Below are 144,179 nucleotides of genomic sequence, written 5' to 3' on the forward strand. Positions count from 1 at the left end.
CGCAAGTACATTGGTTATAAAACCATACTACAATACACTAAAAACCAGCAAGTACATTGGTTACAAAACCATGATAATTCAAACCACCGTAAATGTCGTCTAAATGAAAACACATTTCCTAATAATCCAAAAGCCCCAAAATGGTTATTAAAATACATACAGGTAAACAATGAAAATAGCACATACCATAAATAGTAATTATAACCATGTTTTAGTTGATCGTTAAAGATAATCTACAGTAAACGTTAATACGTTCATACCAATACTAAATCTAAATATATTATACGAAAACTCCTACCATAAAATATAAAATACTATTAATTAAATCAAAACACACTAATCTGGACAACAACCCGATCCGCCAATACCCAGTGATAAGTGACCACATTTCCCTGACACACCCTTATATTTATGTAACTTTACATGACGGACAAATCGTGCACGTGCAATAAGCTGCAGTGCTACGTGTATGTGCAGTTAGTGTTATTTATGCTGTACGCTGTAAAACGATTTTGTACCCGATAGTGCAATCAACAAATCATCTTTTCTAAATTTACATTATACTTCAGTTGCGGCCAACATATTACTAAAACATTAAACATAATAAAACAATGCACATACATAACTCTCCCCCATAATAAAACCATCTACCACACAGGTACACACACTTTTCTTCTTCGTTTTTTTTTTGTTGTCATGCAGAAGCCATAATTGTTGGGGGTTTTGGCCTCGGTTGACAGTTTTTTTTGCCACTGGGTAAAAATTATTGCTGTCGATTGAATGGGATATTTTATAAATTTTAATTTTTAATGTATTGGTTAAAAAGTTACTAGTTTAAAATTATTGTAGGTAGGCTGTAAATTGTGGCAGTAGGTTATCATTTTGCTCATGGCAAAAAAAGCTTTCAAAATTTCCGCAGGTAACAAAAGTTTATGGTGAAGCCCTCAGTAATGCTGAACAAAATCTTTGGTGATGAGTTAAAGGTTATTTTAGTTACTTATTTTAAACAAGACCATTCTGACTGCTTTCTAGATTTTCTTCGTCTCACACCAATGAGGGCCATGTTGCTCCTCCAAACGTATTGAAGAGATACTTGCTGGACCATGTCACCAAGTTTGTTGATAGAAGAACGGTAGTGCTAGAGGAACAGTACCCAAGAGTATTTCATATTTACAGAACGTTTAGAACAGGTAAATAATGGCATTATATACACTAACTTGAGATTTCTACCATTGCAATTGCAATAATTCTGTTATTTAATAGGTAAATTCAGCTGAAAAATGTTTTGTGCATACATTTTGTTTCTGTACTTTTTATAGTCGTTACCCACTTGTAACTGCTTTGACCAAATTTAGAATCCAAATTAATATATGATTTGCAAGTTTTGTGTTGATATAATTATAAAACTGATTACAAATTACAATCACATTGAAATTAGATCCTAAAGCACAATTCTTCCTGTCCATTTAAACTTATAATTGTTTACGTAGTCATTGAACAATACCAGTAACTTGATGGGCCAGTGTAATATATATATATATATATATATATATATATATTAATAACCTTTTCAGCTCTCTTCCACATGGCTTCGTTACTATCCTACTGTAAGAATATAATATGTAAATTCATCATTTGAACCACTGTTCTGTCAGAATGGATCCAGTCAAATATACAAACTCTTATGCTTTTGAGATTGGTTCCAGTCATTTTTATTTTTTTTGTCTTTTTGTGTTATAAATATGAGGTAATTCAAAATCAGGAGGAATTGTGCTTTATATACATGTTTTACAAATAGAGGATTCGTCTCGTCACAAGTTTTTTTTTAATATGGAAAATATCGACAGTCTGTTAACTAGACAAGGTTGATATTTTCCACATTAAAAAACACGAGTAGCTAATTTTATTTATTCTATAACACTTCTAAAATAACATTTTAATAAAATTTTTAGTAAATTACATTACTAAAGTCGCCACCATCAGTAATATGACGTCATCACGATTAGCACCAATTAGTTTAACGTCACACATTTTAAATAAATCTTTGAAAACATTACGCTCAGGTACACAGGTCCTGTTGGCTTGTAAGCAAATGACCCATCCACAGCAACACATTAACTAGAGACCTTGCAAATTTGCATACCATTATTTACCGGGTTAATATACTAAATTATCACATGGGTTTATGACATGGATATCATGGGTAAGTTATAGGATAAATACGTTTGTTACGTTTATGTTACTACAGGATTTTCAAGTTTTGTGAAGGATGCCAAGGATTATTACCAGATATCATCAGAGTTGTGGAATGGTCGAGCTTTCAGTTACTTCTCCAGAACAGAGCTGGAGATCTATCGTCAGGTAGATCATATACTAAACTAGACTTTATATTACCTCCCTTCAGTGGTTAGATCATGTCATACTAAACTAGACGTTATATTACCTCCCTTTAGTGGTTAGATCATGTCATACTAAACTAGACTATTACCTCCCTTTAGTGGTTAGATCATCTCATGCTAGACTAGACTTTATATTACCTCCTTAGTGGTTAGATCATCTCATACTAGACTTTATATTACCTCCCTTTAGTGGTTAGATCATCTCGTACTAAACTACACTTTATATTACCTCCCTTTAGTGGTTAGATCATTCCATACTAAACTACACTTTATATTACCTCCCTTTAGTGGTTAGATCATCTCATACTAAACCAGACTTTATATTACCTCCCTTTAGTGGTTAGATCATCTCATACTAAACCAGACTTTATATTACCTCCCTTTAGTGGTTAGATCATCTCATACTAAACCAGACTTTATATTACCTCCCTTTAGTGGTTAGATCATCTCATACTAAACCAGACTTTATATTACCTCCCTTTAGTGGTTAGATCATCTCATACTAAACCAGACTTTATATTACCCCCCTTTAGTGGTTAGATCATCTCATACTAAACCAGACTTTATATTACCTGCCTTTAGTGGTTAGATCATGTCATACTAAACCAGACTTTATATTACCTGCCTTTAGTGGTTAGATCATGTCATACTAAACTAGACTTTATATTACCTCCCTTTAGTGGTTAGAGAGAGAGACAGACAGACAGAGAGAGAGGGAACTAATAATTATTAAATTAAGACACGCAGATCTAGATAAAAATTTTGGTTAAAAACCAAACTAATTTCCTAAAAAAAAAATTAATATAAAATTTAAATTTACTTTACTTAAATTGATTTTTGTCACATTTTAGAGCGGGTATTTTTAAAAATAAATATAATATTTAAAAAAGAATTTTAGCCCTAAGGGGTAAAAGGTGGAACGGTTAGCACAGGCTAAATTTTTATTTTTATTACATAAAAGTATAAAAACATGATAAAAATAATAACATATTAAAAAATCGGCACGCTTTTTAAAAACATTTATCAATTTTAAATTATTTTAAAAAAGACCCAACACCAAGTGGTTAGATCATGTCATACTAAACTAGACTTTATATTACCTCCCTTTAGTGGTTAGATCATGTCATACTCAACCAGACTTTATATTACCTTCCTTTAGTGGTTAGGTCATGTCATACTAAGGTCTCACTACACAGATGTCATCTGCCATTGAAACCCATGTTAAACTGCCCAACTTCAAGCGAAGATTGCCCATAGAACGGGTTCTCGTTGGCACTAACAACATACACCATTGCGAACATACATTATATAAGCATTTATATTCACTCCAAAATTGTGAACATTTCCGTCTCAGTTTTTTGCTATATGACCGCATCTGGCTGTAGTGCCGGTCCGAACAGGTTCCATTAACCGATTCACTCCGGCTGTCATTGCGCTATATACCCATGTCCCAAAAGGTTGATGCACAATATTACAAAATAACATGGGCAAAATACAGCCAGAAGGCTTACATTATTCATACATATTGTTTTAATTCTTCACCATTTCCTAGAAGTGAATATGTGAACCATAACATGTGCCACAATTAGGAACTATAGTGGACCGTGATGAATGAATTCTCACCCGGAAGTGATCTGTGTAGTGAGACCTAAACCAGACTTTATATTACCTCCCTTTAGTGGTTAGATCATGTCATACTAAACTAGACTTTATATTACCTCCCTTTAGTGGTTAGATCATGTCGTACTAAACTAGACTTTATATTACCTCCCTTTAGTGGTTAGATCATGTCGTACTAAACCAGACTTTATATTACCTCCCTTTAATGGTTAGTTCATCTCATACTAGACTTTATATTACCTCCCTTTAGTGGTTAGATCATCTCGTACTAAACTAGACTTTATATTACTTCCTTTTAGTGGTTAGATTGTGTCATACTAAACCAGACTTTATATTACCTCCCTTTAGTGGTTAGATCGTGTCATACTAAACCAGACTTTATATTACCTCCCTTTAGTGGTTAGATCGTTATACTAAACCAGACTTTGAATTACCTCCTTTACATAACTAGATCAGATCAAACCAGACTTTATATTGCCTCTCTTCAATGGCTTCATCATGTCATACCAAACCAGAGGGTGTGGGGCATAGACCAGTGGTAAAGCACTCACTTGATGCACAGTTCGTTTGGGATCGATCCCCGTTGGTGGGCCCATTGTGCTATTTCTCGTTCCAGGCAGTGCATCACGACTGTAATATCAAAGGCTGTGGTATGTGCAATCCTGTCTGTGCATATAAAAGATCCCTTGTTATTAATGGGATAATGTAGTTGATTTCCTCTCTAAGACTATTTGTCAAAATTAATGAATGTTTGACATCCAGTAGCCGATGATTAATAAATCAGTGTGCTGTAGTAGTGTTGTTAAACAAAACAAACAAACTTCCTTTAGTGGATAGATCAGATCTAACCAGACTTTATATTACCTCCCTTAGATTACAGTTATCTTCCCATTTGGTTGTCCAAAATCCGGAAATCTGTCCGCGAAAGTAGTGATTAGCGACTGTGATTATTTTATGGCAGACATCTTTGAAGTGGCAACTATTTGACTGAAGTGACAGGGGAGAGCATGTAGTTTGTAAACATGTGTAACTTGTTGACATTGAAGACTTGTTTGTGTTAATTCCGGCCCTTGCAGAAGTAGTGCTTTTTGTGTAAAATGGGTGTACTCCGGCCTGGTTTAGATGGTGTGTTTGTTTAAACCAATATGCTGGGAGAAAGAGCTGGACAACAGGGGTTGTCCTTTTCAGGGTATGTGTCCCCCAGGCAGGCAAAGGTACATACCAAAATCCATGGACCTGCTGATATTAATAAAAATGTTATAGCCACTAAGGCTATATAGAAACATATAGCGAAATTAATTGTGATCTGAGGCCAGATCAGATCATACCAGACTATATTATCTCCCTTTAGTGGATAGATTAGATCATACCAGACTTTATATTATCTCCCTTTCTTACATACCCATTGGTGAGAACGTGAACACGTGCAATAATATGTGAATGACAAGGTCACCAATGCCATACCATCCAATGAAAAAAAAACCCGGTCGAATCGATCACTTCGTAGCGTACAAGTTAACCTGAAATTGACTTGTTAACTATAACTTGTTGTTTAAAAACGTATCCAACTCTCTTTCACTTGTTAGATACATTTTAAAACAACTTGTTGTAAGATAAATGGCATCTAACGGTCACTCATGTAGTATTATCTATTTAATGACTAGATCTGTTCAAACAAGACTTTATATTATCTCCCTTTAGTGGGTAGATTATGTTAGACTTTATAGAAATAACTGCTTAAATTTACTGCCAACATATTGTTACAGCTTATTGCTGTTAGATAATATAATTATTATCATAAATATAAAAATGCATGCAATTTGAATCTTTGTCGCTTGTTTTAGTCTTTTATGTGTATCTCATCAACAGGAGATATAGTTAAACTTTTGCCATAAGTGATAACAGTAACTATTTGTAGGTCTAAGCACTGGAAGTGGTATCTTTGTTACAAAATCTTGTTGCAATATTTTTGTTTAGTTTGTTTTTGTTAATACTGTTACTGTGGCTGTGAAAAAACCCCATCATTTTGTAAGTCGGTAAATGCTGCAACTGATAAATATTGTAGTTTGTTGTAGCTTACAGTACAAGTGGTGAATCATACATGTATATGTAGTTTACTCCTTTTTTTTGCCCTAGTTTTCCAACGGTGAACTTTGTGGATTGTTTTGTATTTTTCAGTTTCCAAAGGACATCAGACATTTTCTCCCCATCCTGTTGATAACTCTTATACCTGGTGGTTCATTTATATTTCCACTGGCGTGAGTTATATTTAGTCCATCTTTAAAATTATTATGTGTGTTTTTCAATATACATTTTGGAAAATGTATTTTTACCGGTTCTCTTTAAATTTGTAAAAAGGTTTCCTTCAATAACTCTTGATCCATGGTCTTCTGACTAGCCATTTGTTGTAAAGTTTTACCTTTTTATTTCTATCATTGTTTAATTTATATTTGTAGTAAACAAAATATTCAGTCTCTTTGAACAGATGCTATTTTTATTCTTGTTTAATTTATATTTGTGGTGAAAACAAAATATCGCTTTTTACAGATATTATTTTTATCTAATTTTTCTCTTTTTTAATAGATACTATTTTCCAAAGTACCTACTGTCTCATCATTTCTGGACAGACAAGCAGAAGATGGATTTTGAGCAGGAGAATTTAAAGTGTCGACTCCGCCATTATCCGTCTGTTCTGCAATCACTTCGGTCTCACACCAGACATGTGAAAGATGTGGTCCTCAGAGAAAAGATTGTCCGACTTGTAAGCAAGGTGCAGTGTTTTAATTCACTATCTTACAGTAACCATTCCCATTACCAATATCAGTTTCCAGAATCCGAATGACATTTTCCCATATGTACCTTCCTTTTATATTACCCTTAAATTCAGAATATGAAAGGATGGCATCAATGAACTGTTCAGGTTATTGCAAGCGGTGTTCCATGACTGGTATATAAAAAGCTGTGGTGTATGCTGTCCTGTTAGGAGTAAGATTGATTTTAGGCCATGTGTCGGAGTGAGATATTTGCCTTTAAGTTGGAGAAGTTGGTATGTGCTGCCCTGAGGTTTATGTTTGACACAAAACACCCCACCGATGAGACAAATTGCTTGTGAGTTGTTGAACTTGGTATGTACTGCCATGAGTTCTATGACACAAAATGCCCACCGATGAGACAGTGCCTAGTTTGTGTTTGTTGAACTAAAAATCCTGTTTTTCCAGTCTATCCATGTCTGACTGGTAGGTGCTGGGTTCACGTCTCAATCATGGCTCTGCTCACAATACTAACAACTCCATGGTTAGGTATACGGTTTGTTTTGTTTAACAACACTACTAGAGCACATTGATTTATCAATCATAAGCTATTGGATGTCAAACATTTGGTAATTTTGACCTAGAGTGGCAACCCAGTACAATTTTCAATTTAAAGCAAGGGATCTTTTATATGCACCATCCCACAGACAGGATAGCACATACCAAGGCCTTTGATATACCAGTCATGGTGCACTGGCTGGAACAAGAAATAGCCCAATGGTCCCACTGATGGAGATCGATCCTAGATCGACTGCGCATCAAGCAGACGTGTTACCACTGGACTACATGATGCTCCTAGTTAGGTATATAGCCACTATATCAACTTCTAACAACTAAAGCCTGGCAGCTGAGATAGCAGACGTGTTACCACTGGGCTACATGATGCCCCTAGTTAGGTATATAGCCACTATATCAACTTCTAACAACTAAAGCCTGGCAGCTGAGTTAGCAGACGTGTTACCACTGGGCTACATGATGCTCCTAGTTAGGTATATAGCCACTATATCAACTTCTAACAACTAAAGCCTGGCAGCTCAGATAGCTGACGTGTTACCACTGGGCTACATGATGCTCCTAGTTAGGTATATAGCCACTATATCAACTTCTAACAACTAAAGCCTGGCAGCTGAGATAGCAGACATGTTACCACTGGGCTACATGATGCTCCTAGTTAGGTATATAGCCACTATATCAACTTCTAACAACTAAAGCCTGGCAGCTGAGATAGCAGACGTGTTACCACTGGGCTACATGATGCCCCTAGTTAGGTATATAGCCACTATATCAACTTCTAACAACTAAAGCCTGGCAGCTGAGATAGCAGACGTGTTACCACTGGGCTACATGATGCTCCTAGTTAGGTATATAGCCACTATATCAACTTCTAACAACTAAAGCCTGGCAGCTCAGATAGCTGACGTGTTACCACTGGGCTACATGATGCCCCTAGTTAGGTATATAGCCACTATATCAACTTCTAACAACTAAAGCCTGGCAGCTGAGATAGCAGACGTGTTACCACTGGGCTACATGATGCTCCTAGTTAGGTATATAGCCACTATATCAACTTCTAACAACTAAAGCCTGGCAGCTCAGATAGCTGACGTGTTACCACTGGGCTACATGATGCCCCTAGTTAGGTATATAGCCACTATATCAACTTCTAACAACTAAAGCCTGGCAGCTGAGATAGCAGACGTGTTACCACTGGGCTACATGATGCTCCTAGTTAGGTATATAGCCACTATATCAACTTCTAACAACTAAAGCCTGGCAGCTCAGATAGCTGACGTGTTACCACTGGGCTACATGATGCCCCTAGTTAGGTATATAGCCACTATATCAACTTCTAACAACTAAAGCCTGGCAGCTGAGATAGCAGACGTGTTACCACTGGGCTACATGATGCTCCTAGTTAGGTATATAGCCACTATATCAACTTCTAACAACTAAAGCCTGGCAGCTCAGATAGCTGACGTGTTACCACTGGGCTACATGATGCTCCTAGTTAGGTATATAGCCACTATATCAACTTCTAACAACTAAAGCCTGGCAGCTGAGATAGCAGACATGTTACCACTGGGCTACATGATGCTCCTAGTTAGGTATATAGCCACTATATCAACTTCTAACAACTAAAGCCTGGCAGCTGAGATAGCAGACGTGTTACCACTGGGCTACATGATGCCCCTAGTTAGGTATATAGCCACTATATCAACTTCTAACAACTAAAGCTGGCAGCTGAGATAGCAGACGTGTTACCACTGGGCTACATGATGCTCCTAGTTAGGTATATAGCCACTATATCAACTTCTAACAACTAAAGCCTGGCAGCTGAGATAGCAGACGTGTTACCACTGGGCTACATGATGCTCCTAGTTAGGTATATAGCCACTATATCAACTTCTAACAACTAAAGCCTGGCAGCTGAGATAGCAGACGTGTTACCACTGGGCTACATGATGCTCCTAGTTAGGTATATAGCCACTATATCAACTTGTAACAACTAAAGCCTGGCAGCTGAGATAGCAGACGTGTTACCACTGGGCTACATGATGCTCCTAGTTAGGTATATAGCCACTATATCAACTTGTAACAACTAAAGCCTGGCAGCTGAGATAGCAGACGTGTTACCACTGGGCTACATGATGCTCCTAGTTAGGTATATAGCCACTATATCAACTTGTAACAACTAAAGCCTGGCAGCTGAGATAGCAGACGTGTTACCACTGGGCTACATGATGCTCCTAGTTAGGTATATAGCCACTATATCAACTTGTAACAACTAAAGCCTGGCAGCTGAGATAGCAGACGTGTTACCACTGGGCTACATGATGCTCCTAGTTAGGTATATAGCCACTATATCAACTTCTAACAACTAAAGCCTGGCAGCTGAGATAGCAGACGTGTTACCACTGGGCTACATGATGCTCCTAGTTAGGTATATAGCCACTATATCAACTTATAACAACTAAAGCCTGGCAGCTGAGATAGCAGACGTGTTACCACTGGGCTACATGATGCTCCTAGTTAGGTATATAGCCACTATATCAACTTGTAACAACTAAAGCCTGGCAGCTGAGATAGCAGACGTGTTACCACTGGGCTACATGATGCTCCTAGTTAGGTATATAGCCACTATATCAACTTCTAACAACTAAAGCCTGGCAGCTGAGATAGCAGACGTGTTACCACTGGGCTACATGATGCTCCTAGTTAGGTATATAGCCACTATATCAACTTCTAACAACTAAAGCCTGGCAGCTGAGATAGCAGACGTGTTACCACTGGGCTACATGATGCCCCTAGTTAGGTATATAGCCACTATATCAACTTCTAACAACTAAAGCCTGGCAGCTGAGATAGCAGACGTGTTACCACTGGGCTACATGATGCCCCTAGTTAGGTATATAGCCACTATATCAACTTCTAACAACTAAAGCCTGGCAGCTGAGATAGCAGACATGTTACCACTGGGCTACATGATGCTCCTAGTTAGGTATATAGCCACTATATCAACTTCTAACAACTAAAGCCTGGCAGCTGAGATAGCAGACGTGTTACCACTGGGCTACATGATGCCCCTAGTTAGGTATATAGCCACTATATCAACTTCTAACAACTAAAGCCTGGCAGCTGAGATAGCAGACGTGTTACCACTGGGCTACATGATGCTCCTAGTTAGGTATATAGCCACTATATCAACTTCTAACAACTAAAGCCTGGCAGCTCAGATAGCTGACGTGTTACCACTGGGCTACATGATGCTCCTAGTTAGGTATATAGCCACTATATCAACTTCTAACAACTAAAGCCTGGCAGCTGAGATAGCAGACATGTTACCACTGGGCTACATGATGCTCCTAGTTAGGTATATAGCCACTATATCAACTTGTAACAACTAAAGCCTGGCAGCTGAGATAGCAGACGTGTTACCACTGGGCTACATGATGCTCCTAGTTAGGTATATAGCCACTATATCAACTTCTAACAACTAAAGCCTGGCAGCTGAGATAGCAGACGTGTTACCACTGGGCTACATGATGCCCCTAGTTAGGTATATAGCCACTATATCAACTTCTAACAACTAAAGCCTGGCAGCTGAGATAGCAGACGTGTTACCACTGGGCTACATGATGCCCCTAGTTAGGTATATAGCCACTATATCAACTTGTAACAACTAAAGCCTGGCAGCTGAGATAGCAGACGTGTTACCACTGGGCTACATGATGCTCCTAGTTAGGTATATAGCCACTATATCAACTTCTAACAACTAAAGCCTGGCAGCTGAGATAGCAGACGTGTTACCACTGGGCTACATGATGCTCCTAGTTAGGTATATAGCCACTATATCAACTTCTAACAACTAAAGCCTGGCAGCTGAGATAGCAGACGTGTTACCACTGGGCTACATGATGCTCCTAGTTAGGTATATAGCCACTATATCAACTTCTAACAACTAAAGCCTGGCAGCTGAGATAGCAGACGTGTTACCACTGGGCTACATGATGCTCCTAGTTAGGTATATAGCCACTATATCAACTTCTAACAACTAAAGCCTGGCAGCTGAGATAGCAGACGTGTTACCACTGGGCTACATGATGCCCCTAGTTAGGTATATAGCCACTATATCAACTTGTAACAACTAAAGCCTGGCAGCTGAGATAGCAGACGTGTTACCACTGGGCTACATGATGCTCCTAGTTAGGTATATAGCCACTATATCAACTTCTAACAACTAAAGCCTGGCAGCTGAGATAGCAGACGTGTTACCACTGGGCTACATGATGCTCCTAGTTAGGTATATAGCCACTATATCAACTTCTAACAACTAAAGCCTGGCAGCTGAGATAGCAGACGTGTTACCACTGGGCTACATGATGCCCCTAGTTAGGTATATAGCCACTATATCAACTTCTAACAACTAAAGCCTGGCAGCTGAGATAGCAGACGTGTTACCACTGGGCTACATGATGCCCCTAGTTAGGTATATAGCCACTATATCAACTTCTAACAACTAAAGCCTGGCAGCTCAGATAGCAGACGTGTTACCACTGGGCTACATGATGCTCCTAGTTAGGTATATAGCCACTATATCAACTTCTAACAACTAAAGCCTGGCAGCTCAGATAGCTGACGTGTTACCACTGGGCTACATGATGCTCCTAGTTAGGTATATAGCCACTATATCAACTTCTAACAACTAAAGCCTGGCAGCTGAGATAGCAGACATGTTACCACTGGGCTACATGATGCTCCTAGTTAGGTATATAGCCACTATATCAACTTCTAACAACTAAAGCCTGGCAGCTGAGATAGCAGACGTGTTACCACTGGGCTACATGATGCTCCTAGTTAGGTATATAGCCACTATATCAACTTCTAACAACTAAAGCCTGGCAGCTGAGATAGCAGACGTGTTACCACTGGGCTACATGATGCCCCTAGTTAGGTATATAGCCACTATATCAACTTCTAACAACTAAAGCCTGGCAGCTGAGATAGCAGACGTGTTACCACTGGGCTACATGATGCTCCTAGTTAGGTATATAGCCACTATATCAACTTCTAACAACTAAAGCCTGGCAGCTGAGATAGCAGACGTGTTACCACTGGGCTACATGATGCTCCTAGTTAGGTATATAGCCACTATATCAACTTCTAACAACTAAAGCCTGGCAGCTGAGATAGCAGACGTGTTACCACTGGGCTACATGATGCTCCTAGTTAGGTATATAGCCACTATATCAACTTCTAACAACTAAAGCCTGGCAGCTGAGATAGCAGACGTGTTACCACTGGGCTACATGATGCTCCTAGTTAGGTATATAGCCACTATATCAACTTCTAACAACTAAAGCCTGGCAGCTGAGATAGCAGACGTGTTACCACTGGGCTACATGATGCCCCTAGTTAGGTATATAGCCACTATATCAACTTGTAACAACTAAAGCCTGGCAGCTGAGATAGCAGACGTGTTACCACTGGGCTACATGATGCTCCTAGTTAGGTATATAGCCACTATATCAACTTCTAACAACTAAAGCCTGGCAGCTGAGATAGCAGACGTGTTACCACTGGGCTACATGATGCTCCTAGTTAGGTATATAGCCACTATATCAACTTCTAACAACTAAAGCCTGGCAGCTGAGATAGCAGACGTGTTACCACTGGGCTACATGATGCCCCTAGTTAGGTATATAGCCACTATATCAACTTCTAACAACTAAAGCCTGGCAGCTCAGATAGCTGACGTGTGTGCCCAGGATAGGATGCTGGACATTACTGGAATATATCCGCACAAAAATAAACTAAAGTAACTTGATTTTAAATTCTACAGTGATATATGTAGCAACAGCTCGTACAATTGTGTCATCCAACGAGTGTTTTAATTGTTACAGATAGAGCATGGGGTTCAACCAACTGTTGAAGAAATTTTGGCGGTGAAACCTCTGTTTTGTTCATCACCATACCACCTGCAGAGAATGCCAGTAACATATCTGGTGAGTTGTCACTTTTAATGACCTGTTAATGAAGTTACAGAAGAATTATCTTGTTCTTTGCTTCATCTAGAAGACAAATGGATTCCCCGACATGTAACTTGACTTACAAATCAGATCTTTTAAAAAGTACATATGGTTTTAGATAGTAGATTAAAATTTAATGGGTTTTTAAAAAACCCACAATTCTCATGATCGTTTAAAGAGAACTGGGCGAGGTTTTTTTCAGTATCAAATGTTATACATTTAAGCAACATATATAGCTATGTAGGGTGTATACTACCAAATCAAATCCCATAGACGACAATAGTAACATATGTGGCTAAAACTCCTACCTGCAACGTATCAACCGACATAAACGCCACAGATATAAATACTACCACCCCTCACACTTAAAGTGAATCAGAAAAAATTGGGGGTCAAGCTGCTCATTTCTGAGATAACGGGTAGCGTCTATGACTACCCTAGTTCCGCACAAAATTCGAGTACTTTTTTTTACAGGTACCCCATACATGTTTCAAGCACAAGGCTACTTGACACATTGGTACTAGATGAAATAAAATTGCATCTTTTTTTACCCAGATGAAACTATTATTTTTTACAACCAACACACTCACATTTATAACCAATCACAGGACTTGTGGTGTTCACTTCTCTATCAAAAGTTGGGTGCACTTCGAACTTTGACCCAGCCGGAAGTTATTTGGTTTAGTACTACCTATACTGATAACATACATTTTTCAAAAAGTGTCCAGCTATGTGTCTTTATGACAACCAGGATCTGGTGTATTCTGACATAAACTGACAACTTCACTGAAACTGTCGTTTCTACAGTGCAACCTAATATAATGTACACCTCAAAAAGCATATATATTGCATATAGTTTTGTACAAATGCAATATGTCATATTAAATAACAAAATATTTTAAAATAAAACTCCTGAAGATATTTACTCAGTGTGTACTGAGGTATATATGTAGAGACAACAAAGATAGTCAGAGTACCTCTACCCCTTTAAAGAATTCCATTAAAACACATGCACTTGATTGACCCCTAGATTATGAAGACCTTAACAGGCACATCAAAGAAATATCAGTATGAAAAAAATACACTGTCTGAGGAAGGAAACACAAACATGACTGTACCTGTATGAAGTAATGACTTAATGTCCTGAACATTAGTGTTGGGAGGAAATCCTGTATGCTGGGTGTGGGTGTCTTCAAGTTACCAGGTGTGGGAATTTCAAATCCATCAGCCATGCTGATTTTCATAATGAACCATCAAAACCTTTGGCAGCCACCAATATTCCTGACTATATTTTATTTATAGTCTACTGTAGTTGGAGGTTTTAATAGTTGTGATATCTGGAAGTATCATGCAGCTTTCACACATTTATTTTTGATTAATTACTGAAAAAAACTATTTTTAAATGACAAAATTACCCGAACATCTATTTTCTTGCATTATTTTCTAATCCGTATGAATACAATGTGTATATTAGATGTATTCCTACAATCTGTAATCCAGCATTTTATTTAGTTAGTAATATTAGCTTTAACAATAAAATAAATTATCAACTTAATCCAAGGCAGATAATCAAATCAGAAAAAATTGGTTCTGAATTTAGTATAAAAGTTAGGTGCACCTCAAACTTTGACCCAGCCGGAAGTTATTTGGTTTAGTACTACCTGTATAAACATATTCACAGAATAACACCATTTATACTCTTATGGTCCTTACCAGCCTCCATGAACATTGTTTTTTGTATATAATTTCAATTTCATTTGACATAAAAAGAATAGTAGAAGTGTTTTGTGCAGTTTAACAAACAAACTGTTCCGAAGTTGACTGTAGTGCACACCATAGTAAGAAAATGACGTTCACTTGTGGGAGGCACTATAGACATGTAGTACCAGGCCCACAGGAATGACTGTTGAATTGGGTTTGGTAGAATTCAGGCGGGTTTAGGAACATGCTCTCCATGAAAATTTGATCTTCGGATGGCCAAAAGTGATTTCTTAGCATCTGGAGAACAAAACAGCAATGTTTGATATTGCAATTTTTACCTGTTAATTAGTCCCCTACCAGTCCAACCGGAGAAGACTGTAGGTTTCATCTCTGTTTCTCTGTCTGTCCATCCGTCAGTCCCACATATAGTTTTCCAGATGTTTTTTTCACAGTGCCTTGAGAAATGTTGTGTCTAGCTTTATCATATACTGTTACAGATAAAGTTTGACTTCCATGTCGATTTTGTGTCTAGCTTTATCATATACTGTTACAGATAAAGTTTGACTTCCATGTCGATTTTCCCATTTTTTAGTTATGGCCCTTGAACTTAGGAAATACGGAGATTTTTTCACAATGCCTTGAGATATTAAGATGAAGTTCTGTGTATAGCTTTATCATGTACTTTTACTAATCAAGTTTGACTTTCATGGCAATTTACCCATTTTTGACAGAACCGTAAGTGATTGATTGAACATACTGTTGCAGTATTTGTTTCACTGTTTTGTTGACTAGAGACGTCTGGGCAAGACACAAGGAATGTCGCAGCGGCGGAAGAGACTGATGCAAGACGCCATGCTGCTGTTGAACACAGACCAGGCCATGCTTAAAGAAGGAATCAGCAACATGGACGACGCTGCATTACACAAGGTGAAATCTGGTTGTCAAACATTGGCTGTCAGATAGGGCTTGTAAGTATTGATCTCATGGTGGGCGCACTGTTATCACTGTTTGATACAGGTTGGGATTGCTGGAAATATTTTCTCGATTCATATTTAGTTTCAATAAAATGTTGTTTTTGGGTGGTGTGTACATACAAAACAGTTTCCCCATGACCCAAATTTTATTTTTAGAAAGTTGACCTACCCTATTTTATTTTTAGAAAGTTGACCTACCCTAATTTATTTGTAGGCCGTACCAGTTTAAACTATACACATTGTATACATGTACATTGTCACATGATGTTCTTACATGGTATTTCAGGTTTGTTTCTGGAGAGGTCTCAACCCAGTTGGTTTGCAGAGACAGGAACAGATTGACTTTCTACAGCAGTGGACCCGTATCAGTCAACAAACTGACGGTACACATTTTATCTGTTGTAAACAGACAGTATACACATTATCTGTTATAAACAAACTGACGGTACATATTTTATCTGTTGTAAACAGACAGTATACACATTATTTGTTATAAACAAACTGACGGTACATATTTTATCTGTTGTAAACAGACAGTATACACATTATTTGTTATAAACAAACTGACGATACATATTTTATCTGTTGTAAACAGACAGTATACACATTATCTGTTATAAACAAACTGACGGTACACATTTTATCTGTTGTAAACAGACTGACGATACACACCATGTTATCTTTTATAAGCAAACTGAAGGTACACAAGTTACCTGTTATAGACAAACTGACGGTACACATTTTATCTGTTGTAAACAGACAGTATACACATTATCTGTTATAAACAAACTGACGGTACATATTTTATCTGTTGTAAACAGACAGTATACACATTATTTGTTATAAACAAACTGACGGTACATATTTTATCTGTTGTAAACAGACAGTATACACATTATTTGTTATAAACAAACTGACGATACATATTTTATCTGTTGTAAACAGACAGTATACACATTATTTGTTATAAACAAACTGACGGTACATATTTTATCTGTTGTAAACAGACAGTATACACATTATTTGTTATAAACAAACTGACGATACATATTTTATCTGTTGTAAACAGACAGTATACACATTATTTGTTATAAACAAACTGACGGTACATATTTTATCTGTTGTAAACAGACAGTATACACATTATTTGTTATAAACAAACTGACGATACATATTTTATCTGTTGTAAACAGACAGTATACACATTATCTGTTATAAACAAACTGACGGTACACATTTTATCTGTTGTAAACAGACTGACGATACACACCATGTTATCTTTTATAAGCAAACTGAAGGTACACAAGTTACCTGTTGTAGACAAACTGACGGTACACATTTTATCTGTTGTAAACAGACTGACGATACACACCATGTTATCTTTTATAAGCAAACTGAAGGTACACAAGTTACCTGTTATAGACAAACTGATGGTACACATTTTATCTGTTGTAGACAAACTGATGGTACACATTTTATCTGATGGTACACATTTGATCTGTTGTAGACAAACTGATGGTACACATTTTATCTGATGGTACACATTTGATCTGTTGTAGACAAACTGATGGTACACATTTGATCTGTTATAGACAAACTGATGGTACACATTTGATCTGTTATAATAACCTGGATTAAATCTGGCTTACAGATTTTGGTAACCGGCCTCGATGGCGTCGTGGCAGGCCATCGGTCTACAGGCTGGTAGGTACTGGGTTCGGATCCCAGTCGAGACATGGGATTTTTAATCGAGATACCGACTCCAAACCCTGAGTGAGTGCTCCGCAAGGCTCAGTGGGTAGGTGTAAACCACTTGCACCAACCAGTGATCCATAACTGGTTCAACAAAGGCCATGGTTTGTGCTATCCTGCCTGTGGGAAGCGCAAATAAAAGATCCCTTGCTGCCTGTCGTAAAAAGAGTAGCCTATGTGGCGACAGCGGGTTTCCTCTAAAAAACAGTGTCAGAATGACCATATGTTTGACGTCCAATAGCCGATGATAAGATAAAAAATCAATGTGCTCTAGCGGCGTCGTTAAATAAAACAAACTTTACTTTTTTACAGATTTTGGTATATCTTGAAAAACATTTCTGTCCTTGTTTTTGTTTTTTGGTGGGAGTGGGGTGATAAAAAGTTCACATTAAATCAAAGTACATGTATATACATTTCAATTTGGTGGTGAAAATTCCAAACTGGCAAAACTAGGTCGTTTGGTATTCCCGGCAAAAAATATTTATTTTCTCAATTCATAAACAAGCTGTTAGTATCCAGACATTTTTACAGCAGTCCTTGTATTTTCATTTCAGATGAAAGCATGTCACTACTGTTGCACTGTGGGGTGTTTTACAGCAGTCCTTGTATTTTCATTTCAGATGAAAGCATGTCACTACTGTTGCACTGTGGGGTGTTTTACAGCAGTCCTTGTATTTTCATTTCAGATGAAAGCATGTCACTACTGTTGCACTGTGGGGTGTTTTTAACATACACTCGACCAACCAACAAAGATTTAATGGGACACCATCATATATGGCGGCATAATTCAAACACTTGACCACAACAGAGATTTAACAACATTGTCAAACATGGCGGCATAATTCAAGATGTTGACTAACCTACAATGATTTTATTGGCCACCATTATATCTGGTGGCATTAATTCAAACAGTTGACTAACCTACAATGTTTTAATTGAAAACCACTGCCTGTTTTGACATAGGTCAACATAGAACTCCATCAGCTGACCTTTACGCAATGATCTGTGATAAATGTTGTTCTTGGTGATGAGTTCTGTTCAGGTTCTCTGTCGAACCCATTTGTAATGGTGCACTTTAACAAAACAGCCATTCCTTTTACAGAGATGTGGAAGAAGACTTTACTGGAATATCATTATTAATTTATACAGTCCCCAGATCTGGCCTGATGCTTATAAAACGTGTTAGGGTCTAGACTCAAGACTAACAGAGTCTGAGACACCAATGTCATGACAAGGCCATACAAACTGTATGCGTGTGACGTCATTAGATATTGAGTGTGGACTCTAAGGTTTTACAAGCATGGGCCTAGATGTACATGATGAATGTTTAAAGATTTCCCGGTGCCACTCCAGTAGTGAGAGGATCTGTGCAACCTTTCACTTGACATTTATAATATGGTCTTACAACCTGCTGAATTGTTGCTAACATTTAATTGTTTATGTGTAATGTTAACAAAATTAATTCAATTTACTAAAGATTGATCCCCATCGGTGGGCCCATTGGGCTATTTCCTGTTCCAGCCAGTGCACCACGACTGGTATATCGAAGGCAGTGATATGTGCTATCCTGTCTGTAGGATGGTGCATATAAAAGATCCCATGCTACTAATGGAAAAATGTAGTGGGTTTCTTCTCTAAGACTATATGTCAGACTTACCAATAGGTTGACATCCAGTAGCCGGTGATTAATAAATCAATGTGCTCTAGTGCACAAAACAAAACAATATCTGTTCCTTTTAGCTTAATTAAGTTGGGAGAGATTAAGTTATTTTTAACAATACCACTTGAACACATTGATATATTAATCACTGATTATTGGATATCAAACATTTCACAATTCTGACGTAGTGTTCAGTGGAAACCAGTACGTGGTTCTACATACCAATAATTACAATAATAACAATAATTACAATAATAACAAGCATTTTGAGAGTACATGTCCCATTCCATGTCCAACACCCAATATTTAGAATTATTTCCTAAGTTTAAGGGCCGTAACCCTGGAAAATGGATTTATTACCATGAAAGTCAAACTTGATCTATACCAGTTTGATAAAGTTGTACAGAAAATGTTATGATGCCTTGTGAAAAAAGTCTGGAAAACTATATGTGGGACAGACACAAGGATAAGAGACGAAACCTATAGTCCCTTCTGGTTGGACCGATGGATTATTATTATTACTAGTAGTAGTAGTAGTAGTGTTTTAATGTTTGTTAAATTTTATAATCATTTTGTAGTTTGTTGTTAAATTTTGTCAAACATTTTAAAACAAATGTTTTTTTATTGTTAAGTACGGGGGGTGGGGGGTTTAGGTTTTGTTTTGACAAACTAATTTTTATTCCAATGGGGAACCCTGTTTGAGTAAACAAATCTTGACACATCATAGCTTGGGTTTTACCACTGTGCTACCTTCTGTCCAGACTAAGAATGCAGTGTTAATGTGGAACCAGTCTTGGTATAAATTCGGAACAGAAGAAAAGTGGAGCATCAGGGTTTGAGAACTTGTCCTGTGCTCAACAGTCTGAGACTTGACCGTCATGGCAACATGCATGTAACGTCATTAAAGAGTTCGGCCCCGTTGTTTTACAAGCACGTGCCCTTGTCCTCAAACTTTGAATTGAATTGGTCTCTCTAACCGGCCTCGGTGGCGTCGTGGCAGGCCATCGGTCTACAGGCTGGTAGGTACTGGGTTCGGATCCCAGTCGAGGCATGGGATTTTTAATCCAGATACCGACTCCAAACCCTGAGTGAGTGCTCCGCAAGGCTCAATGGGTAGGTGTAAACCACTTGCACCGACCAGTGATCCATAACTGGTTCAACAAAGGCCATGGTTTGTGCTATCCTGCCTGTGGGAAGCGCAAATAAAAGATCCCTTGCTGCTAATCGGAAGAGTAGCCCATGTAGTGGCAACAGCGGGTTTCCTCTCCAAATCTGTGTGGTCCTTAACCATATGTCTGACGCCATATAACCGTAAATAAAAAAAAATGTGTTGAGTGCGTCGTTAAATAAAACATTTCTTTCTTTGGTCTCTCTAGGTCTTGTCTAGCTATTTCTTGTCTTTTGAATAAACATCTTTTATACGCAAATCGTAACTGTTATGTTGTTTACATGTTTGCATCATTATTATGTTGTTGGTGTAAATGTTTTTGTTTCTTACTCAATATATTAAATTGTTTGGTGCATACATCTCTGTGTTCTGATTATTAGTGCAAAGCATTAACAGTGGAAATTTGTCTGGCATCACATGTGGACACATTTAAAGAATAGATCTCAAGACTAATTATTTACTGACAGACACATCCATTCAACTCCAGCTAGATAGCCAATGCATGTACAAACGCTATTTAGCTAAAACTTTGTCACTAAATTTATCTACAGTGATTTTAAATATCATATTAATCAATATGTCTTTTTGACTTTGCAAGATGATTGAGATGATGTGGTCACGAATAAACTTCATTCTTTCAAGCCAGTCCTGGGAGTGGCAGTCCTCCTACAGGCAGTGCAGGAAGGATGTAGTAGTCTTGAGCCATGCTCACATAGGCCATACATATTTGATGCATTCATTTATATTAAAGGACCCTCCTCCTCAGTGAGAACATTGTCAGTGTACGCTGACTGCGGCACATTTTGGTGGAGTGTAATAATCTGAAGCCAATAAGAATTGATATATTTGGCAACAGAAATGTTTTGAAATCATTTAAATTCAACCCAGAATTAATTTTGAAGTTTTTAAAACATTTTGATTTCTATACATAGTTTTAACATATATCATCAACGTCCCAAACTGCGTTCACCTAATAATAAAAACACAAATATGATATTTACTGAAATTCTATTCTACTTTTTTCAGCTACAATACATGAAACAAAATAGATTGTAATTAGTTAACGTAAAAAATCAACAATTTGGATGTAAGACAAATCCATTCTAGTAAACAAAAGTGAAGCACCTTCCGGTAAACAGGAAAGATTGCAACGTTTCTAACTGCGTTCAGGCACATGCATTTACAAAAAGTATACCACTCACGTGCGGTTTGTCATTTTAAATTTTTAAGGCCACTACATAAAAAAATATATTTCTTAACTATGCACATTTGACAGTTTCTTAAAGGAGAGGACAATTAAGGCATTTGGCCTGGTATGCATATTCAATGATATATAATGCACATTATTGCTTAATATTAACAAGTATAATCATACCTATGGTTAATTAATAAAATGGTTAAATGTGATGGCTATTATATATAACGGGGGCAGCCATTTTGTACCATTCCAGTGAATACGCCCTCTGGTGAGCTGGTGGTTACGTAATACTTAATGTATCATGTCAGGAATTAGTCTTCGAACTGAAGAAACAAAACATACCTGATTTTTGCGGATGCATCATAATGTTCTGTAATAATATCCATCCTAGTAAGCCAGCACCAATTATATATTATTTTTCAATACAAAATAAACCACCATTGTCAAAGTGTTGAAATAACTATTGTGTTTTGTACATAAAGTAACCCACGTACTGAAACAATAATCGGAGTGTTTTCTTGGTTAATTGGTCTTTTCTTTCCGTGGCCTGTACTTGTGGTTCCTGATTGGCAGGTGTATATTTAGAAGGTCCCCAGACACACTAAAAAGACGTGCCTCTTTTATGAAGATCACAGGGTAATGTGTGATAACAGCACGGATACACCTCAAATCGTAATGGACATTACCAACCACCCTGCTTTATTACTGTAAGTAATTTTGTAAAACCTTTGATTAAGTAGACTCCCATCTAAAATCACAAAACTGACCAATTACGTCGTCCCAAAGAAAAGTATCACTTGGGTATTGTGAGTGGTTGTTTTTGCTCGAATAGGCCTAATAGTAAGCATTAAAAAAGAAAAATACTATAACTCCATTTCGTTCTATTGATGTAACCTGAAATCTATTTAGTTAAATAGTTTATTATACTATCACGTCATTTATGTTGTTTTACAAGTCAGGTTGATGAAAGCGAAGCGCTTTGTCGTAAATTAGAGCATTTGTTTACACTGTGCAAAGAGATGATGGACGGAGCTGACGTCACTTCACCCAAAGCTATACCACCGGACATCACAAAAACGAAACAAAATGGCTGCCCCTAGTTAGCAGGAATAATCATGTTTTTTTATTAACTCTAAAATTATATGTTTTTAATTTGTTAAAGTGTCGGTATGTGTTGGTGGTCCGAATATGCATCTTTCCAACACATAAGGCTCTTGTTTGAGTTGACCCTACCTTTAACTGCACAGTTGACTAACACTTTGTTTAATATTTTTTAAAAGAAAAAAATCAGTTTGTCAAGCATGGTACGGTCAGCATTTTACTAACACCCATCGCTAACACTTGATGTCAATACTGATAGGCATTAGGTTCATACCAGTGAATAGTTTGTAAAATATCACTTTTTTAATGAATTGATTCTTAATTAATACAATTTATACACAAAGTTATTTACAATTGTTATGAATGGATTACGAATACTATTCACTACAGTAGAAAAACAAACGTAGCATACCTTTTGCAGATCAAATTTCATAATTGAAAACAAAAAAGTCATGTGGACCTGATATCCATAATTTTAAGGAATAAACAAAAACGACTTACTAAAATCAATGGTTTTAGGGGTTTGTAATGTTTTGTATTTAGATACTTATTGTCTGAACTTTGTTAATAAAAATGTTATAGAACTGTGAAGAAAAACCTCACAAATAAATGAAGTAGATTACACAAATAGCCGATCTCTAGTTTTGTGCTGGGGTGTCGCTAAACATTCATTCATTCATTCATTCATTCTAAATTTATCTTTACACTTTGACTGGGATAGCAACATCATTAAGTATTTGGCAGTATGAATTTCACATCTGTGACCCATTGGCATCAGTTTTACACACTGCTTCAAGATACCATGGAACATTTAACAAACAAATATACGAAATGACCACAAACCAAGACTCGGAATGACAATTAAAATGTCATAGTCTGAGGTGGTTGTTTTTCAATTACATCATTGATCCATTGTTTTTATATAATTATGTAGAATATATAGTATGCAAGAAAAATAAACATTCATGCGTATAAAGTGGCAAGTTTCACACCAGTACTTGTAGATTATTTGTATCCATGTGATGAAGTACAAATTAAAAGACTCCAGCTACATTATCCTGACCCTATCTTAATGGGAGATCTCAAAGTGTGTTAATTCTTTTACTTGTTCAAACATTCCATCGGCCACCATGTCAGTGGTATCGGTTTTCAATCATGTCACTTTCATTTCTTCATTTTGCTCGTTGTTTCTTTTATTCATCCCGTTTTCTTCTATGCTTTTTGTTAGTGAATTCTTAATATTGCCACCTTCTCCGGTACTATACATTGGACAGTTAAAAGCCAGAAATTACAAACCTCTTGCTTTGTATTTTCTTTCCCAAAGAGGGAAGAGCATACCATTGCCTTTGACATACCAGTTTTGAATAGAAAGAATAAATATTTAACGACACTCCTGCATGAAAAATCTACATGATGCTGGCTGTTGAATATAATACACAAATTGTAAATTACGGTAATGAATCAACTGTTTTGATTGGCTGGTTACCATACTTTATCCTACAACAATTGGGCCATTTCTCGTTCCAGTCAGTGCACCACGACTGGTAAATCAAAGCCATATATTATCCTGCCTGTGGGATGGTGCACATAAAAGATCCCTGGCTTAAAGTTTGTTTTGTTTAATGATACCACTAGAGCACATTGATTAATTAATCATCAGCTATTGGATGTCAAACATTTGGTAATTCTGACATCAGAGGAAACCTGCTACATTTTTCCTAATGTAGCAAGGTATCTTTAATATCCACTTTCCCCCAGACAGGATAGCACAATCCACAGCCTTTGTTATACCAGAGTATGACAAATATTTTGAAAAGTCACTAGCCACAGGGCTAGTGGGTTTGTGAAAACCACTAGCCCACCAAGATAAAGCACTAGCCCAAATTCCTGATCAATTATAACTGGATTTTTATATAATTTTTGTAACATTACACATTTACGAGTATAACAGTAAAATAAAACAAAAACTTAAATCATGTTGTAACTTTCAGTTTTTTGTCGTGTCGTACGTTTTGTCTTTTGTCAAGTGTGATCCATCGTCATTGTCCCGTTTTTGTTTTTGCCCTGCCCCCAGGGAAAAATAATTGAGCAAACTCTTGGTTGGTATCTAAAAACACTATCAAAATAATTAAATTTAAATGAGGGTACGACAGTGTGACACACGGTAATAGATGGTTCAGTGTATTTGGTAGTTGGTTATATATTTAGGGCCTACTATTTATGTCGCCAGGAACGGTGATGCCAAATACAGGGCATTATTCCGTGTCAGACCGATATCAAAAGAATATAACGGCGACATCTAATCCGTTGTTAATTGATGAACAAAAAAGGTATTAACTTGTATCGGCAGCTGTGACGTATTATCCAAACCACTACACGTAATAGGCCAAGCCGAGTCATTGCATATGCGGTTACCATTAAAGTAAATTGTTTTCCTGATTGCCGATAACCACATGTTAGCGAAGTGTTAAATTAGAAAACAATAGGCAAATAAAACAAACACTGAAATTCAAAGCATGGCTGGGGTTTACTTGATTGAGATTAACCTGTCGTCGCGATTGGTGATTTCCAAGTTCTTAGCCTAAAACATGTGCGAGATTAACGACCACGTGACGTGTCTAACCAATCAAAACACGCATGTCATTAGACTTTATTTCCTGTGCCAGAAACTTGAAAGGGAAAGGTAAACAATGCATGCTGTAACTGTGACGATGTAGAGATAGCATGTTACTGCAGTTTGCAGACCTAGCTCAAGTGGATTATTATTATATACTCATTGCGTTGTTGATATTATTCAATGATAAACGTCACAATCAAATTTATTAAACGAAATTTCAGCCGAGAGAAAAAGAAAGAAAGAAAGAAAAAAAAACACGATCGAGCGATGACGAGAGGAGGGGGGAAACCACTAGCCCACAGGGGCTAGTGGTTTTGCGTTTCTCACTAGCCCGAACTTAAAAACCACTAGCCACGGGCGTCGGGCTAGCGGATTTGTCGAACTCTGGTTATACCAGCGTGGTGCACTGGCTGGAACGAGATATAGCCCAATGGGCCCACAAACAAGGATCGATCCCAGACCGACTGCACATCAAACGAGCATTTTACCACTGGTCTACATCCCACCCCTGTGATACTGATGTACAAATGTAGCAGGTTTCCTCTCTAAGACTATATATAAAAATTACCAAATGTTTGACATCCAATAGCTGAAGATTAATAAATCAATGTGCTCTAGCAGTGTTGTTAAAAAACAAAAAAACTTGTTCATTCTACAATGTACCAAGGTGAAGTGAAGGATCACAGTAAACAGAGTTTCCATGTATTCACTCACAGCAAGATTCTCCACCAAAATTAATGGAGGGCTAATATTCTCACTTGGTGACACTTTGTGGTCATCAACTAACAACCATCAATTAGATGATGCCACCCTTCAAAAAAACCACAAGAAACCCAGATGGGCATCTCCTAAATACAAAATATTAAGGACAAATGCTTTAGGTGGGGTTTTTTCCATATTTTATTCCATTAATGGCAATATTTATCAGCACTCTTGTTCAAATCAAAATCATGATTGAAACTATATCAAATTTGATCTATTGTCTTTGTTTTTTCATTACATTAATTACTTAGAGAAAATAACTGCCATTTTAACAAAGTGTATATTAGAGATAACAATATACCAGCAAAATCCTCAATAACACAGTTTTGCTTCTGTACATATCCAAGTTTAACTTCAGTTATAAATGAACGCAAACTTCACAACATGACAAAGGGTACGTATAAAACAACATCTTTCCTTCTGGAGAGGGACAACAACATGAACAGTGCAGAATAGGAAACAGTTTTCATCTTACTTGATGGAGACTGGAGTAAAATTACAGTTAATTTTATTGCACTGCTCGGATGAATGACCAGTATTAGATATACAAATTACGGTTCACTCTATAAATACAAAGTTATTTCATATATATATATATATATATATATATATATATATGTCAAGGGAAGTAAATTTAAACATGTTGGTCTTGTGTCAATGAATTTAAAAAGGTGAAATATAGTTGTTACTTTTTCAGTTGTGGCAAAACTTCTATCTTAAGCTAGTTCTTGTTAATCAAATGTCAGATGTTTTAGCCCATTTGTATGGCAAGAATTTTGTGGAATTGAACATCTCTTCCATCATAAACATGTTTTGAGCTACTTTTTAATGACTTTTTTTTTTAAGGTAAAATAATATGTTTCTTTGAGTTTTCTTAATTCAAGAACTTTTAATATTTAATACATATTGAGATCAATATCGACAGGTGCAACTATGATCACTGATTGACTGGTCTATGACTTGTATTTTGTGAGAAATATAGCACTAAACCCAGAAGTGGCTACCACCAAAAATGTAACAACCTATATCTTACCTTCTCAGGAGAGATGAAAATAATGGTGATGAGTTTCAAGTGTTTGGTACAAAATGTTATTGTGAAATCTCAACAAATGTGTTTCTTGATAAGCAATAAAAGTGAAAAAATTGGAGTTTTTTTATTTCTCAACACCAATATATGCCAGATGTTGTACAACATGACCATAATGACCCACCTGTAACCATGGTCACATTACACGTATGTTTAAGTACAAACGAGGAACACAAATATTGGATTTATGCTCTTTTACTCTACATGCACTTTAACAAGACAATAAAATGTGGCTTTGTTTTTGTAATCACAAATAAAGTGGTGCTCGGAGTAAGGTACGAGATGTATGAAATAAAAATTGATCACTTCGCAATGATTGTCTAATATTATTCGATGCATCACTAAAAACAAATATTTAAAAAGTTCTCCACTCCCCCAGTACATCAGGTTTACCATTGTTATTTGGTAATAGAAATCCACACTCTTTAAATACAAGCACCAAATTGCTACACAAAGATGTGAAAACCATATTCTCAAAATACTTTTATTTCTCACTGTTCACCTGATCTGTATTTCAGTCTGATGGAAAAACTTATTTAAAAATGTCTCAGAATACATATACATGTACAATCAATATTGTGAAGTTTTCCATGGGACCATACCAGTAAGTATTCCTAAATATCTTATTGTCCATTGCTAACATCAATCACTATTTATATAGATGTTCAAACACCCATTTTCAAACCTCCCAGTATGTGACCAAACCCCTATCTTGAATCTGAACATGTTCCTATTTTCAAACCTCCCATTAAATGCCATCATTAAGTGTATGAACAGGTCCCCATTTTTAAAACTCCCATTAACTGCCATCATTATGTGTATGAATAGGTCCCCATTTTTAAAACTCCCATTAACTGCCATCATTATGTGTACGAACAGGTCCCCATTTTTAAAACTCCCATTAACTGTCATCATTAAGTGTATGAACAGGTCCCCATTTTTAAAACTCCCATTAACTGCCATCATTATGTGTATGAACAGGTCCCCATTTTTAAAACTCCCATTAACTGCCATCATTATGTGTATGAACAGGTCCCCATTTTTAAAACTCCCATTAACTGCCATCATTGAGTGTATGAACAGGTCCCCATTTTTAAAACTCCCATTAACTGCCATCATTATGTGTATGAACATGCGCCACCTTCAAACTCCCATCAACTACCCTTAGTATTTATATAAACATACCTTCAAACTTCCATCAACTACCCTTAGTATTTATATAAACATACCTTCAAACTCCCATCAACTACCCTTAGTATTTATATAAACATACCTTCAAACTCCCATCAACTACCCTTAGTATTTATATAAACATACCTTCAAACTCCCATCAACTACCCTTAGTATTTATATAAACATACCTTCAAACTCCCATCAACTACCCTTAGTATTTATATAAACATACCTTCAAACTTCCCATCAATTGCCTTACTATTTATATGTCCCCATTTTCAAACCTCCCATGATGATTAACTGTCCTCATTATGTGTATGAACATGCCCCTTCAAACTCCCATCAACTACCCCCAGTATTTATATGAACCATTTTAAAAACTGTTTATTAACTGCCCTGCATACAGTTTCTTTTTTTAATAGCTGATTTGCTCATAAATATTAATCACTTAAAATCAAATAATTATTAATGGCATTTAATGTTTTTGTTTTTTTTATATTTGTGTCAAATCCAACTGAACTACCACTAACATTGTTGAAAATGGTGAAAAAAAGCTAATAGACTTTAGTGTCTAGACTGAAACCTTAAAACTGAGGTTTATATTTAGTTTATTTTTAAAAATATGTGTTCATTACACATTTAAAAAATAATCTTGTCACCGATTTACGGCTGGTGCAAATTGGTTTTAAACCTTAAATGAAGCATGTACACGTATACTGTTTCATACTTCTGTCAAATATAATGATCAATTAATTCAAACTAGTTTCACTGTATGGAATTTTTTTTGAAGTTTTGAAAGAAAATATTATTTGACCCAAACACTGCAACAGTAATTAGCACTTTCCATAAAAAATATTTCAATACCATTGTAACCCCCATTTACAGATACGTTCATTACCTTTACATTATTTACAATTACAGTGATGCATTTCCACAAACACAAACGTTTTAAAGAAATTCATAATAATTCAACAAAGTAAGCAATGATTTAAACGGGCAACCATTTACTACAAGACATAATTTAAAGACACCCATGACGTTTGCTTCAAAAGAGTAAGAAAATAACTAAAACTGTAATAATGACTTTCACAAAATCTAAAGCAAGTGACATCTATTTTGGAAAATTAAAAAGTAAATGTAAACAGTATTCACACCCCAGCACAAGTATGATCCAAATGTCAAAACAAAATATAAAAGAAAGAATTAAAAAATAGTTACATATTTACAATCTAAAGGAATTTATTTCTTTCTGGGGTTTTTTGGTTCAATATCCGTCAAAGATCTAGGAAGAATGTAAAATGACCACCCACATTTGATCAGAATGAAAATGAATATCTCAGGAATTGATGTATCGGTGACCTTGAAAGTAAAGACCAAAATGATGACCTTAGGGCCACTTCTAACTTTGGAAATCAGAAAGTGACATCTGTGCCAATCTTTATTCTTCTGACAGACACACCAAAAAAATACTGCACACTCAAAAACACACCCACACAAACCACAAGTAAAATAATAAATGAAATGCAAAAACTGTAAAATGTTGAGCTGCTATGAGATCAAACCAAACGTACAGATTCTACAACCATCAAAAGTGATGCCGTTCATGTCCTGCTGCTCTTGGTCAATTGTTATGAAATAAAATAATGTTTTTTTATTTCTCCTCCGAGTATAACCTGACACTGTTAACATCCCCAGTCCATGTGTGAAACGGTGACGCACTTACTGTCATTCTGTACTCGTGGGTCAAAACGTGTGGCTACCTGACTGGGAATCACAGACACTTTGGTCCAACATTACACCAAGGTTAGCTAGTTGAATCGTACACACAAATACCAAATAAGAGTATTGGGATTTTCAAAGCTATCTTACTGCTACGAAATCGTAAAAGCATAGCGACTTCATAGCTTACAATGGTTTTACGATTTCATAGTGCTAAGATAGCTTCAAAAATATAGGCCCTGTCTGTACGGTGTCAAACACACAGGAACTCACCACTGGATACAAAATAAACATATTGCAGTTGTGGCCTACATCAACATATCATTGTATGTAAAAGAAACCTACACACTGGATACTATTTTTCAAATAGTAACAACTGGTAGTATTTTTATATTCATGTCTCCTGCCCACAATCACATCCGTCTCCCACACCCTCCAAAGAGAAACCCAGTGTAGTACATGTCACAGCTTGAATACTGACTGTAAGAGGAAACATTTACCGACCAACCTTTCGTTTATACTACCATTAAGTTAAATCAAAAACTATAAATAAAATAAAACTAAGCATTTTGTCAGACAAAACACAACACTAGAACTTATGTCTTTAAAGAGAATTGAGAAGATTATTAAGCGTAAAGGAAGACAAATACCGAAATATCTCTTGTAAGTAAAATTCAACACCACCTTTTCATTTTAGTTTGCTTTTACGTCCATAACTGGGGTAAAATTAACTTCCCCAGAAATATTAATAGGTGGTTGATGCTACTAAAAAGCACTTTAAGCTAGTTGTTTAATTCCACGGATGTAATTGTTGTGGACAAGACTCAGTAATAAAAATCCATCAATCCACTAGTTGTTTAATTCCATTGATGTTACTTTTGTGGACAAGGCCCACTACCAAAATTCCATCAATCCACCGCATCCATGTCAGTGTAGGTAAATTCCGCATCCGAATATTTGTTGTCAATCAGAGTTGTCTTCTCCTCCTCAGATTCATTCTTGTCTCGCTCAACTTCACCTTCTTCTTCCTTTTCTACATCCCGTTTCTCTGTCTTTGACTGGTTGACCTGTGTCTTGTTTTCACAAGGTGACCGGTCTGTCTCTGGTTTCTGGGCGGTCTCCAACGGCAATGCAGGTTCTCTCAGACAGGCCGGGACCGGTGCAGGTCTGTTCCTCTGTCGGTAAAACAAAACATACGCTGCGGCAGTCACTACATTCTTCTCATTACCGACCGGAGTCACTCTACTGTCATCACACAGCCGCCAGTCTGAAATACAAACAACTCGTATAGAGTGGGGGCTAATCAATAATTTAACAGTCATTATAAAACTTGTACAGGTATTGAGGAAAGTAATTCAGGGGAGAAACCTGATTCAACTACATAGGAAACTTGAGATGTTTTATTTATGTACATTTTTACAGCCAAACAGCAAAACAAATTGTTAATATAGCCATGATTGGAATGTGAAATCATTCAGTGGGTCCAAAAGGATGGATTGATCCTACGATCCCTGCCACCTCAGTGAAAGTATCACCACTGAGCTACACCCATTCCATATTCCATGGTTTAAGAAAGAAGATATTACACATCTATCCAAATAATTTTAGAGGTATTTCACTTGGGGGATAATATCACTGTGTTTCGTTATTAACTATAAGGATTTATTACAAAGTACGGATCTGGGGACGAGACGAAGTTAAGTCCCTAAATCCAAACATTTTGTAATAAATCCTTATAGTGAACAACGAAACACAGTGATATTATCCCTATTCTAATAATACACCTATTAGGAGTATCTGTAAGAAATTTTATTGTGTTTTTATTAAAGCAATCCCACAAATCTTTAAAACCTAATTTATCTATTCTCCTTACTAACGATATTCGAGTAAAACGCTTGTAATAAGTAAAAGTATAACGTAATATTTTTTTCTTTCCTTTGAAATGATGTCACTGACATAGGAGTGAAGCCAAGGCAAATTTATTACTATTGTAAAAGTAAAGTTTGTTTTATTTAACGACGCCACTAGAGCACATTGATTTTTTATCTTATCATCGGCTATTATTACTATTGTAGTCTGTATTTTGATACAGGATACACTAAAAATATATTTTTGTTTGCTGTTAATTTTTGTTGCAAACCATATGCATATGACTGGACTTCATATTTGTGAAGCGGTGTTTCAACCTCATATTGAATTATTTTGAACAATCGTCTGGATTAATTTTGAACATATTTTTATTTAATGTTTTTATAAATACATAAAATTATATTCAATTATGAAATGAAAAGTATTATTTACATGAGTTTTTCAAAATGTTGCAATATTTTAAAGCAGTTATTGTTGTTTCAAATTAAGTTTACAAAATCCATAGTCATTTCCATCTTTTCTTTATCAATTTTACTGTTCCAAAAAGTATGTTTTAAACAAAAATGGTGTACTTCAGATTGTGATATAATTATTTCTGATGAACCTGCTTGTGCCATTTTGGGAACACAGACTAGAATAGCAGGCAATAAGATACATGATCGAATTGACTGCTGCGATCGATCAGGGACTGGACATTACTCTGGTAGGGTTGGTGTTCATTGCTGCTAACGAAGTGTTAAAAATTATAATGGCACAAAATAATAACAAAATAACAACAATAACATAATGTTCATCTGAAGTTAGTAATATTTTTGCAAATTGTTTCTAACGACGTTTAAATATAATGGAAGACACGGAACTAATGTACTAACAAAAATACTACACATGAGGTTAAGTGACAGCATATCGGACGAGTTCTCGGAATTTGTCCATGACAGCGTACATCTATCGTCCGATTTATCACAAAAATTAACCAATCGAAAAAAGGGTTATATGAAAGTTGTATTAGAATATTAAATACTTCTATTTTGGAAACTAGCATTAGGACTAGGTTGAATTTAATAATATTATCCATGAAGCACAGGCAGGTTTCCGAAATGATTACTCCACAATAAATCAATTCAGATGCTGTATCAAAAATACCTTAGAAAACCTAGCCATCAATTTTACGTTGCTTTTATTGATCTTCGCAAAGCTTTTGACTTTGTAGATAGGAAAAAGTTACTGTATGTGTTGCATACAAGGGGTATTCAAGATAAAATATTTAACATTTTAAAAGATATGTATGAAAAAGTAAAAGCTTGTGTTAGAGTAAAGAATGTTAGGACATATCCCTTTACAACATCTAGTGGTGTCCATCAAGGGTGTATGCTAAGTCCAGTTTTGTTTATAATTTTTATTAATGAATTTATAAATGAGATGAATAATAGTAATCTCAGATGAATTTTTGTGAATGAAAATATTAATGATATACTAATGCTTCTCTTTGCTGATGATGGTGTACTTATTGATGATATAGTAATAGGTTTGCAAAAAAGCTTGATGTTCTAAAAAGATTTGTATAAAATGGGGATTAGAAGTTAATGTTGATAAATCTAATATACCTGGTAATTGTATTTAGAAATGATAGGTACTTAAGATGTAACGAGAAGTGGTTTTATAAGGGCATTCAATTAACAACTGTGTCATATTATAAGTATGTTGGTATAACATTCTCTTCTTGTTTGAAATGATCGAAGGCTTGCAAGACTTATCTATTCAAGTGAGTAAACCCTTTTTTCCGATTTTTACTTTATTTAAGAGATACTCTACTATGGTATTGTCCACAATATATCTGATACTAAAATAGCTCCTATTTTATTATACGATTCTGAAATATGGGGATTTATTTATCGAGAATCAATTGTAAAAGGCATTTAGGAGTTTCAAAGAGAGTATCATCAATTGCTGTGCTTGGGGAAATAGGTAGAGATCATTTGTAGGTGCAATACTTTAGCCTTTGTATAAAATATTTGTGTAAATGGTTACATATGGATTCATCCAGATATCCCAGAGCTTGTTATATGTTGAAATGTGATGATGAAACTGGTAAAATTAATTGGGTATCACATGTAAGCACACTGTTACTTCAAACAGGGTTTTCTTATGTTTGGATTGCTCAAGAATGTATACATTTATATATGTCCAGCTTTGTACCATAAAGACATTCATTTTCAAATTTAAACCCTGGCATGATAAAATTAATTCTTCGAATTTTTTAAAGGCATATTCTTCTTATAAATCTCTTTTAGAAACAGAAAAGTATATATTATATTTGTCACAATATAAAGATTTCTTGAGAATTGTTTTCAAAATTTTGGTGTTTGTGATATAAATTAAAAATACAGAAAAGCAGATATAATCCAGTAATAGACTGAAATGAAACTATGTGTATAAAATGTAATCTCATTCAAGTGGAAGATACTTTCTTTTAGTATGTCTATATTTATATAATGTTTAAGCAGGAAATATTTGTTAACAGAATATTTTATAGTAAATCCTTCAAGACTTTGTTTGTTTTTATTTATTGATTTCCAACCAAAATACAATTTAAGTGTATTAAAGAAAGAGCCTTGTTTTAAAGAGAAATCTGCTACTTTAAACTGAATATGTATTGTTTTTATTTATTGATTTCCAACCAAAATACAATTTAAGTGTATTAAAGAAAGAGCCTTGTTTTAAAGAGAAATCTGCTACTTTAAACTGAATATGTATTGTTTTTATTTATTGATTTCCAACCAAAATACAATTTAAGTGTATTAAAGAAAGAGCCTTGTTTTAAAGAGAAATCTGCTACTTTAAACTGAATATGTATTGTAATTTGTACACAACTTGAACTCCCAACGGTCGAACCTACCGGTATTCTCGAACCAAGAACAAAGTTCCGATTTTTCTCTATTAAACTTTTTTATTTTGGTGCCGATTGGTTGAATACCCCTAGGGTGAAACAGAAGTTTCTCTCGAACCAGTTTATTGGTCCAAACTGTAAAATTAAATAATATTTAGCTCAAACGGCTAAGTCTATCCGAAGAAATATGAAAAAAAAAATTTGTAGTAATTTTTCATCGACCCTTTCACGCCAGTCACTAAGTAACTTATTATAAATTCGGAATTAAATCTTTAAGTGGAACGAAAGAAAGAAAGAAAGAAATGTTTTATTTAACGACACACTCAACACATTATTTTACGGTTATATGGCGTCAGACATATGGTTACGGACCACACAGATTTTGAGAGGAAACTCGCTGTCGCCACTACATGGGCTACTCTTCCGATTAGCAGCAAGGGATCTTTTATTTGCGCTTCCCACAGGCAGGATAGCACAAACCATGGCCTTTGTTGAACCAGTTATGGATCACTGGTCGGTGCAAGTGGTTTACACCTACCCACGACGCCACCGAGGCCGGTTTAAGTGGAACGAATTAATTCTAGATCATATGCCGGCTTATCGTGTTGTTTATTTAGCACCTATCGGTAATTATCTTTCAAGTACAGACAATTGCAAAGCGGTAATCGTTAGATGAATGAACCTTGCATGTAACATCAATCAACCGATGAGCCTAGGCATACCATGCAGGTTTACTTTAATCATTTTAATCGCTACTCTGTGCATGAGTGTTAGCATATTTTGTTTTTAACTTGGAAGTACAGGAGAGATCAATGAAATGTATTGACTGCAACAATTACAGGTAAACGGTCTCCTGTGTTTCATGCACCTTAATTTTGAGTAAATGCTTTCACCCACACGATTTCTATAAAATTCCGTTCCCAGTCATAGGTAATATTTATCACCAACCTGGATCAGTACTATGAAAATGTGGAACCAAAAGTCGTTGAGATACAAAAACTACTGAACTAAAATACCAGGCCATTATGGAATTAGAAAAAGGGTGGAAATCAAAAACAGCAGTAGCAAAAATGTTTCATGTCCCTAAATAATACTCTTTCAGGGTGGATAAAAAAGGCGGGTGCCATTAAAGAGGGGTATACAAAATTCGGCCCTAAGCTAAATATTATGAGAGTAGGTCAGTTTGAAGAGCTAGAATCAGTAATGTTGAAGTGGTTTACTACCATGCGAGACCGAGTTATCCCCATTTCTGGGCCACTTCTCTCAGAAAAAGTTCAACAGTTTCCTGACCATTTGGGGTGTGCTAACTTCAAGCAATCAGTTGGGTGGTTGGAATGGTTTAAACAATGCCACAGATTCATCTTCGGAAGAAATGTCAGAATGGGAACATCGACTGTCAAATATCCTCGAAAGATTTGAGGCAGCTGACATTTATAACGCAGACGAAACGGGCATTTTTTTCAGACTAGTGCCAGACAGAACTCTCAAGTTTAAAGATGTCCAATGTCATGGTTGGGGAAAAAAAGTAAAAAGCATCTCACTGTCCTTGTTTGCAGAAATATGGATGGCAGTGATAAACTGCCTCTTTTTGTAATTGGCAAGTCACAGTGATTTCAGGGGGTGAAGTCGTTACCAACCAAGTATGAAAGTAATTAAAAAGCCTGGATGACAGGGGAAATGTTTTCTCGATGGTTAGTTAGGCTGGAAAATGGAAAATGGTATAAAAATAGCCATGATTGCGGATAACTGTCCCGCCCACCCTAAACTGAAAGGTCTGAAAGCAACTGGGCTGATCGTTTTGCCACCTGACACAACCAATTAAACACAGCCCATGGACCAAGATGTGATAAACAACCTGAAAAGCCACTACAAACGACTTGTGATCATGAAGCAGTTTGACACAGCAGAAAGAAACACAGACGTGCTAATTACGGTACTGGATGCAATGTATTTGATGCAGCAGGTGACACAAAACCAATTGTTTCCGTGATGCCAAGTTTGTTCCCAGCTCTAAGGATGCCACGACTGTGAATGAAGATGACAACGACGAGCCTCTAGCATGCCTGGCAGAACTCTGTATTAGAGATATCCAACAATTCATCCATGCAGACCTTGATATTCCGACATGTACAGTAACGACAGATGACAACATTCTCAAGGATGTGCTTCTTGAAAGAAACCTGGATGCAGAGAATGACGACGAGATGGACGATGAGATGGTAGGCGGCAGTGAACAGGATATCAAAGAACAGAGTGTGACTGAAGCTTTTGAAGCGTACCAATATACTACGAGGATATTTCCAAACAAAAGCGGGCAGTGAATTAGTGTTGGTTTTGTGCATAACAAACTTGTAAAAGATGACTTTAAAAACCATTGTGCCAAACAAGCTGTGATCACTGACTTTTTAAAAATATAACTATTATCATTGTATTACCACTTCTTGAATGATGACAATCATGTTCCAGTTTTATATATTCTCTATTATATAATTTTGTCAATCATATTTCATATGATATTCCGTATTTTCTCAACGTTGTCAATATGTCGCAAAAGATTCTACAGCAGCATAATAAAGAACAACTTTTAAAATTAATAAATATACGTCTTTGTTATTTGTTTATTTAACGGTGATAAATAATTGTTACAAACATCTCATCTTTGACGGCGACTTCGTTATGAGTCAATCGGACCATCTCGCCCAAGCCGGTTTTACTGAAATATGCGAGGTTGTCTAATTATTTTTGTGTTACAGAAGCACCTGACAACAGCTGAATGCATGGTTCGAATTACCCGATGGGTCGAACAGACTTTGATGCACCAACAGTGTTCGAGCCAATGCGAATCTACTGTAATTATCTTGGTCATGTAGCCTCAATAGCTTAATAAATATCTTGTCTTGTCTTGTCTTGATCTATTCATATCGTACTGTGGTCATTTCAACATCAATGTAAATAATTTAAATACCTAAAAACATAACAAAAACAACAAAACAAAAACTTTGAAAACATTTTCTCAAACCTTAATCAGGACTTACCAACTAAAACAAAACCTAACAACTTTGATATTTTCTCAAATGTTAACTGTGACTTACCGACTTCACTCTTGAGCGAGTCGGCTGTGTCCGCACACCGTACGTATGACGTGTAGTGTCCCCCGAGGATCCCCCCGTGGTGGTTGATCACCGCATACAGGTCATAGATCGGTGGGGCCTGGTCCGACTGCTGCTGGCCCAGAATAAATTTGGACAAATCAAGGCCTCTGTACATGTAAAAATAAAAATATATAAAAGTGAATATTAAAATAAAAATAAAGAAAATTTGATAAATAAATATAAAATAAATAAATAGATATAGAAATAAAAATAAATAAAAGTAATGGCTATAAAAATATTGTATGATGATTTGGTGAAAATAAGAAATACTTACCGGTCTATAAAAAATTACATTTTTAACACTTGAAACTGGAGACTTAGCATATAGCCGATATTGACTGATAGGCAAAGATATACAGTAGTAAGCACTAAATCATTCAATAATATTGTTTGTGTTAACAATGAATGCTATTTTCTCAGTGACAAAAAAACTAAAATGTATGTATTTTGAAACAAGAAACTGTGACTCACAAAAGCATGACATACCGTGTTGGAAACTGGACCATCTTGTCTCGGTTAGGGTTAGGGTTATATATAAAACTGAATGACATAACGTGTTGGAAACAGGACCATCTTGTCGATCTTGTCTTGGTTAGGGTTAGGGTTACATATAAAATTGAACAACATACCATGCTGGAAACTGGACCATCTTGTCTCAGTTAGGGTTAGGGTTATATATAAAACTGAATGACATACCGTGTTGGAAACTGGACCATCTTGTCGATCTTGTCTCGGAAGATAAAGTTTCGGAAGGAGAATCTCTTGAGCTGAATGATCAGCGTGTGGGGCACACGCCAGATTGACATCTGTTTGGTCGCCTCTTGGTGTTTCTTACACCGTGGACAATACCTGTAATCACAACAATTGTTATTAAACAGGCTCTCAAATTAGCCCAATCAAAGTTTAACTTAATTACCATTGTTCTTCCTAATTGTTGTGTTGTTGTTATTTCCTGATGTTCCACACATTTACCTTCGCCCCGACTCCCTGTACTCAAAACTATTCTTACCCTCACCCTCTCTCTGTTCACACATACTTGTATGTTCCCTGTTAACTCTTTAAACAAAAATTGTTGTTTTTTCACTCTGCTAATGGGCCACAATGATGGGAGTGGATAGGATACGACTATTTGATGAGAGCGGAGGGTAGGAGGACCGTTTGATGATGGGAGTGGATAGGATACGACTATTTGGTGGGAGCAGAGGGTAGGAGGACCGTTTGATGATGGGAGTGGATAGGATACGACTATTTGGTGGGAGCAGAGGGTAGGAGGACCGTTTGATGATGGGAGTGGATAGGATACGACTATTTGGTGGGAGCATAGGGTAGGAGGACCGTTTGATGATGGGAGTGGATAGGATACGACTATTTGATGAGAGCAGAGGGTAGGAGGACCGTTTGATGATGGGAGAGGATAGGATATGACTATTTGGTGGGAGCAGAGGGTAGGAGGACCGTTTGATGATGGGAGAGGATAGGATACGACTATTTGGTGGGAGCAGAGGGTAGGAGGACCGTATGATGATGGGAGAGGATAGGATACGACTATTTGGTGGGAGAAGAGGGTAGGAGGACCTTCTGATGATGGGAGAGGGTAGCATATGACTTTGGTGGGAGCAGAGGGTAGGAGGACCGTTTGATGATGGGAGAGGGTAGGATACGACTATTTGGTGGGAGCAGAGGGTAGGAGGACCATTTGATGATGGGAGAGGGTAGCATGACTATTTGGTGGGAGCAGAGGGTAGGACCATTTGATGGGAGAGGATAGGATACGACTATTTGGTGGGAGCAGAGGGTAGGAGGACCGTATGATGGTGGGAGAGGATAGGATACGACTATTTGGTGGGAGCAGAGGGTAGGAGGACCGTTTGATGATGGGAGAGGGTAGCATATGACTATTTGGTAGTGGGAGAGGGTAGGAGGACCATTTGATAGTGGGAGAGGGTAGCATACGACTATTTGGTGGGAACAGAGGGTAGGAGGACCGTTTGATGATGGGAGAGGGTAGCATACGACTATTTGGTGGGAGCAGAGGGTAGAAGGACCGTTTGATGATGGGAGAGGGTAGGATATGATTATTTGGTGAGAGCAGAGGGTAGGAGGACCATTTGATGGTGGGAGAGGGTAGGATAAGACTATTTGGTGAGAGCAGAGGATAGGAGGACCGTTTGATGATGGGAGAGGGTAGGATAAGACTAGTTGGTGAGAGCAGAGGGTAGGAGGACCATTTGATGGTGGGAGAGGGTAGGATAAGATTATTTGGTGAGAGCAGAGGATAGGAGGACCGTTTGATGATGGGAGAGGGTAGCATATGACTAGTTGGTGAGAGCAGAGGGTAGGAGGACCGTTTGATGATGGGAGAGGATAGGATACGACTATTTGGTGGGAGCAGAGGGTAGGAGGACCTTATGATGATGGGAGAGGATAGGATACGACTATTTGGTGGGAGAAGAGGGTAGGAGGACCGTTTGATGATGGGAGTGGATAGGATACGACTATTTGGTGGGAGCATAGGGTAGGAGGACCGTTTGATGATGGGAGTGGATAGGATACGACTATTTGATGAGAGCAGAGGGTAGGAGGACCGTTTGATGATGGGAGTGGATAGGATACGACTATTTGGTGGGAGCAGAGGGTAGGAGGACCGTTTGATGATGGGAGTGGATAGGATACCGTTTGATGATGGGAGTGGATAGAATACGACTATTTGGTGGGAGCAGAGGGTAGGAGGACCGTTTGATGATGGGAGAGGATAGGATATGACTATTTGGTGGGAGCAGAGGGTAGGAGGACCGTTTGATGATGGGAGAGGATAGGATACGACTATTTGGTGGGAGCAGAGGGTAGGAGGACCGTATGATGATGGGAGAGGATAGGATACGACTATTTGGTGGGAGAAGAGGGTAGGAGGACCTTCTGATGATGGGAGAGGGTAGCATATGACTTTGGTGGGAGCAGAGGGTAGGAGGACCGTTTGATGATGGGAGAGGGTAGGATACGACTATTTGGTGGGAGCAGAGGGTAGGAGGACCATTTGATGATGGGAGAGGGTAGCATGACTATTTGGTGGGAGCAGAGGGTAGGACCGTTTGATGGGAGAGGATAGGATACGACTATTTGGTGGGAGCAGAGGGTAGGAGGACCGTATGATGGTGGGAGAGGATAGGATACGACTATTTGGTGGGAGCAGAGGGTAGGAGGACCGTTTGATGATGGGAGAGGGTAGCATGACTATTTGGTGGGAGCAGAGGGTAGGACCGTTTGATGGGAGAGGATAGGATACGACTATTTGGTGGGAGCAGAGGGTAGGAGGACCGTATGATGGTGGGAGAGGATAGGATACGACTATTTGGTGGGAGCAGAGGGTAGGAGGACCGTTTGATGATGGGAGAGGGTAGCATATGACTATTTGGTAGTGGGAGAGGGTAGGAGGACCATTTGATAGTGGGAGAGGGTAGCATACGACTATTTGGTGGGAACAGAGGGTAGGAGGACCGTTTGATGATGGGAGAGGGTAGCATACGACTATTTGGTAGTGGGAGAGGGTAGGACCATTTGATAGTGGGAGAGGGTAGCATACGACTATTTGGTGGGAACAGAGGGTAGGAGGACCGTTTGATGATGGGAGAGGGTAGCATACGACTATTTGGTGGGAGCAGAGGGTAGAAGGACCGTTTGATGATGGGAGAGGGTAGGATATGATTATTTGGTGAGAGCAGAGGGTAGGAGGACCATTTGATGGTGGGAGAGGGTAGGATAAGACTATTTGGTGAGAGCAGAGGATAGGAGGACCGTTTGATGATGGGAGAGGGTAGGATAAGACTAGTTGGTGAGAGCAGAGGGTAGGAGGACCATTTGATGGTGGGAGAGGGTAGGATAAGATTATTTGGTGAGAGCAGAGGATAGGAGGACCGTTTGATGATGGGAGAGGGTAGCATATGACTAGTTGGTGAGAGCAGAGGGTAGGAGGACTGTTTCATGATGGGAGAGGATATGATTATTTGGTGAGAGCAGAGGGTAGGAGGACCGTTTGATGGTGGGAGAGGGTAGGATACAACTATTTGGTGGGAGCAGAGGGTAGGAGGACCGTTTGATGATGGGAGAGGGTAGCATATGACTAGTTGGTGAGAGCAGAGGGTAGGAGGAACGTTTCATGATGGGAGAGGATACGACTATTTGGTGGGAGCAGAGGGTAGGAGGACCGTTTGATGGTGGGAGAGGGTAGGATACGACTATTTGGTGGGAGCAGAGGGTAGGAGGACTGTTTGATGGTGGGAGAGGGTAGAATAAGACTAGTTGGTGAGAGCATAGGGTAGGAGGAACGTTTGATTGTGGGAGTGGTAGATGCAATATATGTTGGCAAATCCAAAGAGTTGGAAATCGTGTGGACTTCGTTCCTCTGAAAGAGCCAGAATTGGTTGAATACTCAAACAGATTCTTACCACGCCTCATCGGGGCTGAGAACTTCAGGTTCCGTGAACAGCTCCAAACATTGTTCCAGTGTGATATGACTGACCTCTGAAATACAATCACACAAAACCATATTACACAAAGCCGCTCTGCGTTTCTTTGTATTCACTGTATTTAATATAAAAATATTAATGCTCATTATATGTTGAAAAAATGTGTCATTGAAATAAATCATTTGTTTTGGAACACAGAAGTTTTTAATCTATATTATGTACCACAAATATTAGACGAGTTTAAAGTATATTTCTATATCATAATAGCTAATGTTTTTAGTCTTAAGGGCTTAAGCAGCTATGTTCTGGTGAACAATTAGTTTGACTTTCTAACTGTCCTAACAACATCATTTCATTGTAAATACGTTACCATCTGATGATAATGTCTGCATTGATTCATCATTGTCTGCTTCCTGTAACAAATAATAGTTTCAAGCATTAAGTCACAAGTAAAAGATAATGTTTATACAATCACATTAGCATGGTAATAATGGTAAAAAAATTAATACCATCAAATTAAGATAGCATTCACTATTAAATATTTAACAGAAATAAAAATGTTTATGCTTTTAACATGAACATAATCAAGGTGGGGTGTTTGGGGGGTGGGGGGATTATTGTCAAATAGAACATATTTCCAATCAAATGAGAACTTTCTGTTAAAAAAACACACTGTTTAAAGGTATGTTATCCCCAAAGCATCTTTATTTATAACTGCTAACACTAGCTAGGGCTTGAGGCACTGTCGGTCTAGGATCGATTCCCATCTGTGGAACCAATGAACTATTTCTTGCTCTAGCTTTTGCACCATGACTAAAATATCAAAGGTCGTGATCAATATGTATTATTCCCTCTGTGATATGACTAAAATATCAAAGGTCGTGATCAATATGTATTATTCCCTCTGTGATATGACTAAAATATCAAAGGTCGTGATCAATATGTATTATTCCCTCTGTGATATGACTAAAATATCAAAGGTCGTGATCAATATGTATTATTCCCTCTGTGATATGGTGCATATAAAAGATCCATCGCTACTAATGAAACAATGTAGCTGGTTTCCTCTATGTTTGACATCCAATAGCCAATGATTAATAAATCAATGTGCTCTAGTGGTATTGTTAAACAAACAAAAGTGTAAGGGCTGCTTGAAGAGTTGGTTGTTGTTACCAGTTCTTTAGACTGCACTAAGACGTATGACGGCAGTTTGTCGACGTTTATCCAGTCAATCGAAAGGTACTTCCTCAAACTCAGGTCAAGAGGATCGTCATCTGAAAGTAGATACAAGATCAAAGTTTACAATTTTAATCAATGCAAACTTTTTGTAGTACTTTTCAAGCTAATATGAAATGCACTCACGTTTCACTTTTTCCACACACAAAATATAGATGGGAGTAAAGGGATAGATAAAATAAGCAACTAATTTTCACAACCTATTGCTAGAGATTTTTCTTACCATAATAAAAAGTTATAGATAGTTCATTAAAAATTTCATTTAATCAGTTCATTAACCTTGTGACTACTACAGGCGACGTCACGCCATTCGACATACTGTACATCATATACAGTGCATTCCCCAATTCACATTTCCTGACGTTTTGCACATGACACTCACCGGAAATAATAGAACAGAAAACAGTTTAAGTCTGAGTATGGCAGCTTTTGTTTTTCAATGTAAAATACCTGGGAATTTTTAGCTGAAAAAGTCGTTTTCGTTTAGTATTTTTGATAAATAACAATGGCGGAACGTCGCAGTCATTTTGAGGAATCAATAGCTGATTGTGACAGCTAATTTGATAATAGATTTGATCATTTTACCAACAACGAAAATCACCAAATATTAGGATGTGAATCGTAGTTCATTTAAAAAATAAATTCTGGTCAAAAAACTAGTTACTGGGAATAATGGACATAAATACTGGATAGCTGGCCACAAATGCCTGTAAGTAAACGAGACTTTTTCGATTTTTTGTCTAATTTTAATCAACATTAACTGATCTAAATTATAAAAATTACAAAAACACACGAAAATAATTATAATGATTCAAATATGAACTTTATTTTATGTATTTCTAAAATATTTTAAGTGAATACATGTGAGCAAAAATTATAAACTTGTACCCAATCAACGTGATTTTTGTCAAAAATTATTCTAGTAGTGTAAAGGTTAACTTCATTTAATAACAGTTCATTAAAAATCTTTAATTTCATTTATTCAGGGTTCATTAAAACTCTTAATTAACTTCAATCAGTTCATTAATCATCTTTAATTAACCTCATTTAATCATAGTTCATTAAAAAGTAAATAATTTCATTTAATCACAGTTCATTAAAAATGTCTTTTCATTTAATCACGGTTCATTAAAACTCTAATTAAGTTCATTTAATCATTAAAAATCTCTAACTTCAGTTAATCACAGTTCATTAAAAAAAACTAATTAATTTCATTTAATCACAGTTCAATAAAAATTAAACTTAGTTAATGACAGTTCATTAAAACTGTGTGATTTGTTCACCTCTGTCGTCAAACCTCTCCCCGTCGGGCCCCTTCAATCCAATGCCCTCGCTGTTGACAGGTTTTATGTAGAACAGCGGCATGGCTCTCTCCGTCTCATCCACCTGAACCCCTAGCACCGGGTTGGTCGGGATCGACTTCCAATGACCGTTATCCCCTGACGCCGAACAGTCCATACACTCCTCTGGCGTGCTTCCAATCGTAAATATCTTGTCGGAATTGTCATTAGGGGTATCAGGGGTTAAGTTGTCCCTCGTTTCGGCCACGATTTCGTTGAGAGACAGAGAGTGTGGCGTGCCGTACGAAGAGTCAAGGGAGGCCACACTGCCTGCCATCGCGATCATGCTGTCTGATTGGTCAATATCCTCCGTGTCGTTGGTCATGTGATCAGTCATCTGTTCCCCAGTCAGCGTGCATGTGCTCGCTGAAGACGATTGGCTATCGAGACTGCTCAGACTGCCACTGGATTGGCTGCCGGAACTGCTCAGGTTTGAACTGGACGGGCGTCTTGTCAGCTTGTTCTGAACCGGAGGTTGGAACACATCAACAGAAAACCTGCAAACATTTCAAATCTAAAGTTTATTTTGTAATATTATTTCAGAAACGAGTATGTAACTAAGCTGGGGGAAAAGCAGTCATGGAAGATATTAAAAATGATAAATATATTTAAATAACTATCCAATGACCGGAGTAGTGCAGTGATTCAACCTTTTTGTCAGACTGTCCACTTTTGGTGCACGGCCCACATACCTTTGATCATGTTCATTTCTCGTTATTGCCATGTCAGCTATATTTTCTCATTCCTAAACCCCAACTCCAGCACACTTGGTCTATGATGAGAACAAACACAAAACAATGGCAGCCAACACGATATTTCTCTCTCAACTTTTAGTTGTCGATATTTTCAAAAATTACATTTTCAAACATAATACTACGACTTGCATAGGAATCAAACCTATAACATAAACATACAGAGAAAGAACCACATACCAGTTGTTTTGCCATTTATTTATTGCACTCGTTTATGGTGCTCAAGAACATTATACCACAAGACTGTGTAGTGTTCGAGTGGTATAAATCTTGCACATTATAAACAAGTGCAAAAAATAACATGGCAAAACAACTGGTATGTGGTTCTGTATTTATTACTTACAACCTTTCTATAGTATAATTAACAAAAGTTTTATTAAATAATGCAACTTACTTCATTTGGAAAGTTGGTTGAATTTTATAGAATTGATGGAACGCTAAGCATCCTGGCTAGGGACATGGTATCATTCCTGGCTAGGGACATGGTGTCATTCCTGGCTAGGGACATGGCATCATTCCTGTCTAGGGACATGACATCATTCCTGGCTAGGGACACGGAGTCATTCCTGGCTAGGGACACGGTGTCATTCCTGTCTAGGAACATGTCATTCCTGGCTGGGAACATGTCATTCCTGTCTAGGAACATGTCATTCCTGGCTGGGAACATGTCATTCCTGGCTAGGAACATGGTGTCATTCCTGGCTAGGGACATGGCGTCATTCCTGGCTAGGAACTAGGCTAGGACATGGTGTCATTCCTGGCTGGGAACATGTCATTCCTGGCTAGGAACATGGTGTCATTCCTGGCTAGGGACATGGTGTCATTCCTGGCTAGGGACATGTCATTCCTGGCTAGGAACATGGTGTCATTCCTGGCTGGGAACATGTCATTCCTGGCTAGGAACATGGTGTCATTCCTGGCTAGGGATACATGGCTAGGAACATCATTCCTGGCTAGGAACATGGTGTCATTCCTGGCTGGGAACATGTCATTCCTGGCTAGGGACATGGTGTCATTCCTGGCTAGGAACATGTCATTCCTGGCTAGGAACATGGTGTCATTCCTGGCTGGGAACATGTCATTCCTGGCTAGGAACATGGTGTCATTCCTGGCTAGGGACATGGTGTCATTCCTGGCTAGGGACATGGCGTCATTCCTGACTAGGGACATGGTGTCATTCCTGGCTAGGAACATGTCATTCCTGGCTAGGAACATGTCGTCATTCCTGGCTAGGAACATGTCATTCCTGGCTAGGAACATGTCATTCCTGGCTAGGAACATGGCGTCATTCCTGGCTAGGGACATGGTGTCATTCCTGGCTAGGAACATGTCATTCCTGGCTAGGAACATGGTGTCATTCCTGGCTAGGAACATGGCGTCATTCCTGACTAGGAACATGTCATTCCTGGCTAAGGACATGATGTTATTCGGATGCATGCAAGATTTTGTCACACATATATTCAATAAAATATGTTTTTATTTCATTCAGAATTGTCTTTATTACTATAGTAAGATTAAATGGTATGTTATAAAATGTGATTTTGCTTTACAGCCTCCATTCTGACAGAGCAATGTTCCCAAGGTAACTGTTTTCAAGTGTTTTAATGTTGAAAATGGAATTTAAAATGCCCAGTGATTCGTGAACACAATTTTCACTACATCTTGAGCCTGACGCTGCACACACACACACACACACGTACGTACATACGTGCACACATACACACACACACACACACGTACGTGCACATACACACACGTACGTACGTGCATGTGCATACCTACACACCTGGCATATGCCTCCATGAGTTTACACAGCTTGGAGTAGGTGGCCCTCGACTCTGGGACGCTGATGATGAAGGGACAGCCGACGGGCTCCGGGGCCGTGTTACAGCTCATCTTGTGGATCTGCCAGTGATTCTTCTGACACGCCCTGGTCACAGAGGAAAGCAATGTTTGTTTAACAACACCCCAGCATATTGTAAACCACGACTACCTAGGTGTTAATACACGATTATTTTAACATCTGTCTAGAACAGAATGTTTGTTTATCAGCATCTGGACATATTTTAGACTTCAACTATTGATGATTTGTGTCTAACACATGATTTATTTCTGTATTTCATCTCAAAAAGAAAAATGTTTAACGACACCTCAGCACATTTTAAACTACGGTTATTTGGTGTCTTAACACAGTTATTTTAATACTCGGTCTAGAAAGGAAAGCAATGTTAAACAACACCTCAGCACATTTTAAACTACGGTTATTTGGTGCCTTAACAGTTATTTTAATACTCGGTCTAGAAAGGAAAGCAATGTTTAACAACACCTCAGCACATTTTAAACTACGGTTATTTGGTGTCTTAACACAGTTATTTTAATACTCAGTCTAGAAAGGAAAGCAATGTTTATCAACACCTCAGCACATTTTAAACTACGGTTATTTGGTGTCTTAACACAGTTATTTTAATACTCAGTCTAGAAAGGAAAGCAATGTTTATCAACACCTCAGCACATTTTAAACTGTGGCTATGTGGTGTCTAACAGTTATTTCAACATCTCGGCATATATATATATATATATATACACACAAGAGTGAAAACCATCTGCTTCCACATAACATATCCATGTCAGAATAAAAGTATCAGGGTTAATTCTAAAATTGATATACAAGTTAAGTATACAGTGGAACCTCGTTAGTCCGGACTCCAGTAGTCCGGAATCCTCACCGTACGGACGTTTTTTTTGCAAAACGAAACGACCACTCAGTAAAGTTATTCATTAATCCAGATATTCAGCTTCCGGAACCGGACGGTCATAATTCTGAACCAAATGTAAAAAGTAAAGGCAAATTGCTTCGTTTGACTGGTCGCCGCTGATTGAACATAAAAGTAATCCGCCAATTAACACTCAAGGAATCGACAGAGATAAAATGGCTGCATGGGGTTTCACACCGCAGTTTATTTAACCATTCACCTGTGTTTATTTAGTGTTAGTCGGATAAAGCACAAGTGTTCACAAGTGTTTGTTGTTTTTTTAAATATAATTTCTTTGATCTATGACCAGACTGGCTGTTTTATTTTATGGGGGGGGGAGGGGGGAGGGGGGGGGGGAGTATTTTATTTTTAAAAGTGGGTAACTCTTGATCATACCCTACGGTACCCCATGACCTCGTTTTGTAACTACCCTCCCAACTTGCCTGTATGATTTAATACTGAATACTGGTCATAATTGTTTTGGTGTCCCAACTCAAGAGTATTGCCAGTCACCCAAAATAAAGACAAAGGAAACGTCTTTATATGTTATTGCTATCAAAATACTGGCTTGCGACTCTTTCATACGTGGAACAATGCTCATTCAGTTTCACGCCGGTTTTGAGAGAGTTGTATTTCTGTGCTAGGGGCGGAGGGATGTATCATGTTGGCGTTTATATTATATCAGTAGATATAGCAGAAATGAATTATAATTTTTCCATTTAATATGTTTAAAATATAATCTGTAAACGTAGAAACTTTAAACTAATAATGATTGTATATAAGTGAGAAACAATATGCATTCCTCAACAACGTACCCACTTCGTGGAAATGAACTCGACCACGTGGCCTAGATTTACAACATTAACCGGTACGACAAAACACGACTAATAAAATTGAAAACTTGTTGTCGCTAGTAATCAAACATTTAGTATCAACAATGCAACATGTCTTAAACAGTATTTCATTTTATTTAATCGCATTTTCTAACTTTAAGACAAGCACCTGGCAGTACACTACTGAATAGTAGACTGGCCTCACGGACATGCAAATAGTGCCTTATTCACACCACGAGGCGGATCAACAGAACAAAACTGGTTGAAGAATTGTTTGGTTCTAAAATTCAAATGTGTCGTTTTTATTTTGTTTTGAATCAAGGGAGGTTACTCATCACGTACATTTCAGTAATCCAGAAATTTGTTAATACGGACGTTTTTTTTAATAACCATACTGTCCGGACTAACAAGGTTCCACTGTACACTTAACCTTCTGACTACTGCAGGCGAGATATCTCGCCCGACGTCACGTCAGACGATATACTGTACACTGTATACAGTGCATTCCCCAATTCATATTTCCCGCCGTTTTGCACACGACACTCACCGGAAACGGAAATATAATTAAAGAAAAAAGATTTTTTTTCAAAATGGTGGTTTTTGTTTTGATTTTTTCAATTGAAAATACCTTGAAATTTTGAGTTCAAAAAGTGGTTTTCGGCAAGAATTTTCGCTTGACAACAATGGCGGCACGTCGCGGTAATTTTCAGGCATCGATAGCTGATTGTAACAGCTAATTTGATAATAAATTTGATCGTTTTACCAACAACGAAAATTACCAAATATTGCAATATGAATCGTAGTTCGGGTTTTAAAAAAAATTCGGGTCAGAAAACCACTGTTATCGGGAATAATGGACATAAATACTGGACAGCTGGCCACAAATGCCCGTAAGTAAACGCAACTTTTTCGATTTTTTGGCTAATTTTAATCACCATTAGCCGATCTAAAATAATAAAAATTACAAAAAAAGACACGAAAATAATACTTACCGATTCATATATGAACTTTATTTCATGTATTTATGAAACATTTAAGTGAATATATGTGAGTAAAAATTATAAACTTGTACCCACTCAACGTGGTTTTTGTTAAAAATTAATCCAGTAGTCTAAAGGTTAAATAGCACATGAAGTTAAATGTCTACATACTGATCACAGTAGCCCACTTTGAAACATTTCGTACACCGCTTCAGTTTGGAGTTGGCCCCACAAATGTGGTGACAGTGAGCGCAGCGAGAAGGAACTAGGTGCGGCACGAGGGATCTCTGTTAATAAAACAAAACAAACAGAAATACTCAATAGTTTCAAACAATTAACAAACAGGGATCTGTTAATAAAACAAAACAAATATAAATCTCAACATTTTTAAACAATTAACAAACAGGGATCTGTTAAAATAACTAAACAGATAGAAATACTCAACATTTTTAAACAGTTGAAATACTAAATTCACAGACTTCATTAATTTACTCACATATGAAATATCTGACAAACAAAACATAGCACAACATAATTCTAGTAAGATAATCAGATTTTGCTTCAATTACTGACTTATTGACTTAACAAAAGAATTACAATATTTGAAATTAGCAAAAGGTAAATACTTCCAGTTTGGGGAAACTAAAAAGTGACAAAGTATTAAAACATGACAGTGAACTACATGATATCTATGTACGCTAAAACAATTAAAGTATTATGTCCTAGGTTGCATTATAAAAAGGAGCCCAATACATTCAGAATCAATATTCAAGGTGTGTGGTTGCAATTTCTTTGTTTCCATACTGATTATAATCAAGGTATAAAAACCATTGTATATGATACGAGTTGTTATGAAAAGCACGACAGTGTGTATATACATACTTGTATCACAGACACTTCATACACTCTTTCACCAGCTACCTCCTCCGACAAAACCTCGCATCTGTAACACACAGTAAATATACCATGTACATCATTAGTCACAAACTTAAAATCTTATTTAAATTGACTGTGCATATGAACAAACAACAGTAAAGTAACGTTTGTTTTATTTAACGACGCCACTAGAGCACATTGATTTTTTATCTTATCATTGGCTACTGGACATCAAACATATGGTCATTATGACACTGTTTTTTAGAGGAAACCCGCTGTCGCTACATAGGCTATTCTTTTACGACAGGCAGCATTGGATCTTTTATTTGCGCTTCCCACAGGCATGGCCTTTGTTGAACCAGTTATGGATCACTGAGCAGTCACTCAGGGTTTGAAGTCCGTATCTGGATTAAAAATCCCATGCCTCGACTGGGATCCGAACCCAGTACCTACCAGTCTGTAGACCGACTGTTGCCCCTGTGTGCCCCTATCCCACATTCATGAGGTCCATTCTAGAATAGCCCCTAGCCAATAAGGTAAACCAATTGAAATGGGCATCTTGTATATGGACACTTCACGTACACTAACGAAAGAAAGAAAGAAATGTTTTGTTTAACGACACACTCAACACATTTTATTTACGTTTATATGGCGTTAAGGACCACACAGATTTTGAGAGGAAACCCACTGTTGCCACTACATGGGCTACTCTTTCCAATTAGCAGCAAGGGATCTTTTATTTGTGCTTCCCACAGGCAGGATAGCACAAACCATGGCCTTTGTTGAACCAGTTATGGATCACTGGTTGGTGCAAGTGGTTTACACCTACCCATTGAGCCTTGCGGAGCACTCATTCAGGGTTTGGAGTCGGTATCTGGATTAAAAATCCCATGCCTCGACTGGGATCTGAACCCAGTACCTACCAGCCTGTAGACCGATGGCCTAACCACAACGCCACCGAGGCCGGTCGTACACTAACGAAAGCATTTAATTAATGTTTACCAAGGAAAGCATTTAATTAATGTTTACTAAGGAAAGCATTTAATTAATGTTTACTAAGGAAAGCATTTAATTAATGTTTACTAACAACAGCATTTAATTAATGTTTACTAAGGAAAGCATTTAATTAATGTTTACTAAGGAAAGCATTTAATTAATGTTTACTAAGGAAAGCATTTAATTAATGTTTACTAAGGAAAGCATTTAATTAATGTTTACTAACGAAAGCATTTAATTAATGTTTACTAAGGAAAGCATTTAATTAATGTTTACTAAGGAAAGCATTTAATTAATGTTTACTAACGACAGCATTTAATTAATGTTTACTAAGGAAAGCATTTAATTAATGTTTACTAACGACAGCATTTAATTAATGTTTACTAAGGAAAGCATTTAATTAATGTTTACTAAGGAAAGCATTTAATTAATGTTTACTAACGAAAGCATTTAATTAATGTTTACTAAGGAAAGCATTTAATTAATGTTTACTAAGGAAAGCATTTAATTAATGTTTACTAAGGAAAGCATTTAATTAATGTTTACTAACGACAGCATTTAATTAATGTTTACTAACGTAAGCATTTAATTAATGTTTACTTTAATTAATGTGTACTAACGAAAGCATTTAATTAATGTGTACTAACGAAAGCATTTAATTAATGTTTACTAACGAAAGCATTTAATTAATGTGTACTAATGAAAGCATTTAATTAATGTTTACTAACGAAAGCATTTAATTAATGTTTACTAAGGAAAGCATTTAATTAATGTGTACTAACGAAAGCATTTAATTAATGTTTACTAACGAAAGCATTTAATTAATGTTTACTAACGAAAACATTTAATTAATGTTTACTAAGGAAAGTATTTAATTAATGTTTACTAAGGAAAGCATTTAATTAATGTTTACTAACGAAAGCATTTAATTAATGTTTACTAACGTAAGCATTTAATTAATGTTTACTTTAATTAATGTGTACTAACGAAAGCATTTAATTAATGTGTACTAACGAAAGCATTTAATTAATGTTTACTAACGAAAGCATTTAATTAATGTGTACTAACGAAAGCATTTAATTAATGTTTACTAACGAAAGCATTTAATTAATGTTTACTAACGAAAGCATTTAATTAATGTGTACTAAAGAAAGCATTTAATTAATGTTTACTAATGAAAGCATTTAATTATATTTACTAACGAAAGCATTTAATTAATGTTTAACAAGGCAGATATTGTACCTCTATATATACTAGACACAAACCACCTCACTGTAAAGGTCAAAAGATCATCATACATTGATGTTAATTTTTTGAAATATCAAATAAAAGCGGATTGAGCTGTGCTGAAAGCAACCTGTCAATGACTACAAGAATGTTAACAACCAATAAAGTCAGAGAAGCTGCAAATTACAGACATTACAGTCTGCACACTGGACATCAAATTAAACAAGATGTCTTGTGTACAAAGCACAACTGACGAAGAACTTCTATAGCTTACAACAGTTATCGTAACATAATTTAACACTATTTTTAACAGAGTCTGTTGTGTCCAATACCAGTATCCATTTGTATGTTTGATACATACAATAAAAGTTATATTTTATTTGAACAATAAAAACATTTTATTTTTATCGTTTCGGCAATCTTCGACTGAAAAAAAAAATTGGCGCCAAATTTGTCACATTATCAGTATGGTAATTCTGTCTTGTGTCTACTAAGTCTCGTCTGATATTTATCCTCAATTGCCAATTTAATTGGTCGTAACTGATGATTTTTACTTACTGTCATTTGTTTATTCAGCAATTCTTCATAACTTTATTCAAATGTGTTGCAGGTTTGTAGATCAACTAAACTTAGTGTCCATTTTCACAGGCTAAAACTAGGGTGTGCACCCCTAAGGGAAAATCGACATGATCAAAGGTAGATGGTCTATGGTCCAAAAATAGACAAACAAAGCAAATGCCTATTTCAAGGAACAGACAATCATATAGTGTTCAAAACTACTCACACTATAATGTTGTCATTCGCTTGGACCCCTGTCAGTGAAGCTCCACGAGAAAATGTTTTGTGAATTTTACCACGATATGCTTCAATAACTCTCATCTAAATAAAACAAACAAACACAAATCAGTTAAAAAAAAGAATTCTATTTATACAGATTTTAAACAAAATTCCAATCTATGGAACATCAATTTAAAGTTATAACCAACTCAATGATAGGAAAAAAATGATCAAGGTTTTAAGTTACATTGATGTCATGTTGACCAATGTGTGCTCAAAATACAAGCACCAACTTACCGAGCAGCAACATATCAAGTTGTAAAATCTAAATGAACACATCAGTTTCATTGCAGTAACCAACAGTTGCTTCTGAAATGTACACATTGTGATGGGTTACGGTGCATATTCCTGACAAAAGAAACATGTCACAGTACTAATGAGGTTTAGAGTATTCAGTCATATCACAAGTGTTTAACTTTAACCATGTTACTAGTTACTTACATGACATGGAAGGACTTCAGTTTTCATGCACAGTTCATCTTTTAAATGTTCAACACTGGCATCCTTTGGAAGTTTCAGCATGTACTGAAAATTAATGTATTTGGTTAATTACCAATAGTCTTTGAACAAATGTTAACAGTAATGGATAAAGAGGATTAACCCGTCAGATGTAAAACTAATATTTTGAAGTCACTTATGATTAAGACTGGATGCACAAAATGTCTTACAACTTTCATATACATCTAAGTACTATATAAGATTAACAATAAAAAATGGTTTCTAAATGCATAAAATACTATTTCAATAGTGAGCACCCATCTTCAAAATAATACTATATATATTATGTAATATTAATAATTTTAAATCTTAAATTATACTACACATTTTCATCTGCTATCGAGTAATTTCAATTTATAGGTTTTTCAAATGTTAAAAAAACCAACCCCTAACACTAGAAATCCTTTCTTGGCCAGATTTCACGGAACGGATGGAAAATAAAAAACATTAGATTATAAAAATTAGCCCTACTCTAACTGGTTTCTTGTACGGCTCTTTCCACATGAAGGTCACTGGAAGTAGTCGGCATTTCTTCGGCAATGGAATGGACAAATACAGAAATGGATCAAAGGTGATGGAAAGCTAAAAACAAAATATCAAATATACAAGTAATTAAACATCATGCCTGTGTCTTCCAGTTATAATAATCAATTAAGTATTGTCTGTTATTTCTTTTACGTTCATCGGAGTATGAAAAAAAATCATCACATAAGTTTGTGGATGATATTTTTGGTTCATACCCTGATGAACGTAAAAGAAATAACAGACAATACTTATCATTAAATTTGAATCATACAGACTAATAATAACACTCAAATGTCAAACTTTATTTTGAATTATTTTTTATCCATAAACAATAATGCTCAATAAGACAACTTGCCCATATAAAATGATGTTATCAGATATGACGTTCCCCCCGAGGACATAATTTTTACGTTCATTGAAAAATTAAACTCCCTTTGCTACGTCTGGACCAATGGGATAACGTTACGTTGTAATGAATGTAACAGAAATTTAATTATTGGTTAATAAATAATATATTTCAACACAATTCAACTACATCCAAACAATACACTTCTTAGTTAGGTCAACATGTTAATAAATAATATATTTCAACACAATTCAACTACATCCAAACAATACACTTCTTAGTTAGGTCAACATGGTTTTTTAACCAATTCCTTTCTCTAAAATAACAGTTTTGAAATGAAAACAGACTTCTGGAAATTGCTCAGATTTTCAAATCTGAACAAAATTTCTAAAGGTAGTACTAAACCAAATAACTTCCGGCTGGGTCAAAGTTCGAGGTGCACCCAACTTTTAATAGAGAAGTGAACACCACAAGTCCTGTGATTGGTTATAAATGTGAGTGTGTTGGGCTAAAAATGTATGCAATTTTATTTCATCTAGTACCACTGTCAAGTAGCCTTGTGCACATAGTTAATTTTTCATGTATGAAATTTTGAAAACTCAAATTTGTAAAGAACTTGATTTTTATTGTCATTTTGACATATTTATAGGGTGCTAAGTTATATTTTAGACAAATTTGTAGTTTTATGCAAAATTTAAAATAAATTTAAAGAAAAACTTCACCAAAGACATAATTAAATTTGTTGTCACTATTGTGCCTTCTGTTCTTAGTTATACATAACAATAAGCTTGTTAAACATACCTTTAGATCTCTAGATCAAATATTTTTTTTAAATAATCACTTAGTTTACTCTCATGAAGACCATTTTAGGTTTATACTGGATTCAGAACCAATTTTTTTTAGATTTGATTATCTGCCTTGGAGTAAGTTGATAATTTATTTTATTGTTAAAGCTGTATTACCCAATGTTACTAGCTAAATAAAATGCTGGATTACTGTTTGTAGGAATACATCCAATATACATATTGTATTGATCTGGATTAGAAAATAATGCAATAAAATAGATGTTCGGGTAATTATGTCATTTAAAAATAGTTTTTTTCAGTAATTAATCAAAAATAAATGTGTGAAAGCTGGATGATAATTCCAGATATCACAAATATTAAAAGCTCCAACTACAGTAGGCTACAAATAAAATATAGTCAGGAATATGGGTAGCTCCCAATGGTTTTGATGGTTCATTATGAAAATCAGCATGGCCGATGGATTTGAAATTCCCACACCTGGTAAGTTGAAGACAGCCACACCCTGCATACAGGATTTCCTCCCAACACTAATGTCCAGGACATTAAGTTATTACTTCATACAGGTACAGTCATGTTTGTGTTTCATTCCTCAGACAGTGTATTTTTTTAATACTGATATTTCTTTGACGTACCTGTTCAGGTCTCCTAATCTAGGGGTCAGTCAAGTGCATGTGTTTTAATGGAATACTTTAAAGGAGTACAGGTACTCTGACTATCTTTGTAGTCTCTACATATATACCTGAGTACACACACCCAACTGACAGTAAATATCTTCAGGAGTTTTATTTTAAAACATTTTGTTGTTTAATATGACATATTGCATTTGTACAAAACTGTATACAATATATATGCCTTATGAGGTGTACATTATATTAGGTTGCACTGTAGAAACAACAGTTTCAGTGAGGTTGTCAGTTTATGTCAGAATACACCAGATCCTGGTTGTCATAAAAACACACAGCTGGACACTTTTTGAAAAATGTATGTTATCAGTATAGGTAGTACTAAACCAAATAACTTCCGGCTGGGTCAAAGTTCGAGATGCACCCAACTTTTAATAGAGAAGTGAACACCACAAGTCCTGTGATTGGTTATAAATGTGAGTGTGTTGGTTGTAAAAAATAATAGTTTCATCTGGGTAAAAAAAGATGCAATTTTATTTCATCTAGTACCAATGTGTCAAGTAGCCTTGTGCTTGAAACATGTATGGGGTACCTGTAAAAAAAAGTACTCAAATTTTGTGCGGAACTAGGGTAATCATAGACGCTACCCGTTATCTCAGAAATGAGCAGCTTGACACCCACTTTTTTGTGATTCACTTTAAGGGTGAGGGGTGGTAGTATTTATATCCGTGGCGTCTATGTCGATTGATACGTTGCAGGTAAGAGTTTTAGCCACATATGTTACTATTGTCGTCTATGGGATTTGATTTAGTAGTATACACCCTATAGCAATATAAACAAGAGTGATTTTTTGACAACACTGTCTAGTGGAACATCTACAGGTTATTCCACAATTCTTGAGGCAGCTGAATGGGTTTTTTAATTATTAAAGAGATCTTACCTTCTCACAAACAGGGCACACCAGCTTTGATCTGTACTGTCCGTGAAACAAATCCACAACAAATGAATCATTTCTTTTCTTGTAAACTTCCCACGATTCATCAGCAACAACCTACAATGAATATAAGACTTCTAAGATGCTTTGTTTTGAGGATATTTATTTAAACTGGGGCGTAATTCATGAAGCTCTCTGCAGCGACATCATGTTGTTTTGCACTGCAGTGCTAGACGACAGAGTTGTTAGATTTGAGTGAATCTGGACCGTGACCTCTCAAAGTAATGTAAACACTTCAGAAGAGTTAAAAGATACGGGGAACTGAGATGGGAGTGGGGGCTTGAGATGGTAATGGGGCCCTGAGATGGAGGCGGTGGCCTGAGATGGGCGTGGGGGCCCCCGAGATGGGGGTAGGGGCTGCCTTTTAAGACACTAACATAAGTATGCCAAAAAGAAACAGACATTTTAAATGAATGAATGAATGAATGTTTAACGACACCCCAGCACAAAAATACACATCAGCTATTGGGTGTCATAAATGGTAAGTATATGAAAATATGATTTATATAATTATGTAAAACCACAGTGTAAGGATTTTAAATGATACCATATGAACTCCGTGACAGATCCAGCAATTATGAAGCGATACAGTTGACTAAAGTCTGTGTTAAGATCTTAAATTACAGGAATGCCGAGCACCAAATGTGCACAGGCAGGCCCTTGTTTGGGCAGCCAATTTAATTTAATTTATATATATATTTAATTCTAAAATATGAAATTCTGGAGAAACAAGGGGGGGGGGGGGGGGGGGGGTCCTTCTCATCTAACTACACAAACATACCAAACACATAAAACAAAATCCTGCATCAACTTAATGGATAAAAATTAAACTTTAATTATACTTTATGGAAAAGAAAAAATAACTTTAACAATTAATACACACATGAAACTGCGGTCATGCATGCACAACAGTTACAAAAGAGAGATAGGAAATGTCAAAATATTATCATGGAATGTGTAAATTCAAAAACCAGAGAATTCTTACAAACCTTATCTTGTCTTCCATCAGAATCAATTGTTTCTGTGTACGGCTTTTTCCGGACACGATTCAGGTCCTGTCAACAAAACGATTCATTAAAATACTGTAGTAGTGTTGCTATAAAATGCACCTACTGACACAAGCTAGTAGGAATTTCCCTATTAGTTGAGTTGGTAGAGCAGTGGACTCTTGTCCTGCGTGAATGAATGTTATAAACCAGAGCCTTTGGCAAGAGTTTTGCAAAATTCATTCCGGAGGGACAGATAATTCATAACTCCTTGTAGCAAGTTAGTTATTCTCTTTTAATTGTTTTTTTAATATAAAAATCTATCAGCCATTACATCAAGAAACAGTATTCTAAAATATGTTTACCAAATTGTCCAAGATGTAATAAAGTAAGTCACTATTGTAATATATTTGTCGCTTTAGCCAGTGCACCATGACTGGTATATGAAAGGCTGTGGTATGTCCTATCCTGTCTGTGGGATGGTGCATATAAAAGATCCCTTGCTGCTAATCGAAAAGAGTAGCCCATGAAGTGGCAACAGTGGGTTTCTTCTGTCAATATATGTGTGGTCCTTAACCATGTCTTAAATAAAATGTGTTGAGTGAGTCGTTAAATAAAACATTTCCTTCCTTCCTTCCTATTGTAATATACACTTATAAGGACTGGATTTTTTTTTTTAAACCAAAAAATATCATTAAATAGTATATCACTGTCAACATATATAGACTTAAAAGAAATAAAATATTTACCTCATGCAAACCATCCAACACAAAGGCCATGAATTCTTGGGCATCATGCTGTGCAAATCCAGTGAACTGGCTAGCTTTTCTGGCAACAATATCCTGAAAATATCCACATAGGTGATCTCATCAACTTAAGATAGTCTTCTACAGAACGGTATTTCATAAAATAACCTCATGTCACGTGCTATACTAAATGAAGTGCTGTGTTTGTAAAATATTACAAAACTTTGTATTACAATAATTAACCGTTTCTGACTGGATGATGTCACACTGAATGTAATCTTTTGATAAACTGCAGAAAAAGAAGTTATGGAAAACATAAATCTTTAATAAAAGAACCAATTAATCTGCATTTCTAACTACTGTGTTACTACACTATGCAATTTTACACTTTAATACATTAACAAAAACAATTCTCTTACTATACTGTTTGCTGTGTTTTATTAAGTGAAGAACTATGAAGTTATTAATTGTTTATGCAATTATCAACATTTTCACAACTGTACAGAGCTGATGAACATATAGCTATCAACCAATTTCCATTATTTTGTATTACTTTTTAAAGGCCTTTTCCATTACCTTTTTAAAAAGGAATTTTCAATAATTCTCTGCAGTTATCAGTGTAATTTAATATTATTATTTTTGATACAAAATGCATATGGCTCTCTTTTCAAGTTATCCTAAATGAGAAAAAATTAATTATCAACCAATACTCATTTTGCACGAGCCAAAGGCTTCTAAATCAGCTTATTATTTTACTTTGAAGACACACCTTCAGTTTTCCTGGTGCGATCGAATACTTTCTCCCTGACCACAGTGTTTTCAACATGACAGCGAATGCGACAGCCAGGTTTCCACCAGTCCCCAGAGGGTTGTCGGGATTAATCTCCGACTGGAAGTGGCAGTCTGAAAACACAGTAACACAACAATTATGTCTAACCTCTGTATGTCAGTTCTGGTTGAAACTACCATATAATGCTGTCAGAGGACTAGATACCGTTATATTATAGTTTCACTCAAAACGTCTTGCTTATTAAACATCTTGAAATACAACAGTATTAATTATTAAACAATTAAAAGTTTGTTTCGTTTAACGACACCACTAGAGCACATTGTTTTATTAATCATCAGCAACTGGATGTCAAACATCTGGTAATTCTGACATTGTCTCAGAGAAACCTGCAACATTTTTGCATTAATAGCAAGGGATATTTTATATGCAACATCCCACAGCCTTTGATATTTCAGTCATGGTGCACTGGCTGGAACAAGAAATAAACCAGTGGATAGTGATCGATCCTAGACCAACCTCACTTGAGCACTTGACCATTGTGTTACATCCCGCCCCGAATCTTACAAAGTGTCTCCAGATACATAAGTTATATGGTCGTCTAAAACTTTGCATGGCACTTCTAGTTGAAACTACCATATCATGTTGTCAGAGTACAAATTACCAATCGATTATAGTTTCACTCAAGATGTCTTGTTTATCAAACCCCCTGAAATACAACAGCATTAATTATTACTTCTATATATTCTGTTTACAGCAGCTGAAGCTTTTAGATGTAAGATAACACATTTTAATAATCAACATATGAAATACTTCTGATACTTTTAATTTATTACATTGTGTATTCAGACAAAACTTTATTTAGTTACAAAAAAAAACCACATGGATTTACAGCACAGAATATTTACAGTAATTTAGTTAATTACTATTATATCTAGTTGGGAGTAATAAATACATATCTAACAAACAAATGAATAAATGTATGAAATGAACGACAATATAGAGAAAATGCGTTCCAGTGACCACCTTACCCAGGAAGTAGTCCCTGAACTCTCTGGTGTTAGCGAGCGCCTGCAGAACGCTGTTCATGAAACAAGTGTTGCCTAGATTATCGAGGCCGGTGAAACCAGGCAGCACCACCAGCTGACCCTCATTCTTGTTTAGTGGTTGAACTTTACACGTCGGCTTCTGACAACACAAAAATCACTTAAACATTCATACTGCTTAAATAAATGTTAAATTTAAACATTTTGTAATAATAAACTAATTTCTGTATTTCGCAGGATTACAACAACGACATTTTTTGTTTTTGAATATCTGAATTTCAGCTACTGTTAAAAAAAATTGCAATATCATTGGTTACTTATTGATATATATTTAAATATTATGATCTACCTACTCAACGTATATGGTAATATGAAAATAACATAAATGAAACCATATTGTATAGTTTACAATATTATTTAATTAATTTCAAGAAGAAACTAGGATTGTTTTAATAACAAAAAGAAAATATATAAATAATGAAGATATTAAAAACGCTATACAGAAAATAAAAAAAACATTTTACTCCACTGACTACAATAACAATCAAACTTTGACATAAATGTTAACTACCTTCTCTTCTTTATTTCTCGACACAATAACAATCAAACTTTGACGTAAATGTTAACAACTGTAATATACTTTATTTTCATGTGGAATTTATTTTCGCGTTTGAATAAAATTTGTGAAAATAAATTCCACGCGAAATTAAAGGCTGACGAAAATTGGACATTAAAAATAAATAAATAAATGTAGTCTCGTTCAATCACTATAGTAGTAATTATGCGACACTCATAACATTATATCAAGAAACGATATCAAAGCAAAGATAATATATTATATGATAATGTACAATATGAAGTTTTGTATGGTTTTCATTCACAAGTATTGGCTATGAAAGCAATACACGTGTTTAAAAAACCACAGAAGTAAACATCACAGTATGTCAAAATTTGGAAATGAACAAAATCCGGATTGGGCATGTATGCTGTAGTAATACTATATTTATAACTCATATTTGGGTTTCACACTAAAGGTTTTATTTGTCTGTTGGTCAATCATAAACCGTACTAAACAAGTATTTTGACAGTAATAAATAATGTTTAAATCAAACTTGCGCTAGCATTGCACCTTCAAATTCAGTTTTGTTTTCGGGTTTGGTTTTTATAACAAGTTTGAGGATTACGAAAAAGAGCACGGGGGTGCCTAAGCACCTTGCATAAGCTTACGGTATTTTTTAAACAATAAACATCAAAATTATTAACATCAGAACCAGTACTTTTTTTACTGGGGGAGGGATGGGAATTCACAAAAATATATTCTCGAGAACTGATTCATTTTCATTAAATCACAAAAATAAATTATTTTACAGTACCTTCTCTTCTTTATTTCTCGACAGTAACAAAGAACTGTTTTCATTCACATTGCTCATTTCATCAAAAGCAACATTCTTGTTGACGTTCGTAGATGTTAACTTTTTTGTGGAAATCCAGGTTTCTGCTTTAGGAGGATCCTTCTCTAAAATATTAAGTGACATGTTAGGTAGACAGGTATATAAAGGAACAGCTCACATATTTTAAAACTATGTCTGTGTTTATTATTCTGACCCATGGTTCAGATAGTGACAGGAACTAACTGCCTTTAATCATTAATGACTCTTACCTTTTAAAACTATGTCTGTGTTTATTATTCTGACCCATGATTCAGATAGTAACAGGAACTAACTGCCTTTAATCATTAATGACTCTTACCTTTTAAAACTACGTCTGTGTTTATTATTCTGACCCATGGTTCAGATAATGACATGAACTTTAATCATTAATGACTGTTACCTTTTCGCTGTAATGCTTCAAGGCCTCCCCATCGTGTTACGCTGATTTTTTTCAGAATGATTTCCAGAAAAGATGAAGTGATTTTGTGTCTGCATTCCTGTGGTACAAGTTCACCTCTGCAAATGCAAAACACATTCATTTCTTCTTGTAAACATACCAATATTATTAATTTAGCCCATAAATTAAATTTTGTAAATTTAATTGTCCCAACTAAAATGTTCCTTTTGAGAGTTATTGAGATTTATTACATCACATATTGTGTATAATTCAAAAGAATTAAATTATCATGTTTTAATTCCCCTACATCTTATGATTACGGTAAACATTCTTGTGTATAAGCTTTATAAATCAATCCACCATGTATTTAAAAAAGTTGAAAACATTTAATACTGTAACAAGAGTGATACTAGTAAGTCTTGGTTTAACACAAGTAACCTTTCTTTCAGCAAATCAACATGTTACGTTTTAATTCTAACGTTATTGGATACATTCTAACTGGCGGAGACATTTTCACTTTCTTACAAATCTTTTTAAGATATGTTTAAATTATCTCGATTTAACATTTCTGTGGCTTATCTGACTACATAATCTAATGCATCTTAAAACAGACTAAAATGAAACGAAAATCTCAATAAGAAATCAGACAATAGGTAATTCGAATAACACACCTTATTCAATGAGTAAACTTTTATGTCTCTCATTACAGATTTACAAAAATGGTAGCCTTCTATACTTACTTTGTTTGCACTTTCCAGCAGAACACAGTGTCTGACGAGGTGCCAGCGTGCAAACTAAGGAACTTTCCATCTCTGTGAAAACAAGCAAAGTTAACAGAAACATTTACTAACATACTACAACATACTGCACATGTTTACAAAGAACCTAATTCTTGCCTATATGGAGTGCCAATACTGGGAAGAAACAGTGTTTGTGTTTCTTTGGTTTAAACAATATTTATTAACCATTAAATATGCGGCTTCGCCAATTCACACAGTTTGCAGATCATATTTTTTGTTCATACCCCGATGAACATAAAAAGAAATAACAGACAATCCTTAAATATATTCTAACTTCCAGACGTTAGTAATGGTTGTTATGATCCCAAATTGTAAGAAAGATTCAAGCAGATTTGTTGTTACAAATCAACTGAATTAAACTGGAGAACTCACTCGGAACGAAACTTGAGAATAAAGGACTCCTTGTAGAAGTGTAATTTGACAGCATCTTTGTCAATATTCTTCACATACACGTGCAGACTCAAATTGTCTTCCTGAAAATAGTAAAAGTTTAATGTTATTTAAATGGGAGGAAATATTTTATTGATTAATAATCATTAACAGAGACAGATAGCCACAAGAGACAAGCACATGTCACAGTCGGAGAGACAAGGACTGGGATGTGGAGGTGGACAGCCAAAGAAATTGAAAGATACGAGTTGCCAGATCGGGAAGAAATGAGATGGAATTCAAGGAAAGAAAGGAAAGGGGACAGTGGTATATTAAAAAAATAAAAGAAAATAAACAGAGACATCCTATACAATTAGAATCTTTAAAGATATTTTAGCCTGTTAAATAAATACTGCAGGCATGTCTCAAAAAACATTTTGATTACGGTAAAAAATTATCAAGTAAGACCCAAAAGGACATAATTCTACCAAATTTTACTTAAAGGATTTGTGAACAGCGTCTAAATATTGTAACTGTGTAAATATATGATGCCAAATATGACTAAAAAAATAATTTACAAAATATATAAAAATTATTTCATTACTTAAAAGCAGTACAATTCGTAATTCTGACATCGTTGGGAAATATGCATATTTTACCGGCAAAGATCGGCAATTTCCGTGATGACGTCAGAGACGCTGTCCAACCGTGAACCGCTATTCAGTAGCCTATTGTTTGCCATTACAAAAGCGTGCTTTCTTTGAACAACACCGAGTTAAATTACGGAATTATCCTTTATAATATGGTTTATTGTGTGGCATGGGGATGTCAAAACCAATCAAAAAAGGGATCAGGAATCAGCTTTTTTAGGTTTCCGCCAGAAGGTGATTCTAGAAGGAACATTTGGATCCATCGGTGTCAGAGAGGTGAGAAGGGATGGACACCAAAATGTACAAGTCGGTTGTGTTCGGCACATTTCGAAAAGGATGCTTTCGCTCGGGACCCGGTTGAAATGGCTAAGATGGGATACAGCAATGCAAGAATCTCGTTAAAAGGCACTGCTGTCCCGACTGTATTTACCAACAGGGAGTTTGTTGAAAATTCGGTAGAGATGCCGATTCGCCACCCTAGGTCCGCTTTTCAGAAAAGACGCAATGCCGAGGTAAAACATTCATTAGGCCCTAGCCAAATGACTTCCACCAAATAGTTTTACAACCAGCAAACGTATTTATATTATATATATATATATATATATATGGGTACTTGTTTTTTGGCTAAAAACCCTCCCCTAAAATAAAACAAATAAAATCCCCATGTCCAAATAGCACGATCCTGTACCGTAAAACATATCGCCATACATTGTATTTTCGCAAAATGCATTGTAAGCGAAAATTTCTGACATCCCATTACAAGATTGTGGAAAAACAGTACATTTCTTTTTTTTTTATAGAAATATGATAATTTACTGCAACAAAATATACATGACATACATGGCCTTGTAGAAATAAGTAGTTAATAAGAACGTCATTAAAAAAAATTTAATAATAATTTCTACCAGTTTATGTTTCCAACACGGTTTTCCATACCGTCGTTGGTTTCGTGCTCGCTATCACTTTCATCTTCGCTCTCAACAGCTCGTTCGTGGGCCAAAGGCTCGAACTGGTACGGCTGTATGTCCAGGTAAAAGTTTTCTTCCCACCGTTTTGCCATTCAGAAATAATCGCGGAAATTAAAGTGAAACTAACACACGCGTACGAACTGGCTTCTCACTTCCTCTGGCTAGCAGTAGCGTCTCTGACGTCAGCAGACCACGTGACAGACCAGCTCATTAAAAGTCGGGAAGGATTTGGTACTGCCTTATTATTTTGTTGTTTTAAGCTATTTACACTAAATTAAGAGTTAAAAAAAATAAAATAATTGTTTTTAGACTTATAGTATGGCAATGCAGAACAAAATGACAACGTTTTGTGGTCTGTTCACAAATCCTTTAAACAAGGAAATTAAATATTATTACATGACAACTCAAATCAATCTTAACAAAACCTTTTAAAACATGATGTTACCCATGTATATCTGAACAGAAAGCCAAAACACAAAGGGTTATAAATTTGAAGTAACTATAATAAACAAATCTGAATCTGAACAGAAAACAAATCATTACCCGTTCAAAAAAGTCATGTTTGATGATATCCAAGTAATAGACAGGTTCTGAAAGTAAAACAAAATCCATTGAATAGTTAAAGGAGAAGTCAAATATGAGCCTTATGTCTGGAAAGATGTACACCCGGATCACCAACACATACTGACACTTTAACAAATGAAAAATGTGTAATTTTAGAATTAAAAAAAAAAAACGTGATTATTCCTGCTAAATGGGGGCAGCCATTTTGTTTCTTTTTCGTCGCATCCGGTACTCTAGCTTGGAAGGAAGTGATGTCAGCTCATACCCACTCATGTATGCAGAGTCTAAACAACCGCAGTAATTTACGACAAGGTGTTTTGCTTTGATCAATCTGACTTGATAATATAATAAACTATTTAACTAAATATATTTCAATTTGCATTAACACAACGAAATGGGGTTATATTATTTTTCTCTCTAAAACAATCTAAAAAAAAAAATTAATACTATTAGGCCTGTTGGAGCAAAAAAGACCACTCACAATACCAGCTCTCTACATTGCGACAATTGTTTTCATTTGGTGACTAAAACATTTCATATTATGCTTCTTTTGGTGGTTAAGTTAACATAGAGGCATGGATACCCAAAGTTGGCAAGTTATAATTTTATTTTCTTCGGGACTATGTAATTGGTTAGTTCTGTGATTTTAGATAGGAAAGTCTACTTAATCAAGAGTTTTACAGAATTATTTACAGTAATAAACCATGTCAGCTGATAATGTCCAATACCATTTTAGGGGTGGCAGGATATTTGTATTAGAATATAATACCCTGTGATGTTAATAATACTGTATATATTATTGTGTCTAGGTGGCGTTAATTATTTGTCTTGTCTGGTTACCTATCAAATACACACATGCCAATCAGGAATCACAGGTGAAGCCAACTAAATGAATAGACCAATTAACTAAGAAAACGCTCCATTTATCATTTCAGTACGTAGGTTAATGCATGGACAAAACATGATACAGTTATTTCGACTTGTTTTGTAGGCACTTTGACAATGTTTGTTTATTTTGCATTGAAAATTATTGCTGGCTTACTGGGATGGATATTATTACAGAACACTGCTATGCATGCCTGTTTCATCATCCCACAAAAATCAGGTATTTTTGTTTCTTCAGTTCTAAGACTAATTCCTGACATGATGCGTTAAGTATTACGTAACCACCAGCTCGCTAGAGGGCATATTCACTGAGACGGAACAAAATGTATGCGAGCATTATATATAATAGCTGTCACATTTAACCGTTTTATTAATTAAATATCAATATAATGTGCATTATACAGCGTTTTATTTCTAAAATTTAATGACGCCCATGACTATTTTTGTGTTATTTTACAAAACAGAAGAGGGAATTTTCATCTTATTATTAACAAAGTTCAATTTTAAAAGTTGAACTATACACATACATGTACTTGTTTATTCAAATGGGTGATAAAACCCTGTTGTACATCGTTTAATATGCCTACCAGTCCAAAAGTCTTGCACGTGCATTCCTTTAACAATCTAACAATAATTAATTTAAAATATTTATATCTCTGAAAAGTGTACATTTAGCATCTTGACGTATGATCTGGAAGGCAACTAGATAGACGTCTTGTTTTGGTCTATCTCAAGTCCAGTATGGGTTTTTAATTTTTTAAGATATGATTTCAGAATAGGATTCAGATTAAAATGTTAAATTAAGAGACAAACCTTCTTCTTTGTCAAAGATTTCTGCAGTTGTGCTTTCTGAGGTGTCAGCTGTTGGAGGCATCTAAAAATAAACCAACACTGTACTATTTCAATCATGCCAAAATTACTGTTCTAAAATACTCAAAAATGTATTATTAATTAATAAAATATGCCCGTAATACAGGCAAGGTCAAAATCATAGAGCGAAGTCACTTCTCTCTCAAACTTTAGAGAGGGCGAAGTTTTTAACCACAGGGAGACTTGAATTTTTAATCCAAAAAAAATTAAATACGCAAAAAGAAGTTATCTTAATACAGGTGCAACTTTTACAATCTGTTTTGTTTTATTTTATTATTTTAACCGTCTTACTTCTAATTGGTGGATATGTGCTCTATGGTGTTTTTTGTTTTTTTAAATCACCTTTCCACATGTCGCCTTCTTTAAAAATAATGAAATGTAATTGAAAAACACTAATTTTGAATTAATTCTCTCGCAAGTTTGTCTTCTCATTTCATTTAATAACTACTCCAAGCAGAGTATTGTCCTAGTAGATTAATCTACCACGGTCAAGCTTAGATTACCCAGAGGCAATTAAATGTGTTCCACAGTCACAGTTTCTTAATTGGTACACTGTGGAGTTGTCACACTGGGTACCAGTATCCGTGAAGGTGTGAAAATTGCTTATCTGCTGCACCTTGTCACTTGTTTAAAATAAAAACTTTTTATAGAATTTATGTACAGCGGCCGCTTAACACGGGTACTTTAGCGACTTGGAGATCCCGTTTAAGTGGCCACTAGGTGTATAGGTAGTACTAAACCAAATAACTTCCGGCTGGGTCAAAGTTCGAGGTGCACCCAACTTTTGATAGAGAAGTGAACATCACAAGTCCTGTGATTGGTTATAAATGTGAGTGTGTTGGTTGTAAAAAAAATTAGTTTCATCTGGGCTAAAAATGTACGCAATTTTATTTCATCTAGTACCACTGTGTCAAGTAGCCTTGTGCTTGGAACATGTATGGGGTACCTGTAAAAAAAAGTACTCAAATTTTGTGCGGAACTAGGGTAGTCATAGACGCTACCCGTTATCTCAGAAATGAGCAGCTTGACACCCACTTTTTTGTGATTCACTTTAAGTGTGAGGGGTGGTAGTATTTATATCCGTGACGTTTATGTCGGTTAATACGCTGCAGGTAGGAGTTTTAGCCACATGTTACTATTGTCGTCTGTGGGATTTGATTTGGTAGTATTTACATCCGTGGCGTCTATGTCGACTGATACGCTGCAGGTAGGAGTTTTAGCCACATGTTACTATTGTCGTCTATGGGATTTGATTTGGTAGTATTTATATCCGTGGCGTCTATGTCGACTGATACGCTGCAGGTAGGAGTTTTAGCCACATGTTACTATTGTCGTCTATGGGATTTGATTTGGTAGTATTTACATCCGTGGCGTCTATGTCGATTGATACGCTGCAGGTAGGAGTTTTAGCCACATGTTACTATTGTCGTCTGTGGGATTTGATTTGGTAGTATTTACATCCGTGGCGTCTATGTCGACTGATACGCTGCAGGTAGGAGTTTTAGCCACATGTTACTATTGTCGTCTGTGGGATTTGATTTGGTAGTATTTACATCCGTGGCGTCTATGTCGACTGATACGCTGCAGGTAGGAGTTTTAGCCACATGTTACTATTGTCGTCTGTGGGATTTGATTTGGTAGTATTTACATCCGTGGCGTCTATGTCGACTGATACGCTGCAGGTAGGAGTTTTAGCCACATGTTACTATTGTCGTCTGTGGGATTTGATTTGGTAGTATTTACATCCGTGGCGTCTATGTCGATTGATACGCTGCAGGTAGGAGTTTTAGCCACATGTTACTATTGTCGTCTGTGGGATTTGATTTGGTAGTATTTACATCCGTGGCCACATGTCTATGTCGATTGATACGCTGCAGGTAGGAGTTTTAGCCACATGTTACTATTGTCGTCTATGGGATTTGATTTGGTAGTATTTACATCCGTGGCATCTATGTCGATTGATACGCTGCAGGTAGGAGTTTTAGCCACATGTTACTATTGTCGTCTGTGGGATTTGATTTGGTAGTATTTATATCCGTGGCATCTATGTCGATTGATACGCTGCAGGTAGGAGTTTTAGCCACATGTTACTATTGTCGTCTGTGGGATTTGATTTGGTAGTATTTACATCCGTGGTGTCTATGTCGACTGATACGCTGCAGGTAGGAGTTTTAGCCACATGTTACTATTGTCGTCTGTGGGATTTGATTTGGTAGTATTTACATCCGTGGCGTCTATGTCGATTGATACGCTGCAGGTAGGAGTTTTAGCCACATGTTACTATTGTCGTCTATGGGATTTGATTTGGTAGTATTTATATCCGTGGCGTCTATGTCGATTGATACGCTGCAGGTAGGAGTTTTAGCCACATGTTACTATTGTCGTCTATGGGATTTGATTTGGTAGTATTTACATCCGTGGCGTCTATGTCGACTGATACGCTGCAGGTAGGAGTTTTAGCCACATGTTACTATTGTCGTCTATGGGATTTGATTTGGTAGTATTTACATCCGTGGCATCTATGTCGATTGATACGCTGCAGGTAGGAGTTTTAGCCACATGTTACTATTGTCGTCTTGTGGGATTTGATTTGGTAGTATTTACATCCGTGGTGTCTATGTCGATTGATACGCTGCAGGTAGGAGTTTTAGCCACATGTTACTATTGTCGTCTGTGGGATTTGATTTGGTAGTATTTACATCCGTGGTGTCTATGTCGATTGATACGCTGCAGGTAGGAGTTTTAGCCACATGTTACTATTGTCGTCTGTGGGATTTGATTTGGTAGTATTTATATCCGTGGCGTCTATGTCGATTGATACGCTACAGGTAGGAGTTTTAGCCACATGTTACTATTGTCGTCTGTGGGATTTGATTTGGTAGTATTTACATCCGTGGCGTCTATGTCGACTGATACGCTGCAGGTAGGAGTTTTAGCCACATGTTACTATTGTCGTCTATGGGATTTGATTTGGTAGTATTTACATCCGTGGCGTCTATGTCGATTGATACGCTGCAGGTAGGAGTTTTAGCCACATGTTACTATTGTCGTCTGTGGGATTTGATTTGGTAGTATTTACATCCGTGGTGTCTATGTCGACTGATACGCTGCAGGTAGGAGTTTTAGCCACATGTTACTATTGTCGTCTGTGGGATTTGATTTGGTAGTATTTACATCCGTGGCGTCTATGTCGATTGATACGCTGCAGGTAGGAGTTTTAGCCACATGTTACTATTGTCGTCTATGGGATTTGATTTGGTAGTATTTATATCTGTGGCGTCTATGTCGATTGATACGCTGCAGGTAGGAGTTTTAGCCACATGTTACTATTGTCGTCTGTGGGATTTGATTTGGTAGTATACACGCTGTAGGACAGCATGACCCAAACTCTCCAAAACATTTCACTCACCATAGTCTAGATCCCCACCCTTGTACAATTTCCAGCACATTCGCTTCAACAGTCAGTAGCACGCTGTGGCCTACTATTAGTGCCAGACACGGGTGTTGTCTGCGCTAGACCGTCTGTGAGCCTGTCACTTGAGTTTGTGGCGCCAGTCTCTCTTCAACCTCGGACACTTCACACTTAATTATTATCTATGAATAGATATTCCTCAAGTTCTTCACCATTCATCCGTGATTGTGTACATAGAAAGTGATGACTATTTTTAAAAAGGTGACACAGATTTCGCCTTACAGTGACTGGCAGGGCGAAGTCAGAGGGAAGTTTGGGCTCACTTCACCCGGTCGCGTGAGCCCTGGTAATATATTTGCCATTCATTTATGAAAGCAAGCACATTAATGACATTTATTTTTATTTCAATTAATTTTTTGGTCCTTAATTATTATGCTAGCAGTATACGAGAATTACAATGACAAGTCACTTAAAATGTCAACAATCCTGAACTATATCTCTTACACAATGTGTCAACATGAAATTTAAACTTACTGCAATGTATGATGGCCAATGTTCCTGGATTTTTTTGGTAACTTTTAACTGTAACTTCTGTCCTTTCAAAAGAACTCTGCTGTTGTCTTCCTCAATTTCAGCATAGAATTTGCAATGCCAACACCGGTCACCTTTAAAAAATGCTAGATACTGTATTACCAACATAAAAATGTATCTGAAGTTAGGATGAAGCACTAACAACCTTGGTCTTACATAATCACAAAACAAAAATTTTACTGTGTGGCTTTTATTAGAATTACACTGCTATTAATAAAACATTTTGTTTAGATCACAATTGTTTACTATATAGACTGTTAATTTATTCATAAATATATGTAACTTGAGAAGTCTTTTTCAATTATCAATTCATTTATTTTTTAATTTAAACATCACATAACACTGCTTCCGCTGTACCTTTGATGGTCAAAGTGACATCTGTATTAGTAAACGTGGCATCAATCCCCTCATTCTCGGGCTTGAAGGTCAGGTGTAGGGTTAAAGTAACCTGGTCTATTGTCTGTCCAAATATAATATTTGTCACATCAGCTGAAACAAAACAACAACAACATCATATTATTAAGCAATAACCCCAATATACAAGTAGTATAAACTTTATTGAGTCAGGCTTTCTGACAGATGGTGTGGATAAAATTATTGTTATGTGTACTTATCTTAACATCTTGAAAATTAATCAATATATATACATTTTTGTTTAGATAGATTATAGTAAGACTATTGCTGTTTACAATTTGACAAGTGCATGAAATGATGTGTCCAATTTCCGTACATATTAAATCTATAACTACCTACATGTAATAGGGGCACCTATGGTATGTTTTGTTTTTATTACATATGTACCCTCAAATTATTATCTGGCAGAAAGTCTGTAAATATAAATAAAAACCACGTACAGGTATTTGCTGTCTTGATATACAAGCAGCGAGCTTTGAAGCCAGGATTCACATTCTAGAGGTACCAGGTACAAACCTCCATTTTATTTTAAAATTTATTTGCAAGCAAATGCAGTCCTTGCGATTTTACAAGCCTCTTCATAAGTTGATATCGCTTATTTATTTTACAAAAAAAATACCATTACCTGGTAATTTGACACTAACAGCAAGTGCTCTCGAGCTTCGTAATTTCAGGAGAGCAATTTATTGTTCACTTCACTATCAATTTTCAAACCATAAGCACTGGAAATTAATAGTTGAATACCTCTCACAGTGTTCTGAATGCATTCATGAATGTATCCACATGCACCAACACTGGTTGCATGGTTACGGTCGACAACAGTCATTTTTCAATCAAAATAGTGCAACAAAAAAAACAACATTATATAGTCACTGGGGTGAGTTGGTAGTATGCAAGTTCGTTTTGGGGGCGAGTTTTTCATATCGTCTCAGTATGTATTATGACGCGGTATGTATTTTGGCGCGCTATCTTTATATAGCAATTGTGTATCATCAAAGAAAAGCTATGACGTCAAATGCAGAAATTTTTGTTGATGGAAGTATTTTTTATTGATAAGATTAATGCAATGTTTTCAATTTGCCAGTTTGCAGTAAGTATAAACAATTAAAAATGCCATGTAATTAAAAGTACTATTTTCCGTAAGGCACTTTTTTAACATACCCTGTCTCCAAATTTTCTCAATGAATTTTACTCACCTGCTGCACGAAACATTGCCATCTGCTACTATTTAAATAAACACAAGGCAACTAGATCACCTCTACATCAATCTATTTTTATGGACGTCCGAATGAATCCCGTCCTTATTTTATATGCACTGCATACGATTATATTGGGTCAGGATTAAACAACGTTCAAGTGCATATTACATCTTAAAATAATATCTATTTCACAGGAAATGTAAAGTGGACATTGTTTTGAATAATACTAATAATAAACAAACAAAAAAGTCTTGAATGGCTGTCAGTTTTACTCCCACCCTATCAATATACAAATAGTGACTATGTTTGCACTAGGCTATATGGTTTACATGTGACCATCTGGTTAAAATGTATTTTAATTGTGTTATTTTTGACGTGTATTATTAATATGGAATTTATGGACCACCACACATCGTTTCCAGTTGTTTAGAGTTGTTTTTCTTGAATATTGGTCATTCACAAATTATCTGGATGTTCCGCGTCAAAATACATACCGCATCAAAAAGGTTAGAATATTACAGGGAAAAATATCCGCCCGGTCCCCCCTTCCCCTAACCCCAACCCTAACCCCAACCCTAGTCCTAACCCCAGCCATAACCCTAACCCTAACCCTAACTAAAAATAATAATGGGAGGGGACCGGGCGGATATTATACCGAAATTTATTAAAAGTTATTTATTTTTCTAAATTGCACACAGAAATTTCTAATGTATAGAACTAAAAAAAATTAATTATAATAATTCTGTTTTCACCAAAACATTGAGGTGCCGCTATAGCCAAATTGGTTCCGTTTTCTACAACGAAAGTGGTTCCGTTTTAGCCGGATCTCACTGTAAGATGCAAATTACTTTACAGGCCTGTAGGTAGCCCGAGTACTCTGACTGTAAGAGAGCTAGACGGACATTTGGACATAAACACGCTCTCATTACAGTCAGAGACCAACCTATGTCTTTTTTTGGCAATTCCTGACTACCAAACAGTAGGCAACGAGTCCCGCTCTAATACCACAAAAATCCTATGTTTGACGTCAAATACCTTTACACATCATTTTCGAAATGATTATTAAAAGCACCCACATTCAGCTATTCGTGATTTTTATTTCTAGACCACGTGATCGCGCACTGGGCGATTCCGCCTTGTGCAGCAGTTACAGGGGCCGTCTCATATCAAGCGTATAGAGTTAAAAACATGGAAGAGTTGGCTAATGCCGTTTGGATGAATTTGGATTTCATTACGTCATTAAACCAAAAAATTAACATTATGATTCCAGAATTTGAAGGATACATTTGGGGTGTTATCGACAGGATACGGCAAAAGTATGTGCTACGTACTGTGTCCTCTTATGAGACGACCCCTGTAACTGCTGCACAAGGCGGAATCGCCCAGTCTCGAAATAGATCGCCGAGCTTTGTAATTGTTGCGACGGAGTGTCACGAAGCGTTGAATGTGGGTGCTGTCGGGTTTCTTCTACACTTAACTCGAAAGTTGGTTATTTGACGTTTTGTTGTGGTATTAGCAGGATCGTTGCCTACTTTGGTAAGGATGCCAAAAAAAGACATAGGTACTTCCGTAGCTCTCTTAGGCTCGGGCTAGCCTAGGATCCGCGGGTGGGGGAACCTTTTTTTTTTTTTAAATCACATTAATGTTTGCCATTATAACCAAAATCTGATATAAAGTTTGTACCCAATCTGTCAGTGCCCCCCCCCCCCCCACCACACACACACACACTCCCAAAGTTGTTTCTATGGGCCTGCTTTAGTTAACTGATGTTTGCTAATGTTTAGTAATACCAATTATGTTCTTGTCCCTCTCACTTTATATACATGTGTTGTAATCAGGTGAATTAATAGGCGATTTATATCAATTCTATTGAACTTTATTACTTTGTCACCAATGCAAATAGTTTAGGTGGATGACAACCTTTAACTAATACAAAGAGAACTGCGCCCCCTATAATTTGTTTGTGGTTTAGCATGCTTAACTTAAATAAGACCGAGCACACCAAAATGTGTATAATCAATAAATAAAAAAATGTGTGATACGAACGCTACCTTCTGTCACATTTTCTAACGCTTTCTTCTTTTTGGGTATGTCGGACGACACCAACCCATTTTCTTCCACTTCGCTTTCTGCTTCTTTTGTCGGGGAATCCGTCATTTCCCCTTTAAACACACCGTCAGTGTGCCTGCGTTTTCTTTGAGTATGATCTATGTTTGCGTTGTAGAAGAACACAAAAATTGTGCTTTAATATTATATGACGTTTAATATCTCAATATTTTGTTTTAATATTTTTTTTAAGCACACCATAAATTAAGCTGCCTGCCATTAACACTGCGAAAAATTATCGTCCTTGGTTAACGTACCGGTGTTAATGTTATATGTGCCTTGTGACATAATATATAAATAGAGGTTATTACCAGTGTTTTTCGGCATCGTCAATATCATATATTAGGAATCAAAATTGTATTATACGAGCCTCTGGCGTGCATAATACGTTATTTTTATCCCTAATATATAATATTGACGATACCGAAAAACATGAGGGTAAAAATATCTTTATCATATAATCTCAAGCTTAATACAACGGGTTTTTTTGTAAACTGTACATACCAAGTTAAGACACAGGTGTAGTGATTTAAAGCAGACTTATATCGAGTTGGTCTTAGCACCGATTCCTCGTGCAGTTGTGGGTGTAATTTTGAAAACAATTATAATTTTTTCTGTGAATGCATTTTATATGAAAGGCAAATACGCACTCTCTGGAATTCATTGCAAAGATTTCAGCCAATAGTTTTAAATGGTAAAAATACTCTAAGTGAAGAAGACAATAAAGAAATATTTTTTCATGTACATAAGTATATAAATGAAACAAAACGTTTCCCTTAAGTAGTAAATAAAGTATGGATCTTTAAAATTATTATTTATTTATTTTATTGCTATTATTATTATTTGTTTAGCCATTGTGTAATCATTGCGATGCCTTGTTTGTGTTTTGTGTTTTCTTTTATCAAACCTGCTGTCTAATTATCGAACACATAGAAAACTTTATTGCGTCTCTTTTTTTCTTTTCTGTTTCCTTTATTCTTTCTTTTCTCAACAATATTTATTTCTGTTCATATTTAAATTGTAAAAATATATAATTACTGTAATATGTATTTTGGAGAAGGCCTAGTAAATTGTGTAACTTGTGCCTAATCCATTTGTTCTTTAAAAAGCAATAAAATATGTTTCAATCAATCAACTGTACATGCAACTTTAATTCTAGTCAGCCATTACCCGATATTCAAAGGACGTAAGAATATGTGGCGCGCTGTCGTTTTGAATAGGAATGGCGTAAAATTCTAATGACGTTATTTTGGATGTCCTAGTGCACAACTTATAGTTACCTCATCCTTTTCCGAGAGATTCGTCTAGTTAGACCACGGTTATTAATTGCGGCTGTTGAGTAACGGGTGTAATGATCGAGAGCGTAGCCCGAGATCTATTACACCCGTCATTCAACGGCCGCAATAACTGTGGTCTTAACTAAACGAATCGCGAGTGATGGATGAAGTAACTAGCTTGTACCTAGCCCGAGTACTCTGACTGTAAGAGAGCTAGACGGACATATGGACATAAACACGCTCTCATTACAGTCAGAGACCAACCTATGTCTTTTTTTGGCAATTCCTGACTACCAAACGGTAGGCAACGAGTCCCGCTCTAATACCACAACAATCCTATGTTTGACGTCAAATACCGTTACATCAATCATTTTCGAGTTAAGTGATACAAAAAAATCCACATATTAATCACTAATACACTTACTACAGAAAGAAACCCGACAGCACCCACATTCAGCTACGCTTCGTGACACTCCGTCGCAACAATTGCAAAGCTCGGCGATCTATTTCAAGTTACGCAAACAGGTCACAGCCATTCAGCAGTCGCTAAAATTTAGGTCAGACACGCCAGTGGTCTAACTATGGGATACACCACAGGTAAAATCAAAGGGATCAGCACCAAAACGTGGTACGTTTTTTCTTTTCTGAACGCTGGACAGCTTTCAGTGTAAAATTGCTATTGAAATGTTTTTATTTGATGATTAATATGAATGCATACGTCACTTATGAAGTGTTGCCCTAGTACGTTTGCTTAAATGTCAATAAACCTAGTGCCGTGACCTTGGTTAATTTACATCTAATTTGCAAAATAATCAAATTCTTAAAGTATGTGATTTGAAAAATATCACATACTTTGATTCCACTGAAGATATATATCTATATCTATATACTACGAGAAAATCCAATTCTAAATGCCTAGTAATTATAAACAAACATATACAAATAAGTAATACGTTCAAAATTCATTGTAATACTGAGATCAGGCTAAAACGGGACCATTTTCATTGGCAAAAACGAAACCGATTTGGAAAAACAAAACAAAACGGCACCTCAATGTTTTGGCAAAAACGGGTCTTTTTTCTTCTGTTTTTTAACAGTTCCAAGATTGATGCATTGTGTTATTATGACAATAAAACAATACAACACTATAAGTGGGAACTTAAAACTAAATAATAGCAAAAATCAACCCCAGCCATTCCTAAAAAATAAAACAAAAAGAAAAATAACAAAGACCACCAGCAAGGTTTTCCACATTTAAAATGTGTGTTGTCTATTAAATACTGAATCATATAAACAAAGCTTTAAAAAAGAGCAACACTTGTGGACTGTATTTTACAGATAACAAAGCAAATGTTTGTAGCAGTGGCAGCTTGGTTACAATAGTTTGCACTTCACTGACGTCTAGCTAGCTGCTATTAACCTATTCCCATCTCCGCTACATGGACATAAAATTAAAGTAGCCTACCTAATACATTATTAATATAGCTGTTGTTTTATTGAATATATCGATCACAATTTGTAATGATTCTGGTACCGTTTTAGCCATACACTTTTTCACTGTTGGTTCCGTTTAAATAGTCAAAACAAATTTTGGTGCCGTTTTAGCCAACGCTAGGTTCCGTTTTGTCCAATTTAGTTCCGTTTTCGCTTTTTATTTTTTGTTTTCGTAATATTAACCAACTTCATTTTAATAACTGTTTAAAGTTAAATAATCTCTGTTCAACGGCTGCATGTCTATATAACTTCTTCTTTTTTTTATTATCATCGTCGTCGTCATCAAAATAATTATATCAACGGATTTAATTTTGTAAGCACATCCGGTAACAAACACTGACACGGGTAGAATTTTAGATGAACACTATTTTCCTCCAATCATATTAGCTTTTACTAAAAAATCTTGTTTTCAAGAATATGGCGGAGAATGGATTTCCCCATTTGATTTGTACGTGTTATTAACTTATTTGCTTTATAAAACAGCGTATATTGTGTTTAATCATTTGTATGATTATAGATGTTGGTATTGACATTATTATTTTAAATTTTATATGATGCTGAATTCTATAAGTGAGTAAATCAAGAGTAAAATGTTAACCAAAACGATGTCGAAAATGATAGTAAAATTAAAATTTAAAGTTGAAATGACTCCCGTCGTACAAGACAGGTAGGACTTTTCTTTGGCACTGCCACGTACAAAGAACATTATAAATACTTATCATGAATAGAGTTAGGGTTAGTGACAGTGCCAAAGGAAAGTCCTTCCGGTAGCTCTATTGGAACCAAAGTTACATAGAAAGTAGGCTTTCCAGTCGATTCGTCCACTGGACAATTCGTCCACAGACGATTCATCCACTCACCTCGGACAATTCGTCCACTCGATGACTGCATTTTTTTCAAACATATTAATAGTTATTTCTTTGACATTGTAATCGTTTCTTAACATTATTTTGTGTATACTATAACCAAAAAAGTAAAATAGAGTTAGAATTCAACATTACTATCCAGTTTTTATTAACTGTTTGTATTCATTATCATGCGGATGATTCGTCCACTCGCTCGTACACAATGTGGTAAATAAGTAATGCAAGCCTCCACGTCATGTTCTCCTTCAATGGCGTAAATTTTATCTACTGTACCCTCCCTCATCACGTTATGCCTAATAACCTCGAAATCAAATAAAAACGTTGTCTTCAATTCCAATTTAATTAAATGTACATTAAAAAACAATTCAACAAACCATAGTTTGACACCCAATAGCCGATGTATTTTTCGTGCTGGGGTGTCGTTAAACATTCATTCATTCATTCATTCATTCATTCCGTCCATACAGGTAGTTAGCGGTGCAGCTTTGAAATAAGGCGTGTTGTTTTAGACGCTACTGGATCCAACTTGGTGAAACAAGCTTAAGCAGTAATGAGCCTGCATTGCTAATTACTTCACAATATCACAATAGAGGACACCTGTACACTTACCACTTTGAAAGGGAAGGACTAAAGATTATCTTTACTGGGCACATTGTACTAAAAACATCCTACGACATGTAGCGTGAAAGGCGTACATTATAGAAACAAACAATAACCGAATAAATAGAAACGCCAAAGAATTATGTCTGCAGAGCATTGTTACAAAAACATCAACCAAGCGTAATCTAATGCAATATAATTTATTTTCACCTTTGTAAATTTATGGCACAGCAAAAAAAATATGGGGTAATAATGGACAAAATAAAAACCCAATGGACGAATCGTCCGATACTGATTTTTTGTAGTGGACGAATCGTCTCGAGTTCCTCAGTGGACGAATTTTCAGTGGACGAATTGTCCAGTGGATGAATCGACTGCATCCCGAAAGTAGGTGTCGGAAATCTAACCATTTTTAGAAATCGTGATATACATTATAGTAAGTAAACTAAAGGCCAAAGACGGCACCGGTGCCTAAAATTATTAAGACTTTTCCCTTTAATTTGCTTAATAACTAACAAATCATAATAAAATTTAGCAATTTGATGAAAAATATTTGGTTACTGTTTCTCACCTTTCATTTGTTACACCAAGAAAGTAATGTTCTTTCCTAAATATGACAATTATATGTGATATAATATATACAATACATTGTATTTAGTAAAGTAATTTTCTGTTCTGTTATGTACATTTATTCAGTGGAAAAATCATCCTTCAAGAACTAGTGACCAGTGTGTTTCGAAAATCCATGTCATTCTTCGATATGACCAATTATTTGACTGAGATATTTCATGTCATGTCATGTCATAGGGTTTTACGTGCACATTCAGAACAAGCTGTTGTAGTGCACGCCTGTCGTGGGCACAAGAGCCAGCCTTGGCCGGCTCCTCCATCCATGACAGGAAAGGTGGGGGGAGGGGAGAGGAGGGACTGCCTGCACTGGCAGGTGCAAGGGAGCACCAGCAGCCCGATCGAATCGGTAGCAGGCGGGTGGGGGTGGTGGTGGTACTATGGAAGTTTGAATGGAGCCGTTAATGCCAAAGAGAAAGGGGTGCGCAACTTTGAGGAAATTTGGCAGCAAGTATTGGGGGTTTGGGTGGTCTTTTTTTGTCCAGTTCCTTATTAGAGCATGTGCTGGGCCATTAAATGGGGGCCAGTGCATTGTTGGTAATAAATGGACACGGTCAAGAAGACCTTTATTTGACTGTTCAAAGAAATATTTTAATTCGAGAACAATTCCATTTGATAGCTCTGAAATAGGATGAATTTCTTCAAATTATATTTTGTTTATGAATAATTTTTATATCATAAATTAATTAATGTAAAATTTATAATAATTATTAATGTAAAATAATTAATTACACTAAAAAAATATATATATTTAATTTTACAAAATTACTTTGTATTTTAGGACAAAAGATGCTATAAAACGAAGTACCATTTGATCAAAGAATGGGAATTCCAAATGAATTAGATAATCTATTTTTAGAAGAAAAGTTCAACAAAAGGGATTTCTCCATAAACCTGCACAAAATATCAATGAATATGAACCATACTATATATATTAGTAATCATATATCATCCATGTTTGTTAAAAACTAAAAATCAATAAGTAAAATCACTAACAAATGCTGCAGTAATCATTTATTTTTTTAATATTAAGTAGGTGTAACCCAGTTGCAAGTGGACTTGAAATAGCCACATGCAGTGGGAAGCTTTGCCAATCCTACTGACGCGCAGTGAGCAGTGAAAAGCCGCTAATTACAGATTCAAACACAAATAACTTAAGATACCAATAAACAACACACACACATTACATGTTGTTTAAAAGGTAATTTTATTGTGTTTAAAATAATAGTGAAAATGTTATAGTAATTTAATAAAATATTAAAGAATAATAAAAAAACTAAAGACAAAACCCACAAAACTGGCAATTCCAGATTACAATAGGTGTTAGCTGGGGTTGCTACTTTTAACAATTATCGTATTGTTTCTTTAGAGGCATGTTAAACTGTGTGTGTGTGAGTGTGTGTGTGTGTGTTTCTTTTCTTAGAGGGGAGGGATTGTTGTCTTTCCACGATTTGAACGGATCATGAGTCAGTCAGGGCACCGGTGATATAATCACCAGTTTAATTAATATATAGAGCACTTTTACACATAAACCACATCATCAACATTTATTAAAACGTCCATTCCTGCCAGAGATAGGATCTGTTTTAAGAATAAAGAAATAATTTGAGTAAAAAGAATTATGAGTATCTACAAATAAAACAAAATAAACCTCCACCTTATTTGATTTTAAAACGGGATGCGGAGAACTCGTATGGAAACTAACTCGTATGAACGGAAAACTTGTATGGAAAACAAACTTGTATGTAAAAAAAATAACGGTGAACTTGTATGAGGATGTTTGGATATGCAGATATACTTTGATATTTCTCTTAAATGTGTATTTTGACACTTGTTTTGTATACATGCTTCTTATTTATGTCACCATCAGTCAACTATTTGCGTGTCAACCGCAGTTTGTGCGTCAACGGCAGTCACCTATTTTCGTGTCACCTGTGGTCACCTATTTTCGTATCATGTTATATATTTTGTGTCTCATGTCCTGTGTGTCCATTGTTGGCAAGAGTCGCATTCCACGGCGTGATGTCATCTTGTTACTGGTTGATGACAAACCACACAAGGTTCCGAGTGAAGTTAACTGGGTGGATTTTGGAGCGACTTTTTATAGCTTTAGTTTTAAATATTGAATTCAGTGTTATGTTAAATTACTCTGATCCCCGGTGAGTCATAGGTGTCAATTTAATAAGTAAACAGATTAGTTTAGGGAGAAGTGCTCAAATACAGGGCATCATCCCGTGTCGGACTGATATCAAATGAATATAATGGCGATGTGTAATCCGTTATTAATTGATGAACAAAAAAGGTATTATCCCAAACTTAAAAACCACTAGCCACGGATGTCGTGCTAGCGGATTTGTCGAACTCTGCATAAAAACTACACACAAGTTGCTATACAAATCAAATCAAATCATTTATTTATATATGAATCATATAAACATGGCATGGTATACATTGGACAACATACATAATTAGAATATAAAATGGTAAGATCAGACACATAGTAATAATAATGATGACAATGATTATATACGTGTAATAGTTATACGACATGTATACGTAAATGTGTGCAGTGTCACTGAGTGAGTATAAGTGTTTATTCAAGTTGGTGTTGTAGTAGAGGGTCTGGTAAGTTCATTTTGCCTATGGTTGAACATTTCATAACAGAATTGCCCAACAGTTGGAGTTACTTGTTCTGGGCCGTCAAGAAGGAAAACACATTTTTCCAGTTCAGACAGAAATGTGAACTCAGAACATATTTGACCGACTTTATAGTATAGTATTTTTCTTAAATGCATATTTATTGGACACAGAGTCAAAAAATGAATCTCATCTTCTGGTTCTTTTTGGCACAGCCGGCATATACGGTAATTTCTATGGATATTCCTATAACGTCCTACCTCGATTTCCAGTCTGTGAGCACATAAACATAGTTTTGTGAGAGCTTGTCTAAAATTGATATTTTTTTTATATTTCAAGTAATTTGCCATTTCATATTTGTTTTTAATATGTTTAAATATTTTCAGCTTTTCAGAGTTCTGTAGCTTGATTTTAAAGTGTTTGTAATATTTGTCATCAAGGATTTTGTTAGCGTAGCTAGAGTTTGATTTTGGGTGAATTTTAGCGTTGGTTAATAGACTTGTGTCAATGTTGTTATTATCAAACATATCTTGTAAATAAGCATGCCAGCCTATGTTGTGTTGTGTTTGTAGCTCTTTGCTACAGGATACTGCATCATATAATATAGATCTTGATTCTTCTACATTTTCTAGGTACATAAAATATTTACAAATATTTGTATGTATGCTATTTATAAGTGGGTAGCGCCCAGTTCACTCCTGCAGGCAATGTTAACACTGTTTCGTGGGACTTTTATATATATATATATATGTTTTTCTTTGTACTCATTAATCTTGTTCGCAGGTTAGCATTAAATAGGTCTGCTTTTAGTTGCCTAGCTAGGTCCCTGAATTGTGTTTGGAGTCTATAAGTTGTGATTTTATGTTTTTTCTTTTGGGTCCTTTTAGAATGATTAATCTTTTTTGTTGGTGACATTCTAGACGCTGCAGTTAGCACGATATCATTTAATGAGCTAACAGCTTGGTTAATGTTATGGACAGATATTTCAGTATCTATAAAGTTTTGTATTTTGCTAAGCGAGTCAGGTGATAGTTCTTGTTGATACATTGTACTGTTGTCATCATTGATTTTATGTTTGTGTTGCACTTATTTATAACATATGGCACAGTCACCGTGTAGCACAAATCTGGCACAGTGAATAGCAGGCACATATGTTATTTTGGCACATCAAGTTAGTAGCAAGCTGTTTTTCACACAGTTCCATATTTAGATCAGACAGCTAGCACAATATGGTTTAGCACAAAGGTGGCACATAGTTAGGAGCAGGTTATTTTTACACACATGTAATAAGAGTCTAGTAGATTTTCTTGGTCTTGTGATCTTTGTCATTTATACTGGGTGTTCAAACCACTCATACTAAGGTTACTAGTGGCGAAAACCTATTGTTTAATAGGACAGGCACGTCAGATGTGTGATAACCTGGTGCCTTATGGAAGTCTTTTGAGGCATATTTGACTGGCTTGTTCCATGGTGTTGGTATGAAGTGTTGTCTTTTGTCGTGGTTTCGTTGATTGGTTTGTTCTTTCCACATGGGGGCTTTGACTCTGTAGGCGTATCCATTTCCAAACTTGGGGTATAGCAGATATTTGTATTTCATCACTCTGATACCTAGTCCATTGAGGTGTTTTGGGTCATTATTTTCAAAGTGGGTGCTTGTCGAGCTGATATCAAGCATGCTTATGTATTGAACATTGGAATGTTTGCAGATTTCAAAAAAGTCATTGTCAGATTCCTTTTTCTGCCGTTCATGTATGTTTTGGTGGAATATGACACTGATGTACACTTTTGTGTTCTTTAGATTTGATGCCGTTTTGACCAACATGTCAAAATCATTTAATACTGTAGTTGGATTATTATGACTGATGTCATTTCCTCCTGTTTGTATGATCAGGTGAGATGGCTGGTAATGTGGGTCCATATTTGTAATAAATTTTGTTGCTCCTCTAATGGTTTTTTCTCCTAACTCAATGCGTGAGCTGCGCTTCCCTGGAATTAGGTTGTGGGATCGTATCATCCTTGTATTGGAGTCCCCTATGATCATTACGTCTTGTTTTGAGTATGTTGTGTGTATTTTTCCATTATGGTATTCCTCTGGTGTGCATTCCTGTGATTTTTGTTTTGGTGTTATCTTTGCAGACTCTTGGAGCTCTTTTTGATTTATTTCTTTGTCCAATGTTGTTGTTTCTGTTTTATTCGTGGTTGATGCTGTGGGGTTCAATTTGACATCTGGCAGAGGTTCTGAAGCACTGGTTTTTTGGTTGTTGGGTGTAACTTTAACTGGGGCTTCATGGTGAATTTTTATAGCAGGTTGTGGCAAGTCGGTCTGTGTTGATGTGTCGACATGAGCAGGTTTCTTTAAAATATCTGAGTAACTTGGTAATCAGTAAAAAATTTCTTTAATCTTTTTATTGAAATTATCGGTCAACTGGTTGATGGTTTTCTTTATTTCTGCGATGGTTGTTGTAATGCTGTTGATTTCTTTTAGTGTTTGAGGGTGTATTGATTGGGGCTGGGTTTGTTCCAGCATAATATTTTGGTTTGGCAGGCATGCCTTGAACTGAAGGAGAAGATCACAGATGGACATTTCCACATTATTTAGTGTGTTAATGGCAGGATCGGAATGTTGCATACCACGTGAAGTATGTTTCTGTGGCACTCCTTTGTTATTTGAGGGCTTTTTTCGGATGCACCGGCCTCGGTGGCGTCGTGGCAGGCCATCGGTCTACAGGCTGGTAGGTACTGGGTTCGGATCCCAGTCGAGGCATGGGATTTTTAATCCAGATACCGACTCCAAACCCTGAGTGAGTGCTCCGCAAGGCTCAATGGGTAGGTGTAAACCACTTGCACCGACCAGTGATCCATAACTGGTTCAACAAAGGCCATGGTTTGTGCTATCCTGCCTGTGGGAAGCGCAAATAAAAGATCCCTTGCTGCCTGTCGAAAAAAGAGTAGCCTATGTGGCGACAGCGGGTTTCCTCTTTAAAAGTGTCAAAATGACCATATGTTTGACGTCCAATAGCCGATGATAAGATAAAAAATCAATGTGCTCTAGTGGCGTCGTTAAATAAAACAAACTTTACTTCTTTTTTTTTTCGGATGCTGGTATCAGGGCCAGTTTGATAATCACATTGATCAGCTTCGGGTATTTTATTTTTTTGGTTCAAATAAATGTCCTTTACTACAGCCTGTTCACTTGTATTTGGGCAGACAGGTTTATCTGTTGTTGTTGTTGTTAGTAGTTCATCAATATGTTCTTGCCCTGATGGTAGCTGATTGTCGTGGTACTCCAGTCCATTATTTCCAGTTTCTTTTGTCTCCGATATTTGACTTGGGGCATTTTGGTGGGCTTGAGTTTGGTTGGGTAAGTCTTTTTGCTTTGTTTCCTTCTCGTGGATTTCTTGTCTGTTTGAGGCCTGGCATGATGAATTTTTTATGGCAGTTCGTTCACCATCATGTTGTGATCCATGGCTTTGGAGGTTGGTTCTTGGAGCTTTAGTTTGTATTGATTTTTGTATCAATGTTTTGATCTGTGTGTCTTGAGAATGTATGTTGTGATCATTTTCGAAGAGTTTTTTCAGACGAAGGATTGGTTCTCGAATGGGTTCTAGATTCCCATTGATCAGGATTCAGCTTGTTGTCATGTACAGATTTACTGTCGTTGGTTTAGTTAATTTGTCACAATATGTAATTCGTAAAGTTTGGATGTTGGTGTGTCCCTTGTTATCTACGGTTCGAGTTATTTTTATTGATACAGTGGATTTTTCATCAAGTAGTTGGTAGTAATCAAGCAACATTTTTAAAAATGTTTCAAAAGCCGCCGCACTCAGTTCCAGTATTATCTGGGCTTGTTGCCCTTCTTGGATTTCTTTTTTTGTGAATTTTTCAGGTCTACATGCAGCTGACAGTTTGTTTTTTAATGCTTTTGTAACATCCATTTGGTATTCTGTCGTTTTAATATCTACTGGTGTAATGTTTTGATATTTTGGGTTTGGTTTGAGCGTGTGTGATGTACGTCTTATCTTAATTACAGGGCCTGTTTCCGGTTCGGTTTTTTCGTCCGCCATTTTTGAAGAGTTTATTTCAGAATTCATCAAGTTTTTGTCACTGCGTTCTTAAAAGAACGTTCTTTGTGATGCTAGAGGTCTGGGGGTATGGTGGAATTAATTGTGTAACAATTATTACCGTTTGGTGGTATTCATGACTTCTTTTTAGTGTGATTTCGCAGAACGAAATTTTAGCCGACTTCTCTTCCAAGGGACATAACTCTGATACAGTATTGGATATATCAAGTTTGTAATTTCCATACGAGTAAGTCTTCCATACGAGTTCACTTGTGGATTTCCATACAAGTTCACTGCATTTTCCCCCATACAAGTAAGTTTTCCATACGAGTTCACCGCAAGCCTTTAAAATAATGGTTAATCAGCTACATAACCTTGATGGGATATTCCATGGTCAAGTAAACGGTACCAATAGGTCATTTTTAGAAACTCATTCAAGTGAGACAAGTTTGGTATCATTTGAAAGGTTAATATCTCTAGTGTCAAATATTACATTAATCCTTTTTCAGTAGATGTGTTTTAATCATTGATAATGCAACTAATGCATCAACCATGAATGCAGCAATAGTTTACGAAAAATTATGTTAACACATTTATCAGCATTTTGTTATACATAAGTGAGTAGAAATAAAAATCTTTATACAGAAATAATTCCAGACATGTCCTTTGTTAATTGACATAATATATAAAAGACAAATTTATATTTCAAGCAGTCTTTTATCCATAATATTTACATATTACTCGTGTGTACGTCCAACACCAAAATATAAAAAAAATCTCCACTTCTGCTAACTGGTTGTAAAATGTTACTGAAATGCAATGTTTATTTTATATGGTTGATTAAAAAATATAAAAACAATTACTGAATATGTAACAATTGCCATGCTACTGTGGTGCTGTTATAGTGTACGTCCGACACCATAAAGCATGTTTATTTTTTTTTCAATTTTGAAGCAAAGTATTGATATTTATGCAATGTCAGTGTGATTTTAGGTGACATTTTTTTTTAACTAGAGCCAATTATGAATATCAGTATTAATTTTTTATCCATATTTAAGTGGATTAAGAGGAATTTATCAGTGTGTGCAAGAGGCAGCTTCCTGCCAAAAGTGTTGATTATGTTTTAAAAGGTAAAAATTATACTTGCAGCTACCTGTTCATCTCCTTATTTTAAATGTCACTTGTCATTTGTAGGTGTACACTAGGCACAAGGTGGCCACTGTCGTCCCCCCCCCCCACCCACCCACCTCATCCCACCCCATGTAGTCGTAGGTGTTACCTTGAATTTTTGAATGGTGTTCATCTTAATTTTTTTGATTCCCAGTCTGGAGCTCCATGCGGTAAGACATGTTTGTTTCGCTTGTGCAAACTGCACGTGCTTTCGTGTGCTCGACTTGGGAGTCCTTCATTTCGTTGTTTTTGTCAGCGAAATGAAGTTTTCTACTTGCATGTATGCGGCCATTGGAACTGATTGAATGCTGGAACGCTTCTCGTTTCGACAGCCTGCACCACCAGGTTGGATTCTTTTTTAGCGAGATTCCTTGCCTCCACGTCATTTCTCCGTCTGACTGTCGACTTGTTTTGTTTTCGTGACTCGTATGACGGCCATTCTGCAGAACGCCACGGTTGTTCGCGTTTAGTCTCTACATGTCCGAGCCTGTCCTAGCAGCACTGGAAGATTGACCGCCCCACTCTAAGAAGAAATAGGAAGCGGGGTCGGCCCCTACTACTCTTTTCCTAGACTTTACCTTGCTTTATAGTGATACCATCTCGTATCCTCCGGAGTCGGGCCCGTCCGCACCACTATACCAACCCATGACAACTGGACTATACCCTAGTCTGATACTCTCTCTCGTTCAGACGGATCCGGCTTCTCAAGATCTGTATTTCAGCACAGCACTACACCTTCAACGTCTATCGACTGTCAATCTAGGGGTTTTCTTGACGGGATGCAACCCATCTTGTCCCTTTAAGCTGTGCACCCAAACGGCCTTAACGAGGTTACTCGCGTGGACATATCGATCGGACTTTAAACTTTTAGATCTGCGTTCAAAATTTTATGTCGAAATTACTTCTTTTTAAAAAATATTATTAAATAGTCCGATCCTCTCTTCTTTCTCTTATTTAATTTTGGACTGTCCTTCTAAAATGCTCCAAATTATATAAATATTCGGCCGAGCAGTCAATTCTTTTTTATTTTTGGCTTGTAACCTTTTTCTCTTTTTTTTATTTATTCTATTAACTTTTTTACTAATTGCTATTTTCAAAATTCTGCCCATTTTCAACCCCCTCCATCCCGAGTCAGGCCACCGATCTTATCGGAGGTCGGACTCGGGATGGGCGTGTTCGAAACCCTAGTTGTATATCAGCACGATAAACTAGTTATCATCATCATCATCATCTTAATTTGCACTGAACTAGTTACAGTTATGGCTAATATTTAAGGTTTCTTTAAAAAACCCCACCAAAACATGGCCAAGAGGGGAGTTCATCCCCACCCCCTGAACCCAGACCTTCGTTTTTGACGGGCGCGAGCGCTATCACGCCCGTGAACCCCCATCAACTCAATCTGACGGGCGCGAAATAACGCGCCCCTAAATTGAACAAATCACGCTTGTGTTTTTTGGTTATTACAACGCCACAAATCTTTCCATTCTGTTCACAATGAACTTCCTATAATACTTTTTACATATTGAAACACGATTGGTCGGTTATCTTTACACTGAGCCAATCAGCTAGGAGTTCACTTATTATTAAGATCTCGTCTGTTTTGTTTGTTTAATTTCGTACAATGCAGGTAATGATCGCGAAATGTATTTATACTGTCGTCGTTTTGATCACGTACAGGAAAAATAATAGGTGCGTTGTCCAATATATATAATGTTTAATGTATAATGTTTTTACATGTTGATATCACAGTAAACGCGTACACAAACAAAAAAGTAATTTTGTAAAGCAGGTTTTGTTTTCGTTAATAACATAGCGATGTACTCGTAGACATTTCTACTTTTCGTTTCACGATACTGCCACGTGAATTAAAGCAAAGGACATTGCCCTTGGTAGAGTCAGATTTCTAGTACATGTGATCGGTTGACGGGCACCTGAAACAAACCTACACCGATTTAATATCAAGTCAGTAATTCAAATTTACCGAGAGTAAAGCATGTATATTTTAAAATTAAGCTTACATTAGGGTGGTTATGTTGGGGGGTGGGGTGGGGGTTTGTTTTAGTTTTTTATGGGTTGCTATTATTCGAGTTAGTAGTATAATAAATGACGTGTTAACTACAGTACACTGATAATTAAAGTTAATCCTGTTTGTAAAAATATATATTTATAAAAATTGTAGTAAGATATATTTGGGTAGAAAACAATAGATGTTGACATTATCTCTGTTATGACATTATTATTATTATCGTCATTTTTAAATAGATAATTTGAAGGGACATGACATGTATATTATTATTATGATATCATGATAAATGTGATAACCCTGTACCATGTGGTTGTTACACTTTTAATTTCTTTTTAGTTTAAATGATTTGCAAATAGGCCTACTGACATTATTTTTTGTGAGTGTTTTATTAGATATTTTACAGTTAGAATTATTCTTAATAACAATACCATGTTTGATAAAATGCCAATTCACATTCAGTTCACAGGTTTGTGTCCATGGAGAAATCATATCATTCTGCGATGAAGATTAAAATTATTGTACTTGTTTTAAATAAAACAGAATAAACACAACAAATCAGTTTCAATTCTTTATTCATAAATAGTCAACAGATTATCATGATTCAGAATTTTAATGCAACATGATATGCATATAATACATAAGAAATCGATAAATGTTGTGTTCATGGTGTTTCCTTTTCTTGTGAAAGACTGCAATTGAGAACAACTATCATATTAGTTAAATTAGGATATTTATTTTGAAAACACAAAACATTAACTCTTAAGATATTTAAGTTAGAAATCATTACTCCTCAAACTTAATCATGTTCATGGGTGCAATTCCTCTCGGTCTCTTACCTCTAATTCAGATTATTTTGAGGGGTGCGATTTTTCCCTCCTCTGCATTTTGAAGAGTGTCATTTCCACTCCCCTTGTAGTCGTAAGCATTTTGAGGAGTGCGATTTTTAGCACTCCTGGGTTTTTCAAAAACGAAGGTCTGTTTATTTGTAGTTTTTTGTAAATATGGAACAATAAATAAAAAATTTGGTGTAGTTTACATCATCAATCTAATACACTCTGAAACTTATTTGGTTATAAATTTTTGACCCTTAAATTCTTTTGAGTAGTATATATATATTTCAAGTGATGACATTGTGTATTATAATATTGTTAAACAATAATATATTGCTGTATATTTTTAACAGGAAGATGACTGGTAAAGTTCGTGGAAGGGGTCGGGGGCGTGGGAGGGGACGGGGACGAGGTCGTAAGACAGCACAAGTGAACCGAGAATCGGAACCGGAACCAGAACCAGCACAGGAAGCAGAGAGTCTGAATATTCACGGTAACACATCAACAGAAACTTGTAGATTTGGTGTTTGTAGTAACTATCCGGGGTAATAGTTCAATGTAACTACAAGTCAAAATACCTTTAGAAGGTGATTGCAGGTGTATGTACACAAGTCAAAATACCTTTAGAAGGTGATTGCAGGTGTATGTACACAAGTCAAAATACCTTTAGAAGGTGAATGCAGGTGTATGTACACAAGTCAAAATACCCTTAGTAGGTGATTGCAGGTGTATGTACACAAGTCAATATACCTTTAGAAGGTGTATGTACACAAGTCAAAATACCTTTAGAAGGTGTATGTACACAAGTCAAAATACCTTTAGAAGGTGATTGCAGGTGTATGTACACAAGTCAAAATACCTTTAGAAGGTGAATGTAGGTGTATGTACACAAGTCGAAATACCTTTAGAAGATGTATGTACACAAGTCAAAATACCTTTAGAAGGTGAATGAAGGTGTATGTACACAAGTCAAAATACCTTTAGAAGGTGAATGAAGGTGTATGTACACAAGTCAAAATACCTTTAGAAGGTGATTGCAGGTGTATGTACACAAGTCAAAATACCTTTAGAAGGTGAATGTAGGTGTATGTACACAAGTCAAAATACCTTTAGAAGGTGTATGAACACAAGTCAAAATACCTTTAGAAGGTGAATGTAGGTGTATGTACACAAGTCAAAATACCTTTAGAAGGTGATTGCAGGTGTATGTACACAAGTCAAAATACCTTTAGAAGGTGAATGAAGGTGTATGTACACAAGTCAAAATACCTTTAGAAGGTGAATGTAAGTGTATGTACACAAGTCAAACTACCTTTAGAAGGTGATTGCAGGTGTATGTACACAAGTCAAAATACCTTTAGAAGGTGAATGAAGGTGTATGTACACAAGTCAAAATACCTTTAGAAGGTGATTGCAGGTGTATGTACACAAGTCAAAATACCTTTAGAAGGTGAATGTAGGTGTATGTACACAAGTCAAAATACCTTTAGAAGGTGTATGTACACAAGTCAAAATACCTTTAGAAGGTGAATGTAGGTGTATGTACACAAGTCAAAATACCTTTAGAAGGTGATTGCAGGTGTATGTACACAAGTCAAAATACCTTTAGAAGGTGATTGCAGGTGTATGTACACAAGTCAAAATACCTTTAGAAGGTGATTGCAGGTGTATGTACACAAGTCGAAATACCTTTAGAAGGTGTATGTACACAAGTCGAAATACCTTTAGAAGGTGTATGTACACAAGTCAAAATACCTTTAGAAAGTGTAGGTACACAAGTCAAAATACCTTTAGAAGGTGAATGAAGGTGTATGTACACAAGTCAAAATACCTTTAGAAGGTGATTGCAGGTGTATGTACACAAGTCAAAATACCTTTAGAAGGTGTATGTACACAAGTCAAAATACCTTTAGAAGGTGAATGTAGGTGTATGTACACAAGTCAAAATACCTTTAGAAGGTGAATGAAGGTGTATGTACACAAGTAAAATACCTTTAGAAGGTGTATGTACACAAGTCAAAATACCTTTAGAAGCTGAATGTAGGTGTATGTACACAAGTCAAAATACCTTTAGAAGGTGAATGTAGGTGTATGTACACAAGTCAAAATACCTTTAGAAGGTGTATGTACACAAGTCAAAATACCTTTAGAAGGTGAATGTAGGTGTATGTACACAAGTCAAAATACCCTTAGTAGGTGATTGCAGGTGTATGTACACAAGTCAATATACCTTTAGAAGGTGTATGTACACAAGTCAAAATACCTTTAGAAGGTGTATGTACACAAGTCAAAATACCTTTAGAAGGTGAATGTAGGTGTATGTACACAAGTCGAAATACCTTTAGAAGATGTATGTACACAAGTCAAAATACCTTTAGAAGGTGAATGAAGGTGTATGTACACAAGTCAAAATACCTTTAGAAGGTGATTGCAGGTGTATGTACACAAGTCAAAATACCTTTAGAAGGTGAATGAAGGTGTATGTACACAAGTCAAAATACCTTTAGAAGGTGATTGCAGGTGTATGTACACAAGTCAAAATACCTTTAGAAGGTGAATGAAGGTGTATGTACACAAGTCAAAATACCTTTAGAAGGTGATTGCAGGTGTATGTACACAAGTCAAAATACCTTTAGAAGGTGAATGTAGGTGTATGTACACAAGTCAAAATACCTTTAGAAGGTGTATGTACACAAGTCAAAATACCTTTAGAAGGTGAATGTAGGTGTATGTACACAAGTCAAAATACCTTTAGAAGGTGTATGTACACAAGTCAAAATACCTTTAGAAGGTGAATGTAGGTGTATGTACACAAGTCGAAATACCTTTAGAAGGTGTATGTATGCAAGTCAAAATACCTTTAGAAGGTGTATGTACACAAGTCAAAATACCTTTAGAAGGTGAATGTAGGTGTATGTACACAAGTCAAAATACCTTTAGAAGGTGTATGTACACAAGTCAAAATACCTTTAGAAGGTGAATGTAGGTGTATGTACACAAGTCAAAATACCTTTAGAAGGTGAATGAAGGTGTATGTACACAAGTAAAATACCTTTAGAAGGTGTATGTACACAAGTCAAAATACCTTTAGAAGCTGAATGTAGGTGTATGTACACAAGTCAAAATACCTTTAGAAGGTGAATGTAGGTGTATGTACACAAGTCAAAATACTTTTAGAAGGTGATTGCAGGTGTATGTACACAAGTCAAAATACCTTTAGAAGGTGATTGCAGGTGTATGTACACAAGTCAAAATACCTTTAGAAGGTGTATGTACACAAGTCGAAATACCTTTAGAAGGTGATTGCAGGTGTATGTACACAAGTCAAAATACCTTTAGAAGGTGATTGCAGGTGTATGTACACAAGTCAAAATACCTTTAGAAGGTGATTGCAGGTGTATGTACACAAGTCGAAATACCTTTAGAAGGTGTATGTATGCAAGTCAAAATACCTTTAGAAGGTGTATGTACACAAGTCAAAATACCTTTAGAAGGTGAATGTAGGTGTAGGTACACAAGTCAAAATACCTTTAGACGGTGAATGTAGGTGTATGTACACAAGTCAAAATACCTTTAGAAGGTGATTGCAGGTGTATGTACACAAGTCAAAATACCTTTAGAAGGTGATTGCAGGTGTATGTACACAAGTCGAAATACCTTTAGAAGGTGTATGTACACAAGTCAAAATACCTTTAGAAGGTGTAGGTACACAAGTCAAAATACCTTTAGAAGGTGAATGTAGGTGTATGTACACAAGTCAAAATACCTTTAGAAGGTGTATGTATGCAAGTCAAAATACCTTTAGAAGGTGTATGTACACAAGTCAAAATACCTTTAGAAGGTGAATGTAGGTGTAGGTACACAAGTCAAAATACCTTTAGAAGGTGATTGCAGGTGTATGTACACAAGTCAAAATACCTTTAGAAGGTGTATGTACACAAGTCGAAATACCTTTAGAAGGTGTATGTACACAAGTCAAAATACCTTTAGAAGGTGTATGTACACAAGTCGAAATACCTTTAGAAGGTGTATGTACACAAGTCAAAATACCTTTAGAAGGTGTATGTACACAAGTCAAAATACCTTTAGAAGGTGATTGCAGGTGTATGTACACAAGTCAAAATACCTTTAGAAGGTGAATGTAGGTGTATGTACACAAGTCAAAATACCTTTAGAAGGTGTAGGTACACAAGTCAAAATACCTTTAGAAGGTGAATGCAGGTGTAGGTACACAAGTCAAAATACCTTTAGAAGGTGAATGCAGGTGTAGGTACACAAGTCAAAATACCTTTAGAAGGTGAATGCAGGTGTAGGTACACAAGTCAAAATACCTTTAGAAGGTGATTGCAGGTGTAGGTACACAAGTCAAAATACCTTTAGAAGGTGAATGTAGGTGTATGTACACAAGTCAAAATACCTTTAGAAGGTGAATGTAGGTGTATGTACACAAGTCTAATATCTACAGTTTAAGCTATCAGTCATTAATTTGGCCATTGTTATTTGACAATAAATTCAACAAAAACCTAATTGGAGTCTTTATTTATTTGGTTAAGATAAAACTGAATTTGGTTTCACATTTCTACCAAATTTTGTCTGTCTTAAACGATGACCATACAAAACAGAAGTTATATCTTGTGTATATGCAAGTTATTTTGTTGAATACTTGTAGAGGGACGCCAGGAAAAGTAAAACCACTACAGAGCTTTGGACAGATTTCAAGATATAATACACGTAAAGCTTATTTTACCCGAGTTCATGTGTCACATGGTGTCAAATCTCTCCGGACCATGTACTGCCATGGTTTTCCAATTCTGAGTGTCTGAATGTGTCATATATTCTGTCACAGAAAATATTGACATGTTCATCTTTCATGTCCAGCTGTAATGCATTTGGATGAAAACTAATGAGTTGAAAGAAGGACATATCCTGGTGAGCTTGTTTTGGTAGATGTTAGAATGAGCAAGAAATACCAAACATTCTTTGCTGTGGGGTAGATGGTGGTTATATTTGGGTACTTGGATCTTTATGGCGAATGGTCATGCTCCCTGGGTAGACATGTATTTTTTCAGTAACTGAAATGCAGAATGTTAGTGGTAGCCAACATTAATGTTAAGTTTTGTGTTTTGTTTCAGAACAATCTGAGGAAAGTAATGATGAACCACCCCCTGAACCACCCCCCGAACCACCCCCAATCTTCAAAACTGCGTTTCCTCCAGAACCAGTTCACCAGAACCAACGACTACGCTGGGATCACAAGGTCTTGTGTTTAAACACTTTAATGTCTTAGTACATCAGGGATCACAAGGTCTTGTGTTTAAACACTTTAACCAAGTGAATGTCGTAGTACATCAGGGATCACAAGGTCTTGTGTTTAAACACTTTAACCAAGTGAATGTCGTAGTACATCTGGGATCACACGGTTTTGTGTTTAAACACTTTAAACAAGTGAATGTCGTAGTACATCTGGGATCACAAGGTCTTGTGTTTAAACACTTTAATGTCTTAGTACATCAGGGATCACACGGTCTTGTGTTTAAACACTTTAATGTCTTAGTACATCAGGGATCACAAGGTCTTGTGTTTAAACACTTTAATGTCTTAGTACATCAGGGATCACAAGGTCTTGTGTTTAAACACTTTAATGTCTTAGTACATCAGGGATCACAAGGTCTTGTGTTTAAACACTTTAAACAAGTGAATGTCTTAGTACATCAGGGATCACACGGTCTTGTGTTTAAACACTTTAAACAAGTGAATGTCGTAGTACATCAGGGATCACAAAGTATTGTGTTTAACCTTCTGACTACTGCAGGCGAGATATCTCGCCTGACGTCACGTCAGTCGATATACTGTACACTGTATACAGTGCATTCCCCAATTCATATTTCCCGCCGTTTTGCACACGACACTCACCAGAAACGGAAATATAATTAAAGAAAAAAGATTTATTTTCAAAATGGTGGTTTTTGTATTGATTTTTTCAATTGAAAATACCTTGAAATTTTTAGTTAAAAAATGGTTTTCGGCAAGTATTTTCACTTGACTACAATGGCGGCACGTCGCGGTAATTTTCAGGGATCGATAGCTGATTGTAACAGGTCTTGTGTTTAAACACTTTAATGAAGTACATCAGGGATCACACGGTCTTGTGTTTAAACACTTTAATGTCGTAGTACATCAGGTATCACAAGGTCTTGTGTTTAAACACTTTAAACAAGTGAATGTCGTCGTACATCAGGGATCACAAGGTCTTGTGTTTAAACACTTTAACAAGTGAATGTCGTAGTACGTCACGGATCACAAGGTCTTGTGTTTAAACACTTTAATGTCTTAGTACATCAGGGATCACAAGGTCTTGTGTTTAAACACTTTAAACAAATGAATGTCTTAGTACATGTCACACGGTTAAATGAATCTTGTGTTTAAACACTTTAATGTCTTAGTACATCAGGGATCACAAGGTCTTGTGTTTAAACACTTTAACAAGTGAATATTGTAGTACATCAGGGATCACAAGGTCTTGTGTTTAAACACTTTAATGTCGTAGTACATCAGGGATCACACGGTCTTGTGTTTAAACACTTTAATGTCGTAGTACATCAGGTATCACAAGGTCTTGTGTTTAACTTTAAACAAGTGAATGTCTTAGTACATCAGGGATCACACGGTCTTGTGTTTAAACACTTTAACAAGTGAATATTGTAGTGCATCAGGGATCACAAGGTCTTGTGTTTAAACACTTTAATGTCGTAGTACATCAGGGATCACACGGTCTTGTGTTTAAACACTTTAATGTCGTAGTACATCAGGTATCACAAGGTCTTGTGTTTAAACACTTTAAACAAGTGAATGTCGTAGTACATCAGGGATCACAAGGTCTTGTGTTTAAACACTTTAATGTCGTAGTACATCAGGGATCACACGGTCTTGTGTTTAAACACTTTAATGTCGTAGTACATCAGGTATCACAAGGTCTTGTGTTTAAACACTTTAAACAAGTGAATGTCGTAGTACATCAGGGATCACACGGTCTTGTGTTTAAACACTTTAATGTCTTAGTACATCAGGGATCACAAGGTCTTGTGTTTAAACACTTTAAACAAATGAATGTCTTAGTACATCAGGGATCACAAGGTCTTGTGTTTAAACACTTTAACAGTACATCAGTGAAACACTTGTAGTACATCAGGGATCACAAGGTCTTGTGTTTAAACACTTTAATGTCGTAGTACATCAGGGATCACACGGTCTTGTGTTTAAACACTTTAATGTCGTAGTACATCAGGTATCACAAGGTCTTGTGTTTAACTTTAAACAAGTGAATGTCTTAGTACATCAGGGATCACACGGTCTTGTGTTTAAACACTTTAACAAGTGAATATTGTAGTGCATCAGGGATCACAAGGTCTTGTGTTTAAACACTTTAATGTCGTAGTACATCAGGGATCACACGGTCTTGTGTTTAAACACTTTAATGTCGTAGTACATCAGGTATCACAAGGTCTTGTGTTTAAACACTTTAAACAAGTGAATGTCGTAGTACATCAGGGATCACAAGGTCTTGTGTTTAAACACTTTAATGTCGTAGTACATCAGGGATCACACGGTCTTGTGTTTAAACACTTTAATGTCGTAGTACATCAGGTATCACAAGGTCTTGTGTTTAAACACTTTAAACAAGTGAATGTCGTAGTACATCAGGGATCACAAGGTCTTGTGTTTAAACACTTTAATGTCTTAGTACATCAGGGATCACAAGGTCTTGTGTTTAAACACTTTAAACAAATGAATGTCTTAGTACATCAGGGATCACAAGGTCTTGTGTTTAAACACTTTAATGTCTTAGTACATCAGGGATCACACGGTCTTGTGTTTAAACACTTTAATGTCGTAGTACATCAGGTATCACAAGGTCTTGTGTTTAACTTTAAACAAGTGAATGTCTTAGTACATCAGGGATCACACGGTCTTGTGTTTAAACACTTTAACAAGTGAATATTGTAGTGCATCAGGGATCACAAGGTCTTGTGTTTAAACACTTTAATGTCGTAGTACATCAGGGATCACACGGTCTTGTGTTTAAACACTTTAATGTCGTAGTACATCAGGTATCACAAGGTCTTGTGTTTAAACACTTTAAACAAGTGAATGTCGTAGTACATCAGGGATCACAAGGTCTTGTGTTTAAACACTTTAATGTCGTAGTACATCAGGGATCACACGGTCTTGTGTTTAAACACTTTAATGTCGTAGTACATCAGGTATCACAAGGTCTTGTGTTTAAACACTTTAAACAAGTGAATGTCGAAGTACATCAGGGATCACAAGGTCTTGTGTTTAAACACTTTAACAAGTGAATGTCGTAGTACGTCACGGATCACAAGGTCTTCTGTTTAAACACTTTAATGTCTTAGTACATCAGGGATCACAAGGTCTTGTGTTTAAACACTTTAATGTCTTAGTACATCAGGGATCACACGGTCTTGTGTTTAAACACTTTAATGTCTTAGTACATCAGGGATCACAAGGTCTTCTGTTTAAACACTTTAACAAGTGAATGTCATAGTACATCAGGGATCACAAGGTCTTCTGTTTAAACACTTTAATGTCTTAGTACATCAGGGATCACAAGGTCTTGTGTTTAAACACTTTAATGTCTTAGTACATCAGGGATCACACGGTCTTGTGTTTAAACACTTTAATGTCTTAGTACATCAGGGATCACAAGGTCTTGTGTTTAAACACTTTAAAGGAGGGAATGTCGTAGTACATCAGGGATCACAAAGTATTGTGTTTAAACACTAAACGAGGGAATGTCGTAGTACATCAGGGATCACACGGTCTTGTGTTTAAACACTTTAAACAAGGGAATGTCGCAGTACATCAGGGATCACAAGGTCTTGTGTTTAAACACTTTAAACAAGTGAATGTCGCAGTACATCAGGGATCACAAGGTCTTCTGTTTAAACACTTTAAACAAGGGAATGTCGCAGTACATCAGGGATCACAAGGTCTTGTGTTTAAACACTTTAAACGAGGGAATGTCGCAGTACATCAGGGATCACACGGTCTTGTGTTTAAACACTTTAACAAGTGAATATTGTAGTGCATCAGGGATCACAAGGTCTTGTGTTTAAACACTTTAATGTCGTAGTACATCAGGGATCACACGGTCTTGTGTTTAAACACTTTAATGTCGTAGTACATCAGGTATCACACGGTCTTGTGTTTAAACACTTTAAACAAGTGAATGTCGTAGTACATCAGGGATCACAAGGTCTTGTGTTTAAACACTTTAATGTCGTAGTACATCAGGGATCACACGGTCTTGTGTTTAAACACTTTAATGTCGTAGTACATCAGGTATCACAAGGTCTTGTGTTTAAACACTTTAAACAAGTGAATGTCGAAGTACATCAGGGATCACAAGGTCTTGTGTTTAAACACTTTAACAAGTGAATGTCGTAGTACGTCACGGATCACAAGGTCTTCTGTTTAAACACTTTAATGTCTTAGTACATCAGGGATCACAAGGTCTTGTGTTTAAACACTTTAATGTCTTAGTACATCAGGGATCACACGGTCTTGTGTTTAAACACTTTAATGTCTTAGTACATCAGGGATCACAAGGTCTTCTGTTTAAACACTTTAACAAGTGAATGTCATAGTACATCAGGGATCACAAGGTCTTCTGTTTAAACACTTTAATGTCTTAGTACATCAGGGATCACAAGGTCTTGTGTTTAAACACTTTAATGTCTTAGTACATCAGGGATCACACGGTCTTGTGTTTAAACACTTTAATGTCTTAGTACATCAGGGATCACAAGGTCTTGTGTTTAAACACTTTAAAGGAGGGAATGTCGTAGTACATCAGGGATCACAAAGTATTGTGTTTAAACACTAAACGAGTGAATGTCGTAGTACATCAGGGATCACACGGTCTTGTGTTTAAACACTTTAAACAAGTGAATGTCGCAGTACATCAGGGATCACAAGGTCTTCTGTTTAAACACTTTAAACAAGGGAATGTCGCAGTACATCAGGGATCACAAGGTCTTGTGTTTAAACACTTTAAACGAGGGAATGTCGCAGTACATCAGGGATAACATGGTCTTGTGTTTAAACACTTTAAACAAGGGAATGTCGCAGTACATCAGGGATCACACAGTCTTGTGTTTAAACACTTTAAACAAGGGAATGTCGCAGTACATCAGGGATCACAAGGTCTTGTGTTTAAACACTTTAATGTCTTAGTACATTAGGGATCACAAGGTCTTGTGTTTAAACACTTTAAACGAGGGAATGTTGCAGTACATCAGGGATCACAAGGTCTTGTGTTTAAACACTTTAAACAAGGGAATGTCGCAGTACATCAGGGATCACAAGGTCTTGTGTTTAAACACTTTAAACAAGGGAATGTCGCAGTACATCAGGGATCACACGGTCTTGTGTTTAAACACTTTAAACAAGTGAATGTCGCAGTACATCAGGGATCACAAGGTCTTGTGTTTAAACACTTTAAACAAGTGAATGTCGCAGTACATCAGGGATCACAAGGTCTTGTGTTTAAACACTTTAACCAAGTGAATGTCGTAGTACATCAGGGATCACAAAGTCTTCTGTTTAAAACACTTTAAACAAATGAATGTCGTAGTACATCAGGGATCACACGGTCTTGTGTTTAAACACTTTAAACAAGTGAATGTCGTAGTACATCAGACAAGTCTTGGCACTATTTAAACAAGTGAATGTCGTAGTACATCAGACAAGTCTTGGCACTATTTAAACAAGTGAATGTCGCAGTACATCAGACAGGTCTTGGCACTATTTAAACAAGTGAATGTCGCAGTACATCAGACAAGTCTTGGCACTATTTAAACAAGTGAATGTCGCAGTACATCAGGGATCACAAGGTCTTCTGTTTAAAACACTGTAAACAAGCGAATGTACATCAGACAAGTCTTGGCACTATTTAAACAAGTGAATGTCGCAGTACATCAGACAAGTCTTGGCACTATTTAAACAAGTGAATGTCGCAGTACATCAGACAAGTCTTGGCACTATTTAAACAAGTGAATGTACATCAGACAAGTCTTGGCACTATTTAAACAAGTGAATGTACATCAGACAAGTCTTGGCACTATTTAAACAAGTGAATGTACATCAAACAAGTCTTGGCACTATTTAAACAAGTGAATGTACATCAGACAAGTCTTGGCACTATTTAAACAAGTGAATGTACATCAGACAAGTCTTGGCACTATTTTAACTAAGAACACATTTTGTAGTTATTGTACTTACATAATTTGTTTTAAAATGTTCTTGCTTATGCCATACGTTTTAAATGTGATTAAGTTTTACTACATTTAGTATCCAAATGTTTCAGGTTAAAAAATTTAAGAGTTGTAGCCCTTTGAACAGGTTGTATGTTATAATTGTGGCTGAATATATATAAACTGACAATTTGAGTGAGTTTGTTTTAGTTGATTGATGATCAGTTTGGTAAAAAGTTGAGGATTTCTTCTTTTTTCTCTTTTTTTCTTTTTTCTTTTCTTTTGTAATGAAAATTAAGGGTTTGAATGTAGAAGGGAATATATTTTGATTTTAGTGGAATATTATATGGAAATCGATTAATGTTTTCTTTGAAGACACTGTTTTATCCTATTTGTTATATATTGCAGGTGAACCTAATCGGTGAGAAAGTTGTCGACCCTCTGATTCACTGCTGTGAAAGGTGTACCTTGCCCATTCTAATCTATGGACGACTGGTGAGTGCATATGTGCTTGGAAAAAACCAATATCATTTGTGTTGTGTGCCAACATTTTTAACACTGTAAAAACAAAATATTGGAACATTATAATCTAACATTTGGTAACTACAGATATTTAAAAACAGTCTATGTCATATGGAACTTGTCTATAAAGTAAACAAACTGACCTAAATTGAAAGACATTTGGTCTTATAGTTCCAGGTTTAAAAGAAAATGTCTATACAGATCAACGTAAGTCATTGATTTTTCTCTTGCTTTACGTTATTATACAGTGGTCTCTAGTGTGCTGAATTAGACAGATTTGACGTAAACTATTGTCACTGACCAGGGCCCCGTTTTACGAAGCAGACCTTAAAATTTACAGCCGTTTCACGAAGCGATTGTAAACCCAAACTTACTACAATCGCGATCTTAACTACGGTTAAATCTTAGATCGCCAACAGTCATTCTTCACACCCTTGTTTTGGCTTCGTATACAATAAATATAACATATCCAACGGTAATGTTTTAATATGATATATTTGACAAAAAATACTTTTTATATATATATTTCATCTTGATCTTAAACTTAATGTTTTGTTTAAAATTATTAAAAATAAAAACATACTGAAAGTAAACTGCGTTGTCTGCTCTCGGAACTGTTTTGACAGGGGTCAAGGTTAGTAGACTAGTTTTTATTTTAATGTGATGCAGCATTGTAATGATATAGCTCATTTTTTATTTATATGACGTCAGTATTCTAATGACATCACTTGCTTAGACTTAGATAGGGTTTTAACATGCTCATATACCTTTATGGTTTTGAACACGCCTATCCCGAGTCCGGCCTCCGATATGTTTGGGGATCTGATTCGGGGCAGGAAAAACCTAAAGATAGGGACAATTTAGAAATTTAGAAAATTACTACCAAAATTAAATAAAATAATGAATGGGGAGGTTAATAAATTTTGACTGCGTCCTTAAACATAAATATACTTACTCTAAAATTACTTAAAAGAAATTAATTTGACGCAATTTTAGATGGGGTGATCTAAAAATAAATAAATTATCTACTATGATCTTATTAGACCCCAGAGGTGTGGAGGAAGGGTAGGAGGGTTAGCCCCGGCCCACAGAAAAGTTATATTCGTCACTTGCCATCTTCTTACAGTTTAACAATAAATTGAGTGCATGACGTTTTCATTTTAATAACACTGGAAAAATCCCAATGCAAAATTGCTATTGATATAGTCTTGTTTGAACATTACTAATGCAACTGACTGCTGTTTGCAGAAAATCTTGTAATTAAAAAATTTGTACTATTTCCGAAATATGATTTGAAGTGAAATTACAGTAAGATATGTTATATTTATTGTGTAAGAAGCCAAAACAAGGGTGTGAAACGTGACTGTCGTCGACCATAATGGTGAAAGAGGCCGTCGATTCTAAAACCGCTTGAAACACTTGCAGCAGTTGCAGAATAGCATGCCGAGGCATCCGATACCTTGATATCAGTTCCAGGGCTCGCACTGTCATTCGCCAAAGTCGCCAATTGCAAAAAATATACAAAAGTTGCAAAAGAATTTTCGGTTCGGCGAAAAAATTTGTGAGAGATTTTTTTTCCATCTCGATTTTTAGAACAAAACTTGTTCAACCAGTTTTGTTCAGTTGATCCGCCTTGCGGTGTGAATGAGCGTTATGTTGCATTGTTCATACAATGGTGAGGAATACATATTGTTTCTCACTTATTATTAGTTAAAACTTTCTACGTTGACAGATTATATTTCAAACATATTAAATGGCAAAATTAGAATTAATTTGTGCTATATCTACTGATATAATACTAACTCCAACATGATACATCCCTCCGCCCCTTGCACAGAAATACAAAACTTGAAACCGGCATGAAACTGAAAAAGGTTTTTTCCCCACTTGTGAAAGACTGTCGCATGCCAGTGTTTTGATAGCAATAACATAAAGACGTTTCCTTTGTCTTTATGTTGGGTGACTGGCTATAACCTTGAGTTGGACACCATACTAATTATGAATAGTATTCAGTTATAAATCATACAGGTAGTTAGGAGGGTAGTTACAAAATGAGGTCATGGCGTAGGGTATGATCAAGAGTTACGCACTTTAAAAAAAAAAAAAAATTCAGCCAGTCTGGCCATTTTGTTTCTTTAAAATATGATTTTTCTATTATATATACAATAATACATCTATTACCAAAGAGATTAAAGATACATGCCTACAGGCCTATGGCATTGGAACAATATCTGGAGGGGGTAGCACAGTCTTTGGTGGGACTATTGAGTTTTATCTTTATATAAAGCAGAAAAGAAAAAAGATAACCAAAATAAGAACAGAAAATCTAATGTTTATAAATTTATAATGTTGGTAAAATTAATGCCAGTGACAGGGAAAGAAGGAAGTGTGTTAAAGAACTTTATGGGTTGATTATTGTCATCATTACAAAACATAACGTGGGCAGGGTTACACAAAAAGTCAGATCTTACATTATGTAATTCTTGAACGTCTCCATAATTGGACATTTATAAACTTCTTTTGTCATTTTCAAATTATTTTGATGTGTTATCATATTTAAAAAAAATTGTAATAAAAACAAAAGGGCATTGGGTCCTGTTCTGGACCTCATTTATTCTAGCATTTTGCACACATATTTCAAAAGCTCAGATTTTACACACACATTTCGAAAGATACTGAATGATATACCTTGTTAGGTTATTAAATATGTGAACATTATGTACCGGTACTTACATTTCACACTTTTGGTGCAAAAATATATGTATAGTGTATATCTTAGTCCGGTGAATCTTTTTGGGAACATATATAATGGATCAAAATTCACTTGCTTCTTTCAAATTACAGAGAAACATACAATTTTTATCATTCTCTGATGCATACAAAAAGTAAAATTGTCTCTTTTGTGTTATACCACTCGTGTTGCACTGACTTCAATGAGCCCATCCACGTGGATCGACCCTAGACTGACCGCACATCATACAAGTGCTTTACCACTGGGCTACAGCCAGCCCTAGACATCAGCAGAATTTCATTGTTAGATTACCAGACGTAAACTGAATAATAAATACATTTTAGCATATACTATATTATCATAAAGAACGAGATTAAAAATAAAATCTTTTGACTGAAATGCAAATATGTTACTGGCAAATATATATTTAGATTGGCGAACGAATTTGAATATTGGCAAATTTTTTGGCAAACAAAAATAGCAACTCAGGGCTAGCCCTGAGTTCCTTGTCGTTGATTGAGTCTTAACTTCATGCTTCTGTCATGAAAAACACATTCCATTCGCCTTTTTTTTTCCCCTGAGCATTAATTTAAGATCAAGATCTTCGAGCTACAATGGGTGCAGACCTGTTGTAAATATTAATAGTAACCTAAGGTTATTGTAAGCTAAGGTTGTTCAGTAAGATGGGCTGTCCATTGTAGGAAAACGTTACTGTCGCTACCTTAGGCACCTAAAGGTATTTTAGAGCTAACATTGCTTCATAGAACGGGGCCCAGGACTTTGTGATCGTGTCAGTTTATTAGTCTCCTACTGGTCCGAACAGTTTGTTCAGTATCGCGTCACGATTCACTACACAACTTTCACAGGTCACTACACAATTTTAACAAATTAAACAGTAATTGCCAATCAATTTTCAAATCACTAGAAATAGCGCTAATTAAGGTTTTGAAAACAAAATGTTCCCTGCTAACCGGCCTCGGTTGCGCAGTGGTTAAGCCATCGGACTACAGGCTGGTAGGTACATGGTTCGCAGCCTGGTACCGGCTCTAACCCAGAGCGAGTTCTTGTGGGCTCAATGGGTAGGTGTAAGGCCACTACACTCTCTTCTGTCTCACTAACACACTGTCCTGGACAGACAGCCCACATAGCTGAGGGGTGTGCCCAGGACAGCGTGCTTGAACCTTGATTGGATATAAGCACAAAACTAAGTTAAAATGAATGAATAAAGTTCCTTGCTATAGGTTTCATCTCCATCCTGTTTGTGGGTCCATCCGTCTGTCCCACATACAGTTTTCTGGATGTTTGTGGGTCCATCCGTCTGTCCCACATACAGTTTTCTGGATGTTTGTGGGTCCATCCGTCTGTCCCACATACAGTTTTCTGGATGTTTGTGGGTCCATCCGTCTGTCCCACATACAGTTTTCTGGATGTTTGTGGGTCCATCCGTCTGTCCCACATACAGTTTTCTGGATGTTTGTGGGTCCATCCGTCTGTCCCACATACAGTTTTCTGGATGTTTGTGGGTCCATCCGTCTGTCCCACATACAGTTTTCTGGATGTTTGTGGGTCCATCCGTCTGTCCCACATACAGTTTTCTGGATGTTTGTGGGTCCATCCGTCTGTCCCACATACAGTTTTCTGGATGTTTGTGGGTCCATCCGTCTGTCCCACATATAGTTTTCTGGATGGGTTTTTTCACAAAGCCTTGATATATTGAGCTGAAATTTTGTGTATAGCTTTATCATATACTGTTACAGATAAGTGCCTTTCATGGCAATTTACCTATTTTTGACAGAGTTATGGCCTTTGAACTTAAAAGATATGAAAAATTGTTTTACAGATATTTTTTTCTCACTGCCTTGAGATATTGACCTAAACTTTTGTTGGACGCAGTAGGTGACATGTATTGTAGGGGACGTGTTGCAGGGGACATGTATTGTAGGGGACATGTGTTGTAGGGGACATGTGTTGCAGGGGACAAGTATTGTAGGGGACATGTGTTGCAGGGGACATGTATTGTAGGGGACGTGTTGCAGGGGACATGTATTGTAGGGGACATGTGTTGCAGGGGACATGTGTTGCAGGGGACAAGTATTGCAGGGGACATGTGTTGCAGGGGACATGTGTTGCAGGGGACGTGTTGCAGGGGACATGTGTTGCAGGGGACAAGTATTGTAGGGGACATGTGTTGCAGGGGACAAGTATTGTAGGGGACATGTGTTGCAGGGGACAAGTATTGTAGGGGACATGTGTTGCAGGGGACAAGTATTGTAGGGGACATGTGTTGCAGGTGACATGTATTGTAGGGGACGTGTTGCAGGGGACATGTATTGTAGGGGACATGTGTTGCAGGGGACAAGTATTGTAGGGGACATGTGTTGCAGGGGACAAGTATTGTAGGGGACATGTGTTGTTTTAGCAGTACTCTCAGAATACTTGTTCAGATTATAAGGATGCCAGTTTGCTGTATTTATCACTTTGTTACTTTGTTTTGGTGGCACTACTTTGAGTACTGTAATACCAATAACTTAGGATTGTTTTAATATTCCTGCCTTGCCTGTAACATTACAGATGTTTGAGTATTTGATCCCCTAGTGTATAATGAAATATTCTTGCCTTGCTTGTAAGATTACAGATGTTTGAGTATTTGTGTATCACCTAGTGTATAATGAAATATTCTTGCCTTGCTTGTAAGATTCAGCTGTTTGAGTATTTGTGTATCACCTAGTGTATAATAAAACCTAAAATAATGCCCTTATTCTCATCATCTACTTTTAGATTCCATGCAAGCATGTATTCTGTTTTGATTGTGCAAGAAAAACTGAAAAAAAGTGTACAAGGTTAGTTAGTTTGTGTGTGAAATCAAAATGAAATGACAAACCATTCTTTAATTCTGTTTAATGCTGTATACCTTATTTCGTAATGCAGAAAACTATGTTTAATAAATATGTGTATGTTTTGCTGTCAGCATATATATGGTCAGCTGCCTTACATTAGCAAATTAATACATTGCAGTGTTCTCGCTAGGTGAAAATTAAAGGAGGGCGGCACCACACCCTTCAAAAAAAAGGAAAACAAACCAAAAAAATTAAAAACCCAACAACAACGAAAAAAAAGGGGGGGGGGGGGGGGGGAGAGAGCTCGGTTACCATATTGTTGTGTGTTGGTAGATTTTGTGGAAAAACATACTTCTTATTTGGCCTACAAAAATGTTTATACGAAATACAAGCCGACTCATCTTTTAATTGAACCGGAGATGTTATCGGTCTGACATTCACGGGCAGTTCAGGTTTTGCTGAGCCGATGAAAGAAAGAAAGAAATGTTTTATTTAATGTCGCACTCAACACATTTTTATTTATGGTTATATGGTGTCAGACATATGGTTAAGGACCACACAGATTTTGAGAGGAAACCCGCTGTCACCACTTCATGGGCTACTCTTTCCGACTAGCAGCAAGGGATCTTTTATTTGAGTTTCCCACAGGCAGGATAGCACAAACCATGGCCTTTGTTGAACCAGTTATGGATCACTGGTTGGTGCAAGTGGTTTACACCTACCCATTGAGCCTTGCGGAGCACTCACTCAGGGTTTGGAGTCGGTATCTGGATTAAAAATCCCATGCCTCGACTGGGATCTGAACCCAGTACCTACCAATCTGTTGACCGATGGCCTTACCACGACGCCATCGAGGCCGGTCGAGCCAATGAAAGTTTTAATATTATTATTTTTAATAAAGATTTCAAGATATACGAAAAACAATAAAGATGTTTGTAAAGTGATCCCCTAATGTCGGATACATTTTATTTCCATCTTCATCGAATGAATCGATCGCTGTGATAAAATATGTGTATATATTATTTGGCACCCAATATAAATTATTTTAATGATAAACACTACCACTTCCGTTGTTTTTATAAGCGGTGATATCCCCCCAAAATGAAAAGTTTATAATATTTTATAAAAAACTGCTGAATAAACAGAATGATGGAAATGACAGAAAGTAAAAATCATCAGTTACAACCAATTATATTTGCAGTTGAGGACAAAATATAACTTTTCTTGTTTGTATTAAACATACAAATGGTTACAGGTATGGGACAAAATAGAGGCTGTTAAAAATACTGTTAAATTACATTGTACAGTACGGTCATAAATGTTTCGTCAATTGCTTTTTCATACACAACGTGGCTTGTTTCCTTTGATTTCCAGTGTGCAGACTGACCATTGTTGTTGGTGTGGGTTTTATGTGTGGAAAAAAATTGGCATTTGGAAATAGCGGAGATAGGTGCTGGAAAATATAGTATGGTGCTGGAAAATAAAGAGGGGCGCAGGAAAAATAAAGAAGGGCGGAGAACGTAAAAGGAGGGCGGCAAAATGCAATAGCGGGACAGGCTGCCCTGCTTAAATGGAGCAGCGAGAATACTGCATTATAAGAAGTAAAATATTGCAGATGGGATATTGTAAATAAACAAACAATATTGGAGAATGCAGGTTAAATGATGAAGCCATAGTAAAATAATGCAGATGGGATATTGTAAATAAACAAACAATATTGGAGAATGCAGGTTAAATGATGAAGCCATAGTAAAATAATGCAGATGGGATATTGTAAATAAACAAACAATATTGGAGAATGCAGGTTAAATGATGAAGCCATAGTAAAATAATGCAGATGGGATATTGTAAATAAACAAACAATATTGGAGAATGCAGGTTAAATGATGAAGATGGGATATTGTAAATAAACAAACAATATTGGAGAATGCAGGTTAAATGATGAAGCCATAGTAAAATAATGCAGATGGGATATTGTAAATAAACAAACAATATTGGAGAATGCAGGTTAAATGATGAAGCCATAGTAAAATAATGCAGATGGGATATTGTAAATAAACAAACATATTGGAGAATGCAGGTTAAATGATGAAGCCATGTAAAATAATGCAGATGGGATATTGTAAATAAACACAATATTGGAGAATGCAGGTTAAATGATGAAGCCATAGTAAAATAATGCAGATGGGATATTGTAAATAAACAAACAATATTGGAGAATGCAGGTTAAATGATGAAGCCATAGTAAAATAATGCAGATGGGATATTGTAAATAAACACAATATTGGAGAATGCAGGTTAAATGATGAAGCCATAGTAAAATAATGCAGATGGGATATTGTAAATAAACAAACAATATTGGAGAATGCAGGTTAAATGATGAAGCCATAGTAAAATAATGCAGATGGGATATTGTAAATAAACAAACAATATTGGAGAATGCAGGTTAAATGATGAAGCCATAGTAAAATAATGCAGATGGGATATTGTAAATAAACAAACAATATTGGAGAATGCAGGTTAAATGATGAAGCCATAGTAAAATAATGCAGATGGGATATTGTAAATAAACAAACAATATTGGAGAATGCAGGTTAAATGATGAAGCCATAGTAAAATAATGCAGATGGGATATTGTAAATAAACAAACAATATTGGAGAATGCAGGTTAAATGATGAAGCCATAGTAAAATAATGCAGATGGGATATTGTAAATAAACAAACAATATTGGAGAATGCAGGTTAAATGATGAAGCCATAGTAAAATAATGCAGATGGGATATTGTAAATAAACAAACATATAAAATTGGAGAATGCAGGTTAAATGATGAAGCCATAGTAAAATAATGCAGATGGGATATTGTAAATAAACAAACAATATTGGAGAATGTAGGTTAAATGATGAAGCCATAGTAAAATAATGCAGATGGGATATTGTAAATAAACACAATATTGGAGAATGTAGGTTAAATGATGAAGCCATAGTAAAATAATGCAGATGGGATATTGTAAATAAACAAACAATATTGGAGAATGTAGGTTAAATGATGAAGCCATAGTAAAATAATGCAGATGGGATATTGTAAATAAACAAACAATATTGGAGAATGCAGGTTAAATGATGAAGCCATAGTAAAATAATGCAGATGGGATATTGTAAATAAACAAACAATATTGGAGAATGCAGGTTAAATGATGAAGCCATAGTAAAATAATGCAGATGGGATATTGTAAATAAACAAACAATATTGGAGAATGCAGGTTAAATGATGAAGCCATAGTAAAATAATGCAGATGGGATATTGTAAATAAACAAACAATATTGGAGAATGCAGGTTAAATGATGAAGCCATAGTAAAATAATGCAGATGGGATATTGTAAATAAACAAACAATATTGGAGAATGCAGGTTAAATGATGAAGCCATAGTAAAATAATGCAGATGGGATATTGTAAATAAACAAACAATATTGGAGAATGCAGGTTAAATGATGAAGCCATAGTAAAATAATGCAGATGGGATATTGTAAATAAACAAACAATATTGGAGAATGCAGGTTAAATGATGAAGCCATAGTAAAATAATGCAGATGGGATATTGTAAATAAACAAACAATATTGGAGAATGCAGGTTAAATGATGAAGCCATAGTAAAATAATGCAGATGATGGGATATTGTAAATAAACAAACAATATTGGAGAATGCAGGTTAAATGATGAAGCCATAGTAAAATAATGCAGATGGGATATTGTAAATAAACAAACAATATTGGAGAATGCAGGTTAAATGATGAAGCCATAGTAAAATAATGCAGATGGGATATTGTAAATAAACAAACAATATTGGAGAATGCAGGTTAAATGATGAAGCCATAGTAAGATAATGCAGATGGGATATTGTAAATAAACAAACAATATTGGAGAATGCAGGTTAAATGATGAAGCCATAGTAAAATAATGCAGATGGGATATTGTAAATAAACAAACAATATTGGAGAATGCAGGTTAAATGATGAAGCCATAGTAAAATAATGCAGATGGGATATTGTAAATAAACAAACAATATTGGAGAATGCAGGTTAAATGATGAAGCCATAGTAAAATAATGCAGATGGGATATTGTAAATAAACAAACAATATTGGAGAATGCAGGTTAAATGATGAAGCCATAGTAAAATAATGCAGATGGGATATTGTAAATAAACAAACAATATTGGAGAATGCAGGTTAAATGATGAAGCCATAGTAAAATAATGCAGATGGTATATTGTAAATAAACAAACAATATTGGAGAATGCAGGTTAAATGATGAAGATGGGATATTGTAAATAAACAAACAATATTGGAGAATGCAGGTTAAATGATGAAGCCATAGTAAAATAATGCAGATGGGATATTGTAAATAAACAAACAATATTGGAGAATGCAGGTTAAATGATGAAGCCATAGTAAAATAATGCAGATGGGATATTGTAAATAAACAAACAATATTGGAGAATGCAGGTTAAATGATGAAGATGGGATATTGTAAATAAACAAACAATATTGGAGAATGTAGGTTAAATGATGAAGCCATAGTAAAATAATGCAGATGGGATATTGTAAATAAACAAACAATATTGGAGAATGCAGGTTAAATGATGAAGCCATAGTAAAATAATGCAGATGGGATATTGTAAATAAACAAACAATATTGGAGAATGCAGGTTAAATGATGAAGCCATAGTAAAATAATGCAGATGGGATATTGTAAATAAACAAACAATATTGGAGAATGCAGGTTAAATGATGAAGCCATAGTAAAATAATGCAGATGGGATATTGTAAATAAACACAATATTGGAGAATGTAGGTTAAATGATGAAGCCATAGTAAAATAATGCAGATGGGATATTGTAAATAAACAAACAATATTGGAGAATGCAGGTTAAATGATGAAGCCATAGTAAAATAATGCAGATGGGATATTGTAAATAAACACAATATTGGAGAATGTAGGTTAAATGATGAAGCCATAGTAAAATAAATGCTACATTTTCATCCAGTTGATGAAATTTTATTTTCTCTTTTTTATTTACAGAACATTTGAACTATCACTCATTAAGCATCATATATTGTTTAAGGACAGTGGTTATTATTATTTTAGTTTTGCTAATAAGAAAAACGGGGGCAGGCTTTTACTCTTGGGGCAGGTGGGATGAACTAGGATTTATTTTATGGCCTTTGGCTGTTTTTACCTGAATGCATTAGAGGTGTTTGGTCGTTCTAGGCTGTTTTCACTTGTCTGTTTACGTGTAAGCGGAATAGTTCATCTATCCAGTTAGCAATCCATAGTGGATGGAATAAATACCATTGCGGTATGTAGCCTGTATCACATAAAACGGCTGTTAAGAGAAAACACTTTTCAGTAACAGCGTCCACATATAGCCACATTCTTATGTCCAGCCGTGCCACAGGAAAAATGTTGAATGTAGAAATATTAGAATAATTTGTACAAATGATAAGAGACAGCCATGTTTATTGATGATGCCAGTGATAGCCGTCATGGGGATGATCGGCTGCCATGACAATACTGACATCCTGCTCAGAACAGACATAACCGGCACAGTATCTCTCACACTGAGCACTATGGTTTTATTCATATATAGAAAGGTTCTCTCTCTGCTAAAAATAATGCAGTGAAGCTTTATGCAAGTATTTGTATTTGTACTGCATTCCACTTTATTCATGCTGTGTTCATCAAAAAGCAGCTTAACTCTCTTTAATTTCATTAAGTTTCTGATGCAGGAACTGAAATGCAAGAATCTACATTGATATCAGTTAATAAACTGACTTTGGTGTGTTGCATAAACTAAATTTAACAATGTAAAATTATGTTTATTTAGGTGTAGTGTAATTGGTTTCCATTTTTGAATTTAATTTTTGCTTTTATTTTTAAATGGGTATTACATCACTGGATTTATGATTTACGGATAAAATTACTTGTCAAAATGTATTGATGATTTGTGAGTAATATGACTGGATTTTCCTAGGTGTGAAGACCCAGTCCAGCGTATCGAACAGTCGGCTCTGGGAACTGTGTTTATCTGTACGTACGGCGCTCCGAAACACACGGCCGCGGGTTGCCGACGGACCTACCTGTCACAGAGAGACTTAGATTCTCACATAAGTCATCGCCACCTCAAGAAATCAGAGCCTGCCAAGTCTTCATCGAGTGAGAAGTCGTCGCACCATCACGCCCCATTCATCTCGACGGGTCACCCCACGATGACGTCAGCAGGCCAACAGCCAGTGAGCTCGGCCCCCCATCACACGGCGATCCCCCCCAACCACCAACCCATGGAGATCCAGCAGGCCGCATCCAACATCCCGCAGAGACAGGTGGTGGAGCAGGGAGTGTTCCGACCCCTCGACGGAAACCCGCTCGTCCAGACTCACGTGGCCGTGCAGCCGGGCCTCGTCCAGCAGATGGCCGTGTCTCACCCGCAGATGCACCAGCCACCCCCCCAGACCCTCCAGGTGTCCCTGCCGCAGGGTCTGCCGGGCGTCATGACTACCATAGAGAGTTATCAGACTTCTTCCATCCCCGTGATGGCAGGCAGCAGAACGAATCTGATAACGGTTCCGATACAGGAGGGCTCCAGCATGGAGAAGTACCAAACAAACTATGTCCCCGGCAGTGTGTACTCGGGACACCTGGCTAACACTATCCCGCCAGCCGGGTTCGGACAGGTACCACCGCCAGGCCTGCCCCCCACCCACATACCCCCTATCAGACAGCCGTTTCCACCGTCGACGATGGCAGCCGCTGCCATGCACCAGCAGGTTCCTCCATCCTCATACGGACAGCCGATCAGCCAGGGTCCGACGATGTTCTCCTCCTCGACAATGCCCCTGACTCTAGGACACCCACAGCACCAGGTCCCTGTTTCTCGAGCCCCCCCGGGGTCCATTCCCCACCAGATCCCAGGTGCGGTCCTCACGTCCATGTCTAATGCCCCCACGGGACATCTTGCTGGTCCACCCATACTGGTGGGTATTCCAGGGCCCCAGGGGCCCAGGCAGCAGTCGCAAGCCCCTCCAAGGTTTTCCAGCCCCCACGGACACTTCGACGATGGTCTTGGACCCCCGTTTAATCAGCCTGGCAGTCCCAGGATGCACTGGACTGGTCCCCAAGCACGGGGTCCACCCCCCGTGTCAGGAGGAGGGGGTCCTATGCAACACCCTCCCCCTCAGCGACCCCAAGGAGACTCTGGTCCTTTTGGTCAATACTATTAAGATAATATTTTATACAAAGATGTGCTTCACAGATCAATATGTATATTGGTGCCAATATAAATTGTTTGTATTATTGAATTATGTTACTTTTATTTTTATTACCCACCTGGTGAATGTATAGCTGTGTCGCAATAATACCATAAAGACCACCAGTGTAATATAGATGTTAGATAATATGTGTAATGAACACATGCACGCACACATACACACAGTCTCGCTAAAGTGGGAGAAAGTTTTAATTTACACACTTATTATTTAATTGTATTGTTTGGATATGTGCAGGAAACACACTCGCTGTTACTAGCTTGCTCCAAAGTGTAAAATTGTTCAGTAAATTGGTAATTTACACTGTTATTATTTGGATTACAGATCGACAAATTAAGTATTTTTAGTCCTGTCAGTTTCTCTGTTTTTAGTGGCACTTTTACATTAGTATAACAATTTTACAAATGGCGACCCTGGGTTATATTTTAGAGCAGAGGTTTCCGATACCATTCTGCTCCTGTATAAAATGCTGATACATAAATGTCCAAAATGCTGAAATTTATGGATTTTCTGATAGATATTACATTCTTTGAAGGTGGGTAATAAATAAAATATCCCACCTTTTTCGTTAAGATATAAATTTTATGAAACTCTAGTAACTTTCCTTTTATCTCACCTTACTCAGATACTGGGAAAGTTAGCTTGTTTTGTCAAAATGATATGTGTCGATAATGAGTGTAGTATTCTGTATGTATCTGGAGAGTAGAAAAACAACTATGCTACTAGTATTAACATACTGCTGTCAAGTTGTTGCATCAAACTGATACTGCAGATTCTCTTTTATTTGAAACTTATTGCCTAAGTAACTGGTCATTAATTTGATTTGTGATTTCCAAAATTGAAAGTTTGTTGTGTCTCGTCACTATTTTGTATAGCAGAACATAAAACTGTGAGCACACTTCTTATTTAAAGCTGAAATACCATCTTTACTTGCTGACTTGGTAAAAGAATAGACCGTATGGCATCGTTCTGTACTTAAAGGGCTCCAAATTGGGAAGCAACAGGTCTTACAACTACATGATTTGTCATTTTGTGGTTCTATGTACGGGAATCATTTCTGTTCATCATAATTATGGGATTTGCTGTTCCCTACACCTCCCCCTATTCAAAATTATCTAATATAACAGTCAAGTTTGTTTTGTTCTGAACTGCAAACAAATAAGTTTGATTGCAAGGGGAACTCTTTCATATAATTAAATTTATCGCCAACGCTATACCACTGATTAGTTGAATTTATAATATCTTTATTGGGTTTGCTGGGGGAGACGGTTTTGTTGTAAGTTTCAAATATGAGGTAAAAACACAGCTGATATTTAAGTCACATTTGTTGGAGTAAACAAACAACAAATATTTTAAAATAGTAACTATTGTTTGCTGGGTATTCATTAAAACAACTTGTTAAAATATTGAAGTAGGTGTTAAAATATATATTTTATGAGAAACATTTCAAGGCAAGCTTGTTGTAAAGGGCACCTCTGTATAAGGGGTATGTTTTATATTTGTATGAAGGTTATCTGCATATAACACCTTTTTTTTTCTTCTTTTTTTTTGGTAGACTCCTTGGGTGGCTTTTGTTAAACGTTTTGACAGTTTTAAATGTTACACTGTGCACTTAATAATGTCTCATCTGATAGGAATTGGGAGACCTTGCTGTGATTATTATTACATATTGTGATGTATTTCTTTTATTCTTTTCATTGGCATTGATTTTTTTAGGCAAATCATAACATTACTAAAATAAATATTAAAACAAAAATGAGTTGATTGACTTGATGGTGTAGTACATTTTTCTTTAGTGTGACCTGAAGTCCCCAGTCTTGGGCACATGGTGTTATGATGGGTACACCAACACTACAAAATACAGTTAGAGAACTCTTACAGTTATCAACATTTTATTTTTATTTTTTTACGTCCATCTTCCTCTTTCTTAAAAATGCTTTCAAAATGTTGATTTTGCTAGGGTTATTTTGGGTGTGTATGTCAAGTTTTGTATGGATTTAAAAAAGAAGAAAAAAAAGCATACTTTGGCATTAATTCTATCACTCCTAGCATGCTGTGTTTATTTTTTATTAAATGTTGATATTGTGAACGTCTGCTAAATGTATCATGTAGTGTACGGGTATATCAAGTAAAATTGCTTGAGAATATTATTGCCATCATCCACATATTTTATGAATAATTAAACTGCAGTATTTTGATATTGCATTAGAATGTTGAATTTGCAGTTGCATATTCAAATCTTTGTGAAAGACCAATAAAAATTGTTTGATGTTTATAGTCTTTTTATTTGATTTAATATACTCAATAAAAAAAAAGAAAGAATGTATATACATTAGAAAATTGTATTTCTACTACATATGTTGTATCTCAACACACTAAGACACTTCTCCACATATATCCCCTGCTTCAGCACGTAGTCTACGTGCATTGTGTGTGGAATACCGTGGGGAATGTTGTATCTCAACACACTAAGACACTTCTCCACATATATCCCCTGCTTCAGCACGTAGTCTACGTGCATTGTGTGTGGAATACCGTGGGGAATGTTGTATCTCAACACACTAAGACACTTCTCCGCATATATCCCCTGCTTCAGCACGTAGTCTACGTGCATTGTGTGTGGAATACCGTGGGGAATGTTGTATCTCAACACACTAAGACACTTCTCCGCATATATCCCCTGCTTCAGCACGTAGTCTACGTGCATTGTTGTGTGTGGAATACCGTGGGGAATGGTATTTCTACTACATATGTTGTATCTCAACACACTAAGACACTTCTCCACATATATCCCCTGCTTCAGCACGTAGTCTATGTGCATTGTGCGTGGAATACCGTTGGGAATGTTGTATCTCAACACACTAAGACACTTCTCCGCATATATCCCCTGCTTCAGCACGTAGTCTACGTGCATTGTGTGTGGAATACTGTGGGGAATGTTGTATCTCAACACACTAAGACACTTCTCCGCATATATCCCCTGCTTCAGCACGTAGTCTATGTGCATTGTGCGTGGAATACCGTTGGGAATGTTTTCCTGTGCATGTGAACCCAGGGTTTTCCTGAATGCTCTTATAGGTCCAACATTGTTTTAAAAAATAATAACATCCCCAACATTCCTGTGGACCAAGCTTGACGCCAAATGACCGCATGAGAGCAGTTGGCATGCTTCAAGCAGGCATCATTATCTGCGACATTGCCAGATATTATTGTGTGACAAGATTGCACACAGGCTTAGCAATCAACTAAATGTCACCAAACACTGTCGTGGGTAGCGGTAGGCCAACGGTTACACCAGCTGCGTTGGATCAGTATATCCATTTCATTTCATTTCAACTTATTTTTGTGCTTGTATCCAATTAAGGTTCAAGGACGCTGTCCTGAGCAAACACCTTGGCTATCTGGGCTGTCTGTCCAGGACTAAGTTAGTGGTTAGTGAGAGAGAAGAGGGTGTAGTGGTATTACACCTACCCATTGCGTCGTTAAACTCTGGGTGGGAGCCAGTACTGGGCTGTCTGTCCAGGACAGTAAGTTAGTGGTTAGTGAGAGAGAAGAGTGTGTAGTGGTATTACACCTACCCATTGCGTCGTTAAACTCTGGGTGGGAGCCAGTACTGGGCTGTCTGTCCAGGACAGTAAGTTAGTGGTTAGTGAGAGAGAAGAGGGTGTAGTGGTATTACACCTACCCATTGCGTCGTTAAACTTTGAGTGGGAGCCAGTACTGGGCTGTGAACCCTGTACCTACCAGCCTTGTGGCTTAACCACGACACCAGCAAGGCCTGTTCAGTATATCCAAAGATTTTGAAACCAGCCTCCATCAGTTGTATATAACTGGCCAAACTCTTTTAAAACTCAACAGATCATACAACATTTGGAGACAACAGCCAGTAAGTTGATCCATTCTGATAAAAGGCCAAACAAAATTATAGTTGTGGTTCTGATTACCCAACCGTCCCTAGAAGAAACATGAGACCATAACATTTTTAAAGAAAAGCACAATTTATTGATTTATTAAATTGCTAATTGACTAAATTGATATCCCCAACAAGCAGATTTTTTTTTTTTTTTTTAAACTTTTGTGCAATATTCAATTGAGAATTAAAGTGCATTCAGTTTACTCTCTTGCTAAATATATCTTAATAAAAAAAAAGTATGTCAGTCTTTAAAAATAAGTTTATTCAATGTCTACCTACCCTAAATAATTTGCCTCAAAAAAAGAAAAGATTTGAGCCTATCTATTCTCCCTAATTTTTCTGGCTTATGTAATCGGAACTACACATATTATTCTGTTTGTCCTAACTGAAGACTGATTTTTGTTTTGGGTGTTGTGGTGTGGATTGCTGTGAAGTTCGCATAGATCCACTGTCTCCTTCAATTACACAAAGCTCCTTTGTAATCGTGCATTTATCACTTCTCAAGATGTTGTCCACGAACTTTGTTAGGTTGATAAAATGAACAGTATAATTGTATGTACTTTCCTGGTTTGTTGGTGTATATGTCCAATTTGCATCCTGTGTATTTATATGGTATTTGTGAATAATGAATTGGGGATGTTCTGGATTTTATCACTTTGGGGATGACCGGTATATCAAAGACTGGTATGTGCTGCCCTGTCTGTTAGGAAGTGCATATAAAAGATACTAATGGAAAAATATATGAGATTTCCTCTTAAGACTTGTAGCAAGTTTCCTCCCTAAGACTATGTACAAATTACCAAGTGTTTGACATCAAATAGCCATTGATTAATAAACGCAGCTTTAATAATGATGATTTGTTAAGTTCTAATATTTGGTATAATAATAACATATTAATAGACAAAAGAACTATATTTTATAAACACTATTAAAAAAGGTATATTATTTATACAAGATTTATTAGATGACGAAGGACAATACATGAACTTTGATAAACTCAAAGCAAATTATAACATAAGGTCAATTTTTTTAGAATATACCTCGTTATTAACGGCTGTCAAATCCTTTATGCGTGATATAATAAATACAAATAACCAAACATTCAATTTAGGCAAAAATCCAATATTTCCATCGAAAATTAAATTCTTTCTAAAAGACCAATTGGGAAGTCAAATCTTTTACAAACTACTAAATAAATCATCTATAGTTCCTACATCACAAATGAAATATTCAGTGGAAGGTTGTGATTTTAGCTCTTCATTATGGGCAAAATATTATAGTTTACCATTTTGCTCTTTTAAAAACCCAACGCTGTTGTGGTTTCAATACCAGATTTTACATAGAATTATACCAACAAATACCTTTTTACATAAAATAAAACTGATTGATTCTAGTATGTGTAACTTTTGTTCACATGAACCAGAAACACTGCAGCATCTATTTTATGAGTGTCCTAAAGTCGATGAACTCTGGAGTATTATAGAAAAATGGTTATTACAAAAAGGTGATTATACCCAGTTGAATAGGAACACAGTTTTATTTGGAATTATAAATCGTAAACATATATTTGTAAACTGGTTAATTGTTAACGTAAAATATTACATATACAAATTAAAATTACAAAAGAGTACACTAAATGAAACTGGTATCGACAATTTTATTAAAGATAAGTTACAAATAGAAAAATACATATATTATAGAAACTTTTTACATACAGAATTTGACGACAATTAGGGACCATGGTTAAAGGTTCTAGAAGGCCACAACTGAGACACTTAATACTTTTGTTACGTGTATAATTTTAAGTATGACGCCAGTTTAGAAGTATATCAATAACTTCATTTGAAGTTTTCTCTTTTCAATCTTTTTATTTCCACTTTTGTTACTGCTCCTTTCTTATATATTAGTATATTGTTTGCTATGTACTTTTTAAGGTAGTGAAATCAGGGCCCCAAACCTGACACTATCATATCATATTTCTGGGGCAATAAACTATTTTTTAAAAATCCAAAAAAAATCAATGTGCTCTAGTGGTGGTGTTAAAGGAAAACAAACTTTAAATTTGATCACATGGGGTTGCGGGAGGCACCATCAATATTGTATGTCTGGTGGGGCTGCTATACAGTTTTCTTACTTCTGTTGCTGAGAACACCATTTGATCACATGGGGTTGTGGGAGGCACCATCAATATTGTATGTCTGGTGGGGCTGCTATACAGTTTTCTTACTTCTGTTGCTGAGAACACCATTTGATCACATGGGGTTGTGGGAGGCACCATCAATATTGTATGTCTGGTGGGGCTGCTATACAGTTTTCTTACTTCTGTTGCTGAGAACACCATTTGTTACTAATGGTTATCAATTTTAAAGACATATGATTGGCTGCAGCTTGGTGATGACCCGTTTGTTACAGTAATGCCATCTAATGAATAAAACACAATGAAATTGACTGCCCAATGACATACAAGTTATCTACAAATATTAAGGGCTGAAAATAATTTTCAGTTGAAAAAGAAGTTTAAATTTATTTTAAACCTGGTTTTTGAGGATATATAAACAAAATAAAATACTACATTTGTGTCCATTAAATACCATTTATCTTACAAGTTGTTTAAAAACAAATATATCCAACTCACTTTCACTCATTAGATACGTTCTTAAACAACTTGTAAGATACATGGTATCTAACAAACTTGAATGTATTCTCTATTTTTCTATACTGATATGCATATTTGGTTTAAATAACATTTTATTGTGGGTTTTCGGTGCAGTCTGGTCTGCAGGAAACTGTTCCTTCCTGCTAGCTGAAAGGAGTATCTAGACCAGTATTCACTAATACTATGTTACTATGTTAGGAAAGGAATATTTCTTTAACGACACCTCAGCACATATTTAACCAGCTATTTAATTTTACTATTAGCAATGTATTCTTATATGTGCTTTTCTTCAGACAGGACAGTACCTACCACAGCCTTTCATGCACCAGTCATGGGGCACTGATTGGGATGGGAAACTAAATACGTTCAAACTCCATGACGGCACCAACATCAGTTTCCATAGCTGCAACATCAATTGCCATAGGTTAGATACTACTAATGGCACTTTTTTGCCACTGGGAGTGGGACGTAACCCAGTGGTAAAGTGCTCGCTTGATGCGTGGTCAGTCTAGGATCGATCCCCATTGGTGACCCATTGGGCTATTTCTCATTTTAGCTAGTGCACCACAACTGGTATATCAAAGGTTGTGGTATGTGTTATCCTGTCTGTGGGGTGGTGCATATAAAAGATCCCTTGCTACCGATGGAAAAATGTAGCAGGTTTCCTCTCTATATGTCGGAATTACCCAATGTTTGACACCCAATAGCTGATGATTAATAAATCAATGTGCTCTAGGAGTTTCATTAAATCTAGTGGATCATTTTAAAAACTAGATGGGGGGGGGGGGGCTGGATCCAGTGCTGTAACATTTTGATATTTACTCTGTCTGATTTCTCTATTAATGATAAAAAAGAATATGGTTACAGATCTCTAATTAAAACAAAATATTAATTAAATTTCTTTCACAGAAGCTACTATATGTAATGTATTTTATTTAATTTTTTCAAGTCATTCACAAAACACTAAATGTTCTCTTTTTTAAATTATGGTTACTGTAGTAAATCTATAATTTTTAAGATCATGAGTTTGGGTGGAAAATAATGTTTTCTGTGATATCTAAAATAAATAAAAAAATTAGTTATATTCACGCTTTGTGGAGTTTTCAAAAATACTTTTTTTGTTTGAAAATCACAGATTTAAATTAAATTTAAGTGAATAATTTGTGTTCCATTAGTGTTTAGTGTACTTGAGAAATACTTCAGATTTTATTACATCTGTATACACATAACTACGGAAATAACAATCATAATCAGGCATTTTGTAATGCATAATAGTATTGGTCAATTTGGCACTAACAAACTAATAACCTTGTTGGAACTGTAAGTTAATATAATGTCACATAGTTTAAAGAATGATTTTTGCCTCTTGTCTTCATTGTTAAATTTTGTAGTACAGTATTTTAATACAATTCATTAAAGATTTGTAGTACAGTATTTTAATACAATTCATTAAAGATTTTTTCAACATGGTAAATGCTCTTTGGTTTAAAAAAAACCCATCATTTCTATATACATGTAATTGTATGCATATTGTAAATAAAAGGCTTTTAGAGAGGAAAATAACAGGTAATAAATACAATAACAAGCTCCATATCGGTTATTATTAAATTTATGTCCAAGTGAAATAACTTTTATTGGTCATAAATGAAAATTATTTCACAAGTGACACATGGAAATTATTTCACTAGTGACATACATATACTCAGTACAGGGTTTCAACTGTCATTTGCCAGATCACCAAAATGCTGATTAAATATTTTTTAATTTTAATTTGCTTTTTTTTTTTTTTTTTTTTTTTTTGGGGGGGGGGTGGATGGGGTGGGGGTGTCCAGCTTAAACCTTGTATATAGCTTTTGCTTAAACACTTATATCAACATTTGGGACAAATCTAAGTGTATTTATTACCTTAATAAAAGTATGATCAAGAATATAATTATGTTTGCTCAGTATTTAATCTGAGCTGTAAAATGGCTAGGTTTCAGAGGAGACACCAGTTATCAGTGTGCTGATACCGGTCACTTACATTACACCTGAAAACAAGCCGGGTTAATTAACCTTTTTGGTGGGAGCATGAAAAGTGGGTGTGTCACACTTCTTGACATTGGTAATGAGGTAAATTGTTTCCTACCTGTCTCCATGTCAACAAGCCGGGGCCAACACAGGTTACAACAGCCCCAGTGAAACCAACTAATTAACACAAACCTCTGACTAATGGACCAAACACTAATGCTACATTACATTCTATTGGATTTCACTTCAACACAGCTTTTTTGTAATTACTCGTGCAACAAAGCTTAATTAACTGTTGGATGATTGACATGGGTGTTTAGCATATTTCATGTACATGCACATGTATGATATAACAAATAGCACACTATGAATATATAACGTAGAGAATACGCTGGGTTGTAATTTGCCACACTTGGTTGTGATTGGCCAGTACGTGGTGGTGTATTGTGTTGGGTGCTGTATGCTGGATGAGGGTATTAGTTTGACAGAGCAGTGTAGCTGGTCCACTGGATCAAGTTGTCAAGGATTTGACTTAATCTGCTCTTACTGGCGTGATCACGAACTGGTAAACAGACTGCTTCATAGCTGAAGGTGAGTTATTACATACTCAATAATGTTCGTCTCTCTTTTAATTTTTCTCACTTAAATGAGAATTATTTGTTTAATATTTTACCACATGGTTTTTAAAAAATTATCTCCCATTGGTATTGTTCCATATTATATTTAACCAACACTTTATTTTACTTACAAATCAATGTATTGTTATTTCAGTATCCTGCCCACTTTGGAAATAGCTTAACCTGTATATATTAATATTTATTTAATTTGTCTACTAAATTAATTAATTGTATGTACTAATATTAATTTTGATTAAAAACACATGGCACCAATATTGCATTCACATGCTTGTGCATTACCCTTACTTAACACAATCTTTATTGACTAGTCACTTATTGTAACCTCTGGCCACACATACCTATGATTTTAGCTCTGCTATGACATTTGTCAATCAGTCGGTTTATCCATCAACTTTTCCTTTGAAATCTTCTAGAGTTCGTGGGATTGTTCTGAAAATTGGTACAGTGATCCTCTTGGTCAATCTCCACAAACTAATAAGAGATTTTAAATTTCAAATTTTAAAACTTTTATTAAAGTAAAACAATTTAAGTAGAATTTTATCATTAAAAATTTGAAAGTCTGTATACTAGATTTTTTTATTGAATTATTTGAAAACTTGGTACTATGATATTTTGGCAGTCTTCACAAGCTGATAGATTTTTTTAGAAATTTTAAATTTATGAATTTTTGTTAAATTAAAAAGAAAATGGAAATGGAAATTAAAGACTTAAAAATTTAAGTCTATGATGTAGCATTTCCTGGTGACAAAATAGAAAATTTAAGTAGTGGAGCTCTCTAGGGTATTAAATGAACTAACCATTTAGGCCAAACAAAATAAATTTCTGGTCTCTGGTCAGCGCACGCGTCCATTTTGACCTCACACATTATATTTAAAAAATTTTAATTTCCCGCTGTTTGACATCGATTTTTGCCGGGCTTTTCTTGCTATGACGTAAATCACATTTGGGGCCAAAATGCCATCATGCATGAATTCAGGCATGCATTTTGATTTCAGTTTAAATATGTCACTTATTTCTGTATCAATTATACCCACCTTTTTTGTACAATCCATGTTTAAAAAAAAAAAGGAAAAAAAAGCTGAATCGCCGCATCAATTCTGGAACTTTGATCTGACTAGAGACCAACTTTTTTTGTTTGCCTTATATATCATTGAGCAAAAACGATAGTGCAACAAGCTTCATCGTCGACCTCTGTGAGAAAATAAAAAAGTAAATTGCAAAGCTTTCTACAGGGTATGTACTTGGGATTTTTTTTGACTGGCCAATCGGGCCACTCACAGCAACACTTTGACTCGCCCGTACAACTTTTGAATGGCCTGCGACAAATTTTATTTTTAAAAAGAGAAAAAACTCACTTCAATTACACTTTAAAAACATGTTATCATATCATACAAACAATAATAACACAAAAGAAGGAAACAGAACTTGTTTTTGTTTTATTACAAACTGTTGCAATTAAATTATAATTATTATGTGGTCACGGGACCCTATATGGGTTTGGTTGCGCAAATACTAATAGGAAACCAGTTGAAAATAATAAATAAAAAGTAACTTTCTGATCTCTTACAAACTTTAGTTATTTGCATTTTGATACATAATACAATATGGGGCAATTTACGGTTGCCAGGTGGTAGATGCATGATACGGTTTTGACTTGCCCGACGCTTTTTTGACTCGCCATGGCAATCGGGCGACCATAAAGTGCAGACCCGGTTTCTAGGACGATGGGCCTATTCTTTTTAATTACAATATCTTTAATAAGCAGACAATAGACTTAACCTGCTATTGATAGAAAGTTCTTTACATCATTGCAACACCTGTATATTGTCCAAACTGAAAGTGTCACAAATATATAGTAAAATGTACGTCAAGCAGACACTTCTATTTGACATCATAAAGACACACAAACACACTGAAAACAAACACACACACACTAAAAACAAACACACACATTAAAAACAAACGCACACACACACACACTAAAAACAGACACATACACACTAAAAAACACACGCATACTAAAAACAAACACATACACCACACACACTAAAAACAAACACACACACACACTAAAAACAAACACACACATAGAAAAAAATCTACAGCCACTTTCCAACTAAAAAAACCACACACAGAAAAAAATCTACAGCCACCTTCTAAAAAGCAGCAAGCTATTTTTTATTTGCATCTCATTGACAGAGCAGTACATACCATGACCTTTGATGTACTAGTGATGGGGTACTGGTTGGAATGGTGAAAAGCCTTAGTCTACTGAAGGTATTCATTTCTGTGGCCCATCACACCTTGGAAGAGCACACTACCACTGAGCTATATATCACTGAAAACTACGGAAATACAATCGAACATTGTCTTTAAACAATGTCATTTTATATAATTATTTAGGGTCTTTCAATTTTACACATGTATAAGCCCCACCTCCCCTCAATGATTATGTAATTGTTGATAGCCCCTTGGGAACTATCTTGAAATAACATCACAATATTCTTCACAGCGTATTCAAAGAAGTCAATAGCCAAGTGTTATTTAGTAGGTCGGTGAAAAGAGTATGAGACATTAATTGACCCCAGTGTTTCAGAATAGTGGTAAGGTAATCCCAGGCCTATGTTGTGGTTCACGTATCATGGTTATTGTGTAATACAAGATCACTGATGTTTCGTAACCAGGGTAAATATTTATCATCATTCTGTCGTGCACTGATGGTGGATTCAGTGGGGTGCTCTCATCTAGTGTTTCTAGAAGGTTCAAGCATGCTTCCTTGGCATTAATAAAACTGTTGTTAATGGTTAGTGAGAGAGAAGTCAGTGTATTGACCGTACACCTTTCAGCTATGCCATTAAAACTCACTGTTGTTAGTGGTTAGTCTAAAATAAGTCTGTGTATTAACCATAAATCTTTCAACAAAGCCATTAAAACTCACTATGTTATTAGTGGTTAGTGAGAGAAAAGTAAGTGTATTGACCTTACACCTTTTAACTAAGCCATTAAAACTGATCATTATCCACATAGTTCAACATAAGCATAGAAAGCACATGTATAATAGCAAGTGTAAAATCAGTACAACACACACGCTTGAATAACACTCTCCATTTGTGTTATTAGTAGTTAGTGCAAAACAAGTCAGGGTATTGAGTCAATAGTGACAGTGAAGTCAGTGTATTGACCATACACCTTTCAGCTAAGCCTTTAAAACTCATTGTTATTAGTGGTTAGTGAGATAGAATTTAGTGTACTGATCTTACACTTTTCGGCTATGCTTTTAAAATTCACTGTTATTAATGGTTAGTGAGATAGAATTTAGTGTACTGATCTTACACTTTTCGGCTATGCTTTTAAAATTCACTGTTATTAATGGTTAGTGAGATAGAATTTAGTGTACTGATCTTACACTTTTCGGCTATGCTTTTAAAATTCACTGTTATTAATGGTTAGTGAGATAGAATTTAGTGTATTGATCTTACACTTTTCGGCTATGCCTTTAAAATTCACTGTTATTAATGGTTAGTGAGATAGAATTTAGTGTACTGATCTTACACTTTTCGGCTATGCCTTTAAAATTCACTGTTATTAGTGGTTAGTGAGATAGAATTTAGTGTATTGATCTTACACTTTTCGGCTATGTCTTTAAAACTCACTGTTATTAGTGGTTAGTGAGATAGAATTTAGTGTATTGATCTTACACTTTTCGGCTATGCCTTTAAAACTCACTGTTATTAGTGCTTAGTGCAAAATAAGTCAGTGTATTGACCTTATGCCTTTCAACTAAGTCATTACAACTCACTAATGTTATTTGTGGTTAATGAGAGAGAAGTTAGTACAAGCTATAAAATTCTTAAAATTCTTTACATTGTTTTACATATTATATATGCTTGCCATTTTAAACAAATATCTACTGAAGCACTGGTATTCAGAATATTTGCTTACAAGTTTCTATATATACTGAACTCCATTAATAACTCATCAGCCAAATTTGTAGATATATACATAATATGAGAAGAAAAAATTCTACATTTAACTCATTTTTTATAACTCAGTGTATTTAACCAGCCTCGGTGGTGTCATGGTTAAGCCATCAGCCAAAAGGCTGGTAGGTACTGGGTTCGCAGCCCGGTACCGGCCTCGGTGGTGTCATGGTTAAGCCATCCGACAAAAGGCTGGTAGGTACTGGGTTCGCAGCCCGGTACCGGCCTCGGTGGTGTCATGGTTGAGCCATCCGACAAAAGGCTGGTAGGTACTGGGTTCGCAGCCCGGTACCAGCCTCGGTGGTGTCATGGTTAAGCCATCAGCCAAAAGGCTGGTAGGTACTGGGTTCGCAGCCCGGTACCAGCCTCGGTGGTGTCATGGTTAAGCCATCAGCCAAAAGGCTGGTAGGTACTGGGTTCGCAGCCCGGTACCGGCCTCGGTGGTGTCATGGTTAAGCCATCCGACAAAAGGCTGGTAGGTACTGGGTTCGCAGCCCGGTACCGGCCTCGGTGGTGTCATGGTTGAGCCATCAGACAAAAGGCTGGTAGGTACTGGGTTCGCAGCCCGGTACCGGCCTCGGTGGTGTCATGGTTGAGCCATCAGCCAAAAGGCTGGTAGGTACTGGGTTCGCAGCCCGGTACCGGCCTCGGTGGTGTCATGGTTGAGCCATCAGACAAAAGGCTGGTAGGTACTGGGTTCGTAGCCCGGTACCGGCCTCGGTGGTGTCATGGTTGAGCCATCCGACAAAAGGCTGGTAGGTACTGGGTTCGCAGCCCGGTACCGGCCTCGGTGGTGTCATGGTTGAGCCATCAGCCAAAAGGCTGGTAGGTACTGGGTTCGCAGCCCGGTACCGGCCTCGGTGGTGTCATGGTTGAGCCATCAGCCAAAAGGCTGGTAGGTACTGGGTTCGCATCCCGGTACCGGCTCTCACTCAGAGTGAGTTTTAATGACTCAGTAAGGCCACTATACAAACTTCTCTCTCACAAACAAGTAACCTTCTGTCTTGGACAGATAGCTGAGGTGTGCCCATGACAGCATGCTTGAACCTTAATTGGATATAAGCACACAAATAAGTATAAATGAAATGGATGTATTCTGGAAGCAAGAAGTAATCCAAAAACTGTACACAACAGTTAGTTAGTGTGTGTTATGAACCTCACACATGCAATAACAATAAAAACAATATGGGGTGGTGCGTTTTTAATGGATTTCAGTATACAGTATTGCTAACTTTTTTCATTAACAAGACGTATTGGTACACATGTTTTTGCCATAAAGTCACACCATGAAGTGTGGGACTCCCAGTGTTAATCCTATTACATTAAGTACCGAGATCCAATCAATATATTGCCAGGAATTTGTTTCTGATTACACTGGTGTTATGTCATTTTTACTGTACACCTATACACCACATATATTGCAATTTGTTTGGCTTTGCTGACATGGAAACAAGTGAAACAGTGTGACGGGATCATGACATAAGTTTGTCACATTGTTTACTAGAAACAAGTGAAACAGTGTGACGGGATCATGACATAAGTTTGTCACATTGTTTACTAGTAACAAGTGAAACAGTGTGACGGGATCATGACATAAGTTTGTCACATTGTTTACTAGTAACAAGTGAAACAGTGTGACGTGATCATGACATAAGTTTGTCACATTGTTTACTAGTAACAAGTGAAACAGTGTGACAGGATCATGACATAAGTTTGTCACATTGTTTACTAGTAGCAAGGGATTGTCTTCTTTCATGTTCACTTAGTAGTATTACTGTATAGCAGTGCAGGCAATTAAAGGAATGCTTGCGCAGGGCTTTTGGACTGGTATGCATATTCAACAATATATAATGCACATTATTGCTTAATATCAACAAGTATAATCATATAGTTAATTAATAAAATGGTTAAATATGACGGCTATTATATATAACGGGCACAGCCATTTTGTACCATACCAGTGAATACACCCTCGGGCGAGTCTGTGGTTACGTAATACTTAACGTGTCATGTCAGGAATTAGTCTTAGAACTGAAGAAACAAAATGTACCTGATTTTTATCAAATATAAAAAATCCATATGGTTATGTCCATTGTAAACTGAATTGTTTTTCTACGGAATTAACTGTATATTTTGTATTTCTTGAAAAAAATACCTGCCTACAATCTAACTGTAGACCCTTGAACAGTCAACTTGGCCTGTTCCAATTGCTAATGACATCACTTTCTCATGACGTCATTAGCTTTCCAGGTGTTATTTTCATTTGATTCTGGAAAAAGAATGTAATTAACCAATCACAATACAGAAGACACTCGCCATCAGTTTACAATTAATATTTAGGCTACTTCAACTGATAAAGTAACAAGGCATCTTTTATATGCACTTAACATAGGCAGGACAGATCTGGACAGTACATACCACAGCCTTTAATGTACCAGTCATGGGACACCTTTAGGACAGGAAAAAACCTAAATACATAGGGTCATTATCCTGTGACTCATTACATTATTTACACCTCAGCTCTCTACCACTAAGATATATACCACCCTGAGAGAAGACAGTGACATGGCCGTACACCACCTTACTGAATCATTAAACCATGTTCTCAGCTCTCTACCACTAAGATATATACCACCCTGAGAGAAGACAGTGACATGGCCGTACACCACCTTACTGAATCATTAAACCATGTTCTCAGCTCTCTACCACTAAGATATATACCACCCTGAGAGAAGACAGTGACATGGCCGTACACCACCTTACTGAATCATTAAACCATGTTCTCAGCTCTCTACCACTAAGATATATACCACCCTGAGAGAAGACAGTGACATGGCCGTACACCACCTTACTGAATCATTAAACCATGTTCTCAGCTCTCTACCACTAAGATATATACCACCCTGAGAGAAGACAGTGACATGGCCGTACACCACCTTACTGAATCATTAAACCATGTTCTCAGCTCTCTACCACTAAGATATATACCACCCTGAGAGAAGACAGTGACATGGCCGTACACCACCTTACTGAATCATTAAACCATGTTCTCAGCTCTCTACCACTAAGATATATACCACCCTGAGAGAAGACAGTGACATGGCCGTACACCACCTTACTGAATCATTAAACCATGTTCTCAGCTCTCTACCACTAAGATATATACCACCCTGAGAGAAGACAGTGACATGGCCGTACACCACCTTACTGAATCATTAAACCATGTTCTCAGCTCTCTACCACTAAGATATATACCACCCTGAGAGAAGACAGTGACATGGCCGTACACCACCTTACTGAATCATTAAACCATGTTCTCAGCTCTCTACCACTAAGATATATACCACCCTGAGAGAAGACAGTGACATGGCCGTACACCACCTTACTGAATCATTAAACCATGTTCTCAGCTCTCTACCACTAAGATATATACCACCCTGAGAGAAGACAGTGACATGGCCGTACACCACCTTACTGAATCATTAAACCATGTTCTCAGCTCTCTACCACTAAGATATATACCACCCTGAGAGAAGACAGTGACATGGCCGTACACCACCTTACTGAATCATTAAACCATGTTCTCAGCTCTCTACCACTAAGATATATACCACCCTGAGAGAAGACAGTGACATGGCCGTACACCACCTTACTGAATCATTAAACCATGTTCTCAGCTCTCTACCACTAAGATATATACCACCCTGAGAGAAGACAGTGACATGGCCGTACACCACCTTACTGAATCATTAAACCATGTTCTCAGCTCTCTACCACTAAGATATATACCACCCTGAGAGAAGACAGTGACATGGCCGTACACCACCTTACTGAATCATTAAACCATGTTCTCAGCTCTCTACCACTAAGATATATACCACCCTGAGAGAAGACAGTGACATGGCCGTACACCACCTTACTGAATCATTAAACCATGTTCTCAGCTCTCTACCACTAAGATATATACCACCCTGAGAGAAGACAGTGACATGGCCGTACACCACCTTACTGAATCATTAAACCATGTTCTCAGCTCTCTACCACTAAGATATATACCACCCTGAGAGAAGACAGTGACATGGCCGTACACCACCTTACTGAATCATTAAACCATGTTCTCAGCTCTCTACCACTAAGATATATACCACCCTGAGAGAAGACAGTGACATGGCCGTACACCACCTTACTGAATCATTAAACCATGTTCTCAGCTCTCTACCACTAAGATATATACCACCCTGAGAGAAGACAGTGACATGGCCGTACACCACCTTACTGAATCATTAAACCATGTTCTCAGCTCTCTACCACTAAGATATATACCACCCTGAGAGAAGACAGTGACATGGCCGTACACCACCTTACTGAATCATTAAACCATGTTCTCAGCTCTCTACCACTAAGATATATACCACCCTGAGAGAAGACAGTGACATGGCCGTACACCACCTTACTGAATCATTAAACCATGTTCTCAGCTCTCAGCTCTCTACCACTGAGATATATCTCACACTGAGAGAAGTCAATGTCATGCATTACTGAATCATTAAACCATGTTCTCAGCTCTCTACCACTGAGATATATCTCACACTGAGAGAGTCATGCATTACTGAAGCTCTCTAACTGAGATGTGAGAGAAGTCATGCATTACTGAATCATTAAACCATGTTCTCAGCTCTCTACCACTGAGATATATCTCACACTGAGAGAAGTCAATGTCATGCATTACTGAATCATTAAACCATGTTCTCAGCTCTCTACCACTGAGATATATTTCACACTGAGAGAAGTCAATGTCATGCATTACTGAATCATTAAACCATGTTCTCAGCTCTCTACCACTGAGATATATTTCACACTGAGAGAAGTCAATGTCATGCATTACTGAATCATTAAACCATGTTCTCAGCTCTCTACCACTGAGATATATTTCACACTGAGAGAAGTCAATGTCATGCATTACTGAATCATTAAACCATGTTCTCAGCTCTCTACCACTGAGATATATCTCACACTGAGAGAAGTCATTGTCATGGCCTTACACCACCTCATTGAATCATTAAACCTGTTTTGGGTGTCAGCCGAAACTGACATGCAAACTCACTACCTCAGCCATACGGCCACTAGCTTAATACAGCCATAACAATTACACCACCTCATTGAATCATTAAACCTGTTTTGGGTGTCAGCCGAAACTGACATGCAAACTCACTACCTCAGCCATACGGCCACTAGCTTAATACAGCCATAACAATTACACCACCTCATTGAATCATTAAACCTGTTTTGGGTGTCAGCCGAAACTGACATGCAAAGTCACTACCTCAGCCATACGGCCACTAGCTTAATACAGCCATAACAATTACACCACCTCATTGAATCATTAAACCTGTTTTGGGTGTCAGCCGAAACTGACATGCAAACTCACTACCTCAGCCATACGGCCACTAGCTTAATACAGCCATAACAATTACACCACCTCATTGAATCATTAAACCTGTTTTGGGTGTCAGCCGAAACTGACATGCAAACTCACTACCTCAGCCATACGGCCACTAGCTTAATACAGCCATAACAATTACACCACCTCATTGAATCATTAAACCTGTTTTGGGTGTCAGCCGAAACTGACATGCAAACTCACTACCTCAGCCATACGGCCACTAGCTTAATACAGCCATAACAATTACACCACCTCATTGAATCATTAAACCTGTTTTGGGTGTCAGCCGAAACTGACATGCAAAGTCACTACCTCAGCCATACGGCCACTAGCTTAATACAGCCATAACAATTACACCACCTCATTGAATCATTAAACCTGTTTTGGGTGTCAGCCGAAACTGACATGCAAACTCACTACCTCAGCCATACGGCCACTAGCTTAATACAGCCATAACAATTACACCACCTCATTGAATCATTAAACCTGTTTGGGGTGTCAGCCGAAACTGACATGCAAACTCACTACCTCAGCCATACGGCCACTAGCTTAATACAGCCATAACAATTACACCACTGAGACCATAATGCTGGACAACTGTCTTCAATATGTGTCAGTTGTGGATTACTGGTTGGAATGGGAAAACAATGAAGGAGTACCACTTGAGCCATTGAGATAGATCCTATTTCCCAATGGAAGATCGTTAAGATTAAATCATTTGTTTTATTTTTTAAACAAATATTAAAGCCTGTGTTTGAAATCCTCAACCAGTGCCCCACAATGGATGTTTCAAAAGCTGTGGTATGTGCTGTCCTGTCTGTGGTAAAGTGCATATAAAAGATCCCATGCTACTAATGGAAAAATGTAGTGGGTTTTCTCTAAGACTATATTGTCAGAATTATCAAATGTTTGACATCCGATAGTCAATGATTAATATATCAAAGTGCTCTAGTAGTGTCGTTAAACACAGCTAACTTTAATGTCTAAAATCACATGTTCAGTCCATAAAATGCTTCACCTCAGAAAACCATACAAGTATATTAGTTTTTGTTACAGGCATCACAACCAGCCTTACACGACAATATATCATAAAGGTGTTGTTAGCCATGCCGCCATTAACAGTAATAATCCCATTGTCTCGACTAGAGTTACTTTATTTCAAATCTTGTTCTCGACCTGCTCGCCTATTATTACACCTCACTGAAGTCTCACAATATATCTGTTGTGTGGGTCCGTGATTTCTAAATTGTTGTGGGCTTAAGCCATGCAATTGAATCCATGTTCAACGGTATACACATGGGTTCGTAAACCAGCTGATTTATTCCATGTGATTACCACTGCCTTTGTAGCACATGGAAACAGAAATAGATCAGGGGATTTTAATTTTCTTTTAACTGGTGTATATTAAGGGCTAGCTTCATTCCGTCTTTCCCATCATGCAATATGTTTTAATACTGGTACACATTACACAATTTAATATAGCTTAGCTTTAGTGAATTGTTTTATTGGTAGATATTACCGACTGCCTGGATGTGATAAGCAAGTCTTGCAACCATCATTATAGCATATCTAGCCACTGAGTTGAAGTTAAACATTTTGTGTTGTTTAATGACACCACTAAAACACAATCATTTATTAGTTAACACTATTGGATGTCAAACATTTGCTCATTTTTAGAGAGGGAACCCACCACAATTTTCCATTAGTAACAAGGGATCTTTTATATGCACCATCTCACAGACAGGATAGCACATACCAAATCCTTTTATATGCCAGTCGTGGTGCACTAGCTAGAATGAGAAGTAGCCTAATAGGCCAACCGACGGGGATCGATCCTAAACCGACGGTCATAAACGTAGGAAAGCAAGATTGTCAATCATAACATGTCTGAAAACATGGTGTAGATTATCAACAAACATGATGTCTTATATTCCTTCCTTCACAACATCACATACTGTACAATATTGTGAATACTTTATCTGTGTCATACCCAGTACAAGATAATAACAAACGTGATGTCTTCTATTCCCTCCGTCACAACATCACACACCGTACAATATTGTGAATACTTTATCTGTGCCATACCCAATACAAGATAATAACAAACGTGATGTCTTCTATTCCTTCCTTCACAACATCACATACAGTACAATATTGTGAATACTTTATCTGTGTCATACCCAGTACAAAATAATAACAAACGTGATGTCTTCTATTCCTTCCTTCACAACATCACACACGGTACAATATTGTGAATACCGTATCTGTGCCATACCAAGTACAAACTGACAACAACCAAGCTAGCTGCAGTAAGAGGTAATTAGTAGGTTAACAACATAACGAGTCGTGTATCGGACTTGATCTCTACATTGCAAGGATTCTCTACAATTAATGTGAACATCAAAACAAAGTGGATGTTTTGTACAACATAAATATTGTTAGTGATAAAATAACAGAAACAAAACATTACAAAATATTAGCATTATATTGTTATATTATATAAAACCCTCACACACTTGTAGTTTAATGTGAGAGGTTTTGGTCTCAATTCTCTGTCAGGATTAGGTGGTGTTATTACTCTTTATGTACATTATGACAACAAATAACACAGATAAATGGAACTTTCATTACATATGTTCAGGTGAATGTTCAGAACAATTCTATATAATTTTATTCAATGTTTTTTTTTTTTTTTTCATTCATTCATTGAACTATTTAGGGCATTAGGTGTGATGTTGTTTTGTTAGTGTGTTTCTTTTATTTCAGGGTATTGGGAATGGTGTTGTTTTGTTGGTGTTTTTCTTGTTGATTGACGTTGCACACCTATCATGTGTTTACAAGTACAAAGCAATCCCGTCACCTGTAAGCACATTGAAAATACGATGATTGTTTCACTTGGTCCACTTCAAACTGTAATTTACATGTTTGATTTGAACTGTTGCCTTTGTTTTAGTCAACACAGCCATTGTGGGTCATCCAGCTGATCATGATCAAACGACAAAGTCTGATGTGACTTTTCCATTCAGTTAATAATTTCATGGTTCCAAGGAGTGTTTGATGACACCTCAGCACATCTTATGGCTTGTGGTTATTACGACTCTTTGTCCAGTGTATGAGGAATGACACTTACGGACACCAAACAGGTTACTTCTAACAAAGAGCAGCATTAGGGCATTTTCCATGGTGTTTGAGGTTGCATCAGCAGTTATCAAAAACTGTACCACACATATGGAAACACTGATAAGCATAGAATAATTTTTTTAATGCTTTCTTTTTCCACATTCCAGAACCATGTCTGCATCATGTCAAAAACCATGAACATGGAAACAGCACTAATAATTTCAAGTTCCCTTGAGGATTGTTTTTTAAATTTCTTTTACGTTCATCAGGGTATGAAAAATAATCATCCACAAAATCGCTGTATCCTGTAACATAAGCCAACTTATTGAACTTCATACTGATATTATTACTATTAATTTTCCAATAACATTTCATATAGGTCATCACTGTATCCTGTAACTGTTTTAAAATTATACTATTGCAATTTATTTTCCAGTAAAATTTCTTTTTGAACTAAATTTTAGATTCACTTGTGTAATTGTAGTATACAAGTAGTCAGTTTCCAGAAATGCTAATCAGTCTGTTAATATACATGTCCAACAAATTAAATGTATGTTTTGTAAACAAGAAAAAAATATCCTTGAAACCCATAGGAATGATATATGAAGTTGGTAAGGGGCACACTATCTAATGGTGGTGGTTGGGGGGGGGGAAACACATGTCAGATTATTTTCTTTATTTATACAGAGTGTACATTTTTTATCCCAAGAGGAGCCTTCCTGGCTCCGTTTTCATAAACGTACTTAAGTCAATGTATGATACCTAAATACATACTTAAAGTACATAAATAAGTATCATACATTGACTTAAGTACGTTTATGAATACGGAGCCTGGTTCCTACAGGTCTGTTCGTAACCAGCAATACAACATTTCGTGGTAATCAAACTAACTTAGTTATTTTATGCCATAACTGTTTCTTCCTTTTTATCCTTTTAATATACAATATGAAACTAACACTTGTCTTTAGCAAAATCATTAATAATTATACAGCGGATCCAGTGTACATGTTCATATACTCAGTCACCCTGTACTAACATGGATCAACTTTTGTCAAGCAAATATAATTATCTGATCTATATGTTAATTATAATAATTAAATATGTCCACGCTTGTATATTATGGTGATCAAATATGTCGAAGCCAGGAAGTATTTGGTGTTGATCATTTATAACCCAACTGTCAGGGTAAATAAAACAGTCTGTCCGATATGTTGTACCTATTCAGTGTTGTGAATAGAGGTAACAAGTCGCTGTGGCTTGTTTGTATAAGAATAATGGGGTTACGAGATTGCAGTGCATGCTTGGCATGAAAGACGTTGGTGAACATAGTGCTGTATTGTGAATGACATGTACCCACTGGGTAATTAATTTACATTACGCAACAGTATCTGCAAGGATTATATACGCTTATCTATTCTTACTGTCAGGGTTATATATTTTTTATTTTAATATCATTACTTCGATGGTGTACTAATAGCAGGTGAATATACAGTTTTAATTCTGATTTATATATACGTGGCTGGAGATAAAAACACTGTAATAATGTAATGGTTACGTAAAACATGGAGACATGTTTTAGGGCTGGGAACTGTTTCTGATTTTATAGATATTGTGTTACAGTTATGTGTGTGTGTGTGTGTATATGTATGTGTGTGTGTGTGTGTGTGTGTGTGTGTGTGTGTGTGTATGTGTGTGTATGTATGAGTGTGTATGTGTATGTATGTATGTGTGAGTGTGTATGTATGTGTGTATGTATGTATGTGTTTTTTGTGTGTGTATGTCTTGTGGGTGTGATGGTGTGTGTTTGTGTGTGTGTATGTGTATGTGTATATGTGTGTGTGTGTGTGTGTGTGTGTCTGTATGTATGTGTGTGTGTGTGTCTGTATGTATGTGTGTGTGTGTGTCTGTGTGTGTATACATGTAAAGATATGATAAATTAACCTCTGTTAAATGGCTATTTTAGGTCTCTATTTTCATTTCATAGTTTAGTCATTCACTGACCCTAAAATCATGACTATTAAATGAAAATACACAATGTACAGATACTGGGGTTTTGTTTTGTATTTTTTTTTATCTGTTGTGTATATTATACTTCTGTTTATTAGCAATACAGATATGAACAAAATCAATTGTTTCAATAATTATTTATCAAATTTATTGACGAACACATTGTTGCCATATGTTTGGACATAATTCTTTTCATGGGACAATTTAAATGCCCATGCCATCCAGTGTGCCTAAAGCTTGCCATTACCTATGGAGTCTACTGATTGACTTTGGTCAACCTAGGAACATGACAGTTGTTCATTTCTAAAACATTTGTATCAAAAATGTGTAACAACTGTAGTTAGCAGCCACCTGTCTTAATATATCACCTAAATTATCTAGTTCATTTCAACTTATTTTCATGCTTATATCCAATTAAGGTTCAAGCATGCTGTCCTGGGCACACACCTCAGCTATCTGGGCTGTCTGTCCAGGACAGTGGGTTAGTTGTTAGTTGGTTAGTCAGAGAGAAGAGGGTGTAGTGACCTTACACCAACCCATTGAGCCCTTAAGAACTCGCTCTGGGTTGGAGCCGGTACCGGGGAGCGAATGTTGTACCTACCAGCCTGTATTCCGATGGCCTAACCACTGTGTCATCGAGGCCGGTAATTATCTAGTATTGTATAAATGTACCTGTATTAAACAATAATCTGTCTGAATATACCACCACACTATCCTAAATCAATTCATACTGGACAAATGTATATGTACTAAGCAGCTATTTGTCTGAATAAAAAAAACATTTATGCTTCGTTGGGTGGTGGCTGCCTAATACAGGTTTGACTGTATTGTTGTTGTTGTTGTTTTATTGTTCTTTTTCCTTCTTTATAGAACCTGTGTAACATAAAACATCCAACAGTATGAGTTCCGAAGAGGTAACAGAAGTGGTCGTCCACTCTGAGGTTAGCAAAAGCCAGGAGTCTGTGAAGAAGGCTGCAGACGGACCTCAGGTCAATGGCACCATAAAGCCAGTGAAAGAAGTGAGCAGCGAGGACAAACCTGCAGAAGAACCAGTCACAGCTGAGGACAAGAAAAAAGACACAGCAGGTGAGACAGGCGGCACAGAAAGTCCAACAAAAGACACGACAGCAGTAGAAGAGATCGTCAAGGATGAGGTCAAGGATGAAGTCAAAGATGAGGTTAAGGATGAGGTGGATGCTCCAGTAGCACAAGTTCTACCAGAAGCACCAGCTGCAGAAACACAAGCTGTACCAGAAACACAAGCTTCACCACAAACACAGGAGGCTTCAGGGGAAACACAGACTACAGAAGAAGTGAAAGAGGTTTCAAAAGACACTGAACAGACAGAACAGCCAAAAGAATCATCAATTGAGGGTCAGTGTATACAGTTTAGAGATGGACAGACCAATAAATGTATTTAAATTTTTTAATTTTAATAACATTTATAAGATGGTCTTTTGGATGTGATGATAAGTAGGAAAATATCTATACAATGTTTTGAGAAATAAACTTAATGGACAAGAGATCTATATGGAGTGTCATTTTCAAATACATGTAATTGTAATAAAATAAAAAAACCCACACACATATACACAAAACCAAACCCCACAACAGCAGCAACATTTTAACAGAGTGAGAAAAGTAAAGACTGACATTTGTTGTATGCTGAGTAATGACGTATTTGGTGATCTAGAAGTACTCAGAGGGATGACATGCTATGCATGTGTATGTTATGATATGGTATGACACAAACAAAAAATAAATAAAAATCAGCTCAGAAAAATATTGATAACTTGTTGTTTCTTTTACAGATCAGCAGACAACTGAGGCAGTTTCTGTTGTGGTCACTGAGGCACCCGATGAAGTGAAAAGTGACTCAGAACAAACTGCAGGAGAAGAATCGGTGGCTGTGTGGTTACCGAGAAACCATCCGACTCGGCAGAAACCAAGGACAGTGAAATGGCTCCTGAATCTACTGAAAGCACACAAGCAGAACCGACAACTGAAGGCAAAGAAAGTGAAGAAACACCAGCGGAAGAGAAGTCAGGAAGTCCTGCCCCAGCTGGCGAGAGCAAAGATGTGGTCAACATCACTGATTCAGTGGAACTCACTGAAGAGGAAAAGGCATTAGCAGAGTCGTCTCTTCAGGACCAGATGGCAGAAAAGGAAGTCTTACAGAAGCTTGTTGATGACAACACAAAGCTGCAAAAGGATGTTGGTGACCTTGAAGGAGGTCAGGTCACCAATGGTGATTTGATTGTTTCACTTCAGAGTGAGCTGGCTGCTTTGAAAGAAGCAAATAAACTGTTGGATGAAAAGATCTCTGCCCTTGAAAATCAAAATAAGATGCTGCAGGAATATGAAGAGTGGGGCAAAAATAATGGCCAGAAAATGAGGGACACACTGAAGAAGTTGCAGGAATTAACAACTCTTCATGAAGAGAAAGATAAAAGGATTGTAAATCTCGAGAAAGAGCTTAGTGCCACAAACATTCGACTCCAGAATGCAGAAAGGGAATTGGCTTCACCACCAAAGGAGAGGGGTGACCAAGGGCAGTCCAAGAGTTGTGTCATTATGTAGTTTACACTTACAAGAAGAAAGTTATCTTAAACAGGAGTACAAAGAAATCTTGACAAAGAATTGAAGAGATTCTTTACTGAAATAAGTTCGTGTGTCTGATTCAATATTCTCTTACATTTTTGTGCCAGAGTTAAAAAAGATGAGTGCATATTTTTCAGATCTAAAGCAAACATTTATGGGACATATTTATTATTCCAAGAAAATGTGAAAATCTTCTTTTAAATAAGCCAAAGAACAAAGTTGTAAAGAATATGAATAGCAATAAATGATATAAAGCTTCAAACCAAATATATTCACACCATAATAAACATTTTAATTTTAATCAATGAACATGTATAAAGAATGAACAAAAACAACTTATAAAGTAGAATACGGTAGATACTGTCTTGGCTTATGTACAATATTACAAACAGTTTATTCTTAAAGGAAGAGTCAAACTACTATTGACCTGCTACCTGAAAATATATACTTTGTCCTGAAAGTACTTTATTTAGCAAGCTACATAGTCATACGCTACTTGTTATTAATATTTAAGTATATGTATCTGAATTTTAGAAACATAACCACAAATGAGAAAAATAACTTTATGCTAGCTTCAAAATAGTTGATGGTAGTGAACACTAGCTGAAAAGAATCAATCAGTTAGATTTCAAATCATATAATTTCTGTGACTATGTGGTAGGACTGTGCCTTTAATTTTAGTCTCATGCTTAGTCTGGTGTTTGTATTAGCTACACAGATGATAGTGTATTCTAAGTTTTAATTCAAAATCCAGATTATAAGATGATATGCATGTACTATTCAATATAATTAGTTTATACATTTTAATTAATTAATACATTTATTTTTGTTTTTACAGTTATATTACATGTACATTTATCACAAATATGCCTCAGGATGCAGTATATAGTATTATATTATTTATTACATATATGTACATGTCAAATGATATTGCATGTATGCACTTCTGTAATTTTATTTTCTGCTTTTCCATAACGCACAGTATATTTTATAAAACTGATGTTACTGTATGTAATTATTGCATATGTATATAGGGCTGCAAACTGTGATATT

At 36.4% G+C, this 144,179-nt stretch overlaps 4 protein-coding genes and 1 long non-coding RNA gene across 6 annotated transcripts in view; 4 read left to right on the forward strand and 1 right to left on the reverse strand.

Moving 5' to 3' along the window:
- LOC121367216 (LETM1 domain-containing protein 1-like) overlaps positions 1-18,923 on the forward strand; it is a 26,321-nt gene extending 7,398 nt beyond the window's left edge. The window contains exons 2-10 of the mRNA XM_041491327.1: positions 1,033-1,190; positions 2,249-2,361; positions 6,198-6,277; positions 6,603-6,789; positions 13,231-13,332; positions 15,850-15,984; positions 16,318-16,414; positions 18,338-18,388; positions 18,826-18,923. Coding sequence (XP_041347261.1) covers positions 1,033-1,190; positions 2,249-2,361; positions 6,198-6,277; positions 6,603-6,789; positions 13,231-13,332; positions 15,850-15,984; positions 16,318-16,414; positions 18,338-18,388; positions 18,826-18,923 — 1,021 coding nt within the window. The remainder of the gene's footprint in view (positions 1-1,032; positions 1,191-2,248; positions 2,362-6,197; positions 6,278-6,602; positions 6,790-13,230; positions 13,333-15,849; positions 15,985-16,317; positions 16,415-18,337; positions 18,389-18,825) is intronic.
- A 7,486-nt stretch (positions 18,924-26,409) lies between these two features.
- LOC121367394 (ubiquitin carboxyl-terminal hydrolase 19-like) lies at positions 26,410-76,709 on the reverse strand. Its single transcript, XM_041491547.1, has 27 exons — positions 76,427-76,709; positions 73,120-73,251; positions 72,706-72,836; positions 68,703-68,763; positions 66,984-67,030; positions 64,826-64,926; positions 64,394-64,465; positions 63,657-63,772; positions 63,200-63,342; positions 61,812-61,968; positions 60,763-60,896; positions 59,997-60,089; positions 59,251-59,316; positions 58,208-58,318; positions 55,439-55,549; positions 54,911-54,994; positions 54,417-54,511; positions 51,416-51,476; positions 50,705-50,820; positions 47,754-47,897; positions 45,159-45,712; positions 43,813-43,913; positions 43,010-43,052; positions 42,619-42,694; positions 38,873-39,025; positions 38,117-38,283; positions 26,410-31,535 (listed from the first exon to the last, which is right to left on the reverse strand). Exons 1-27 carry the CDS (start codon positions 76,530-76,532, stop codon positions 31,177-31,179), a joined length of 3,534 nt encoding a protein of 1,177 aa, XP_041347481.1. The 5' UTR covers positions 76,533-76,709; the 3' UTR covers positions 26,410-31,176.
- Positions 76,710-79,663: 2,954 nt separating this feature from the next.
- Positions 79,664-119,031, forward strand: LOC121367395 (E3 ubiquitin-protein ligase Hakai-like). The gene is made up of 6 exons (XM_041491549.1): positions 79,664-79,700; positions 92,423-92,562; positions 97,202-97,326; positions 103,754-103,840; positions 109,377-109,438; positions 115,468-119,031. The coding sequence occupies exons 2-6, from the start codon at positions 92,427-92,429 to the stop codon at positions 116,711-116,713; spliced, it is 1,656 nt and encodes a 551-aa protein (XP_041347483.1). The 5' UTR covers positions 79,664-79,700; positions 92,423-92,426; the 3' UTR covers positions 116,714-119,031.
- Positions 111,583-115,426, forward strand: LOC121367396. The gene is made up of 3 exons (XR_005957376.1): positions 111,583-111,660; positions 113,791-113,938; positions 113,994-115,426. It is a non-coding gene; the product is annotated as an uncharacterized LOC121367396 (long non-coding RNA).
- Positions 119,032-125,838: 6,807 nt separating the features above from the next.
- On the forward strand, positions 125,839-142,792 carry LOC121369429 (retinitis pigmentosa 1-like 1 protein). Of its 2 annotated transcripts, none has more exons than XM_041494526.1 (3): positions 125,839-125,928; positions 141,396-141,899; positions 142,337-142,792. In XM_041494526.1, the coding sequence occupies exons 2-3, from the start codon at positions 141,425-141,427 to the stop codon at positions 142,654-142,656; spliced, it is 795 nt and encodes a 264-aa protein (XP_041350460.1). In that variant the 5' UTR covers positions 125,839-125,928; positions 141,396-141,424; the 3' UTR covers positions 142,657-142,792. The 2 variants fall into 2 exon arrangements, with proteins under 2 accessions (XP_041350460.1, XP_041350461.1); XM_041494527.1 differs by lacking the exon at positions 125,839-125,928 and adding an exon at positions 139,860-139,998.
- The last annotated feature ends 1,387 nt before the right edge of the window (positions 142,793-144,179 follow it).

The sequence above is a fragment of the Gigantopelta aegis genome, chromosome 3 (genome assembly GCF_016097555.1).
Source record: "Gigantopelta aegis isolate Gae_Host chromosome 3, Gae_host_genome, whole genome shotgun sequence".
NCBI classification, from domain to species: Eukaryota; Metazoa; Mollusca; class Gastropoda; order Neomphalida; family Peltospiridae; genus Gigantopelta; species Gigantopelta aegis.

Coding starts and splice junctions, on each gene's coding strand:
- LOC121367395 (XM_041491549.1), top strand. CDS start 92,427: ATGACTGGTAAAGTTCGTGGAAGGGGTCGGGGGCGTGGGAGGGGACGG. Junction 92,563..97,201: donor AGAGAGTCTGAATATTCACG/GTAACACATCAA, acceptor GTTTTGTTTCAG/AACAATCTGAGGAAAGTAAT. Junction 97,327..103,753: donor GACTACGCTGGGATCACAAG/GTCTTGTGTTTA, acceptor TATATATTGCAG/GTGAACCTAATCGGTGAGAA.
- LOC121369429 (XM_041494526.1), top strand. CDS start 141,425: ATGAGTTCCGAAGAGGTAACAGAAGTGGTCGTCCACTCTGAGGTTAGC. Junction 141,900..142,336: donor AAAAGAATCATCAATTGAGG/GTCAGTGTATAC, acceptor TTTCTTTTACAG/ATCAGCAGACAACTGAGGCA.
- LOC121367394 (XM_041491547.1), bottom strand. CDS start 76,532: ATGACGGATTCCCCGACAAAAGAAGCAGAAAGCGAAGTGGAAGAAAAT. Junction 73,252..76,426: donor GTTAGAAAATGTGACAGAAG/GTAGCGTTCGTA, acceptor GTTTTGTTTCAG/CTGATGTGACAAATATTATA. Junction 60,090..60,762: donor TCGCACCAGGAAAACTGAAG/GTGTGTCTTCAA, acceptor GGATATTTTCAG/GATATTGTTGCCAGAAAAGC.